The sequence below is a fragment of the Enhydra lutris genome, unplaced genomic scaffold (assembly GCF_002288905.1).
Source record: "Enhydra lutris kenyoni isolate GAN:26980312 unplaced genomic scaffold, ASM228890v2 scaffoldscaffold15, whole genome shotgun sequence".
Lineage (NCBI taxonomy): Eukaryota > Metazoa > Chordata > Mammalia > Carnivora > Mustelidae > Enhydra > Enhydra lutris.
Window position 1 is genome coordinate 32,970,557 of NW_019154099.1, and position 144,179 is coordinate 33,114,735.

A 144,179-nucleotide genomic window follows, 5' to 3' on the forward strand; every position below is an offset into this window, starting at 1 on the left:
CAGCTGCTTAACCAACTGAGCCACCCAGGCGTCCCAAAAGTTTACTAAAATTCTTATGTGTTATATCCGTTATATACCTCCCAATTTACTATATTTATTCCTATTACTAAAAAAAGAAATTAGATTAGGATTTACTCCTTTAAAGTCCACATTATTTTCCACATTTTCCTATTGTGTATATGTATTCCCATATTTCTTCTAGAAATATAGATGATTGGTCTCCAATTCTAGACTTATTCCCTTCAAAATCTGATTTTCTATTTCACTTTAAGGTTTTTCCGTAAACACTTTACCTTACATTTTCTGCAGAGATATATTTTGCCACGTGCTTCTGCAAAGTGTGGGTTTCCAAGACCATTCTCATTTCTGGCTTCTACCACAAGTTCAAGTGTTCTTCTAGACCACTGTTCATTTCCATAATTCACAAGAAAGACTCCTAGAACTCAGAACAACTATTATAGTTATAGTTTATTATGGTGAAAACGTACAGGTTAATATCAGCCAGGGCAAGAGGCACGTAGCGCAATGTCCAGGAAACAGCAAACACGGATCTTCAGGTGTCCTCCCCAGGGGATTAGTGGGGACTGCTCTTGTTTCTACCAGTAATGATAGGTGATGATAGGCAATGAGTTGTGACAGCCAGGGAACCCCATCCTGGCTTAGTGTCCAGAGTTTTTAATGGGGTTCAGTCATGTAGACTTGGTTGACTGCTTGTGTCGTTGACCTTAATCTCCAGCCCCACTAGAGGTGGAGCTGATACCATGAGACCCAAAGCCCCACCATTGTTAGCTGAGAGTATCTGGAGTGGCCCAAGACCTCCAAGTAAACAAAGATACACATAGCAGGCAGAACATTCTAAAGACACTCCCCCCCCACCCCCCCCGCCAAGAAACAGGGGCAAAGGCTTATTCTCCTTAGGCAAGGTCAATCTTTTACTGTATATAAGTTTCAAGTAAATAATAATATAAGCTTGTAAATTCAGAGACACTTGGGATTCATTCCCATAACAATGCTACACTTAAGAAATATAGTTCAATTCTTAAAATGTAATTAAAAAGAATTCTCTCTTTAACTAGTGACTCTCAAAGAACATTCTAGAGGATCCAAATACATACTCCACATCCACTTTTATTAAAATCTGCTTCCCTCATTCCCAACCTTTCCTGCCCCCCAAAGCCCTCTTATACTCCCAGAGTATCTTAATGTTGCCCTCCTCCTTTTCTCTCTCCTCTTTCTCCTAACATTATTTAGTAGAGTTTAGTCTTAAATTCAGCACAAAAGTATCCATCCCTTTAGGAACTTGGAAGAGGTGGAAAATTGGGTTCCCTGATGCAAATTTTCTTTGACAGTCAGGAAAATGGGTGAAAATCAAAGCGTATGCCAATACTATTTTTTTTTTCTGATACGATAATAGTAACTTCCATTCACTGAATACCAACTGTTTATTTTCCATGCGTATGTTTCTGGGTCTAATATCTCACTATTTCAGACATGTCGCAGCTTGGAGAAAGTGAAGGCAAAACCATTTAAGGAATGCTACAGGTGTATACAGCAAAGGGCTTGATTCCATGATACTTTGATATGGAAAAGGAAATATGTATCATGGGAAGACGAAATATATAAGTATCAAAATATTCAGCCTCAAAGATTCCTTTTTCTTTATTATTTCATACTCTTAAATGGTTGTCTTCTACTCTGTATTGGATGGTTAATTTAGGGAGAACAGGGGGGAAAGTCTTAGGATTCTACCAGCCTCTAACAAACACAAAATTCTAAAATGCAGGCGTATGTCTGTATATTTAACTCTCTCATGAAGTGTTGACTTCTATTCTCTAGTATAGGTGGAGATGTTTGAATCTGTGACAAAGTTTCAATACGTTTTCTTTACTAGAGAAAAATGAGCCAGAGAGAAAACTTCTTCCACCATCTATGTGTTTTAACAGCATCATGGGTTTATTTGTTAAACGACTCATGCGCATGCTTCAGGGTGAACTAAAACCAAGCTTGGAATATATTTTATAGTTTATTCTTCTGGAAAAAGGAGGCAGCAAACCTTCCTTTCTACCTCCGTGACCCGCCTCCCCCTTACTTCAGGCCTCAGGAGACTGATTCAATGGTGGTTAAAATAGCATGCTTTCTGTATGACATTTACTATCCTTATACTTTTAAAACATGACACCATATCACCAATATATTTCCCAAATCAGCTACAATTCCTTAATTCCCTCAAATATCCAATCAGTGCTGCCATTTCCCAAATTGTGCTATAAATGTTCTCTATTTGAGTTTTTTTTGAATCATGGTTCAGAAAACTCTGTACACAGCATTTGGTTAACATGCTCTTATCTCCTTTAATCTATACATGTTGTCTCCATCTCTCTCTCTTTTTTTTCCCCTTTGGAATTTTGTACGTTTTATAGAAGAAGTAGAAGGGGAAGAAGGGGGAGAAAAAAAAGAAGCTGGGTCACTTGTCTTACAGTTTCCTGCAGTTTATATTTTTGTTGTATTTTATAAGTGTTTCCTGGCCTTATTCCCATGTCTTGAGATACCAGGTTTGGTGGTGGTGTGGCGCGAGTATGAAGACTGCCTAGGAAGTGGTATTGGGTCCTTTCACGAGAGGTGCAAAATATTTCTCATTTTGTGATATTAGCAATTTGCCTGAGATTATAAAAAGCGATATTCTCCTTCTATTGTTCCTTGTTCATTTGTTAGCCAGAACACAGCCACTGAAAGATACCTTCTCTCATCACTAATTTGGTTACCCATAATTTGTATAAAAAAGAGAGAATAAAGTCTTTCTCCTTTATTTACTAGTTTTCAAAATGATAACACAAAGCCCTTCATATGCTCCAAAGATGATCTGTGTGTGTAAGTGTCAGTAAGTATATTTGATGTGCTTTAATTATGGCAGTCACTGTCCTTATTGTCACTTGAGTGTATAATCTTCAGACAGTGGGAACTTATTGAAGTTGGTTCCTGGGTCTTTTTGACACAATCCTACTAGCTCTTGATAAAAAGTTTCAGGATCATCTACCACATTTCGTACCTCAGACTTCCAACCAGGTTTCAAGAACCCTGATCTCTTTTTGTGAAAAAAATGGTATTTTAAGACCAAAACCTAGGCACTAGGGTAACTCAGTGCTATTGTGTTGGTCAGTATCTCTAAGTAATTTCAGTGACTAGTGCTAAAAATAAATATTTTGTACGGCAAATGAGTTTGAACTGATATTCTAATTCAATTTAGGATAAGAAGTTAAACTCATGATCTTAGTGGAGATCTCTTTTCTCCCATGCTATTAACACCAGTACTCAGGGACACAAATGTAACACTCATTTGCTTTATGCCAGAGTGCACACATCATAGTCTCTAAAGAACCATATTGACACCACAATCAACAATATATTTCTCGCAATTTCTTCAATTCAAATGAAAGTATCTGTAGGAAAAGGAGGGACTCTGAAAACTGACACTATGGATGACTCTTTTTTTAAAAAATTTTTATTTATTATTTTTTCTTATAAACATATAATGTATTTTTATCCCCAGGGGTACAGGTCTGTGAATCGCCAGGTTTACACACTTCACAGCACTCACCATAGCACATACCCTCCCCAATGTCCATAACCCCATGCCCCTCTCCCGACCCCCCTCCCCCCAGCAACCCTCAGTTTGTTTTGTGATATTAAGAGTCACTTATGGTTTGTCTCCCTCCCGATCCCATCTTGTTTCATTTATTCTTCTCCTACCCCCCAAACCCCCCCTGTTGCATCTCCACTTCCTCATATCAGGGAGATCATGTGATAGTTGTCTTTCTCCAATTGACTTATTTCACTAAGCATGATACCCTGTAGTTCCATCCACGCCATCACGAATGGCAAGATTTCATTTCTTTTGATGGCTGCATAGTATTCCATTGTGTATATATACCACATCTTCTTTATCAATTTGGACGGCTCTTTCTTAAGCAAAGACAAATCGCATGGGTTAAGCGTAGTTACTTGGTATTATGTAAGATCAGTTGAGGTTCTGTGTATGTGTGAAGTCCGGCTCGGAGGATGGTAGAATCTTCTTCTCAGGATTAGCACCTCAGGGGTTCCTGGGTGGCTCAGTGGATTAAGGCCTCTGCCTTCAGCTCAGGTCATGATCCCAGGGTCCTGGGATCGAGCCCCGCATTGGGCTCTCTGCTCAGCGGGGAACCTGCTTCCCCCCTCTCTCTCTGCCGGCCTCGCTGACTACTTGTGATCTGTCAAATAAATAAATAAAATCTTAAAAAAAAAAAAGAATTAGCACCTCATATTCAGATGATTCACAAGCATGTCTATAACTAATTCTTATCTCCGCTGTGTGTGACACCAGTGCTAACATATTTGCAGAGAAACTCTCTTGTAATGTGACAGGACTCACAATGAGTTGGTCTCCCTCCATTAGAAAGGCACAGTAGGGGTCAAGCCATACCCGATTACACCACGCTTCTGTCTGGTCTCCCCGAACAGTTACCTTCACTGTAGCCACTTTGAAGCACTGAAGGAACAGATGGTAAATTTAAAAGAACAGCTTTTGAAATTTTAAAACAAATCCAAATGTAAACCTCCCTCCTCTTCTCCATCCCACTCTTTGCCAAGAAAGGGGAGAAAAACATCACAAGTATGATTCTGAGATGTTTATTTTAAACGTATCATTTATCGTAGCTTTCAAAATCCATTACAACTCATCTTAAACAGTGGGCTGTTTGTGGTTTCTTTGGCCAGCCAGTGCTTGATTTTTATTGGCTTTCCCTCACTCGTGACCAAGAGGTAGGAGCACAAGAGTTATGAGACTACAGTTTCTAGGAGGCACCAGCAGAGAGAAAGCTGCTGCCACAGCCCAGTTGACTCTTCTAGACTGACACAAGAGAGCATATCATTATACCTAAATGCATGTGATTTTTTTTTTTTTTTTTTTTTTTTTTTGTGAGAAGATGCTTTATGCAATTTACCTCCCGGTTTTTACATCAGAGAGAGAAGTTTAAAGTCACCGTAGCTTCCTCTCATTCTGTGATAGGGACAACATACCCATGAAATGGCGTACCATCCATGGCACACTAGAGGCCAAGTGGGGTTGTAACCTGCAGAGAGAGCTAGCGTACAGTCAGACATCTGCTGTGGAGTGGGGCTAGGATGAATGCACTAGGGTTGTTTTTTTTTTTTTTTTTAAATCAGATAATGAAAGAGTGTAGACCTCTTATCAAAGTGGCAAAGTTCATATTTTGAACCACCCACAGATTCCACATCCCAGGGAATAAAACTGGGAGAAAAAAGTTCTCTGTATGGACTAGGAACGGAAGAGAAATGTGGGACAGAAGCCACAGGACTGCCATTCTCAGCACCACGTGTGGCTGAGACAGTTCAGATTCAAGTGCCTAGGATTGTGGAGAAGTAGGGTGGAGTGGCAAGTCATTCTCCTTCCTCCATCCTTGGTCTCCATCCTGGGAAGAGAGGCTGCAAAAAGGTGTTGCCATTTGCTTCCCAGAGCAACAGCTGATAAAAGTCTGAGTGCCAAGACAGACACCAGGATGGACTCAACTTTCACGGCCAAACGTAGCCAAAATATCTGACTTTATACTATTCCCACTGTCATGGTGGAATAGGAACCCTGGACATCAAGAGGAGATCTGGTGTTGGACTCTGGGTTGTAGGGCTGAAGTGAGGCAACCACAAAACCTTTTAAATAGGGAAAAGAAAGAGAAAGAAAAAGAAAAGTAGCACCAAATCCAGGTGGATCAAAAAACCAAAATTTCGGGGCACCTGGGTGGCTCAGTGGGTTAAGCCTCCGCCTTCGGCTCAGGTCATGATCTCAGGGTCCTGGGATCGAGCCCCATGTTGGGCTCTCTGCTCAGCAGGGAGCCTGCTTCCTCCCTCTCTCTGTCAGCCTCTCTGTCTGCTTCTGATCTTTGTCTGTCGAAATAATAAATAAAATCTTTAAAAAAAAAACAAACCAAAATTTCAAAACATACAAAGAATATTAAAACCAAGAATGAAGCCAAGTAAAACCAAATATTGGGAAATAAAATCATTCTGTGCAAAATAAAAATAAACATGCCATCTTAAGTAGACTTCAAGATATCTAGAGTTATCAAAGAGATATAAAAAACACTAGCATAATTCCAAAAAGAAGTGAGAAATGATGCAAAAAAAAAAAGATGGTCTTTAAAACTTAGTTGAGTGGATAAACACTAAACTGGGATAATCAAAATAATACAAATGAATTGGGAAGCAATTCACAGGACTTCACCAAGAATATAGCAGAGAAGCGAAGAGAAAAAAAGCGTATGAAAGATCAGTTAAGAGATATGAGATAGAGTGATATGGAGATAGTTATGAATGAATGAATGAGTGAATACATGCACAGGAGCATGCAAACACACATACACACATGTGCACTCACAGTCACACACCCTCTCTCCCCGCCATGGAATCCCAGAAGAGAATGGTTGCAGAAGTAACAAGAGGAGGGATAAAAACTGAGAATTTTCAAAGCTTATGTAAAATATGGGCTGTCAGATGGAAAGAATACTCCAGAAGACTAAAAGTAAATGCACCTTTAGACACATTAACATAAGACAACAAAATGCAAATATATTCTTAAAATGTACCAGGAAGAAAAGACAGGGTAGCTACACCTGGACTTCACATTAGCAGGAGATGACAGAAGAGATAAAATTGTATCTTTGAAGTTCATAGGAAAATATCTATCTACTCAGAATTTTCATTCCAGTAGTTAACATACAGCGTTATATTACTTTCAGGTGTACAATTTAGTGACTCAGCAGTTCTGTACATTGCTCAGTGCTCATCGTGATTGGTGTATGCTTACTCCCCATCACCTGTTTCACCCATCCCCCCCCCCACCTTCCCTCTGGTAACCATCAGTTTGTTCTCTATAGTTAAGACACTGTTTCTTGGGGCACCTGGATGGCTCAGTTGGTTAAGCATCTGACTTGATGTCAGCTCAGGTTAAGATCTCAGAGTTGTGGGATCAAGCCCCATGTCAGGCTCTGTGCTCATCAGGGAGTCTGCTTCTCTCCCTCTCTCCCTCTGTCCCTACCGCTGTTCCAGCTCTGTCTCTAAAATAAAGAAATAAGTCTTTTTAAAAAAAGAGTTTGTTTCTTGGTTTGTCTCTCTCTCTTTTCCTTTGTTCATTTGTTTTGTTTCTTACATTCCACATATGAATGAGATCATATGGTATTTGTCTTTCTCTGACTGACTTAGTTTGCTTAGTGTTATACTCTGTAGTTCCATCTCTCTTATTGCAAAAGGCGAGTTTCATTCTTTTTTATGGCTGAGAAATATTCCATTTATATATACACGCACACATATATATATATACATATATATATATAATATCTCTTTTTTATCCATTCATCTCTTTTAAAAAATATTTTATTTATTTATTTATTTATTTGACACAGAGAGGGAGAGTACAAGCAGGGAGAGTGGCAAGAAGAAGGAGAGGGAGAAACAGGCTTTCGCTGAGCAAGGAGCCCAATGTGATGTTCGATTCCAGGACCCTGGGATCATGACCTGAGCAGAAGGCAGATACTTAACTGAGCCACCCAGGCTATCCCTATCCATTCATCTGTTGATGGACACAAGGGTTACTTCCATAATTTGGCAAATGTAAATGATGCTGCAATAAACATAGGGGTACATATATCCTTTTGAAATAGTGTTTTTATATTTTTGGGTAAATACCCAGTAGTGTCATTACTGGATCACAGGGTAGTTCTATTTTTAATTTTTTGAGGAAACTCCATAGTGTTTTCCACAGTGGTCGCACCAGTTTGCATTCCAACCACAGTGCATGAGGGTTGCTTTCTCTTCACATCCTCACCAACACTTGTTGTTTCTTGTGTTTTTTATTTTAGCCATTCTGACAGGTATGAGGAGATTATCTCACTGTGGTTTTGATTTGCATTTCCCTGATGGTAAGTAATGTTAACCACCTTTTCCTGTGTCTTATGGTCATCTAGATGTCTTCTTTGGAGACATGTCTGTTCATGTCTTTTGCCCATTTTTTTTTTTTTAAGAAGTCTCCACACCCAGCTTGGAGCCCAGCATGGGGCTTGAACTCACAACCCTGACATTAATACCTGAACTGAGATCAAGAAACAACACAATTAAGCCACTGAGGCACCTTCCTGCCAATTTTTTAATTGGTAAAATGCATAATTTCTAAATCAACAGAATGGAAAAAGTGAACTACAAAAAATGTATAAATCTAAGAAAAAGCAGAAAAGGAAAAAATATGGTAGACAAAACCCACAAAATATTATGATAGAAATAAGTCCAGAAATGCCAATAATCACAATAAATGAATTCACTTAATAAATAACAGACCAACAGACTGGATGATAAAACAGAATTTAACTATATGTACCTTATGCAAATCTCTTCTGAAACAAAGCAACATAGTAGGATGAGAAGATTAAAAGTACTAACTGAAAGAAAGCTGGTATAGCAATATTAATATTATCAATGTTAAGCAAATTATATTTTAGGGCAAAAAACATTGAAAAGGATGAAGGAGACATCACATAATAATAAATGGAATTATCCACAAATATATAAATGATGACCATGGATACATAAAATACATAATACAATAAATATATATGTATTTATATATACATTATTACAATAGGACATCTAAACACTTTTCTGTCAGTAATTGATAGATGACTTAGACCGGTAGAAGATCTGAATAATATAAACAACATTATTTCAAAGAAATACACACAAATTATATATTTTTATAAATATAAGTTTAAATAAATATAATATTTATATGTATATGAATTATATATGTGGATATGTATCCAACAAATTAAACGTATACATACTATTCAAATACTCATAGAATATTTCCAAATATTGACAGTGTACAGGGTGCAAAGGAAGTCTCATCAAATTTCAATGAACCAGAGTGAAATACATCAGACAGAGAAAAACAAATACCATAGGATCTCCTTGATACTGGGAATCTAAAAACAAAATAAAATTAAAAAATAAACCCATAGATAGAACAGATTGGTGGTTGCCAGAGGGGACATGGGAGAAGGCAAAATGGATAAAGGAGGTCAAAATGATTGAAGGTGGTACAAATTTCTAGTTATAAAACCAATAAGTCATGGGGGTATAACAGGCCCAACAAGTCATGGGGGTATAACAGGCAGCAGGAGGTACATGATCGATAATACTGTATCATATATTTGAAAACTTCTAAGAAAGTAGCACTTCAAAGTCCTCATCACAAGAAAAAAATGTTTGTAACTGTGTGTGGTGATGGGTGTCAACCTGACTTATTTTTCAATATATACAAACCATTTTGCAATATACACAAATATCAAATCATTATGTTTTATACCTGAAACTAATATAATGCTGTATGTCAATTATACCTCAAGAATTTTTTTCAGAGAATCAGATTAATATAGATCATAACCTCTAGTCACCATGCCATTAAATTAGGACTCGATATTGTAAAAGGTGATTTAAAAATCATAGATATATACAAACAAAAATTTTCTTTAAAATTACAAACAAACCTAAGACACGATTGCAAAAACCACGAAAACAGGAGATTGCAAGATTTATGGGACTCTGCCAAAATATTTGAGGTAAATCTTAACTTTAAGATTTTTAGTAGCAGGAAACATTTACATAAGAGTGAATTATAATTCGGTGTGGTACACTAAATATTTCCAGTTCTTTTAGTCATGTGGTATGATTGCATCCCCGTGGTGCTGTGAAGTTATGTGCAGTCATATGACTAGTTTAGGTCAATGAAACGTAATTAGAAGGCGTTTTCGCCACATTTTTGAATTAGGGTACAGTTGGCCAGACCCTTTGTTCTTGCGCTGGCTGTTAGAAAGCCTGGAGATGGAGCCTCCCTGAGCCCAGGTACCTGAGTGAGGTTGACACTCTTCTGAGGCCTCCTCTGACTCTCTTCCGGTCTGTCCACATGTGTAAGGCATCAAAGGGACAGATTGCCACCATCTGATATCCAAGTTAGGGTTCCAGTTACTCTCTGGGTTTCTGTCTTCTACAAGCTGAATTATTTTCAATTTTCTTCTTTGGCGCTGCATTTGCAATCTGTTGGCCTAATCACCTCATCAGCCTGTTTTATTATTTCTTGTTTGCTCTGTCTCCAATTTTTTAGTAGCATCTGGGAACTTTCAAATACTGTATTCCACAGACTAAGAAAAAGTGCTGGGGCACCTGGGTGGCTCAGTCCACTAAGCTTCGGACTCCCGATTTTGGCTCAGGTCATGATTTCAGGGTCATGAGATCTGTGATCAGCCTGTACTGGGCTCCGTGCTGGAAGCCCAGTGTGGAGCCTGCCTAAGATTCTCCCACTCTCTCAGCCCTCCCCAAACTCCAACCCCCTTAAAAAAAAGTACTTAAAATATCGCCGAATAAAGCCCAGAGTCTGAAAACAGAGGCTTTAAGCTGGTTATAGATTTTGCGAAACTGCTTGATGGCTAATTCGTCCCTGTCCCAACCATTTGGCTCTTCTTCAGTTGCCAAGAATGCATTCATCTTTGAGCTTTTTTGCATTCTGTTTTGGTGAAGGCAATCATACCTTTAACAAAGTATTTTCTGCTAATTGACGTATCTTCCTTTCTGAAAACAAACAAATCATATTTCTAGAGATCAGAAATAAGAACATATCTATAATCATAATGGCACAATCCTCTGGGGCACGATTAGAACCACTGTCACTGGGAAACATTTAAGATGAGATTTTAGAGCTGAAACACAGACCAGCCCTTTCTGGTATAATTACTATTCTTTTCTGAAAATTAATTGTCAGACCATCGTTAGACACTCGCTGATTATTTATTTTGGATACACTTGTAACTACTTTTTTTCAGACTGGTTTCCAATCTCTAGAATGTGAACAGATATCTGCTGGAGGGAATGTTGAGGTATTTTCTGTATGCTGCATTTCACTGCCATTTACTTAGATTTGGATGGTCATGTCCTTGAAACCAGGCTAGTCCCTTGAAGGAGGACGGAAGAATCCACTATCGTAGGAGGGCTTGTTGCCCTGACTGTCGCACAGTCTTTTAAATAATTTCTGACTTTGGTTTGCAACACTCTGGTATGATTGTGACTTTTTTGCAAGGGAGTTTTACAAACACCCTGGAAATTATCAAAGAAGAATAACTCTTTTGAATTAAAAAAAAGAACACTCTCTACCACGTTGACTTTTATGATGGCAGGAACATTTGAGGAAAACAAGAAAATAGATTGTTCTATATCAAAATACTTTCAAAACCTGTAGGGCAGATACCAGTGTGACGGTGGGGAGCGTACAAACCGATTTTTGCCAGTGAGACTCAAGCCCTATAGATTCGTTTTTCTCTTAGGAAGTTAACACATTTTGAAAAAAATTCAAGATGCTTTTCAGCCTTGATGTTATCCTTCAGGGTTGAAGTTATCTCACACACTCATTTTCAAGAAATGCAAACCATCTTGTGGTTAAAAAAAAAGTTTCTAAATTTGAAAAAAGTTTCTGAATTTTTGTTTTTGTTTTTCAATAATCATGACGGGATCTGTTCAGGGGGACATAGTCCGACATTGTTCATTTTGAGTATTCTTCAGAGTGGAATTGACATAAGAAGAAGCTAAATGGCTAGAAACGCAGGACAAAGCAGTGACAATGAATGCTGTTATGCCATTTGTGCAGAAAGAAAAAATGAGTGCCCATGTACTGTTGGAAAGGTTGTACCAGCACTGGCAACTTTGTTGCTCTTGGAAACCTACTGTTTTCTAATCTGTGCTGGGTAACTTTGTAAGTTCCAGTAATATTTGCTGATTAATGTGTCAGACTTTGTTCAAGATGTTCCTTGCTATTGATTTTGCATTAGTCAATAGTTTTTATTGATAAGCCACTGTGACCCGAGCAGGGTATTCTGGTCGGTGCTGCCTAAGACTGAAAGGGAAATACTCCATTTTACAAGCCTGGACCTTGCAGCCAGACCGCCTCTCTTCAAATCCTGGTTCTCCTGCTTACCGGCTAGGTAAGAGTGTTGGACCTCTCTGGGCCTCAGTTTCCTCATTTATAAAACAGGGATAATAACAGAAACTACCTCAAAGGGCTATTGGGTGATTAAATGCGTTAATGCCAGTAAAGGGTTTGGAACAGGTACTAGCAGTTAGTAAACACCAATTGCTACTATTAAGGTAAATTGTAAAAAGTTTCATTTTAAAGGGAGTGGTAGATATGTGAGCTATTTACAAAAACAAAACAAAGTGACCACAAAGGAAATAATACTGATCAGAAATTAGAGATGGGCGCCCTAACCCTAGTTCTATTATTGCTTTGATATCCTGTCTGATAAATGAATGTCACAATATTTGTCCCAATGCCCCATAGCTTCTTCCTAAATTTTTTAGCCAAAATTAATTGCCCCTTCTTGGACACTGCCTATGCTGTTGACTTGTATTTTTGCCATGACACTCAACACACTAAGTCTTGTACTACAGTTAATTATGGATGTGCTTCTTTCTCCAACCAGATAAAGGTCTTGGTGGTGGAGACACTGTCTTACTCACATCTAAAAATCATTTAACACTGTGACTTGAACATAATAGACGTGTAATAAGTGTTTATTAAAGAGGTCTCTGACAAATATAGCTTGCCATCTAAACAGAATTACTATCATTATTACTATTATAACTACTACTAAATGTAACTTTACAGGGTATAATTAAATGGGTTATTGGCCCGAATTCGAGAGGTAGAGTTGGGTGGGGTTTGAAGGCAGCAACCCACACAGGGATTATTTATATAATATGTGGTTTGCGTATTTTTGTTTTCTCTCTGCATTATCCCTGCATGTTAAAATGAACACATTAGATACAGCAAGTATGATTCAAGCTTTTAATTGGGCCAGATGTGAAATAATCAATTATGGGGTTGCAAAAAGACTTCTAATCCTTCCATGTTGTTACCACATGATAAATGAGGCTTATGGAAATATCTACTTACGTTTTTGTCTAAATTCCAGCTAAAACTTGGGGATTTATTTATTTATTCATTTATTCTTTAAAAAATTCAATGTGTCTTTGCTACGTGCTAGACACTGTGTGGGGAACTGTATCAGGGCAGTGGGGACCCACAGTATTTGAGTCTATTCTGTATGGACAAACAGGAATCTTCATTAAGACGCAAACAAAATCAAACACCATAGTCTGATTGAACTTGAAAACACAGCTGGGGATCTTTGATCTTAGTTTAAACACTTAAAGTGATTTCCTCTTCTTAGAGTAATTGGATCTATGAGCATGATAAATGTGGTGCCCATCTTGGGGTATGTCCATTGCACTGATGGAAAATCTATATTTAAAATGCATGGGGCTCCCTCTTAGAGGACTTTTACCCTAAGACAAGGATATAAGGAAAAGAGTGGTTGCACCACTAAAAACTATGCTGAGAGCCGTCATTGTTTTCATGCCTGAATTTGGGCGAGTTGCCTAACCTTGTTAGGTCCCATCTGTAAAACTAGGATAATAACAAGCTGTTCCTAGATTCCCTCAGAGAATTAGATTTACAAACTCAAGAAGAAACTGCTGCCTTTTCAGTTCTGTGGCGAGGTCAATTTGATGTTCATAGACACTGTTAAAGATATATGCAAACATACAAATCAAAAAAAGTTATTTTTTTCTCTTAAAGTTCAGTAAAATGACTTAGTGACCATAGTTCTGAAGCGTAAGCAATGGGAAGCAATAGAGAAATATGCATTTATTTATCTGGTTTGATTGTGTGATATATGGATGTTTCTCATCACTTTATGGTATTTCAAATGCATTGTTAAAGCAAAGTTCTTAGTGAGATGTGCACTTTCATATTTCATAAGCCTCTGAAATCATATATTTTATTTAAAATAAAAATAATTTAAAGTGGAGCAATTTCTTTCAAGGCATAAAGCTTTGCAAATTTGCATCAAAATAAAAAATCAAGACTGCTTAATTAAAACCTTGACACCATCAACCTCTTTAATTATGTGTTAAAGAGACAGGCATCCTGGGGATACCAAGTTAAAATCTGTGTACATTCTGGTCCTCTCTGGTGTGTGTACATGAGTAGCTCACAGAAGGGGAGAAAAAAAGAGATGCTTTAATAGAAAGGAAAAGAAATTGTTTAAAATTTCTCTGGACATGAGTCATTTCATACTTTTTAAAACAGTTGTGAAGAGGGCAAATTTGTCTTTGCAGAAGAAGAATGAAGAAAAGAAATTTAGGGCAGAATGTGTCATCTTTATTCTATGTCTAAATTTCAATGAACACTTACTTTTTAAACACTTTTGTTTTATTTAATAATTGTGACTTAGAAGACACAGTCCTAAGACTTGACTACTGGTTGCTTGGCTGTATTCGGTAGACCGTAGTGAGTAAATGGGGGAGGAGCGGGCTGTTTATTTCACTGCTTCTCTAGAGTATATAAATGTTGTAGTGAAATGACTGCTTTTCTTTACATCTGAATTCTTGCGGTCTTCACTATTCTGTGTCTCTTCCCAATTTCTTTTGCTAATGGGGAAGCCAGCAGCTCTTTGTTCTCATTGTGTCTGTTGTCTCCCTTTCTTTGTGTTGCAGGGTTCCTGCTACCGCATCTGCCACTGAGCATGCGGAAAAATCCTTCAATAGATTCTTTACTTAGGACTTTCAGGAGTATTATTCCACTTCTCCAGGTTTTAGTAGTCACCAGGATATCCAGAAGATAGACCGAAACTTGGAAAGGTGATACAGGTGGTTCAGTGGTGGTCTAGCAAGCGGAACTCCAGATAGGAAGGGTCTGAGTAGTTATCACACATATTTCTCCAATTTATGGAAGCCCTCACCACGCAAGTTAAATGCAGATCACCCACCCTACAGGCAGAAGCCACAGATATTGATTGATAACTGAGAAGACACAAGTGTTTCAGAGCAGGAGGGCACAGAGCCAAATCTAAAACCAATGATACAATGTGCATGCAGTTACAGAGGGATGTGGAACATTGTCACAACGATCAGTATGCAAAGTCCTGGAGCAGGAACTCTCACCAGATAGCCTATCATCTGAGGATGAGAACCAGTTGTGTGGACCTTTCTCATAATAAAATCTCAGACTTTTTCCCGATTGTGTTAAATACTTGGAATGCTAGGTCAATACTGATTGATGGAAACTGAATCCCATTCTTCTGCCTAAAAGCTTCCCCGCTCCCCTCTCCCCGGCAGATTTGCCAGTGGTTTCCAAAAGATATAAAAAGAGCAGCCTTGCAGGTGAGTTTAGGGATATTGGGATAGAGTTCGAAGGTTTTCTTTTTCTCATTTCTTTTTTTCTCTGTCCCCTTCCACCCTGTAAGTGTGACCTAACAGCTTGTCAATTATTAAAGAGATGGAGCGCTATACAATTTTACTCAGGTTTCGCCTATAATGATTTTTGCTTGTTTTGTTCAATGCTCGATGGCCAGCTCTTAGAATCGTGTCCGAAAGTTAGGTGCTCAAGTATCTTTTGTCTTGATAAACGTAAGAATATACGTAGTATGGAAAATGCTCTTGCATTATTATGACAAACACTGGTGGTAACAGAATAATTTGAATTCGACTCTTTTAGAATAAACACTTGGCTCTTCAGCAGCGGGCCACTCTCAGGATTTCTTCTTTCTCCTTGCCCTCCTCTCCCACCATTTTGTCTCTGTGTTACCAATTAGTGGATTAATAGCATGGTCTCCAAGTCTTTCTGTTCCACTTTCTCATTTTCCAGCCCTTAGGATAACGTTTCCTGGCCCTCTGGTTCCTCAGCCAGTGGCTAGTGGCTAAGGTCATTGAGCACAAGCTCCTGGACCGTAGCAAACGAGAGGGCGCGGTGTGCACTCCTCCAGGGCAGACACCTGCAGCGGCTTTTTTGGAACAGGCTCTGAGATCCGCACAGTTTGCTCTCCCCACAGCTGCGGAAGCGCCTGTGGCGGGAAAGTTCAGGCCAGGTCCAATCAGGCACCTAGGGCTAGGTAGCGCGGGCGGCGGCCCCAGGACCCCAGCCTCTGCTGCCTGCCTCGCCCTCTCGAGTTCCTCTTTCCCCGCGGCAGGTCTTCCACCGGCCCCGCCCACCCGGCATCGCCCCGCCCCGCCCCGGGGCCGCGGCTAAAACCCGGAGCCGCCGCGGCGCCCAGGGGACTGGAGGGACGCTCTGAGCATGTGCAGAGCTGTTTGGCGGCGGCTGCCTGGGCCAGAGGCTGGGGCCCGGTGCTGATGCGAACAGCCGGCTCGGCCTCTGTCCCAGCGTGGTCGGCGCTCCCCGGGTGGCAGGGAAGGAGCCATAGTCTCTCCGCGGCTGGAGGAGCGGGCGCGGCGGCGCGCACCACCCCGGCGGCCGCGGCGCCTTCGGGGCCCACGATGATGGCGGAGCAGGTGAAATGCGCCTCGGCAGGGGGCGGCTCCGGAGCGGGCTCCGGGCCGGTGGTGAACGCTGAGCTGGAGGTGAAGAAGCTGCAGGAGCTAGTGCGCAAGCTGGAGAAGCAGAACGAGCAGCTGCGGAGCCGGGCGGCCAGCGCGGCCGCCGCCCCGCACCTGCTGCTGCTGCCGCCGCCGCCGCCCGCCGCGCCGCCCCCCGCCGGGGCCTGCAGCCCGTTGGGTCCGCGGAGCCCCCCGGCCGCAGCCGCCGCCGCCTCGGGGGGTCTGGGGCTCGGGCTGGCGTTGGGCGGCGGCGGCAGCGGCAGCGGCAGCTCCAGCCCCGCGTTCTCGGGGACGTACTGCCTGCCCAGCCCGGCGCCCTCCCTGCTCTGCAGCCTGGCGCAGCCCCCCGAGGCGCCCTTCGTCTACTTCAAGCCGGCGGCGGGCTTCTTCGGCGCAGGCGGCGGCGGGCCGGAGCCGGGGGGCGCGGGGACGCCGCCGGGGGGAGCCGCCGCGCCGCCCTCGCCGCCCCCCACGCTGCTGGACGAGGTGGAGCCGCTGGACCTGGAGAGCGTAGCCGCCTGGCGGGACGAGGACAACTACACCTGGTATTGCCGGGCTCCGCTCCTTCCCCCGGAACCCCGGCCTCGGAGGCCCCGGGACGGCGGGGAGGGCGTGGGCCGGGGAGGAGAGGGGGACCTCGTCCTTGCCCCCGGACGTGGTGGCCTGGCAGGTGCCCAACTGGGCGAGGAGCGGAGGCTTTTCACGGGGGCGGAAACCTATTTCTCATAGCTCAGGCTGAGCCAGCTGGGGATGAATGGGTCCCCTCCATCTCCCTGTCTTCTGCTCTGCGCGGATGACTCGGTCCCCAGCTGCCTGTTAGCATTAACTGAAAAATCCGTGCCATCTTTTTGTTACTCAGTCCTGCCTTCCCCCCGTCGTTTTTGGGAGTAGCGGGGGATGGGTAGGGTTGGCCTCAGTCTGCGACTGTTCCTGGTCTTTCCTCCCAAACGAACGCTGGGCAGGATTTGCGTGCTCTGCGGTCTCGTCCCGTGGCGTCCCAAGCCGCCCAGTGATGGGTCTCTCCTTAGAGACTCGTGCTTGCAGTTGGACTTGTGCAGTCGCGTGTCCTCATGCGCTGCATTTTCGCTGATAGCGTCTCATTTCAAAGACTGACTTGCTTTTTGAAATGCTGCCCTCACGGGCTTTCCTGTCATTAATGGTGTCAAAAACGAGGGCTTTTTCAGGGAATGGAGTGGGCAGCATGAAAGTACTGTTACTTAGAAATCAAGGATCTTTAATTTTTAAAAATGAACCGTTGATTGAAGAAAAGTGAGAAGCAACTTTTTATTTTATTTTTTTTAGAAACCGTGAGTTGGTTATCAGAAGACTTTGGTTGGCAGCATCTTTTCGCTTGAAATCTGGCTAGCTCTGTTTTCCATCAATGAGTAACTTTGGGGGGGGGTGGTCTGAGTCCCTTATTTTTCATGCTGCTTTCTCATGGAGTAAGTCCTTTCATGACTGACTTCTGGTTGTGGTTCGTTTGCTTTCCTCCATCAGCAGAGGTAGTGGGACATGGTAAGATGAGTTGAAGCCTCAGAGGAGGTCAGACTTAAGTTCCTGCAGGGAAAATGAACAGCCTTCACCTTTCCGTAGCTGCTGCATGAAGGACAGTTGTCCTTTTACCTTGGGTCCTTCTACTTCTGACCCTTCCTGTTTTTTGCAAGCTGGGTTTTCCTTACTTTCTTTGTGGTCCTGTTGCATGATCCCACAGAGGGAATGAGAATGGAGAACCCTACCGGTTTTCCCGTTGAGACCTGCGGTGTTCCCTTATACTCTCAGAACTCTCCTTGGTAACGTGCATTAACTAGTTGGCCTGATTCGGAGAATCAAAATGGATGGAGCTACAATAAAGCATCCTTCTCTTCCTCCTCCTTAGTGCTCCACCTGTGGGCAACTGTGCTGGTTGCTCAAGTTGTAAAGATCAGAACAACTCACCACTCTGCGTAGCTTTGAGCCATTCTTTAGAAATGACATCTTGGTGTTTGTGGAGCCCAAGCTGTATTGTAAACTGAGTTTCAACCTGAGCATGGTACTAGAAAGTGCTCTCATGGCGGTTTTTAGGTTATAATCACTATAAGCCCTTATGCTACTTTCAAATTATGTTACCTTGATTTAAGGCCCACTTGACCTTTTCTGGAGATACATGGATGGTAGAAGGCAACTTATTTGTATTTTTGATGGGCATCAATCCTATCCATTAAAAATGTTAGCATTTTTAAACCTGTGATATACTTATGATTTTATAAGTGTATTCAATTGGGGTGGTATATACATAGCTAATAGGATTGTAATTTTTTTCCATTGAATGGACTTCTACCTATTTAGTTATCATCCAGCTACTGCTAGGATTTTGATATGCAGGCTTTTCATAGTTTAATTTTTGTCAAAATAGTATTGGAATAACTTTGGGGGAAAAATGACCTGCTTAATGGAATTACTCTATTAGCACTTGAGATGGTTTGAAGTGGATGTAAAGGATAGCAGGTTCTACTAATTTCACTCATCAAATATTCAGGGGAGTACATAAATCAATGCTCCGACACTTTATGGATGTTTCCACAGACAAGCGGCACACTGTTTTATAGCATGTCTTTCTCAGAAGAAATTTAGGACTAGAATCCCATGTGGAAAAATGGAGGGATAATTACTCTTTGGTGGAATGTAATTAAAACATTTTTAAGGTCACCTGATTTACAGAAAACTTTCTGTCCTGACACCTTATACATTAAAATATTTTTGTATTACATTATCTTGGCCTGTTGATGAACAAATAGCAGGCCTGATTCTCCAAGTTGAACCTACTTGTTAATGCTGATGATGTTCCTTCATCGCTGTAAACTGTGTACGTCCCTGTCCTGTCGTCTCACAAACAGGGTGTTTTTCATTTGGATTGCCTCATATGTTTGCAGGGAGACAACTTACCTTTATTTCCCCTGTTAGGAAACAACTGTAGTGGATAATAAGTACCTGATTATTCTAAAAATACTTAAAAATAGTTTTACATTTTCACCGTGGAAGAAAAAAGCCCTCACAGATGTGAGTATGAAGTCACAGGAGTCTTTCCTCTTGTCCTGAATTCATTACCATGATTCAGAGTTTAACTGTTAACATTCTACAGATCCTTCAAGATACAAACATAATTATCCAAATCCTTAAATGCACATCAGTTTTTTTAAAACTGCCTTTCATTGAACCTATCTTGGACACGTTTGTTTCCCTATAACAGTTGCATCATTGTAAAAGTAACCATATTTATTAAGGACCAATGTACTGTTGAGTGTCTCCCCTATAATTTTTCATGCATTTTTATCATGATTTCATCCTAATAACTTAAAGTTGATATTTGATTATTTAGAACAGTATTTCCCGCAGGATGTCTTGTCTTCAGGAAAGAAAGTTCACAGATATAGATGAATCTTTGAATGTTTTAGAAGTTCTTTCATGTAAGTCCCATTTTTTTCTAATAAAACCTTATACTGTAACTCTTCACCTTTTATTAACAACCCCGACAATGCTTGGCTCAAGAATTATGTGTAGAAGGAAAACCGTTAATTGTAGAATCAGTATTTGCTTGATGATAGTTCATTAGTTAATGGTCAATCAGGTCTCTTAGGTCATTTTTCCAATTATTTAACCTACAAGTATCTTCTGTTTATAAAAAACCAAAACTTTGTGAGAAGGATAGTGTGTTTTCCTTTTCATTTTGATGAAAATCTTTGAAATAAAACAGTTGTCTCATTTCTTCAAATATTTATCTCAGTTGAATTTAAATTATTTTTTCTTTAATCTTAGGGCTGCTAGAAGTAAATGTCTCAGGAAATTAAATTGTGGTTCCAGGACCTTAATTTTTTTTTTTTTTTTTAAAGACTTATTTATTTTAGAGAGAGTGAAAGCACATGAGCAGGGAGAAGGGCAGAGGCAGAATTTCAAGCAGACCCCCTGCTGAGCACAGAGCCCCACTCTGGGCTTGATCCCACAACCCTGAGGTCATGACCTGAGCCAAAATCAGGAGTCAGACGCTTGACTGACTGAGCCACCCAGGTGCCCCCTAGAACCTTAATTCTTAAATCCAATTGTTATAATCCCATAGTAAACTTCACGTCCTGCTACATGGGTTCTTCAGGGATCGCTACTAATTTGACAGCCTTAGCTCTCCAGAAAACCATAGGCTAGAAGTGGGGTGGGGCTCTGAATTTCAGGAGCAAATTAAGCTCCAAGGATGGTGACTTTGATGCATACTTGGAACATGTGCCTGGATGATTTGCCAGTGTGTATGGAATGACGTTTTCAAAATCACTGTCCCATGTCACCAAGCTGAGAAGCAGCAGGGTATCAGGAAAAGAGAGCAGATTGGTGTGAAGTGGCCAGAGGAGCAGTAAGTTGTTAACTTCACTCTAGACCTTTCCATGACCTATTTGAGCTCCCCTATTTCCTGACTGAGGGACTGAAGTGTGTGGTGAAATGACTTAAAAAGCTCCTCCAGTTATTTACTGAAAGGTTAAAACCACAGTTCAGGTGGTTGAGACCGATTCTGAAGTGTGTACAGCATGGCTGTTCTTCCCGAGCTTGGTTATGACCATCAGTGTGTCATAAGGTCAGCTTAGTGGCTTGACCGGCATTTCTTCTTTAGAAAATGAAGAGCAGTAGAATATAAAATCAGAAGGCAGCCTATCTTGTGATACAAATTTGTATCGATTGAACTTGTTTCAGTTTTACATGTGTGTGCCCTGGGCCGAAATAGTAAATATATTTGTGCGTTAAGGTCACAGTTAGAAAAACTCCATTTTACACCATTTGAAAGCAAAATGGTGTTGAAGAAAGCAGGTAGAAAAGCCCAGCTCTCTGAAGAGAGGGTAGCGCCGGGGAAAGTCAGGTCTTGCGCACCTCAGTCAGGGAGAGAAGTCTATATTCAGAAAATGTCAAGATAATATGCCAGCTAACAGAAAATACAGTCCTGTAGGGCCTTTATTTTAGTGGAGTGGCAATTAGAAGAATATTGAAACTTATGTAAAAGGGACGTGGCAGAGATTTTAAACTTACCCAATGGAAAGGACAGGAGAAAAGTCATAATTATAAAAGGGGGAAAGAGGGCTATGTACAAATCATGGAAAATTTAATGAATGAGCTATTCATCTTTCGCGTGTAACACCACGACCCTAGACAGCTGGCTAAAATCCTTGCCAATTCTCCATCAAAGCTGCTGAACACCTTGTACTGTCCATATGGCACAGCTAAATTAGACCACCTGAACTGGTCTTTTTTTTTTCCCCCCATAATTGATTTTCAGTGAAAAGACCAGAGGGTGCTTCACTTTCTGACAATGCTAATTGAAAACCGCAGTGTTTTCTAGAGGCAAACGGAGTCGAGTGAAGTATGTGCTGAGGTCTTTGAAACCCTGCAGTGAGACACCAAAATAGAATCCAGCTCTAACTGTGGAGGGACAGGGGTAGAGTCTGCTGTAGGACAATTCCGTAACTCACACTGGGCTTCTTGTGTCCTTTTAATAGCTTTGTGGTGGTGAATTTGCTTTGCGGTGGCTGCTGAGTGTGGCTCTAGTGGGCGCTGGTGAATCAGATGCTTCAGTTCCCCTGAAGATTGATTGATTGCCTATCAGTGCTGATGCTTCAGATTTCCTTAAAATGGAACTTGTGATGCTTGAAAGCTTTAAATTACACGTCTGAAAATTGCCACATATTCCTTCTCAGTGACAGGCACGTAGAACATATGCATATGTTTTGCCGTATCATTTGTTTTTGTGTTATCAGAAGGATGACTTTAGAATCAAACATTTACTTGAGAATAACTGATTTTTTTTCCCCTAGATAGTTGTAATAGTCCTTTGAAGCACTCAAGTGATTATTCTGATGGCAGGTTTGATGTTGTTCCTGTCCTCCCAGTGTTAGCATGGGAGGTAAGTTAAGTGAGGACATCCAGAATGTGAAATGTATGGAGAAGAGATGCTATGAGAAAGCTAATTGTTTCTAGTCACGTGCCTTTGGAAGGTCTTGATGCAAAGTTAAAGAAAATTAGAGTGTGACTTTTCAAAGATAGCTTTCCTAATATTTGAAGAATTCTCAAGTTTTAGGTGAGGTTTTTTTCTTGTATCTTGCTAGATTCTAATATAGTTTCATCAGTGGAACTAGAGAAATTGAAAGAGCAGTTTGTAAGTCACGAGGAGGTATGTGGCATTAATGATGGTAAAATGGAATATTGTAATGACAACAAATAAGGTGATTTTTATGACTTTTTGGAAGATTGGAGCCCTTTGGGGCGAATACAGGTTTTACCCTGCTTATCTAATTTTGGTGTTATGTCACACTCAAGGAGTTTGTAGCTCTGTGATCTCCATCTTCCTGTTGCTTTCTTTAGGTCCAGCTCTAGGCCTCCCCATAGAAACAGTAGGCTCAGAGCTATCCTGGGTACATTGTTTGGAGACTGACTCTGAAAATGATCAGTTGTCTTCACACTTTGCACAGTGCTTCTAAAGTTTATCAAAGTAATGCAATAAACAGGATGTAAACAGCGAGGCTTTTTACAGAAAGCAGGAGCCCTCTATCTCTTGGACCTCTGAGTCCTCTGCACAGGCTTCACTTGATTCTCATGTGGTTGTTGCTTTTGCTCTTTATTTCTGAGCAGTCATTTGTACTATATGATCTTAGACGTCTGTGGACCTGTTTTGGAAGATGAAGACTAAGCTCTCTTCTCGTCACCCCCACACCACCATGTCATCTTTCCCTTCTCATAATGGTTTTCATTATTTTTGTGTTAAATGCTATGTAACACTTGTATTATGACCATAGTGGTTATTAACTGAGCCCTGTTAATTGTATGTTATTTTCCTCTCATCCTTTTTTTCCTCCAAGAGTTACTAATGACCTCTCTTTTCCCCCTTCAATTTCTGTAATCCCTATTATTAATTACTTTTTCAAATACTCTCCTGGAGCCATAAATTCCTTGATAAGGTCATACATACTTGACAGTCTTTTAAATCTGTTTTTAACAATTTGCTTTGTAATGCCATCCCTTCTGGAACTTTTAAGCCCATTGCTCCAGTCTTTACTGTTTGCTTCTTAGGCTGCACGCACAGTGCTGTGTTAATGGGAATTTCTTAGGTTTCTTGCTTATGCAGGACCTCCCATTTTTAAAATTCTTTGTCTTCATATATTTTGTTTAATCTACTGGGGAGGGCACAGCCTCCAGTAGTTTTCTGAGAAAGGGCATTATTATGAGAAGTACACTGTGAAATTCTGCTTATTTAAAAATGTCTTTATTCTAGCCTCATGAAAGATTCATAGTTGGGCTGGGTATAAAAAGCCTAAGTCACTTTCTCTTATGCTTGAAGGCATTGTTTCATTTTGTTCTAATTTTTATTAGGTTTTAGATATTGAAGTGCACTGTGGTTTGGATATTTAATCCTTGACTTCTTTTTTAGTGTTTTTTATCCCTAGTTTTCTAAAATGCCATGTTGTATCTTGGTATGGGCCTATCTTATTTGTGGTACTGGACATTTATGGGTGTTCTCACTTTAGAATTCAATGGCCTGCCTTCAATTCTCAAAATTTTCTGCCCCCCCCCCTTAAAATAATCTTCTCTCCATGTGTGTGGGCATATATATATATATGTTTGTGTTTTAGAACTTGTAATAATCAGATGTAGGCCCACCTGATGCAGTCATTTAATTTTTTTTGTTTGTCTTTCATTGTAAATCTGTCTTTGTTTTGCATCTGAGAGACTGCTTCAACTTGATCTTTCAAACTCACTTACTGAATTTTTTGTATATGCTAAAAGTTTCATTTTCCAAGAATGAAGAATCTTTCTTTTTTAATATCTTATTATTATTATTTTGTGAATGTAACTTTTTCTCTCAGATGATACCAGTTATGGTTATCTTAGATTTTTTATCAGTTCTCTCTGTTGTTTTCTCAGTTCTCCTTTCCCTCTACTTTTGGTCTCAGCTTTCAATTTAAAAGGAATATTCTAAGTTTCTGGTGTCACTGATTTCTCTTTGCACCAAAGAGGGGGACATTGAAGTTGATCTAAAGCTCTGAGTGGGTAGAGTTCTTTACCAAGTGATTGGGTGGGTAGCCAGTTCAGCTTTCAGGATATCTCAGTCTTCTCTTGGGTTCATCTGTCTCTGTACACAAGTTTCTGTACTCCTGGGAAATAAGAGTAACACAGTCAGTTCTAGGAATAGTAAAGGGAAAATGGGACCAAAGTTTGAGCCAGTCAACACGGAGGCGTTCATTTCACCTCTCTGGTTCAGTAAAGTACTTCATCCCTCCTTCAGCTGAGTTTGTGCCTGAAGTCAGAGCTTCTGGGCCATCCTCTGGTCTTGGGTCGTGGTGGGGAAGAGGTGGTGGGGGCGAGTGCTGCTTTTGAATATGCTATGAGTCTGTGTGGTCCAATGAAGGAACTATAGTACATAGACCCTAATGGATAAAGGAAATCTTCAGAGTTCCCCTATAAGCAAAAACAATGAAACAAAACCCCACAAAAAACTACCAGAAAAAAATCCAACTCATGGGAGCACCTAAAATCCTGAGGCAGCCTGGTTGGTGGAAACTTTGTAATAGAAGATAAGAGCAGTTCTTATGATGCTAGAGGTAATGAGGAGAACAGTGCTTCACGCAGTGGCTTCTTGGGGCAGTGAGAGGGGTTTGAGAACAAGCAGAGACTCCGGCAGTGGCATGAATTTGTGTGTGTATAAAACAGTAGGGATAACTTATTAAAGAAGTCTAAAGATAAGTTCCATTCTCTCTCTCTTAAAAAAAAAAAAAAAGCTAAATAAGAAAAAAGGGGCACCTGAGGGCTCAGTCAGTTAAGCATCCAACTCTTGATTATGGCTCAGGTCGTGATCTCAGGATTTGAGATCGAGCCCTGTGTTGGGCTCCTCACTGGGCATGGAGCCTGCTTAAGATTCTCTCTCTCCCTGCAATCTCTCTCTCCCCCACCTCTAAAAAAAAAAAAAAAAAAAAAAAAAATTAAAGAACCATAGTTGACTAGTTTAGTGACCCGTTTATGTCGGGGCTGTGGCACCTGCTTCTTGTTTCACCTGAATTCATTCACCTGGAAAGGCTACTCAGGTCTTGAGGACACTGAAGGACAGAAAATAATTGCTTTCGTGAAATCTTTTTTTTTAAAGCTTTATTGAGGTATAAGTGAAGTATAAGCTGCATATATTAAAATGTACTATTTGATAGGTTTTGACATATATATATATATATATATATATATACACACACACACACACACACCTATAAAACCATCACTAGAGTCAAGAGAATGAACCATATCTTAATGCCCCAGGTTTTCTTGTGGCCCTTTGCATTTCCTCTCTCCTGCTCCCACTTACTTCCCATCAAGGCACCCAACCACTGGTCTGCTCTCCCCGCCAGTCTAGATTAGTTTGCGCTTTCTATACTGTCATATGTATGAAATCATACAGTATGTGCCGTTTCTTCATTTGTTTTTTGGGCTGGCTGCTTAGGATCAAGAGTTATTTTAAAATTCTTCCGTGTTCCATGAAACAATAGTTCATTCCTTTTTATTGGGAGAACTATTAGATTGTATGCATGTAACAATGTTTTTTTTTAATCCATTCATCTCTTAACGAACGTTTGGGCCGTTTTCAAGTTTTGGCTATTACAAATAAGTCTTTGTGTGGACACGTGCATTCATATCTTTTGGATAAATACTCAATGGCTCTTGAGAGGCTGGAACAGGAATAGGTGTATGTTAACTCTTTAGGAAGCTGCCAGAATCTTTCCCAAAGTGCTTAGGCTGTTTCCTATTTGTGCCAGCACCGAATGGGAATTTCAATTGTGCTCGTTGTGCTTGCCGTGGTCAGGCTTTTTAATTTTAGCCATTCTAATAGGTGCATAGTAGTACTTCAGAGTGGTTCTACTTTGCATTTACCTCATGACAAATGATGAGCATATTTTCTATATGCTGTTCATTCATAGATTTTCTTTGTTGAAATGTCTTTTAATCTTTTGTCCATTTTTAAAAATTGGGTTATTATTGAGTATACAGAGTTTTTACATCTGTCTACATACAAGTTTTTTTTTTATCATATGTGATTTGCAAATATTTTTACCCACTCTGTGGTTTATCATTTAGTCTTCTATTAGTGTCTTTCAACGAGTAAAGTTGTAATTTTAGTGAAGTCGAATTGATAAAAAATTTTTTTCTTTTATGGATCATATTTTTCCATATAAGAAATTCTATGTAAGAAATATTTGCCAACCCAAGGACACAAAGACTTTTCTTATGGTTTCTTTTAAAAATTTTATAGCTCCAGGTTTGACGTTTTTATATCTCCGTTTTGAGTTAATTTTGGGTATTGTGTAATGTATGGCTCAAAATTTATTTTTTGTATATAGAATTAAATGCAGTCATTTAATTCTGTATATTAATTCCTGTCCTCCCAGTGTTAGCATGGGAGGTCAAGTCATTGAGCACTCCCATGGGGTGCTTTGGGGGTGCCATAGTGGAATTGAGTGGTTGTGACATTTGTTTCAGCATGATTTGCTCAAAAGGCTATCTTTTCTTCATTGAATTGTCTTTATACTTCGTCAAGAATCAGTTTTCCATACGTGTGCAGTTCTGGACCATCTTGTTTCCCCATTGATCTGTTTGTCTTCATGTCCTCCTCAACTGTCTTCGCTGCTGTAGGTTTGTCATGTGTCCCACTCACCGGTAGCTCTCCCACTTCATTGTTTTTTTCAAGGTTGTTTTGACTGTTCTAGGATCTTTGCATTTCCATATGAATCTCAGAATCAGCTTTCAAATTTCTTCAAGAAGCTTACTGAACTTTTGGGATTTTATTAAATGGATACATTTAAGGATAATTGACATCTTAATATTGAGTCTTCTGATCTGTGAACATGGTCTGTCTTCCCATTTATATCTTTAATTTCTCTCAGAGTGTTTTGTAGTTTTTAGCATATGGGGCTTGACATCCTTTATCAGATTTATCCTTAGGCATCTTATGGTCTTGGTGTAAATGGGAAGTGAAATTTCAACAATACTGATTGTCCCTGGCATAGACATGCAGTTAACTGTAGTGTGTTCATCTGGTATGCTAGAGTCTTTTTTCCTAAACTCCATCGTTAGTTCAAGTATCTTTTTTGTAGGTTCCTCAGATTTTTTACAGAGATGATCATGTCATCTCTGAATAAAGATAGATTGACTACTTATTTCCAGTCTAAATGTTTTAATTTATTGTGTGATTGCACTAGCTAGAACCTCTAGTCCTTGTTTTGTTCCTGATGTTAGGGGAAGAGCATTCAGCCTTTCACTGTTGAGAATGCTGCTTTTGTACATACCTTTAATCAGAAAGTGTTTCCTTCTTAATTTGCTGAGAGTTTTTTTGTTTTGTTTTGTTTTGTTTGTTTGAGTCAGGGATGGATGTCAGATGCTTTTTTGTTTTTGAGATTATTGTGCCTTTTCTATGGTAAGCTACACTGACTGAATGTTAAACCAACCTTTCATTCCTGGGATAAACCCCACTTTGTAACAATGAAGTATCCCTTTTATATGTGGTTGGACTCAATTTGCTAAAATACCCAGATTTTTGCTTCTGTGCTCATGAGGGATATTGGTCTTCAATTTCTTTTCTCTGTGGTATTTGGTAGAATTCAGCAGTGAAACCTTCTGGGCCTAGGCTTTTCATTGTGGGTATTACAACACACGTGCATGTGTTGTAGGCAAGCATATAAATGGGTCTTTTTTGACAACTTTAAACATGAGAAACTTGCCAATGTGCCCATCAGAATATTTCCCATTAGTTTTTAGTGGCTAGAATTGTATCCAGAGCTTGTGCCTAAGCCAGTGATGGGGCAAACAGGAATGCCGCAATGCCTCAGATTGGCTTAGCCCGGTGCGTCCATCTCCAGGTGAGGTCTCCAGACAGCAGTACGAGCATCACCTGGAAACTTTTCAGACAGTCGCGTTCTTTGACCACAGTCCAAACCTTCTGAATCAGGTAGATTAGACCTGCCTGCAGTCGAGTGTTAGCAATTTGTGTTTTAACAGCCCAGTAAGACATTTCGATGCACCAGAGGTTGAGAACAGCTGACTAGGCTAGCCTGAACTTGGGGAATTAGAGTGAGCTACGTGTCACTGGACTCTTTAGGGGTCTTTTAGCAAGGGGGGGTGGTGGTGGAAAGGATGGATTTACATAGGTGGGTGTTAATCTTGTCATAGTAGACTGAGGCGTGCCCAGGAATAAGAATTTTCAGCTAATCCATATACTCCTGATGAAAGGAGGACCACCGTGGTCCACCGAGGAACTCCTGAATGGATGAAACGGTGTTTTAGAATCTGCACCTGTAACAGGAGTTAGCAGACGGTGTCTTGGGGCAAGTTGGCCCTGCTGCATGGTTTGTAGACATTTTTAAATGACTGGAAAAAAAAGGCGAAAGACTACTATTTTATGATATTGAAAATTATGGGAAGTTCAAGTTTCAGTGTCTATAAATGGTTTATAGGAACACAGCCTACTATTCACCTTGCGTACCCTCTGTGGTGCTTTGGGGCTACCGTAGTGGAATTGAGTGGTTGTGACAGAGACTGTGTCCTATGAAGCCCAAGTACATACTAGCTGCCCCTTTACAGAAAAAGTTTGCCAACCTCTGATCTGTAAGGATAATTTACTGAATAGTACCATTCCCCAACCGTCTTGGGTAACTGAGAAATTATTTTGACAGGTGGGGGTCCTGACTACGATGGCATGAGCGTGAATAGTGAAGTATGGTATTTCAAGAACATGTACTCATTAGAATTATGGTAACTTTGTTTAAAGGAGTGTTACTTTAGTATGATTTATAATTACAATCCAGATTCGTAAATAAGTTAATTACTAGAAGCAGTAATTATAATTCTTTCTCTTCCTTTTTTAAGTCAGCTAAAAAGATGAACTTTTTTTGTATAACCCTGTGACTGAAAATATGCTATAATTTACCTCAGCACCATATGTCAGAGAGAAAATCTTTAACTTAAAGTGCCTCATGGTGGTTATTTTGAATTCTGTGTAATGTTCTAGATGATGAAAGCAAATTTTTCCAAAAACATATCTTTGAAAGCTGTTTGGCTTTTGTGAGAAAGAAGCATATACCACGTTTAGTACAGATTTGAGACAGGGTGGGGGCAGATACCTGATTATTTAAGGGTTGAGAGAATCAATGGACTTTCACTAATTTTTAGACTTTTTTTTTTAAAGTACATAAAATTTGTCTAGCTTGTCATGTCATGTTTACATATATTAATTAGCCCAGTTCACGTAACATTCTGCTACCAGAGAAAGGGATGAAAGTGTTCATTTCTACAAACACAAGTGAGGTAGTCAGGTCATCATGGTGTCCGTTCAGGACATCATGGTGTCCGTTCCAGGCTAGTTCAGTAGCAAAAGCCTCTGATCTCCGACTCTGAGACATAGTTTCTCATAGTGTTTTGAAGTCCTCCTTCCCACCAAGCTACAGAAAGCATTATATTTTATTTGGGGGTATTTGCCTGTTAAAAAGTGATTTTTGTATTTGAAGTAATCCAATGTGAGTTTTGTGTTAGTAGAAACTGTGAAATACATGTTGTTTTCCCTAGAAGGGAGGTCATGTCCATATACCTATATAATACCTATAATGTAGATTTCTTTTTTTAAGGTTATACGTTGGCTCTTCAAAGACATTCACATCATCAGAGAAATCCCTGAGCCCTTTGCAGTGGTGTAGACACGTCCTAGATAACCCGACTCCGGAGATGGAAGCAGCAAGGCGTTCCCTGTGCTTTAGACTGGAGCAAGGTAATTTCGAACCTGTACATCTACGTTCTCAGACTCTTGCCACTGTCAGCTCTGTTAGTTGCTGGTTTTGGAATTGACACTTCAAAGGAAAAGCCTTACCCAGAGGAGCAGCTGTTGCATGCGATTTGCTCCACACTCATCCCACATCAGACTTTCTCAAGGTAGAATATAGTTTCATGCTTGTTTTTAGCCACATTCTTAGCTTGTTTCAGTTTGTAGTGAAAGGTAGGAATGCATATTATTTTTCTGTGTTTTTTTTTTCTTTCTGTATGCAAATATACCAATAAGTAAAATGGGTTAGCCTTAAATTTTCTGGGGACAGCAACAGTTGGTGTGGCTGAAATCCAAGATAGAAAATGGGAAGTTTCACTGGGACCTGAGTACTGACCTTTTTGAGTTCCATACATATTTAACTGGTTGTATAACTGGAAGTCCTAACCTTTATAAACTGGGAAATAATCTTCGTATTGTATATAACATTAGTTAACTTATAGGGCTGAACATAAGTTTAAGGCCAAAAAAAAAAAAAAAAAAGAGAGTACTGTCGTGGAAGGAAAAATAACAAAGGAATTATAGTCCTTAGCTTTTTGTCATTTTGTATTTAATTAAGACTATGATCACTGAGGCTTTTGCTCATCTCTTAACCTCTTGGTATCTTTTTCATTACCTAGGGGCACTCTTTCCATTCCATGGACTCCCTGTATCCAAATCACAATTGAGCTTGGAAATGCAGATTCCTGCCTTTTCCAGATTAAATAATCAGAGTCCCTGGGGGTAGGGCTGAGTGAACCTGCACTGACAAGATCACCACTGTGATTGTGGCCCACAGTGAATTTTGTGAACACTACCTGTGAAGCCCTTCAGGGATAATGATGGGTATCAAAATCTGGACGTGAGACAGAGTATAATAGGTAACACTTCTTGAACTCAATTCTGTGACCGTCAGTACATTCAGTTCTTGCCATCCTCCTTTTATTCAGTCTAATAACCACACGCCTGTGAGCTAGGGACACACTCACTTTTAGGGAAGGGACAGGTGAAGCTGAGAGAAGGTCAGAAGATTATTGGGACCAGAGTGATACCCCAGGGACAGAACTGGAAGCTGGGTTTCCCCGACCCTAAAGACTGTCCTTCGTCAGTGGTCTCTGCTGCTTTTTTGGCACAGTCATAAGTAAATATCAGCAGAAATTTGTTTTACATATTTGGGAAGAGTCAAATTAAAAGGCACATTTTATTAACATTTTAACTAAAGCAAAGTGAGGGATTTAGTAAGAAGTTGAAGGGTGGGGTAGGAACAAAGGAGTAGCATTAGTGCAAAAATGTTGGAGACACACGCTTATCTAAGAGAGCAGCCCTGTGAGGCAGCAAACTCCAACCTTCACTCTGTTCCCGTTTTACCCGGCTGACCCTGAGCGAACCATTAAATCCCTCTGGACTTTAAGGGCTGTGTAGACTGTCTCTAACATCTCTTGATTCAAGGACTGTTTATATGGACTTTTTTTTTTTTAAAGATTTTATTTATTTATTTGACAGAGAGAGATCACAAGTAGATGGAGAGGCAGGCAGAGAGAGAGAGAGAAGCAGGCTCCCTGCTGAGCAGAGAGCCCGATGCGGGACTCGATCCCAGGACCCTGAGATCACGACCTGAGCCAAAGGCAGCGGCTTAACCCACTGAGCCACCCAGGCGCCCTATATGGACATTTTTATATATGAATTTGCTCAATTTTATTTGAATATATAAAATTCAAATGAAATTCAGAACTAGAATCCTTTAGTTCAGGGGTCAACAAATTTTTTCTGAAAGGGACCTGATAGCAAGTATTTTAGGCTTTTCAGGCCACACTTTCTCTACCATCAGTAAAAAGCAGCCATAGAGGCAAACATTAGTAAATACGGCTGTGTTCCAATAAACCTTTATCTGTGGATACTGAGATTTGAGTTCTCATGTTTTTTTTTCCATGTGTCACAAACTATTTTTAACCATTAAAAAAAGAACAAACCCATAAAAACCATTTTTAGCTGGTAGGTATTACAGAGCTGGGGGGAGGTTGGGTTGGGGCCTCCCAGGCCACAGTTTGTGACCTCTGCTTCATTTGCACACAAGGAAGAGTTATATACAAAGTTGATTTAAAAAATAGAGGCTTTGTTCAATTTAATGTAATTAATTCTTATTGGAGGCTGCTTTTTGAGATTTGAGACTAAGTGCCTGATTAGTTAATTTTCCCTTCATTGATGAGGGGCTGAAGCAGAATGGTGAGGTCATGAGGACGTGCATTAATGTGCTGTAGTTTTATTCATAATGTAATGTATTTCAATTTCATGTAAGAGTTTAAGCAGAGAACTAGCTTTTCAAAACCTACCTTAGTGTTTTCCAAAATTTGTATCTACATCTAAATCCTCTCTTGCTGTGAGACTAAATGCTTTTGTTCTGAAAATCAGTAATCCATTCATGAGATAAGAAGTCACTGTCTACAATAGGTTGTTCTTTGGATGAAATTTTTTTTTTTGAAATTTAACTTCTATTTTATAGGGCAATTTGTCTATAGTTTAGAAAGTATTAATCTTACGGATATTGTAACGAAAATAGCAGATTCCTACCCCGGCTCTCATGCCCGTGTAATTACCCAGATGTGCTTACTTAACGAGCGATTTGCTGTGGTTTTGCTATCTATCTCTCATGATTCCCATGCCCATGTGGCTGTGGCTTGAGTTGTCAGTTCATTACTTTGGATGTTGAAGGTTTAATTCTTCAAACACTCTTTTCCCCTTATACTTTCTCTCTGCCCATCTTCCTTCCCATGTAGCTTTCTACCAATTTGGGGATACATTAATATTGATCACAATACAAATAATCATATCTCAGCCATGCCGTATTTTTATTGTTATATTTCTCTTTTTTGGTCTAACCTTTTATTTTTCCTAGAGTTAATTGTTAATTAAAAGTTAATTACTTACTGTGTTTGGTTTTTGTCATTAATTTACCCCCAGACTCTCCAAATGAACTGACCACTGGTACAGTGAGGCATACAAATCCACCAAGGGTGTTAATTGTTTTATTTCCCTTTTTTTTTTTTTTTTTTTAAACTGTTCCTGCTGGTGTCTCCCTCTGATCCCCTGCGGAGCTCTGAACTGCTTCTCTACAGGATCCCCCAACCCCACCCCCGAGCTGTCCTGGGAGGACTTCCCCCTGCCCTCATCCTGGGAATTCTGTCCACTCCTTAGTGTAGCCCTGCCATGTCCCAGATGCCAGGTCTCCCTTTTCCTTATGTTTTCTCTCTGTGTAGAATTCATAATCCTGTTGCCTTTTCAGGGGAGCAGGAGAGGAAAGAGGAAATGGGGAGGGAAAATTTGAGAACCTCCTGTGTCTGAAAATGTCTTCATTATATCTTCAGTCTTGATTGTTCTTTGACCTGGGTGTAGAATTCTAGGTTGGAAACCATGTCCAACAGAGTGTAGAAGATGTTATTTCATTATATTTCAGCTTTGGGATTGCTGTGGAAGGTCCTGTACCATTCTCATTTTTGATTCCTGTGAGCTTTCTTTAAAATAACTTTTAGGAGCTCCTGGGTGGCTCATTTGGTTAAGGATCTGCTTTCAGGTTAGGTCATGATCCTGGGGTTCTGGGATTGAGCCCTGCATCAGGCTCCCTGTTCGTGTAGAGCCTGCCTCTCTCTCTTCTCTTGTGCTCTCTTGCTCTCTCTTTCTCTCTCAAAATAAATCAATAAATTGATTAATAGATTTTTTTAAAGGGATTTATTCAAGAATAAAATGCCTTTTAGATAGAATCTCAGAATCTTTTAATTTCTAGTACATGACTTTTTCATTTTTTTTGTGCTGGTGGGCATTTTAAGCAGAAAGCTTGAGTTCTGTAAAATGTCCTGATTTCCTTCTCTGTAAATCCCTCCTGTCCTCCAGTTTTCTCCTTTTTTTCATTCTAGATACTCCTTTTAGTCAGATATTGAATCTCCTGGATTGATGTTCAGATTTTTATATTCTGTCCTGAGAATATATCTGTCCTGAGAACTGATGTTCTCTTTTCTTGGAGGTTTTAAAAACTCCTCTTTGAGGGACACCAGGGTGGCTCAATTGGTTAAGCAACTGCCTCCAGCTCAGGTCATGATCCCGGAGTCCTGGGACTGAGTCGCGCATCGGGCTCCCTACCCAGCAGGGAGTCTGCTTCTTCCTCTGACCCTCTCCCCTCTACTGCTCTTTCTCTCTCTCATTCTTTCTCAAATAAATAAATAAAACCTTTTAAAAAAACAACAACTCCTCTTTGAACTCCTCTGCTGCATGTCTATTAAGTACATGCTGTGTGCTAGACACTTTGTAGGGAATGGGGACGCAGCAGTGGCCAAACAGATGACAAGTCCATGCCCTCATTGAGTCTGTCTTCTTGTACCCAGACCTTCACTTAATCCTCCCGTGATTGTAAGGGACCCTCATCTGTGTAAGGTATTTTAAATGTAGTAGCTTTACATTTTGGCTTATTTAAGCAATAAAAGCGAGAGAGGAGCAGCTGCTTGGGGAGGGGAGGGAGCTGAGGGTCCCAGTATTTTCCTAAACAGTCATCTTGTTTTTGCCTTACTATAAAGCTCTCTGCCCTCCGTGGTAGGCTGTACATCCAATTCCAGAACATTCCAGGCTCTTGTTGGCTTGTCCCCACTGTGGGCCCCTAGAGCAGTGAATGTCAGAACCCAAGTCTGTTACCTAATGTTTATCCATTTTCCATTTCGAAATGAAGTGACCTTCTCAGACTGATAGTGACTCCTCTCCTGTTCCGTCTCATTTGCAGGTTTAGAAGACTTGGAGTTTAGCTGTCATTCTAGTGTGTTTTTACGTTTAATTTACTGTTTAAGTATAACTGACAGTTTCAGGTATACAATATAGTGATTCAGCAATTCTGTACATTTCTCAGGATTCATCAAGATATGTGTATTCGTAATTCCCTTTTTCTGCTTCGCACATCCCCCCACCCTTCTGATCATCACCAGTTCTCTGTATTTAAGAGCCTGTTTCGTGGTCTCTTTTTTCTGTATTCATTTGTTTTGTTTCTTAAATTCTATGTGAGTGAAAACATTTGGTATGTGTCTTTCTCTGAGTTTCTTCACTTAGCATAATACTCTCTAGCTCTATCCATGTTGTTGCAAATGGTAAGATTTCATTCTTTTTATGATTGATTAATATTACATTGTATATATACCATATCTTCTTTATCCCTTCATGTATCAGTGGACACTTGGGTTGCTTTCATATGTTGACTTTAGTATATAATGCTGCATTAAACATAGGAGTGTGTATATGTTTTCAAATTAGTGGTTTCATATTCTTTGGGTAAATACCCAATATTTACTAGAATTATTGGATCATCGGGTAATTCTATTTTTATTAAAGTCCTAGCTACAGCAGTCAGATAAGAAAAAGAAATAAAAGGCATCCAAATTTGTAAGGAAGAAGCAAAACTTTCACTATTTCCAGATGACATGATAGTATATATAGAAAACCCTGAAGACTCTACCAAAAACTACTAGAACTGATAAATTAATTCAGTAAAGTCAGAGGACACAAAATTAATATGCAGAAATCTGTTGCATTTCTACACACTAATAATGAAGTAGCAGAAAGAGAAGAAAACAATCCCAGTTTTAATTGGCACCAAAAATAATAAAATACCTGGGACTACACTTAACCAAGGAAGTGAAAGATCTGTATACTCTGAAAACTATAGAACATTGATGAAAGAAACTGAGGATGAGACAAAGAAGTGGAAAGATAGTCCATGCTCATGGATACAGAACCAATGTTTTTAAGCTATCCATATCACCCAAAGCAATCTGCAGATGTACTGCAGTCTCCATCAAAATACTAATAGTATTTTTCACAGAACTAGAACAAATAATTCTGAAATTTGTGTGGAACCGCAGAGGGCCCTGAATAGCCAAAGCAATCTTGAAAAAGAGGAACAAAGCTTGTGGTATCACAATACTAGATTCAAGATATACTACAAAACTGTATGAATTGAAACAGTATGGTACTGGCATAAAAATGGGTGGGTAGATCAATGGAACAGAAGAGAGAACCAAGAAATAAAGCCATGCTTTATGGTCAATTAATCTACGACAAAGAGGCAAAAATATACAATGGGGGAAAGACAGTCTCCAACAAATGGTGCAGGGAAAACTGGACAGCTACATGCAAAAGAACGAAACTGGGCCACTTCCTTAAACCAACATGGACATAAACTCAAAATGATTAAAGACCTAACTGTGAGACCTGAAGCCATAAAATTCCTAGAAGAAAACATAGGCAGTAATCTCTTTGACATCAGCTATAGAAACATCTTTCTAGATATATCTCCTCAGGCAAGAGAAACAAAAACCAAAGTGGACTACACTGAAATGAAAAGCTTTCTCACAGTGAAGGAAACTATCAACCAAACAGAAAGGCAGCCTACTGAATGAGAGCAGATACTTGCAAATGATCTATCCAGTAAGGGGTGAATATCCAAAATATAAAGAACTTTTGCAACTGAACACCAAGGAAACGAAATAATGCAATTAAAATGGGCAGAGGACTGACCCCAATAAACGTTTTGCCGAAGATGGACAGATGGCTGGCCTGCAGACACATGGAAAGGTGCTCAGCATCCTTCAACATCAGGGAAATGCAAACTAAACCTAAAACTCCTCATACCCATCAGAATAGCTAAAATCAAAAACACAAAAAACAAGTGTTGGCAAGGAAATGGAGAAAAAGGAACCCTTGTGTGCTGTTAGTGGGAATGCAAACTGGTACAGCCACTGGGGGAAAGCGTATAGAGTCCTCAAAAAAGTCTTGTGTGGTTTTCTAAGAGAATAGGGAGGAATTAATATTTAGTTTTCAATACCAATTCTTACTGGCTTCCAATTAAGGGAGTCCTTTGTCCCTGACAGCTAATTAACTGATACCAGAAATTGTGGTTTTAACTTTATTCCTATTATAGCATAAATATTTAATTGGGATAATGTGAGCATTCCATATTTGAGAACTTTCAAATAATTCTAATAAAACACTTATTTGGATCTCATGTCTCTCTTAATCAGCATTTCCAAGTAACAAATATTGAGCATTTTCTTTGAGATCAAGTTTGTTGCCCTTCATTTGAATATAAATTGCCCCAGGACAGTGACTTTGTTTTGTCACACTGGCTAGAAGGGAACCAGACACCTCAACGGTTGCTGTTGCTAAAATAAATAAATTTTTGTTTAATTCTTTTTGAATTAAACGTCACAGTTACTGCTGTTACATTTTTAGTTTTGGTTTCCAACATTTTAAGGTGAGGTGGAGTCTTTGCACTCTTTCCTCACCGTCCATCTCTCGCTTATCAGTGTCCTGTGAAGCATTAGTTTGCAGTGTGTTTTACCCTTCACAGGCTTGTTTACCTTAAAATAGTTTTTGCTTATCTTACTATATTTTGTTGCAAAATGATAAGTGCCTATATGCTCCCCACCCCCTTCCTCCTCCTGGAATTTAAAGACCTTAGGTAAGACCTTCCACCACTGTGACCAGGACAGATGAGAGATTAGATTTTTTTGAAAGGATAGTTTTCTCCCCTTTGTCTTTCTTTTCCTGTCTCTCACACTTCGTAACCAAGGGGTAGGGAGAGTTTCTCCACTGGGCGTTCAAAATAGATGGTGCCTTAATTAGAGAGCAAGTTAGTGGTCTCCCTGCTTAAGAAGTAAATTTCCCTGGGAACGCATATGAGGTCGGGCTTGTCAGCCTCAGTTTCTGTGGGTACGTTGGATAGCGTTTCTTCCAAGGTTGTCCCTAATTGTGCAGCTGCTAATGAGTTCATGTGGATTGTGACTTTGGGAAGGGCCCCTGTCTCTCTTCTTGCTGTCAGCCTTCTCGGGGAGGGTGTTCACATAGCCTCTACGCTCTGATAGCCTCGTGACCCTGGATCTAGGTAAGGTAACAAAACTTGGCAAATTATGGGAGTATGTATGGGAAGTGTTCATGTTTTGTTGAGGTTGTGAGAACAGGCTTATTAAAATCCTACCCTTCTGAAGAAAGTTTGTTTTTCTGGAGAAAACGAGGCACAGAAAGGAATGTTTCATTATTTAATTTTATTGGAAGACAGCACCTGCATTTAAGAGCTTTTTAAAGATATTGCTGAAAGATTACCTTTCGTATAAGGTGTACACACACGCACACACACACACACACGACTAATGTATCTGATGCCCCCAAATTCTCAATTAACTAGGTCAATTAATATTTTAATTGAAAATTAATTAAACTGGAAGTTTATTGGAAGAATGACATCCCAAAACTTATTTTCTGCTGTTCCAGACTGGTCTTTTCATACCAAATTTCATACTTTATAAGGTCTTCTATATCAAGTGGTCAACACTGTCCAGTTACTTAAGCTTTCTCACCCTCTTCTACTTTTATGTTTGTTTTCTATGGTTGTTGTCAGGCAATAAATAAGGATGTTTATAAAGCAGACATAATAAAGGCTTAAATATCAGATCTGTTTCCCAATACGTTTGAAAATGGAAATGGCTTTTTTGGATAATGTACAGAAAGTGATGTTAAAATAATTCATCATTGAAAGTTAAATATTTCAGTACTTTTTTTTTTTTTTCCAAGATTTTATTTACTTGAGAGAGTGAGAGAGAGAAAGCATGAGAAAGGGGAGGGTCAGAGGAAGAAGCCGGTTGCGAGAAGCAATGCCCGGACCCTGGGATCATGACCTGAGCTGAACGCAGATGCTTAACCCACTGAGCCACCCAGGCACCACCTTTCAGTACTTTTTAATCTGCATTGGACCCTGATTAGAATATACAGTCTTAGACATATTCAGTATCTTGGTTGGTTTTTCTCTTTGAAAATGGTCCTAACAATGTTACTTTCCATTTGGAAGTGTCTTGTTTTGTGAGCATCTTTTTACTTAATTTTTAATGTATCTATGCCTTCTTTCCAACTTGATGAAGAAGCATCTGATGATAGGGGCCTGCCCTTGTTTCCTTTTGGATTACCAATGCTTAATAAATTCTCAAACATGATTTAAGTTCTGAATGTTTGTTTTTTTATGATTTATTAATTTGAGTACATTTAAATTTCTTACATGAGCAAAGAAACTAATTGAACATTGATGTTGTAAATGACATCCAACTAGCCAAGCTAGAAAGAATTACCTGATGGTGCTCATTAAAATGTTAGTGTTGGCACCTGGGTGGCTCAGTGGGTTAAAGCCTCTGCCTTCAGCTCAGGTCATGATCCCAGGGTCCTGGGATCATGCCCCGCATCGGGCTCTCTGCTCAGCAGGGAGCCTGCTTCCTCCTCTCTCTCCCTGCCTCTCTGCCTTCTTGTGATCTCTGTCAAATAAATAAACAGAATCTTAAAAAAAAAATTAGTGTTGGGGGTGGATATTTGAGTCTTTTTTTTTTTGAGTTTTGTTCGCTGCTGTTGACCCACCCAGTGCCTAGAACGGTTTCTGCCCTGTGGTCCGTATAGAGTGATAATTGTTGAATGAATGACTATGGTGGGAGGCATTTTGATTTAGTAGTTAGACATCAGGCTCACTAGGCCTCCGTGTTCCTTAACTCTGATTAAGAGCAGGTCACGGTCCCACGACTTATTTTATAACTGAACGTTTGTGCCTCTTTAATCCCCTTACCTGTTTCACCCGCCACCCCCCTTTTCCTCCTGGCAACCAGCAGCCTGTTCTATTTGAGTCTGTTTCTTTGTTCATTTGTTTGCTTTCTAGATTCCACATAATAAGTGAAATCATGCAGTATTTGTCTTTCTTTGTCTTCTTTCACTTAACGTAATACCCTCCAGGTCCCCCCATGTTGTTTCAGATGACAAGATTTAATTCTTTTTTATTGCTGAGTAGTATCTGTGTGTGTGTGTGTGTGTGTACACACCACGTCTCCTGTATCCATTCATCTGTCCGTGGACGCTTAGATCGCTTCCATGTCCCGCCGATTGCAGATCGTGCTGCAGGGAACATAGGGGTACATGTATCTTGTTGAATTAGTGTTTTTTTCTTTGGGTAACGTGGAAGTGGAATTGCTGGATTGTATGGTGCTTCTATTTTTAATTTTTTGAGGAATCTCTGTGATATTTTCCACAGTGGCTACACCAATTTCATTTCCACCAATAGTGCACAAGAGTTCCTTTTCTCCACATCCTCGCCAACACTTGTTGTTTCTTGTTTTTTCGATGTCAGCCAATCTGACAGGTGTGAAGTATTAGCTTGTTGTTACATTTTAGTTAAGGAAAGAAAGAAAGCAGGCCACTTGTTTCTAGCCTGTTGCCTAGTTAGTGGGGACATTTAACAGATTTCACAGGGCTATTAGAAAGATTTCAGGCAGTGTTGAATGTAACATTACTTCGATAAATGTGAAATGCTATGTGATTATGTGGACACAATGCTACTGTGCTGTTCTTTATTCAGAATGTGAACCAGAACATAAAGGGAATCCTCTTAGTTTGGCTGTTTATACTTTATAGGAAACTAATAGCATTTTTTTCTTTGGGAGGGTGGGGGGGGGTTTGTTTTCTCTACCTGTAAATCAACATGTCTGTTAGAGTTGGGATCCCAGATTGGAAAGTTTTGAGTATCATTTAAGAACAGTAGAAAGTTTAAAGCAACTTCATTAACTATTCCTTTTTCTTCTGCTGCTTCTTAGACGATATGTATTCCATCTCTGACATGCTTTTCTCTGGTCTTCATCACTTCCCCCACTTTTTTATTTTTTAAAGATTTATTAGAGAGCGAGAGAGAACATGGCATGGATGTGGGGGGGGATTGGACAGCAGAGAGAGCAGCAGACTCCAGACTCTTCACTGAGCCAGGGGGCCTGTCTGGCGGCTCTATCCCAGGACCTCAGGATCACAGCCTGAGCCGGAAGCAGATGCTTAACTGACTGAGCCACCCAGGCGCCCTTTCCCCCCCACCCTGTAGACTAAATAACAAACACCCATAGAAATTTCATGAGCCTTAACTCATGCGACACCCTAAATTGAAGTAAGGCTAATTGAGAGCCTTTGGTGAGTCCATGTCATGATGCTGGGATGTTAAATAGCCAAATGATGATTAAAAAAAAAAAAAAAGCTTATCTGAGTAATTTGAAGCACCCAGTATGTGGCTTAGTTAATTTGGGGCCAGTTAATAAAAGCTTATCTTGCCTGAAGATCCTTGAATATCCAAAACTATTGAATCAGGACAGGTCACATTTGAGGAGTGTGGGTGTAGTTTTCACAAAGAGCGTAGCCCTACACAATCACTGCCTTGGGTCATGTTTCCTTATGAGCATCTTTCATTTCCTCCGGGATTATATGCTAAGCACATGGAAATAGATACTGCTTCTTAACTGAGTTTTTCTTGTATCTTCCTATGATACCGGTTCCTGTGCTTGCCTTGGTTGTTATGATGGAGCATTCCTCTCTAAACTTAGCCAATGGAAGAGAAAGTTGCCAACTAATCCAGTGCTCTCAAGGTGGTCTTTTCATTTGTTAAAAGCCACACAGATTGAACTGAAACATTAGGAAGTTATTGAGTGTCTGTCTCCTGGACCCCATCCAGCCTCTCCTTGCCTGGCCCGAGATGCTATCTTCATCAGCTCATGTTTCCAATCTCGAGGTGCTCTGTCAAATTGGGAACACAAAATTAAAACTTACTCTGTGCAGTTCATATTAGGTAAACTTTGTAAGGGAGTGCCTTCTTAATCGGAAGAATAATCTGGAATCATACCAACATCTGCAGAGATGGGGTCTCTTGACATTTGCTATTTTTTATTATTTTTTTTTAAGATTTTATTTATTTGACAGAGAGGAGCACAAGTAGGCAAAGCAGCAGGCAGAGAGGGAAAGGGAGAAGCAGACTCTCCACTGAGCAGGGAGCCCGATGCGTGGCTCGATTCCAGGACCCTGGGATCATGACCTGAGCTGAAGGCAGATGCTTACCACATGAGCCACCCAGGTGCCCCACTATTTATTATTCTTGTGTGCTAGAAATGGAAGACACATTGTCATGGCTGTGGCCTTTGATGGCATCTTTGCTTTCTCATATGTTCAGAATAATCCCAAAGCGTGTGCTTCAGTATTGGGAATGATGCTTGGTACAATAAATAGCAAATCAATAAGGATTGTGGTCCTATGAAATCTGCAGTTTCTATCCCATTATATCCAGCAACATGGGCATGTGTTTGCCAGACACTCCTGAACAGCCCTCTTCCTTTCCTTTCTTTTGCCGATTACATGTATTTCTTTGTGTTTTTTTGTTGTTCTGTTTTTATTTTGCATTTCTAGCACACGGAAGTTATTAAAATAAGCAGTAGCTTATGACCGTGCATATAATGTTTGTTACAGTGACTCTCTGTCATTGACCCGCTGTTTTCTTACCCTAGTGAGGAACAGATAAAGCAATAGACACTCTTCCACGGTAGTCGATTGCTGCTTTCACAGTGCTCTAGCGATTGATTGAATTTGCTTCCAGGGCAGTGAAATTTTATTCTGGTAGATGTTCATGCCTGTGTCTTGGGACCTTTACATAAATTATCCATTTAGGCAGGAATTCGTAGCCTCTTCTTTTCTGCAACACTGGGCCTCGATCAGAGAGATGATTCCAGTGCTTCGTCGTGAAGTAAAGGCGCGGGGCCCTTGCTGCACGCAGGAGCAGTGCTAGGGACGAGGGGCTCCGCGGCGAGGCGAGCTCAGGATCTTTACTTCGGAACCAGCAGTCTGGTATCACTGACTGCGCAGGTAGCCGCTCTTGTTCTTTTTTTCTTCCTTTCCTTTCAAACAGGCATGATGGTGCTGGCAGACCTGAGTCTGAGGGGTATGATGGCCGGGAGATGCGTTCTCAGGGATGTGTGCGACGTCAGCAGGGGTTAGGCTGTACGGAGAGTTAATGCGGGTGGCGGGGGTGCGGGAGGGCGACCCAGACCGCAGGCTGGCAGCGTAAAGGTCTGGCGCAGGGGTGAGACTCCTGATCCGGGAGGAGATGGTAGGCCATTGTGGGAGTGTAGTAGAGAGAAGAAGGGAGCCCAGGGATTCTGCATGTAACGGGGTAGGTATGCGGCATGTGCAGGGCGCTTAAGGGTTTCGGGCTTTAAGATGGCTCAGAAGCTTTTGCGTAGTTTTCAGCAGAGTGACATGACCCTGAACGGAAAGTGTCAGAGTGTTAAGTGAACTGTTGATTTTACTAGCCTTTCTTAAGTCTGGCAAGATGTGGAGAATGAAATGGTGATTTTAGAAATTCTTAGCCAAGTGAATGAAGTTGGGCTTTTGAGCATGGTTGGGTTTTTTTTTTTTTTTTTTGTATTTTGTTTGTTTTTTTTTGTTTTGAGGGAATTCTTTAACTTAGATACACTTGGAAATGTTTTCTTCCATTAATACGCTGTATTTCTTGTGTGACTTCTTGTGAGCAATGGTCATTTAAAATATGGCCACGCTCTTCATGATACTTAATTGACTTTGAAAATACAAAGCTTTGAGGGTGCCTGGGTGGCTCAGCGGTTAAGCCTGTGCCTTTGGATCAGGTCATGATCCCAGGTTCCTGGGATCAAACTCAATCCTGGGTTGGGCTCCCTGCACAGTGGGGAACTTGCTTGCCCCTTTCCCACTCCCCTTGCTTGTGTTCCTTTCTTGCTGTGTTTCTCTCTGTCAAATAAATACATAAAATCTCTTAAAAAAAAAAAAATATATATATATATATATATATAAAACTTTGATCTTCTTGATTACTTAAAATACATGGAGCTTTAAACTTTTATATAGTAACAGGTTTCATACATTTGAGTTTTGGAGCTCTTGTCAGCTTTTATTTGTGAATTTAATTTTTTTTTATATTGTAGCTGTAAAATTTTATTTCGAGGAACAGAGTATGTGTGGGTGTGTGTGTGTGAGTGAAATTCAGATACGTCCTCAACATACACGTGTCCGTATTCATATTACACACGTGCGTTTTTGTGCACGTGCTCGCGCATGCTCAGTCTGAGTGTCCCATTTTTATGGCAGTTTTAGATAAGCTAAGTTAGATCAGTAAGAGGATACTCAGCTCTAGGAGTTGCTGGCGTGTGCTAAAAGTGGTGACTGCAAGTAGTTGGATGTTTAGTCTTCCGGAGAAACCAGATAGATACCTATTCTTCAAGAAGACTGAGAGATCTAAGCGTGAGATCCCTACCCCTGACTGAGAAGCAGAGCTTGAGGGAACTTAAATTTTGATGTCCAACGGTAGACTGAGCTGGGGGGACTAGTAGATGAACTCATAAAGCATTCCACTCCTGCATAAAGACCGCCCTCCTTTGCACTGTTGGGACCCTCAGCCACTCTGCTGCTGCATGTCGAGGCATCTCGTGGGAAGTTTGTTTACGGAATAATCCAGGCATTTATGTAGTGTCTGTTGTCCTTCTTTTTTTTTTTTTTTTAAAGATTTTATTTATTTATTTGACAGAGAGAAATCACAAGTAGGCAGAGAGGCAGGCAGAGAGAGAGGAGGAAGCGGGCTCCCTGCTGAGCAGAAAGCCCGATGTGGGGCTTGAACCCAGGACCTGGGATCATGACCTGAGCCGGAGGCAGCAGCTTAACCCACTGAGCCACCCAGGCGCCCCTGTTGTCCATCTTTTAAGCTGGAGGCCTATCAGGGTAATACCTATACTGGTGCAGAAGTTGTTCGTGCCAGTTACTTATATATACAGATAAGCATGGTCTGTATTCAAAAATAGAGACCAGTGGACCAAGTCTCATTTGTTTTTTGGGGAAGTTAGTAGCATGAACAAAATAAACAGATCAGCTGACTTCGTAGGAAACAAGAAGCTAAGGGAATAGAGAGCTCCGTGTGCTTAGATTTAAGTGAATACTACACCTTTAAATAAGAATAGATTACTGGAAAAAAGCAGCAAATCATTATTTGTAGTCATTTTTAACTTCTTGGCAGTATGGAATTGGAATGGACAGGGCTAAGAACCAAGCTGCTTATCCATATTTGTCAAAAGAGATCCCCCTCAAAAAGAGAAAATATGAGAGAAATTAGGGGACATGGAGGGCAGATTCCAAACCTTTAATCTTCCTGTAAGCAGGAACAGCAGACAGTGAAGAGGAAGGAAGAATAAATAATAGAAGAAAATTTCTTTGAGCTCAAAGACAGCTCCCTGGTATGAACTAAGGCAGATGAGAAAAGACCTAAACCCAGACATCCTGGTAGAATTTCCAGGGTTACAACCCTACAGATATTCAAAAAGAAGAGACATTATCTGCAATGTAACAGACCTTGGGCATTTCATGAGGAATTCTCACTGCTTAGCTGGGAAATGAATGCAGTCTCTATAGTTTTGAGGAAAGGTATTTTTAAACTATGATGTTGTGCCCAGATATATCATAGATTGTGGAGACAAATGGAAGGGGATTTGGGTTTGCAAAGATTTAGAAAATGTACCATATGTACCCTGTTTCAGTGGCGGAGGAAGTACAAGGACATGAGATCCATGAGTCTGGAACAGAGTGGCTCTGGAGGTGCCCCAGGAGAGGCCAGGAGCAAGGAGATGAGGAAATGGGTAGGCTTTCAAGGCTTGTGACGTTCTTCGCTCAGTGGTTGGGGTCTGGTGCCAGAAAAGTCCTTTCCTTTCCCTGGCCCCTCTGACCATACTCAGCTCCCTAGTGAGCGAAGCTTCCGTCAGAACACTGAAATGCCACCTCTGTGTTGCTTAATGATCACCTTAAAGTTGTCCTGTTCACAGTTGTCCAACAGAATGGGCAACTAGTAGTCCTTGACAGTGTAACAACAGAACCGTGAGATCTGGAGTTGGGAGTGAAAGAGAAGAGGGATTTAGCATGGGCTCAATATCTGACTTTCTCGCTGTCACGAATCAGGGGGCAACAAAGTGATATTGGTTTATCTGCTGAGAGTCACATAGTAGTTACAGAATTGTCCCCAAGTTCCCAAACAAAACTCCGGGAAAGTGGATCTGGGTGGGAAAGGGAAAGAGATTCCCGTTTTAGACCTTCGTATATATTTTAATATTCTTCCATGTGCAGGCATTAAATTAATTAATTTTGGGGGGTTGGTGGTGAGGGAGAGGGAGAGAATCTTAGGCAGGCTCCATGTAGAGCCTGACACAGGGCTCGATCTCATGAACCTGGGATCATGACCTGAGCTGAAATTAAGAGTTGGGTGTTTAACTGAGCCATCCAGGCACCCCGCTATGCAGGCATTTTAATAAAATCATGCAGCCATTACTTTTAGGGCCAATAAAATAGTTTTTTCCTTATCTAAGTTCTTAATTACATATGCTTACTTTCTACTGCTTCTCAAGACTAATGGGTCAGAGGCCTTTTCTCCCATGGGACTATAAGCGCATGTGTTGTGTCCCTTATTGAAAGAAGAGTATTTTAGCCCAGGAGATACCGAAGAGGAAGGAATATCCAAATTCTGTTTCCATTACTCTTCGTATTCAGGAGTGTACAGGGCTTTCTAGTAGCTTGTGGGGCTCGCATTTCCTAACACACTGGACATGGTCAAGGGCAGGGAGGTTCTAACCGGTGATCTAGTCTATCCTTTCAGAAGAGGAAACACACTGTTTTCAGACATGAGATAATCAAGCCTGTTTCTTGTAGAAACTGGACTGTAGCGTCTTCCTCGACTTGCCTTGTTACAGCCATGTGGAGCTTGGAAGTCACTCTGGCTGGCAGTCATGGCTTGACGGTGGCTGTCGTCCAAATTAGGAGCAGCTGTCTAGAATCTGCATGACAACATCGAGTCATTGGCAGATGATTAGGTCACTCTTTTCCCTTGTTCTTTTCAGGTTGAATTAGGACTTTCACAAAGGCTGACTTCTCACATTTTGTGACTATTTTCACTGTCTTTATGTTAGATTAAAGCCATAGTCATCCAGTCTAAGGAAAAATGGGGTCTATAAAAGAACATGCCTTTGAAGAGTAATTACTGCTGAAGTCAGATGTGTTTTTTAATCTCCCCCGTTAATTGGAGATGGGAAGTGTGATCATTTGTGCAGTTGCCAACAGAGCTCGCCCCGGGGATGGGCAACACTGAATTTGGTCCGTGTGTGCTTGGAGCTGGCAGCTTTTCTTTCATTTTGACCAGTGATGAAGTAAAAACATGTTAGCTGACAGTTCAGAGAATATCCCCTTTCCAACCCTCATTTTTCAGTTCTTAGACCATTGTCCTGGTTAGAAAAGACCCACAGAGCAGAGCAGTGGGAAGAGCGTTTGGCAGTCCCAAGACTGGTTAAGGTCTGAGAAGTAGAAAAAGTCCAATGGTTACATGGTGACGACTGGACACTTGAACCAGCATGTCTTACTTTACTACTAAAACCTAGAAAACGTTTGACCCATTAAATTCAAGATCAAGAATAATTGTAGAAGTCAAATCCCTATGGAATAAATGCGGTTAAATAATACTCCTTCATGGTGAAATTTTATAACTCATTCAAGTAGTAAACATTTATAAATGTTTATCTGCTAGTCATTGCACGTATACAATCCCTTAGTTTCTTTTAAAACTTAATCCTAATTAATTAACTCTAGGTATTATTTGTAGGGGTAAATGACCTCTTTTATTGATGTTTCTTAAAGATGGTGTGTAAGTCATGTTTTTGTAACTTGTTACATTTTGAATACAACTGCAAGTTTGAATATTGAGTATTACAGTGTTCTGGGGCTATGTGTTTATATAAATATATATTTAAACACATAAAATGTATATTAGCATGTAGCACACATTTATGAACATAAGTATGTGTTAACATGTAACAAACACAGGTACATATATGGACATGTAACAAGTATACTCATGGGTACAACTAACTTATCCTGAATAAATGTTCACTAAGGATAGCAATTAGGGAGGGAGGTTTACTAGTTGCGTAGCCTTTCTCCTTGTGTGAATATACTGGCAAATGCATAACAGTTGAATCTCCTTTACTTTGTGACTGTCTGGGAGAGAGTGCTGAGAACACCTGGTCTGGAGAAGTAGTAGGCCTTCCCAGTCCCCGTGTGCATATTCATTAGGTCATGGAGGGTGGTGGAGAGATTAATGCTGCTCAAGTTTACCCAATAAAAGTAAGGGATCAGATAAGCTGCAAGCCATATGTTCCTGCCCCAGGGGGTTTGCTCAAGCTGGGGCCAAGTCCTCGATATTTGCTTAATGGGAATGTAGAGCCCCTTAAGAAGACTTGTATTTCAGTCTGGGCAGTCAGTTTATAAGAGTGAGCCAGTAAAATGCTATCTTTACCTACGTTCCCTAATTCCTTTAAGTTTAGCACAAATTTTCGAGCACATCAATATGCAAGCATTTCTGTAGGCTCTGGCCTCTAGGTATGGACAAACATAATGTGATCACCTGGGAAGTTTATAACCGAGAGGCTGGTTCGTGAAAGTACAGTCTTCTTGCCCTGGTGTTATGTGGATTTAGGTCAAAATGCTGTGGTCTAGATAAAACTTACTGCCAACCTAAGAGAATAACAGGTACTAAAAGATGTGGTATCCCCCATCCCTTGCCTGATCTGAGACCACTTTGTTGCTAGTGTGAGTGGAAGACCATGTATGGAATCCCTCCAGTTGTTTGGCTTAGTACTGAGGCCTGCCCACCTGTTGTGTGAAGAAGGAATACAAGCCGAGGATTGAACATTTATCTCCCCTTTCTTCCTTGGGCCTTATTTTCCAGGACTCGGTGGTAAAGAACACCATTATTTAAGTGTCAGAGACATGACTTTAGGAGCCTATGGTTTTGAAGAAACCATATTTCTTAAAATGTGGCATTTGGGATATATGTTTCCTCTGAGATGAGACTTTGGATACCATAAGCGAGCACTGTTGACCTACCCTGATCAAACTGTGGAATGTTCAAGGTTTAGTACTTTGCCTCTGACTGAACTGGGGAAAGACTGGGTCTGTGAAATTGTCTAGATAAGAAGTTATGATGTAGAAAGTATGCCCTTCGTTTTGAGAAGACAGGTTAAAATGCCTGAGAATTCGGAGTTAAGGAGCAGAATATTTTTAAACTCTCCTTTCTCCTAGTTAGCTTCTAGAACATTCCCCCTCTGGATTTAGAGTATGGTTTTCCTCCAGCTAGCTGTAACTTTTCCGTAGGCTTCTTTAAAAAATGCATTATAGTTTGTGAATGCATGCCACAAACTGCAAACTTTTTTCCTGTGCTTGCCACAGCCCAACTTACTATTAAATGTCCCACAAACATGCCTTGTCACATGGGAATTCTGCAAACACCAAGATATTACATGACTTGCTCCATAGGAGAGCCAGTGTGTGGCAGGGTGAGACTGGAATTCTGGTATCTGGATTCTTGGGCCAATCTCCTTATAATCTTTTGTTGGTCTTTAACAAGTTATGAAAAATTGCAGTAAAGAAGTACACCGTTGGCTGTCATTGCAATATCCCAACACACCTGAAATACCCTTATAATGCAGTTCTAATCCTGTGTGTTCTCCAGAGTGAGTATTATAGAACTGATATGTGTGTTAGCCCAGGGGTTGGCCAGCTGTGGCCATATCTGGCCTTCAGCCTGTTCTCGTATGGCCTGTGAGATAGGAATGCTGCTCATGTTTTCAAGTACTTGGAAAAAATAAAAATTGATGACCCATAATTTTTATGAAATTCAACTCTCAGTGTATACAAATAAAGTTATATTGGAGCATGGTCACATTCCTTTATGTGTAGCCACTGGCTGCCATATCGCCATGCTGCAGAATGAAGTAGTTGCAAGGGAGACTGAATGGCTAGCAGAGCCTAAAATGATGACTAGCTGGCCCTTTACAGGAAGCGTCGGCCCACCCTTGTGTTAGCCTGTTGCTGTGATCTCTGATTTTCACCGGCATTGAATACAGCCGTCTAGCCCTTCATTTAACTCCTTTTACCAAGATCTTACCAAAGACCTAAAATTTCCCAGTGGCAGATGACCTTGCAGTCAGTAGGGTACAGTACTCAACCATCTAAACAGAAACACCTTTAAGTGACGTTTTAGACTCACCCCTTGTTACAGACCCCCCTGGGCCATCTCTTGGACTTCTCCAGTGGGGGCCAGGCCATTTCTACTATGCTGCTTCTGTATTCCAGCCTCTGCCTGTGAGCATGTTTATTGCCTTCTAATTTACAGATCAAGGAGGCCGTTATTGCGTTCTCTGTGTTCTCACTAGCTCTGCCTCCCAGTTGCGGGGGAGGAAATATCCCTCCTTTTTCCCCTGAGGCTGTTCACTCCACCTTTGCTCTCTGTCCCATTCCTCCTGATGTCCAGGACCTCAGTCAGTGCATCCCCTTTTCTGTAGACTCTTGTTTTCTCCACTGTTTCTGTTCTGTTCTCATTCTATTAATATGCTGGTCTTTTTCCTTATCCTAAAACTCTCCTCCCTTGAATTTCATGCTCTGCAAACTACAACCCTGTTACTTCCTATTTTTATGGCCAGATCTCTCTAGAAAGAGTTATTTTTTTCTTCCTCATCTTATATCTGCTTGACCTTGTAACACAGATTTCGGCTTTAGCTCCTCTGTTGAATCTGCTCCCCTCAGTGGCCCAGTTGTCTAGCGAGTTGCTGTTTCTTAATCTTTATCCTGTGGGACCTCTCTGCAGTAATTCCCATATTAACTGCTCTTTCCAGGTTGCAGTCCCTCATTACCTTTAGTGTTTTGGGGCTCTACCTATCCTTGAACTCCTGAATTCTCTCAGTGACCTTTCTTGGTCTCTGTTACTGAGTCTCCCTTTATCCACTCGTAAATGTTCCTAAGTCCTTTCCTTATGTACGTTCCCCATGGGTGATTTCGTCTCTGCCTGTGGCTTCATCTAACACCTGCTTGTTCATGTGCTGCAAATCTTCCTTTCTAGCTTCTTTCCCGAACTCTCAACTCCTACATCACTGGCACGTAGGCACGTCCTGTAACTGTCTCAGACAGCTCATCTCTCCTCTCATGAAGCGTGCGTATCTCACATTGCCTGTCTTAGCGGATGGCTTCAGTGTCTTCGAAACCGTGGCGTTAGCTGTGGCTGCTTCCTTTCCTCCACTCCCTGTGTTCGTTAGGGTACCAGTGACTTCTCTTCAGCTCAGCTGTGGCTTAGTTAACATGGTTCTCATCGAACGTTCTGCTGATCCGTCCTGCTACCTTGTGACGTCCCACCAGCTCTGCTGTGAAGCCTCCTAACTGGTCTTCCCGTCATCACTCTCTGCCCGTATCGCCCATCTTCTAAGTGACGATTTACGTCCTCTTCACAAAGCGCGTATCTGACCATGCCTCTCTGCTTCTCAGTCAGAACATGAATTGAATATTAAAGCGCATCCTCCTGAGGGCAGTAAGAAGCTGCTGGCCCCAGCTCTCCTCCCTCGAGCCCGTGCCTCAGTCCGAACCACATTCGCCGTTGCTTGGCTGTGCTTTTTGTCTTGTCTTTTGTCTTGCTTCCCTGGCTTCACATGAGTTATTTCTGCCTGGAATGGCATTGTACCCTGCGGGATAGACCCCTCAATCTTCAAGAGCCACGTTGAACATAATGTCTTCTGGTGAAGTCCTTGGACTCCCTCAGAAAGTGAGTCACCATCTTTGCTGTGTGAGCGTACCTCACGGTGCCTTTGTTCCACTTACTCTGTCACGTCACGTGCATATCTGACTGGCCTGCCTTCCACTAGCTGGTCTTCAGAAATTGGAGTTGGGGGGAGGTGAGCAATCATCATATTTTATCCATCTCCGTATCGGCAGCATCTGGTACGTTAGAGCCCCATGGTGCGGGCCTGCTCAAATGAATAGAGAAATTAATTTTATTTTATTATTTTTTAAAGATTTTATTTATCTATTTGACAGACAGAGATCACAAGTAGGCAGAGAGGCAGGCAGAGAGAGAGGAGGAAGCAGGCTCCCTGCTGAGCAGAGAGCCCGATGCGGGGCTCGATCCGAGCTGAAGGCAGAGGCTTTAACTCACTGAGCCACCCAGGCACCCCGAGAAATGAATTTTAAAAAGCCGGTGGTAGCATTGGGGCCAGATTTCTCAGAACAACTGTGGAGCAGGGAGATAACCATGTGCTGTGTGTGTCTTTGAAAGATATTTGCATCATTGCTGGAGACTGACCTTTCATGTTTTTGGGTTTTGGTTCTTTTAATATTTGTGGATAAATTTGAATGAAGGAATGACTCTGGAGGTGCTCTGTAAATATCGGGTGTCTGCGGCATTCTGGAGAACTTCATGTTTTTTGTTTTTTTAAATTTTTGGCTCAGGGGTAAATACCCAGGGTCTTGCCTGTGAAGATTCCAGTAAGAGTTGGCCAGTCTCTCAAGGAAGATCGTGGGTTAGGCAATGAGAGAGGAGAATACAAATTGGGGTAGCTGAGAGGAGCCATGAGCAAGGAGATACAAACTTATGACTTACCTAGACAGCAGTTCTGTGAATTTTAATACAACAGATCTGAAATGTGTTTTTAATGAGTTTTCATCAGACTTACTAAGAACTGAAGAAGTAAAACATGTCATATAGGGCTGCTCTAGACTGATTTCTTCACTCTTTCTGGGATCATTCTGGCCTTCTAGGCGATGACCCTGGATCTCCTGCTTCGCATGAGAGAGAAGAGGATGTGGCGGGTTAGACTGAGCCACCGTCCTACAAGCTGCGATTCTGCCTTTACCTTCTTCCTCTGAGGGGTGAAAGGGTAGAATAGGAAAGATGAGGGCTTGTTTCCTAGAAAAACCTCCTCCCATATCCTAGTGTGTTCCCGCTGCTGTAACAAAATACCACAGAGGAGGCGGCTTATAAATGGCAGTGGTTTAATGGCTCGCAGTTCTGGGAGCTGGCGGGGTCCGGGCTCGGGCTTGGAGGGCCGTCTGCCGGGCTGCGCACTTCTCCTTGTGCCCTCTCGTGTGGAGAGGGCTTGGGAGCTCCGTGGGACGCCTTCTGTAAGGCACTCGTCCAGTTCACCAGGGTTCAATCCTCCGGACGTAAGCTTCTTCCAGAGGCCCCACCTGTAATACCTTCCTCTTTGGGGGTTAGCACATCACCACACATTTTGGGGGACACAGACGTTCAGACCACAGGCCCTGATTAGAAATGCTGCTACACCGTTAGAAGCCAGCAGAAGAAGTAAGAGCGCTGCCCTCCAGGACTGACTGCTTCATCTAACTCAGAGGCTACACCTTTGGAAGCAGGATTGGTAGAAATTCCACGAAACGCTCTCTTAGCTGTTGGTGAACAGTTTCTTTGACTGTAGGAAGTGGTAGCATTTCAAGAATTTGAGGAAGCTGCGTTGCCTTCTTGCATGGTTTCCTGCCAACTCGTGCTCTCGGCACAACCCTTCACCTTAACTGTGCCACGCAGCGTTGCAGGAATGAGCTCATCGTGAGACCGCGACCCCTGTTTGATCTTGATGTGTCAGTGACCCAGTCATAGCGCCTAGCCATCAGTGATATAAAATCACTTAGCTGGACACCAGAAGTTCACACGAACGTGAACACAAAGTTCAACAACTTAGTACTTATTAGGAAGTATTAAAAAATTGTGCTCCCTATAGGTGTATTTCTTCATGGAGTCTCTATCTAGCTGGGCTGAAAGGTCGAAACTAACTTTTATCTTCAAAGATACTGTGTATATTGAATTATAGTTAACAAGTTTAAAAAGTTGAGCAGAATCATTAGAGGTTAAGGTAGGAATGGTAGAATGGTTTGAAATAAGGAAATCTTAGGAAAGTCGGCTTCGACTGTTTACTCTCTGCCAGATGGTGTGTTAGGTACCGAACGGCTCTCTCTGTAGGGAGAAGAAAGTGTGAGAAGGATTGTTCCTGGAAAGTATTCTAGCCCTGCCTTACTGTTGAGCTCGTAGCTTCATGGAGCACCAGTCTTTTGAGGGTTGTCACTGAGCTCATTAGATCAGTTACACCTTTTCCTTTTATATAAATGAAGTCCTATTCTTTCTTAAATTTGATTTTGATTCTATGCAGAGACCTTTATATTCAACAAAAATTTGAATATTTACTGTGTTTGCTATGAATCTAGGTAAGATATGGAAGGAATGTCATTGTTGCTGGGTACTTTTTTATTAATAGTTTTCAGTGTAGAGACTTAAATTTAGATTCTTTTTTAAACCTATCCTGTCCTTTGTGAATTTGCTCTCTATCATCACTGGACCATTTATCAAATTAAACTTTCTCTTGGGGGGTGTATTATACTGAATGATGTATAAAAGTAGCTTCACAGATTCGTAATTTATTTTTTAAGTCTGGCAACTTTAGAGATGTACAAAAATAATTGACCGTTAGACACTATTTTGGCAGAAAGATGAGGGACCAGTCTGTACATTAGTACTTTATCAGATTTATTTCAGTAGAAGATGCTTTTTAGAGGAGGGAGGCACCGTAGAAGGTTTTGCTGTCCGAGGGTGTTAGCAAGGAAGCCGGAAACGCTAGAGGTGGGCAGCAGGGCCCAGTGGCGGGGAAGGGTCCTGGCGAGATGAACCCATATGCCTTCCAGGTCCTGTGTGCTGTGAAGAGCCACCGCGGTACTTTAATGGAGGAAAGAAATACAGTTTCAGTAGTATCTGACAGACGCAGTTGTGATTGTGAGTTCAGAGCATGCTGGCAGGGGGGCAGGCTGGTGGAGGCAGTGGTGGTGGGGGCGGCAGTGGTGGCAGGGGGATGGGGTGGTGAGGGGCAGGCTGGCGCGGGCAGTGGTGGTGAGGGGTAGGCTGGTGGGGGCAGTGGTGGTAGGGGGCAGGCTGGCGGGGGGGCAGCGGTGGCAGCCACAGGCTGGCTGAGAAGTAGATGGGCGTGCATCTGGTGCAGGGTGGCGAGCGTCTCGATCCAGAAGTTGCAGTAGGATGGGAGAGCATGCGGAAAAGAGCGTCCCAGGAGGCAGTCCAACTTAAGGTGTTTGGGAATGAAAACCTTCAGTGCGTCCTGGTGTTTGGGCCCAGCTCTGCTCTTCGAGAGTTGGAGTAGAACCAAAATTAGGAGTCCATGCCACCTTCAAGTTTGAAAAGCATTTGATTTACAGGTAGCACTTTGTAGTTGGAGCATAAGGAAACGTAACTGCTGTTCAGAACGTTATTAGCGATTGTCTCCTATAATAGCATTGTCTTACTCCATTTTTAGGGTCATTGCAACCATCACTGAGCCTCTCAAATAACTTACCATCCTCCTATGAAAAGTCCATTAAATTGATTGAAAAAGATAAAATGGCCCTGTAGAAGGTTCTTTTGTTTTATGCTCTAATGTTTCCTGGGGGCACCTCACTGGCTCCCTCAGTAGAGCATGTGACTCTATGAGTTCAAGTGCCACATTGGGGTGTAGAGTTTTTCTCAAAAAACAAAAAGCAAACATAAAAATGCGTTCTGTTATAATTCATGTAATCCTTCGGCTGCATAGTGAAGAATAACTAGGATGTAATGGCTTCCGCTCCTTTCCCCCCTCTCCAACTCCGCCACAGCCTCGGGCACTGTTCTAACGTTGTTGTTTTGTTAGCTTGCCCCCATGGTAATTCTCCTCCCTCTTCTTAAAACCCTCCCTGTCAAGGACAATGTAGAGCATTCTTTCTTGCAATAGATGCTAATTGTGTTCTTAGTGGGGATCTTGCTGTCAGAGCCACAATCACTGTGCCATTGTGCCAGGAGGCTGGGGCACAGTAGTTACTGTGCCGAGCCGTGAATGCTGTTTACTTGGGATGCGTTGTCGCCTGCATCTGTGGGTGAGAACACGCAGTTACTGTAATTTGCCTGGCAAGTGATCAAACATCATCTGTTAAGCAAGTTAGCCGTCACAAAGAGCTATTGATTTTCTTTTTAAATACAGAATTTTAATGAGAAACTTGGAGTCCTAGAGATTGAAGGTGTGAGAGCGGCTACCTCTCGTATTAACCCTTCTTTCAGGGTATTTGGGGATGAGGTTCACGTATCTCGAAGTTAAGCGACTGGGAATGCTGGCTCCGTGGGTCTCCGCTCTGGCGTAGTGACATATCGGGGAAGTGAGGTGACTGGTGTGAGTTAGGGATGAGTCTTCTCCGCAGTGGCCCCTTCCAGACACTCGCGAGTTCCAAAAGTGGGGTCACTGTGGATGCAGTTTCTTCGCTTAGCTCGTTCACCTGCAGAAGGAAATGATTTTGTTTTACATAGTTGTTGGAATAGGATGGTACTTAAATCAAGAACTCTTGCTGAAATAAGAGGAAACGTTTTGCTCTTTTAAATCACCTTGGTGATTGTTTGCAAGGATGTTAAGAATCCCAGTTTGGGAGCCAATTATTTTCTCCATCCCCACATCCCACAGTTTCTCTCTCTTCACCCCACTGCCCATCTGTGAACACTTTTCAGCTGTCTGTGCATTAGCAGTGCTGCTAAAAGTGGTCTGGGGCATGCCTGTCACAGCAGTCACACCTGCTTCTCCAGGTTTTGTCCCATTTCCAGCAAATACAAACCCAGTTATTGCTTTAAGTGAAGTTTAACCTCATCTGTATTTCTTAGGTGTTCCCTCCTGTCCTGCTTATTAGTACATGTTGAAATGATTGCTTTTCAGAAAACAGATGTTCCTAGCACAGTAATTTGCATCCCTTGAAGGGAGAGTATGTGACGTTTGTTGCTACTTGGGTTTTTACAATTTGAGGTCTTTTTCATGATCACTAGGACTTAGGAATAGCAGGGGCTGGCAATCTGGGAGAAGGGAAGTAAATTAAATAGGCCAGGTGAAATAATGTAGGAATTAAATCATTTGCCCACTATAGGTAATATTCCTTTTTGTTCCTTATTTTAAAGTATTGATGTAATAGTATGTACCATCCTATCTTTAATGTTACATAAGTAACATGTGTTCCAGATAACTGGGAAAATATTTTTTATAAAAAAATAAACAGCAAATCACCAGCTGATCTCTTCACCTGCCATCAGAAATAGCTGTCATTAAATTTTGTATCCTTCTGTGATTTTTGTATTGTTTTTCCCTAAGTCTTGTTTTGGACTCATGGCAGCCATTCAGAAAGGCAGTCGTCCTGTTAGGTTTGTCCTGTAAGCCAAGAGCAGGTTTCTATAAAAATTTTTTGACCAACATTTTCTGATACTAAATGGGTTGGGAATTAATCTTAGGAACAAAAAAATATAGGACATATATAGTTAATATTAACATTCCCCACAATTTCTAATTTTGACCTTTTTAGGACACTGACCTTTTATATATACTACAAAACACTTAAATCCTTGTGCAGAAATACAGAGTAGAAAAAAACATTTCTAATGTAGAAATTCAAAACAAGTTTTCATTATTACACAGGTATATTGGCTTTAATCATTACTAATTCTTAAATGAAGGTATCCATAGGAATTCATAAATGGCCTATGCTTACATATTTCTGCCTTAATAAATGGAAGTCATTTAAGATATCTTTATGAAAAGTTGCTTTGTCTTTTAATTTTTTTTTTTTTTTAACCTCTTCCCTTTCTCCCTCTGACAAATCAACATCTGCTTCCGGATAGCTAACTGCTGCTGTTTATTTTCTGCTTCTGTGACAGCGAGCCGATGGCGGAATCCCTTCTCTTCAAAGGTCTCACTGGCTTTTCCTTACAGTCCTGTTGCAAGACTCAGCCCTTATAGCAATGGCATTAATACTCCCAGCTTCTCTAAAACCTCAAATAAAGCAGTACTAACACCTGAAAGAACAGGTAATCTTTCAACTTCTTGACTAGCTGCTTGCCTTGTCAGTCCGTAAGAACAGCATAAATATCCTCTTCCCTGGACAGTGGCGGGCGATCTTGTGCTGGACGGTGTGTGCTGCACACTTTGGGTACAGAGAGGAGCCCAGCAATCCGTGTTTTAGCACCAGTAACATGCTCTCCGATGTGTGCCGTAGGCAGTTTTCCCTCGTTAGCAAAGATACATGTCTGGTGACGTTTCTGAATGCCTAACGTGCTTTTAACATTCAGTGTTGAACACAAGTCAGGTATTTTGTTAGGATTCAGGAAGATAAGGCTTTTGTGTCTTTGGTTTTTTTAATTTTATTTTTCTGATAACTTTTTTTTTTTTTTTTAATGAAGCCAGGGCTACACAGAAAAAATAGCCACAGTACTTTTTTGTGAGATGACGTTCTCTTCCTTTCCTTATTTGTGTCTGCACTGGTGTGATTCCATTCCTACAGCTTTTCTCCCTTTGGGTCCTTTCTTCCTTTGTTCTCTTACCCAAGTTGTTGCTTTTTTTACTTTTGTGGGTGACTACAAGTCTCCTGTGACTGCTGTGCTCCCTCCTTTATTAAGGTTTTGTGTATGCTTTTGTGTATATATGCGGGTCTTTTCTGTGTGATATTTGTATTCAGAGCATGGCTTGTACCTGTTTGAGAAAAATTTATTTGATTATAATTTAAAAATCAGTTACTACTAGAGATAAGCATATCTGATTATTAATTGAAAGCGAACATGGATATGTATTATATAATGCCTTTAGATCTATACTAATCTAATAGGATGCGGATTTCAGCATTGGTGATAGATGTTTATTTTCTAATTTTAACTCAGTCTACCCTCTTAACAGTTTTTTCTTGGTGTATAGTACAGAGTGATTTTTCTTTTAACTGTGAAAATTGAATTTGTAAAAACAAATTGTTTTGTTTATGTGAATTATGGACATGTGAAAGGTATGCATATTGTCTCCCTGTTAAATAGTGATAGGTTGGTCATTTTTGGGTGAGACGAAACTAGAGAAAAAGTTGCTGACTTGATACAGGAATTGTCAAGCATGATGTAGACACCCATTCTCCAGGCTAAATAATAAACCTGTTTGCTTTGGGTTTTAGGTCACAGCTCCAGGGGCTCCCCTCTCAGCCCCCAGTCCTCTATAGACAGTGAGCTGAGTACTTCGGAATTGGAAGATGATTCTATCTCCATGGGATATAAGTTACAGGATCTCACGGACGTTCAGATCATGGCTCGTCTCCAAGAAGAAAGTACGTTCTTTTTAAATTAGAAAACTTTTTGAACTAGAGGCTTCTGCTTGGAATGTGAGGAGGGAGGGAGGCTCAGGCATTTCTCCCCAGGCAATGGGTAAACATTAGATGCTTTTTCTCATACCACCCCACCTTGGACGTGGGCCAGTTAGTGCTTCTCAGGCTCTCATGGGCATTGGAAGGTGTTAGGATGTACAAATGTATTATATATAAAGACATTAATCAGAACGCATTAATATAAAGATCTTGTGGTGTAGCTGCTATGGAAACTGTCTGTTTCTTAAAAAACCGAACACGCAATTTCTGTAGGCCCCAGCAAATTGTAGTCTTGGGCACGTATCCCAGAACAGCAGAAATTTGTGTTCACACAAATAGCTGTCCATGTTTGTGGTGCTTCATTTGTCATAGCCCCAAACTGGTGTGACCCCAGATGCCCTCCGGGCGGTACATGATTCATGAAGCTGCGGCGCCCCGTACCCTGGAGTGGCACCATGCACTCCGCAGCAGGAAGGGGCAGGCTGCTGGTGCCAGCGGCATCTTGGATGATGCTCTGAGGAATGGTGCTGAGCGAAAAAGGATGATTTCAGACTGCATAATTCCATTTCTATAACATTTTAGAATGAGAAAATTTTAAAAATGGAGGACAGATTAGTGGTTGATGGCATTTACAGACGGGATGTGGCATCTTGGGGGAGGTGGATGTGATGAAAGGGCAGCACGAGGGATATTTGTGTTTTGTGAGTTTTTGGAGCTGTTTGATATTTTGACCCTGGTGGTAGATATTTGATCCTACAGATGATAAAATATAGAGGACTTAATACTTCCATGTACTGAGTAAAACTGGGAATATCTAAAAAAAAGTTGGGTTTATATCACAATATCCCAAGTGTCGTATTATTCTGTAATTTTGCAGAATGCGACTATTGGGGGAAGCTGGGCAGACTGCACAAGCAGTCTCTGTGTTAGTTCTTTGAATTGCATGTAAGGGTATCGTTATCTTAATATAAGCTCAATTAAAATGCATTAATAAACTTCTCGGGATAAATAATGATCAAAGAGAAGATAATTAGAAATGGGACAGTTTATCACTGGTTCTGTAGTAAAGTTAACCTGTCATCTAGGAGTGAATTACGGCAAGGGTATTTGTTATTAAAGGCATCAAGAGGCAGTGAGCTGTCGAGCACTGGATGGGGCTAGGAGTGTTCTGGAGTTATCTTTTCATGTCAGCATAAAGTAGAAACAGCCAACTATCCTTTCATTGAAGCATGACCATTTCCTGCTTTCAGAATTAGTCAAGGCTATTATGAGATACAGTGTAATGATTATGGAGAGTTTCAGAAGATACATTTTGAGGGGCAAAGAGATGGTTTTATGTTACCATTCAGTGGTAGTAAGATAACAGCGACTTATTCTGAAAATATATGGCTAAATGATTAACGTCACTTCCTGCTTTTAAGAAATTGTTGTATTGGTAATAAGGTGAATAACTAGAAACTTCCAGTTTGACTATTTTTAGATGGTTGTCATTTCGGATGACCCAAAACTATTGAAGTGTCAGTATGCTTTGAAAAAGATAGTATTAGTAATAAGTAGGACAGAGAAGCGACCTTGTAAGAAAATATTTTGTAGCCTGGGTTTTGAACTTTGCTTTGACTTTGGAAAGCTGGGGCTAGGGACAGGAGGAGTTCCTCCCTGGTAGGAGATGTGATTATTTTTATTGTCTAACCCATAACATACTATTCACAATGATGATGCGTGGCTTTTCCTAAGTATCTCTCCAGATTTCAGAAGGGATCATTCGGGGAAATTGACAGACACTGACTGATGAACTGTGGCAGTTTATCTAGTCTTCTCTGGAATTGGGGCGGTCTTTTTGCAGAACAGAACAGTATAATGTTGGACAACTGTTTGGTGGGTAAATGTGTCTGTTTCTTGGGATTTAATAAACCATGAGCAGGATAATGGCTCTTAATTTGAGTTGTTTACCTGGCACACGTTTTCTTCAGATACTTCATTGTCACTTAATTTTTGCTAGGTTGAATTGTCTCCATAGGTAATACTGTTTCTTGTTGTCCCAGGTCTCAGGCAAGATTACGCTTCCACGTCAGCATCTGTGTCCAGACATAGCTCCAGTGTGTCACTGAGTTCAGGAAAAAAAGGGACGTGTAGCGATCAAGAGTATGACCGCTTCAGTCTGGAGGACGAGGAAGAATTTGATCATTTGCCACCACCGCAGCCTCGTCTTCCAAGATGTTCACCTTTCCAAAGAGGCATTCCCCACTCACAGACTTTCTCCAGCATTCGGGAGTGTAGGAGGAGCCCCAGTTCCCAGTATTTTCCTTCAAATAATTACCAGCAGCAACAGTATTACTCACCTCAAGCCCAAACTCCAGATCAGCAACCAAATCGGACCAGTGGAGGTAGGTTATATGTGCCCTTTGGACTCTAATGTGCTTTGAGCTTTATGTGTAGTAGGAAATGGCTTTTAGGTCAATGTAAATAATTAGTAAATGTTTCCCAAACTTACGAAGTAAGTCTTTAGGACCTTATCAGTTTGGTCTAAGTTAAAATCTAAAACTGACCAGTGTCTGAAGACGTGTCCAGATTTACAGACTTAGGGCTTCAAAAAACACCGTGATGTGGTCACCACAGAATGGGTCATGCGTGGGGGGCATCTTTGTGTGGTGGCTCTTTCAGGGCAAGATGGGCAGGGGCTGCTGGTGGAGTTCACAGGGGAGTCCCTTGGAGGCCCCCCACGCCAAGCCGTGGCTCCTTATCTGTCCCGCCAGCTGAGTCTCTGGCGTGTTCCCAGCACGGAGTGAGGAATGGGAACTGTACACGGTGATGCTCATGTGCATCCAGATCAAGGACGAGTCTGGGTGTGTCTCTCCCTCGGACGTCTAGAAGTGGGGTCTGTACAGCAGGAGGGGTAAGGAGGCTGATACTTGGCTTGCTCACCGGAAGTTGGTCTGCCCCAGTGTCAACATGGCGGGCAGAGCACATGTCCTCTCCTGTACTTTTTCCTTTCTCCCACTTCGCCATTTGTCTTCCAGGACTTACAGTCCTTGACCTTCAACAAATTGTAGGGAGAACAGTCATGTCCTCTTCTAAGCCTGGTATGCTTTTCCAGTAATGACCAGCCAGACTTCATCCCCGGGTCCCATGCAACATGGAGAAATAAACCAGATAGAGAATTATAATTATAGCTTCTAATTATTATATAGCACCATTTCTGGGCCCAGGAGTGATTAAACAGCTTACTTCAAAGTACTGCAAGACCAAATACAGATCGTATTTGTGATTACCCGTTACCATTTTTTTTTTAGTTTTCACCTTTTCTTCTTCTGTACTTATACCTTTCATGCTAACTGAAAGATCATTTGAAAATATTGAACATTTAGTCATAATTTCCCTTTGAGAACCTTTAGATTCCAGATTTAAAAGAAAAATTGGCAGCCATGTCACGTCATAGTAACTCAACTTACTCAAGCTCATAATATCAGAAAAAGCAATGTGTTTCATGTGCTTAATGAAAGTCAGCCTCATTTTAAAATTGACGAAAAGCTCCCTAAGAATTGTTGCTCTAAAGGTTGTCAGGTACCCTTGAACAGCCCAGCCGTCCCGCAGATGCTGGCTCCGCATCTTGATGAGTGTTGCCAGTGGATTGTTGTCTTACCTTAGAAAAGTGGCTTTACCTTACACCAAACACCACAGTGAAAAGGATTAGGTTTCCTTGGAACTGTGCTATGATGGTTCCTGTTAGGAAAGCAGAGACCTGTCACCACTTAGTGTCCTGACTGTGGTAGTTTTATTTTTCCTTAAAGCTCTGGTCTCCACATACAAAGGAAAATGAACTACAGTGGGAGTCGTCTGGACTGGACTTGTGCCACCTAGCAGTGAGAACACAGGCTCAGGAGTCCAGTCCCATCCTACCACTGACACCTTTTAAAGGTTTCTCAGGTCTTTGAACTTTGATTTCTTTGGCTATAAATGTGGCCAAATAATACCTCTTCTTAGAAAACTTAGGTATAATTTCGCATCAAACCACCTGGTGCGTATTCTCCCAGTCTAAGGAAGAAACAAAATAATTACTCTTCTTTTGGAGTGTAAGTACTGAAGAAAGGGAGAAAGGTTGCCTCCCACCCACTTTTCAAAGAAAATAGGACTCACTGGGGTGCCTGGGTGGCTCAGTCAGTTAAGGGTCCAACTTTTGATTTCAGCTCAGGTCGTTATCTCAGGTCATGAGACTGAGCCCCGCATTGTGCCCTGTGCTGGGTGTGGAGCCAGCTTGGAATTCTCTACCTCTCCCTCTGTCCTTCCTCCCTGCACGTGTGTGTGTGTGTGTGTGTGTGTGTGTGTGTGAGAGAGAGAGAGAGAGAGAGAGAGAGAGAGAGACTCAACTGAGCCTTCATCTGTTATCACAGAATATCATTTGAGCAAAATTGTGAAATAAGAATGATAACTTGGAAATTATCAAATATTTTTCTAAATCACCAAAATAGTATGGATAGCAGAGAATGATTGTTCAATCATTGATTCATTTAAAAATAATTAAAAAGAAACCAGAAATGCATGTTTATATTTATTGCTTCCATAGCTCCTACACTACCTAGATTCAGAAGGGAGGGCTCTTAAAAAGTTACTGGAGTATTTATAGGGGTAAGGAATTAAAAGGAGCATATTTGGAATCATTTGCCAGATGTGAAAAATGACTAAATCTTGTAGGATCTTTACTCAATGTAAAGGGAGTTGATTGGGCAGGGATTGTCGGTGGCGTGATGTAAGTACCGTTGGCTCGAGTCCCTCCCTTGCACCCTTGTATTGATTGGGAGGCCAGATCGGATTGGTGGGTAACTGAGTACCTCTCTTCCCAAAGATTCTTTAGTCTCTGTTTTCCTAGAGCATTTAAGTCCTGGTGCCACTTCAATATGAGAAAACTCATTCAGATTCTTGCCTTGGTCTATTCCTCCAGCTTCCTGCTGCACCTCAGTACTTGAGGGTAAATTGCGGATTTCTTGTGAAGATAGAAATAGAGTGTTATTTTTGATTCCTTGACTATTAAAGTATATATGATCATTAACATGTTCCAAATTGCTTGACAGGAAAGGGTACTTCATTTCCAGATGGTCCCTGACACAGCTTGGAGGTCACAGCTAAACTCCCCGAGGAGTCATGTTCTAAATATTTACACTTGGAAGCCTTTGTTTTTTTTTTTTTTTAAAGTTTTATTTATTTATTTATTTGAGAGAGAGAGAGAGAGAGAGAGAGAGAGCATGAGCGAGGAGAAGGTCAGAGGGAGAAGCAGACTCCCCGTGGAGCTGGGAGCCTGATGCGGGACTCGATCCTATGACTCCAGGATCATGACCTGAGCTGAAGGCAGTCGCTTAACCAACTGAGCCACCCAGGAACCCGAAGCCTTTGTTTTTAAGAGCGTATTTCACGTTTAAAGCTTTGTGAAACTGACTTGATGCTCACATGAATAAAGATTGGTTTTGAAAGCCAGATGCATCTGGATGAACAGATTAGAAACCTAACCACCACATCTAATGCGTGAACCTTGATTGATCATGGTTTAGGGGGAGAAGCTTAAGAAAGACTTTCTTGATGTTTGGAAAATTTTGTGTATGGATTATTAAAAACTGTTGTTAATTTGTTTATATTCATGACAGTATTGTGATTCTACAGAATTTTCTTGGGCGCTTCCTAAGGTTTCAAAGTACCTGAGTACTTTCAGATTTAAAACTTCAAAGAAAAGATTTGCAGTTAAGGAATGTCATAGTTAGGGACTAATTTATTAAAGTTCAGAATATCAGGAAGAAAATGTATCCCGTGTGCTTCATGGAAGTCATGGCATCATATTAAAATTGAGGGAGGGGGGTCACATGTCAAGATGTCTGCAGCTCTTGTGTGGTTTAACAACCACAAACAAGTGTGTGTTTATATATGGAGATGAATTAATTATGGCAGAATGAAAACAACTAGTATATCTAGGTGGAAAACTGACAGATGTTTATGATACTACCTTTCAGCTAGATATATGGAAACTTTTATGGTAAATAGTTTGGAAACTTAGAATTACAGAAACACAATTCATATTCTAAAAATGGCATATAATTCTTTGCCGGTGCCTTCCTTCAGCTTAAATATATATAGTCAAAGTAATTTAGTCCTGCACTGAGAGAGGCCCACCTTTCATGCCAGTTATCGTGACATTCAGAACATCTACGCGTTGACTCTAAGATTTATCCATTCTCTCTCCTTTCTCCAGCATACACACAAATAACATTTGCAGAATGTATTAAATGCCTCCTGCCCGGGGTTAGCAACTTTAGCAAGAATTTGGGAATACGAGGCCTGTGGTTGTTAAAAGCAGGCCTCAAGGAGATGATGAGGAAAATGGTGGAGAAATCTAACAGTCAGTGGCAGTGTCTGAGCATAAGTACTCTAGAAGTATGCACAGGGAGTAAGGACATGGTGTGGGGGTGGTAGATCCCTCAGCTCGGGGCTGTATAGAAGTTAGTGAGGTCGATATAATTCCTTCTGGTCTCCTATCTTAGTCTTCTCTACAGTTTATTATACTTTTTCATGTTTATGATGTAAGTATCCTTACTGTATTTGCTTAATTTTCTGTCTTTTCCCTAGACTGTCCCAAGGAGGCAAAAGTTGCTGGATAGGGCTACAGAGGATGGGTATAAGTGATGTAGAATGAGTAGTGCAAATGGGTTTGGTTTTGTCCTCGGACGCGCTTTGGATGAATGTTCAAGTACATCATTCGTTTTCTGATTTAGCTTGAAAGAAAGTGACCACAAACCTGAATGTCCTGACGAGTGTCTCTTTGTGCTTCAGGGCCTATACCAATAAAAATGAAACTATCGAGGCGAGTGGGGCATGTGTGAAAAGCACGAGATATTACAGTGGTTGGTGGTCCTCCAAAGTTCAAAATGTTTGAGTTTCAGAATATTATTTTCAATATTTGTTCCATTCGGGAGAAAAGGGAGTTAACGTTAAATTTATTTTAGGTTTTCTTCTTGGGATTGATAATGGAAAAAAAGATTATGAAACCCTGGTGTAGATTATAAAACTCAGAGTCCGGGACTGTACGTGTCGTACCCTGCCCATACCCCCAACAGCTACCATGCCTGGCACAGAGTATGTACACAGTGAATTCTGGTGCCCATATTCATTCACTCCCTCCACAAAGTGGGAAGCGTGGCCAAGTGGAGGGACCAGCACGTCACAGGTGCTGGAGAGTATGGAACATTTGGGAACTTGGCTCATCCACTGGGAGGCAAGTAGGCTGAGGGATGGGAGTAGCAGGAGATAAGGCTGGGGAAGGAGGAAAGGAGCCCATACCTTGAAGGGTCTCACGTTGGCCATGCTTAGGGGCTTTCAGATGAAGGTGGGAGAGTAATCGGAAGGTTTTAAGTGGGTGCCTGGGTGTGTGCTTATGCTCTAGGAAGAGAGCAGGCTGTGTGGAAGATGGGTAGGAGGTATAGGACAGGGTGCTTGGAGACCAAGCAAGAGGGTTTCGTGACCATGTGGCAGGTAAATAGTGAGGCCCGAACCAGATGTAGTGGAACATTCATTAACTGTTGTGCAGAACTGACAGGACTTGGGGGTGAGGGTATAGAAGGGGGGCGGTTTGGAAGAGACGGCCCTCGTTTCTGGATTAGAGGACTTGCTTGCTTGCTGGTCAGGGCAGCCCCAGGTCCGAGTACTTGTGGAAGGAGCTGCGTGTGAAGGGGAGGAAGGAATGAATCCAGTTTCATACTTGAACGGGAAGGAGGGGGGCTTGGCTTGGCGTTCAAATAGACGCTTTGTTTTCTGAGCTTGGGTGAGTGACCTGGTACCTGTACTTTAGTTTGGGGTCCCTGTGTCTTTCCAGGTTGCAGTCCTGCATTGAATTCCCAGCTCAGCAGCCCTGACGTCTGTAGGTGGCTCTCTGCTGCCCCTTTGTGGCAGAACGTGTACTCAGCAAGGAGAATGACTGGAAGCGGTCTCTGATTCAGGTCTCAGGAGGTTTAGAGGCAGACTCCTAGTTAAAACTTTACAGAACTTAATGGGGTCATAGTGATGTGATGAGTGGGTATCTCAAACACATCAGGGTAGAATTTTAATCATTCTTCCCATTTTGATATGCTAGCAAAAGATAAAGTGCTGGTTTTGACTCTTCCAGGTTTTTTTTTTTTGTTGTTAATTAATATGTAACAATTTCTAACTAAGTGGCTGTAAGAGGATTCTCTAACCTCCCTTTGATACTATTTTATCCACTTACTGTATAGAAACAAATAGCTAATTGATTAGCTAATCCCTACTTCTTTTTATGGAACACTTTTTTTTTTTTTTTTTTTAAAACAGTATATTTGGTAGAACCTTCCTGGAGTTACTGAGTGTGTTCGTACAGAAGGTTAATTCCATGGTAGCTTGTTACAGTTCATAACACACGTGACAATTTTTATCTGTTAAATATGAGCATATATCATTTATGTTTACTTTTGAAAGCTACTATTTTAATTGGCATAAGCTTTATGATTTTTAACTAAAATTCTTTTCTAGACAAGCTCCGGAGAAGTATGCCTAATCTAGCTCGGATGCCAAGTACAACCGCTGTCACCAGCAATGCCATCTCTCCAGTCACCGTGAGAAATAGTCAGAGTTTTGACTCGAGCTTGCATGGAGCTGGGAACGGGATTTCGAGAATACAGTCTTGCAGTAAGTATGACGATTTGTAATTTTTTTGTAAGTTTCATTTGTAACACAATTAGAAAAATATCTTACTATTCCATTTTTTTCTTTTGAGGACATAGCAGGAAATTTTTCTCCTTTTATTTTTTAACTTCATACAATTTAGTATTTTCATTAGTGCATATGTTAATAAATTAATAATTAGTAAATTATATTTAATCTTCACTATACAAGGATAGCAGTAGAAGTACTACAGGATGATTCATTTGTTCACTCATTGTCTAAACAAAGATAACCTCTGTTTTCCTCACAGGTCTGCCTCTTTCTAGCTCTGTCTGCTCGATGCCTTTCCTCTGAAGAAAGCACACTTGTTCAGTCTCGCTGTTACTTTGGTCTTGTTGTTCACCAGTCCAGAGCTTTGTTCCACCCAAAATGAAGCTCTGTTTTAGCGTGTAGAGTAGTATTTATCTGCTCCCCTTCAGCTCACTACAGTCTGTCATTCATTCTCTGTATGCTATACCCAGCAGTGAGCAGTGCAGTGAGCGTGAAATCTCAGATGCACGTGTTTTTATTTTCTGTGGGCATGTGGTGGTTCAGGTGTCCCCCTCCCTTTCCGACTCATGCTGTTTATGTGGGTAGTTGGGATTAAGTCTGAGAATGACCCCTGGCAGACAGACTGAGGGTCACAGTCCCAATAATGATGTGGCCCAAACACAGGAGGCATGAAGTGTGTTCAGATTGGCTGACCAAGAGTCATCAGCCAGATGTCTAAATCTGCACCCAGAGTGACTTGAAGCCCTCCTCCCTGAGTCCAGTTTTGGGGCTCAAGTGGTATTTTGCCCCATGGGACCGTTTTTCATTTCAAAATGGGAACATTTACTGAGCGGGAGGAACGGTGCTAACCGGTTTTTATCTGTTGTCTTACTTAGTTCTGCCAGTAACCCTATGAGGTGGTTTCTGTCCTAGCTCCCATTTTGCAAATGAAGAGAAAGCAACAGTAAAAGCTGTGCAGGTGAAGGAATAGAGCTAGAAACTGTTCTGATTACCCCGGAGTTTATGCCTTAAACTGCAAACATATTCTGACTCCCGTGTGCTGTTCTTTCCCTTTCTTTATGCAATCTTTGCTGTTTACTTTTATCCTGCAGCACAAACACCACACACCCTTTGAAAAGCCTCCATTGATGACCTCAATAGATTTCCCCATAAAGTTCCAAAACAGATCTAGGATGGATTCGATTTTTGGTGCTCCCCTTTTTCGGTGTGTCATATTTCACGGTCTTTGTATTTATCGTCCACACTAGCTCATTGGCTCCTTCTGGGCTTGGGCCCTAGCTTAGCTGATTTTCTGTGCTCTGTACCTGGCACCCTGCCTGGTATTTGACGAGTTTGCTGGGAGGGTTTGAATGCATGAGTAAGTGAATGCCCTACGGCTGTTTTAGGCCTTGATCTGTTAATACTGGAATTAATGACTTGTGTCAAGACACAGAAGACAACTTACAGAATTTGCTAAGGGTGGCGGGGTGAAGGGAGAGCTGCGACTTTACTGTGAGGCAGCTGGGGAAGCCGGCCAGACAGAGCTTGATGAAATTTAACTGAGGTGAGCACACAGCTCTCTAGTTGAGTGCAGGAGTCGATAGGATTAGCGTAGAATGGGAAAACAGTCGTGACAGTAGCAAATGTGGTAATGATTAGGAATTTTTGTTAACTCCGACTCCGTGTGGGTTAATAGCATGATTTGAGTGCCAGAACAATGTATATGGATGTCCACAACAGAAAGTGGCCACTTTTGACTGACGTGCTCAGAAACTAATGGGGATCTGTCAGAAGGACATAGAAAATGCCTTAAAGTGCCCAGGGACCAAATCTGTGACAGTCGAGGCCACAGAAAAAAATAATTCAAAAAGATTCTAACCAGTAGAGTAAGTAATTACAGGTCCATATTTAATGGACAAAATATATAAATGGAGAAGGGGAAATTTTTCTTTACAGAATTCCAATTCATCAATGTAAAAAAAAAAAAAAAGAAAAACCAATGTTTGAAAATCAAGCAGTATAACGAGAGAAGAAAAACCCTTCAGAGCACTGCTGTGTAAGAGAAGGTCAGTCATACACTTCTGTCAAATCTCAGGATTCTCTTCTCATTTACTTTTATTCGTAAGTGTTCCAAGTGATTATTATGTATACATTCTGGGTTTATATCTGACGATCCCTAGTTCTGGGCCATTTTACTTTCTGGGAGACACAAAGGTAAGATAATGTTGAAAAGGCAACGTGATACAGAAGGAAGGCCACTGGATTTGCAGTAAAAAAAAAAAAAATCTGAGTTTGGGTCTTAATTATAAGTTCTTGAATAAGTTATATGTTCTTATTCTTGTTTTCTTATTTGTACAATTGGGATTTTGTCTTAACTCACATTGTTTTTTCCACTTAAAATACTCGATTAGTTATCTTGAATAGTTATTGGTTTTGTATATAGGAGTATTTATAGGATGCTTTTCCTGAGTAACTTGTGTAATTTCATTTCAAATGATATGGATTGGGGTCACTGAAACCATAGATAAATTTTAGAATTGGAATCTTCATAATATTCTTCTAACTCACTACCCTGGAACCCCTTTTCATTTTGATCTTCTTCCGTGTCTCCCACCAAAGTGTTTGTAGCTTCTTGGTGGAAGTTTTCTGCCTCATAGTTAAATTTATTCGTAGGTATCTGATTTTTTAAGTATTTTTATAGGCAGTGTTATTTTAAGGTTTAGTTTCTGCTTTGCTGGTATTTAGAAATAGTTTTTTTTTTCTTTTTGTATTTTGAAACTGTATTTAGAGACTTTGCTAATAACTTCCTTTATCCTGATGGTTATAGAATTTGGAATATACCTTACCTAATGAGTGGATGTGAACACTGAAACCTATTCAAGAATGTTGCCCAGACCCCACACTGAAATAACCCAGCCTTTCGTCATCAGCCGAGCAAACTGTGACATTCGATATAATGTCATATAATGGGGGCGCCTGGGTGGCTCAGTGGGTTGGGCCACTGCCTTCGGCTCAGGTCATGATCTCAGGGTCTTGGGATCGAGTCCCGCATCGGGCTCTCTGCTCAGCAGGAAGCCTGCTTCCCTCTCTCTCTCTCTGCCTGCCTCTCCGTCTACTTGTGATCTCTCTCTGTCAAATAAATAAATAAAATCTTAAAAAAAAAAAAATAATGTCATATAATGCAGAGCAGTGCCGACAACATGGCTAAATCTCAGAAACATGATGCTGAGTGAAAGAAGCCAGAGAACGTACTGTGTAATTCCATTTCTATGAAGTTCAGAGTAGGAGTAACCAATCTGTGGTGACAGAGTGAGAATAACTGTCGCCATTATGGGAACAGTGAGTGGGAGAGGGGTAAGAGCCTCCTGGGCTGCAGGTAAGGCTCTGTCTTTGTGTGACTGGTGGTTCCACAACGTGTTCACTTTGAAAATCGAGTGCTAGACTTAAGATTTATGTACTTTATTAAGTTTTTTAAAAGCGACTAAGCCAAATTCACATTGGTTTTTTAAATCTAGGCTTTTTTTTTCATCCTGAGCAGTTTAGGCTTACTGAGCAATTAAGAAGTATGGAGTGCCCGTATATCCCTATCTGTCCTTTCCTTCCCTGCATTCCCCTGTGAACCTCTCCCGTTAGTTATGTTGCATTAGTTACTTGGTGCATTTGTTACACCTGACTAGCCAATGTATCGAAATATTCATGGTTAAAAGCTACCTAATTAAGGAATTGTAGAATTGGTTGGAAAAGAACTTAGAGATTATCTGTCCACTGACAGAAGTTTTACAGTGTCAAGAAAAATTGCTGGGATCCAAACTACCCCGGAATCTTGTGTGGACCTTAGTCCGCGTTGAGTTTTGATGGCCGTACAGGAGCGTCAGCATTCCTGTGTATGGACTTCACCTGACAGACACTTAAGCAAAACTATTAAGGAAATAATTCAAGAGACATTAAATAAAACAAGGGACATATTTTTTTGTCTTTCTCCCTTCCTATTTTATGGTTAAGTTCAAATTCCGTTAAACTACTTTAGAAAATGTTGGGTGTGTAAGTATATTGATGTAGTTTTTACGCATTCTTACCCAGAGAGCTGTTGTTCTCAAGGTAATAATAGTGCTGGTTGGGTGGTTACTAAGTGACAGGCATCACTCAAAGGCTTCATGTGGATTAACTCATTTACTCTTCCCACCAACCCTAGGACATCAGTCAATGCCATGACGAAAATATTTAACCTGTAATAAGGTGTTCGTAACCTACTGATGTCACCTCTGTCTTCCCGTCGTCACAGTATTAACTATCCCCTCATTTTATTTTCATGAAATCATCCCCAGAGCAACCATCAACATCCTAATGTCTTCCCATCAAGCATGGAAGAAACTGTCCTGTGAGAACTCAGGGCTGCTTCCATTCATTAAAGGGAAGGAAACTGTTGTTAGATGGGGCTTCTAGATAGAGTTAGGTGCTCAGAAATGTTGCTAATGGACAGGACAGGTGACGTGTCCAGAATTAGAATTTTCTAGTACTCACTACTGTCTGGAACCCACATTTCATTTCTGTGTGTTCCCTTTCAGACTCTACTGGCCTTGAATGGGGGGTACATTTCCTGAGTTGGGTAGCCGTATAAGTTTTCTCTCTCGCCCCTGTCCTCTTCCTTTCTAGTTCCCTCCCCAGGACAGCTCCAGCACAGAATCCACAGCGTGGGACATTTCCCAGTGTCTGTGCGGCAGCCGCTGAAAGCCACGGCCTACGTGAGCCCCACTGTGCAGGGCGGCGGCGGCAGCACGCCTCTGTCCAACGGCCTCCAGCTGTACTCCAGCTCCGGCATCCCCACACCAAACAAAGCCGCCCCGGCTGGGAGCGTGGGCCGCAGCGCCCTGCCCAGACCTTCACTGGCAATAAACGGGAGCAACCTGCCTCGAAGCAAAATTGCACAGCCCGTTAGAAGGTACGAACCTTTGTCCGCTCCACAGCCGCTTTTGCATCCTCCCTTTTGGGGTCTCCGGCACGCTGCCCTGCATGACCTGACCTCTGACCCCCCTTCCTCTGGAAAGTGTTGGGGTGGGGGGTGTCCCTTCCTCCCTCCTCACTTCACTCCTGATGCGCCACCTTCGCTTTAATTCTCCAGGTAAGCTCCGTCTCTGGGGCTTCCATGTATTTTCCTTCCCCCCAGTAATTCACAGGGCCTTTCCCCTCCTTCAGGACTTCGCTCAGATGACCCCTCTGTCCACAAGTCCAAGTCCAAGTGTACCCCCTCCTCCTTCCCCTTTTCCCCATAACATTGATCACCGTCTGAGGGACTACAGATTCTCCTGACTTTCTAGTTTACGGTCTGACTGTCCTCTCTAGAAATGTAAGCTTCATGGGGATGGGGGAGGGGGTGGTCATGAATATAAAACCCCAAGGCTAAGGACTGTGCCTAGCACAGGATAGAATTATAAATATTTGTCAAAATAGTAATCTTTCATCAAAATAGGCAAATATGCATTAGGCAGGCGTATGCACACACACCCTGTCCCCAGCCTGGCCGGGGACGGCGCCTTGGTGATCTGGAGCTGGGCCTTTCTTAGCTTATGCTGGTAAGGTGAGTGTGGTCCAGCTGGAACTTTCCTTCTTTAAAATTTTGGATTAGTTGCAAGGCACATATCAGACAAGCTCATGGTCACGATGTGCCCTTCTTGAACTGGAGATCTTGAAGTGTTTTACGTCAATGAGAATGGCACATCAGGGATAGAGCAGACCCTGGAGGCAGTAACTGCAGACCGCTCCCGACCAGGAACAAGGCTGTGGATGCGGGGGGTGGGGGTGGGTGGTGGTGGATGGGTCACAGTGACGGTATGAAAAGGGGTGTTGCACAAGCAACACTTCTTTCTGTGTTAATATGTGTAATTATTTTCCGATTAGAATAGGTGCTCAGATAAAAAACAAATTCAAAAACTATTAAAAGTAAACAAAAGTGAGTGAACGCCTAATCCCGTTACTCACATAGAAAGCATTTTTTTGCATGTTTAGTACATTCTGGCTTATTCTCCCCCTGTAAACGCAGATGGTGTTACATTCATGGCAGACTAGAATCACATTATTTGATGGGTGTAGGTTGCTGTGACCCTCCATTGGTCCTTGAATAGGTCTCCAAGCTAAGCTCGTTTCATGGTGGTCAGTGCCAGGCTGTAGGAGAGGACGTCCTCCCAGATTTAGGCCAACACTGGCTATTATTCTTTGCCAGTATGCTAGGCACATCTTTATTTGTAAGGCTGCAGATTACTTCATGTGAATTTGCTGTTTACATTCAAGGAAGTACCCATTTGTCTTTAGACAGAGTTTATCTTTCTCTTTCTGGTTTGAAAATACCCTTTGTCCACGAAGGATATGTTGCAGTTCACACGTAACAACACCCACAGCAGTGAATGTGCTGAGAATGGTGTTTCCAGCCGCCGAGCATGTGGCGAGGGTCCAGTGCACGGCTCCCGGCACGCTCTGGAACATGCCAGTAGCTGCTGGCCAAGTGCCGGGACTCCTGGGAGTGTATTCACGGGTCCCTTTGCATCCCTGCAGTTTCCTTCAGCCTCCAAAGCCTCTGTCTTCGCTCAGCGCTCTGAGGGACGGGAGCTGGAGAGACGGTTGCTACTGATGCGGTTCGACATGCCCCTGGAGCACGGAAAAGGAGTGGAAATGAGGGTCGAGTTACCTAGCTGGCTAGGTAACCGTGAATGTCGGGATATTCTTTCCCTTCTGCATTTTAACATATTGACTGCATTGTTTTTCAACGGACCAAGCGCCAGAGACTAATGATTGCACTTAAATATTTGCCTGAGAGAATACCGCACCGGTCTGGGAGCCGTGGCCGTGGTATTGTGACACTTAGATCTAGGGGGTTTTTGTAGAACTGCTATGTACCTAAACACTTTTCGAGGGGATTGAGATGTGTCAATAATACTTTCTTTGTCATGAGTTTGTTAAAGTAACTTGTTCAGTTTACTTACGTGTTCTAAACATCTTCCCATTACATGTTCGGTATTTTAATACATTGCATATTTACAACTAGGTTCTATAATTTATGCTTCGAAGTTTACTTTTTTATAGTTTACAGGAATTTTATTTTTTGTGCCTATTTCTTTTTACACCTATGTGAACCACTATGGAACAACTTAAATTTTGTGCCATAAAAATATTTTTGTGGTAAGGTACTATTTTTTTAGCTCTAGGGATAGATCAGCAAAAATCCACCATACAATTTGAAAGACCTAATTTTATGTTGAATGAGCACAACCTGAGCTGAAGCATCGCAAGGAAGTAGCCAGTTAGAGGCTCTTGTCATTTTCTTTGTTAATTTATTGTCATACATGGGTTTCCGATTTATAAAGGCATCACGGGGCTCATTGCACTTAATACCTGCAGTGTTTGCTACCGTGCCACGATTGATTTTCACTACTTTATTACAGAGGATGAGAAACTGTAATGTTTTATTAACAATGCTTCTGGAAATGGATGCATTTTAAAGCAAATAAATCTTTTTGATAGACCTTTTACAAAACCCATTTGCACTAATGAATGCTTTCTTATGGTATATGACTTAATATTTGTTACTGTGTACACTGCTCTTTTGGAATGTTCAGAAATAAAGACTATTTCAGCAATATCAGGTCACGCATGGCTGTGCAGCATGAGCAGTAAAAACACCATCTCTGTGTTTCACTATTGTTGTGAGAGCAGGTATTGCTGCTTTGTTCTTAGGCGAACCATCTATAGCTGACACTCACGTTTGTGAAAACTGTTTCTACAGAATACTCCTGGTAAGAATGGGAGGTTTTTTGTTTTTTTTTTAAAGATTTTATTTATATGACACACAGAGAGAGATCACAAGTAGGCAGAGAGGCAGAGAGAGAGAGGGGAGGAAACAGGCTCTCGGCGGAGCAGAGAGCCTGACGCAGGGCTCGATCCCAGGACCCTGGGATCATGACCTGAGCCAAAGGCAGAGGCTTAACCCACTGAGCCACCCAGGCGCCCCGGGAGGTTTTGGTTTTGCAGTGAGGTGTAGGTCCCTTTTAGAAAGGCCGTCAACTCAGGTAGCCTCTTGCCCAGAAATACTTGCCGATGAACACCGTCCGTGATGAACATTTCGTGGGGGTTCGATTTGAAGTATCGTCCCAGTATCAGCACACTTATTCTCTGTTACGTCTGATGTATGTTACAGGAAAACTTTTCACCTGAAGGTACTATGGAAAGGTTAGGCAAAGGTTTTAATGTTAAATATTAAAATAGAAACTTACATGTAATCCCATCCAGAACGGCTTTAGTTAACTTGCCGAGGAAATGAAATCTGAGCTAGAGGAGGTGTGAGATACTGAAGAGGAAGGAATATTTTTTGAGCACCACTTTAGTGAGAACTGTTCTAGAGATTTCGCATACATTTGTCTATTCCAAACCACCTGCTGCTCTCACCATTTACAAAATAAACACACTGAGTCCAAGGTAGCATGTAAACCTTATACAGACGTTTCACTAGTCGTAAAGCTGACTTAGGAATCCAGGTTTAGCGGATCTCAGAAATCTGTTTTCCCCACTGCTGTGCTCTCCTCCTATGAGCACATGTAGTTAGTACATTTTTTTAAAAAATGGGTTTCTATACTGCTAAGGAAATTAAAAGACTAAATATCATTTTCAATTTAAATCATTTCTATCCAAAAAAGTCTGTTCAGCTCTTGGGATGATAAAGAGCTCCGTGCTTTGGATCTCACATTCTAGTTGGCCGGAGACACAGTAAACGATCAAGTGAGTGAATCTGAGTGTAGATCCCTACTGCTCCGGAAGAGAACAAAAGGTGCTCAAAGTAAGGGGGGGTGGTTGTTAAAGCAAGAGAAAACTCGAGACCCGGAGAGCTCACACTATTAAATGTCACCTGCCTAGATCTCATTAAGGACTTGACCCTTGCAGACTTGGGAGATGGAGAGTTAGTCCTAACGTGACTTCACAGAATCTTCCCCTGGAGTTCTCCAGAACACCAGCAGCCTCTTGTATCAGCATCTCGTGGGAACTTACTAGAAATGGAGATTTCCCACCCCCCCAGGCTTACTGGAACTGCCCTCCTGATCTGAAGAACTTCCTCCAGAACCACCGCTGCAAAGGCTTAGGATGGGGCAGGCCCGGTGAGCTGGCGGAGGAGCAGAAGGGCCGGCGCAGCTGCACGCAGACGGACAGAGGACAGTAGCAGCTAACGGCACTGTGGGCCGCGGTGCGGAGTTTCACGGCCCTCTGCAAGGGGAGCCGCGCCATTCTGAGCATCAGAGCTCATGATTTGACTTAGGTTTAAATAGATCACCCTGGCATTTGGGGGAGAATAGACTAGAAGATGGCAAATGTAGATTAAACTGTTTCAGTAATCCAGGCAAGAGAGGCGGAATTGGACCAGAAGGATCGCAAGGAGGGTAGTTGAAGTGGCCAGCTTTGGGTATATGTGAAAAATGGAGCCGTCAGGACTCCACTTTTGGATGGAGTGGACTGGATCTACTCTGTTCACAAGTGGAAACAAGCCCTTCGGGCTGGCAAGCAGAAGGGTGGAGACAGGGAGGGCTGGGACTGTGGCCGACATCAGCAAAGCAAGTCTAGATGGAGAAGAGGACTAAGGACTGGGAGCTGGGCATGAGGGCACTTCTAGCTTACATGAGTTCCTGGTTCCCGTGGCTTGGCCTCAGGCAGGGAAAGACCTCTGAGAGCTTTGTATATGGAGGGGAATCAGAGATGGTGTTGGGTTAATAGAATTGAGCAGAACTTAATCTGTACTAGTTGTCACCATGTAACCAGTTACCACAAAGCTTGGCAGCCTCACACAAGCTCTCACAGTTGCTGTGGGGCTGGAGTCTGGCCACAGCCCAGGCGAGTCCTCAGGCGTAGGGTCGCGCCCCAGACTGGCCTGGGAAAGAATCCGCTTCCATGCTTACTCACGGGCAGGATTCATCTCCTTGTGTGCGTTGCTGAGCAGAGGCTACCCTCTGTTTCTTCTTCGGGGCCCTGTCCTGGGGCAGCTCCCACACTGTGGCTGGCTTCATCAGAATGCCCAAGTGAGAGGCTGCAGGAGAGTGAACCAGAAATGCGGAAGGTAGTCTCTTCCAGCTTAACCTTGGAAGCAATATCCCATCACTTGGCCATATTCTGTTCGTGGGAAGCAAGTCACTAGGTCCAGTCCTCCTTCAGGGTGAGGGTTTTTTTTTTTTTTTTTTTTCCTTCCACCTGTATTTTTATTATTCATGTGGTGATCTAGTTGTTCTAATAACACTGAAAACTCCATCCTTACCCCAGTTTTTCTGTCATAGAGCAAAGGCCTTTGTGTGTATGTGTCGATTTCAGCTGTCTGTTCTTGCAGAATCCCAGTACCGTACTTTTTTTAAAACACTGTAGCCTTCCAGTAAGTTTTGCCAAACAGCAAAGCTATCTTGCTCTCATGTTTTCCCTTAGGAGTGTCTTGGTTATTCCTGTCCCTTTAGCTTGTTCAAAAATACACATGGACTTGCAGTCAGTGACATTTCAGAAAAACATCCTGTTGGAATTTTCATTGGAATCTCATAGAACTTAATCAGTTTGGGGGAAATGGATTTACAATATTGAGTTATAATCCATGAACTTGCTCTAGGTCTTTTATTGATTGAAGAATTCTTTCATCTCTCAGTTGTGCCAAGTGCTTCATGGAGCACTTTTGTACTCTTTGCCAGATTAATTTCTAGGTATTTGATATTTTTATGCTATTGTGAGGGATATTTTTTAAAATTTCATTTCCAGCATTTTCTTGAATGTTTTATTCAACCTTAAATTTATGTCAGCTATATATAATTATTGTTAGCCTTTACTTACATAGTCAAACATATGAGAGTGAGTTTTATTTCTTCCTTTCCTGTCCTATCTTTGCTTTATCTTGACTGTAGTCGTCAATGTAATATTAAATACAAATGATATTTTTCTTTTTGCTAATTTCAAAAAGAAAGCGCTTTTTTTACCATTAACTTTCAAATTTGTTAAGAGCATTTTTAATTACAAAAGTGAATTTTAGCCATTTTCTGCATCTATTAAAATATCTCTTCTATAATATGCCAACTTGATGATTGATTTTTTTTTTTTTTTAATATTGAATCAACCATGATTTAGATATGAATCCAAATTGGCCTGGACATTTTATTCCCTTTTAAAGATACATGGATTTGATTTATTAATGTTCAGGATTTTTGTCCAATTTTTTGAATAAACTTGATCTATAATTTTTCTTTCTTTTTTTTTTTTTTAAAGATTTTATTTATTTGACAGAGAGCATGAGAGGGGAGAAGTCAGAGGGAGAATCAGAATCTCTGCTGAGCAGGGAGCCCGATGCGGGACTCGATCCTGGGACTCCAGGCTCATGCCCGGAGCCGAAGGGAGTTGCTTAACCAACTGAGCCACCCAGGAGCCCTGATGTAATTTTTCTTAATTCTAAAACCTGATAGAGATAATTTAAGATCACGTTAGACTCATAAGATGACTTGAGAAGTACTTTGTGTTCTATCTGGACAAATTTATATAATATTGGAATTATTTCTCCTTTAAAAACCAGTGATAAATCTCAGTGGTGAAGCCATTGAGGCCTAGAACCCAGGTCATGTTTTAAAAATCTGGTGTTGTGTCTACTTATTGTACTTCCACAAGCATTATAAGAAAACCTACCTCAGTGGTGGACATCTACACCACTGCCAAATTTTGCTTCAGGTCTTTTGAGGATGTAGGATTTGGTGTATTTATGTGGATATGCTTTATCTTCCGCACAGAGTGAACATGTTATTGGAAATACTCTTTTTTTTTAAATGACTAGGAATCTATTTTTCTGATACTAAGTAGCTACAATAGTTTTTTTTTTAATATTTGTAGGATATATATTTTTTAAACCTTTGCTGTCAGACTTTTTTATCATTGTTATATTAAAACAGCATATAGTTCACTTCTGAACCTAGTATGACAATCTTTGTCCCTCTGCTTGAGCATTTAAGCCAATAGTATATAAAATGACTGACATATTTAAAAATAAGTTTATGAGCGTTTGTTACAACATCTGTTAGCTTTCTCTCCTAGTGGTTTGAGAATTATACCCTAATGCTCTTTTGCTGTGTATTAGGAATTAAAATTTTCATCCTTCATCTATCAAAGAATATTAATCTTAACTTTTACCATCCTCATAGGCAACACAACGACATCGTTACATATAATCTGGTATCATCCTACACATTAGCCTCCTGACACCTAATCTCTGTATAGACAATTCAAGTCTCAGCCAGAGACTGGGAAAGAAAGATCATATGTAGATTTGGGGGCTCTCTGAAACTCTGAGAAAACAGAGTTAGCCATGTAAACAATGCAACCAAAATAGGAGATGCTTGTGGAGTGCGTAGTCCTGGTGACTTGGGGAATTTACTACAGGGCACCCCAGGACCTCTTCTACACAAGGCCACTACTGTCAAGACCAGGTGTAGCTGACCACCCTAATACATGGAAACAGAGTCAGATAAAATAAAGAGACAAAGGAAAATGTTCTAAATGAAAGAACAAGACAAAAATCATAGCAGAAGAGCTACCTGAAATACATATAAGCACTGTGTTTGATAAAGGACTTAAAGCAATGGACATAAAGATACTCACTGAACTTGAAGGAAGAGTGCATAACCTCACTGAAAACTTCAGCAAAGAGACAAAAAACATTATAAAAAGTGAAGAATTCAATAACTAAATTAAAATTACATTAGACGGAATCAGCAGTGGGTTAGAAGATGCAGAAGAAAGGATCAGTCATCAGAAAAAGTAATAGCAACCAAGATGAGCAGCTCAATAAATAATATAAAATACGCGAATAGGTTAGGGGGACTCAGTGACCGTCACCAGGTATCACAACATTTGCAATTTAGGGATCTTAGAAGGAGAAGAGGGGGCAGAAAACTTGTTTGGAGGCATAATAACTAAAAAGGTCCCTACTCTAGGGAAGAAAAAAACACATCTAGGCCTCAGAAGCACAGAGAACCTCTAAAACATTAACCCAAGAAGGTCCACACCAAGACACATAATTAAAATGGCAAAAAGGAGTGATGAAGAGAATTTAAAGCAGAAAGAGAAAAGAAAGAGTTTCATACAAGGGAAACCCCATAAGGCTATCACCTGATTTCTCAGGAGAAACTTTGCAGGCCAGAAATCTGTGTCAAGATACATTTGAAGTGCTGAGGAAAAAAACCTGCAGCCACTAGGATGAGTACTCTATCCAGCAAGGCCATCATTAAGAATAAAAGGACAGGGGCACCTGGGTGGCTCAGTGGGTTAAAGCCTCTGCTTTCAGCTCAGGTCATGATTTCAGGGTCCTGGGATCGAGCCCCGCATCGGGGGGGTCTCTGCTCAGCGGGGAGCCTGCTTCCTGCTCTCTCTCTGTCTGCCTCTGCCTACTTGTGATCTCTGTCTTTCAAATAAATAAATCTTAAAAAAAAAAAAAAAAAAGAATAAAAGGACAGGGGCGCCTGGGTGGCTCAGTGGGTTAAGCCTCTGCCTTCGGCTCGGGTCATGATCTTAGGGTCCTGGGCTTGAGCCCTGCACTTGGCTCTCTGCTCAGCAGGGAGTCTGCTTCTCCTCTCTCTGCCTGCCTCTCTGCCTACTTGTGATCTCTCTCTCTGTCAAATAAAATCTTAAAAAAAAAGAAAGAAAGAAAGAAAGCAAAGGAAAGATAGTTTCCCAGACAAAAGTTAAAGGAGTTCATCCCCACAGACTCAGCCTTACATGAAATATTAAAATTCTTTGAGTGGAATGGGAAGAACATAACTAGAGTATGAAAGGAAAAAATTTCACAGGTAAAAGTAGACATTAATAAAAGTAGATTAATCAGTCATAAAGCCAGTATGGAGGTTAAAACACAAATAGTAAAGTCAATTATATCTATAAAATCAGTCAAGGGGTACACAAAAAGATGTAAAATATATACATAAAATATGGAGAAGGGAGCAAAAGTTTAGTGCTGTTAGAATGTGTTCAAACTTTAACCATCAATTTAATAGTTACTGAACTTGAACACAAGCCTGCTATACACATAAGACACTATATATGAACTTAATGGTATCCTTAAATCAAAAAATCTCTAATGGGGGCGCCTGGGTGGCTCAGTGGGTTAAGCCACTGCCTTCGGCTCGGGTCATGATCTCAGGGTCCTGGGATTGAGTCCCGCATCGGGCTCTCTGCTCGGCGGGGAGCCTGCTTCCCCCTCTCTCTCTCTCTTTCTCTCTGCCTGCCTCTGTCTACTTGTGATCTCTCTCTCTCAAATAAATAAATAAAATCTTAAAAAAAAAAAAATCTCTAATGGATCCAAGCATAACACTAAAGAAAACAATCAAACCACAAGAAAAGAAAGGAAAAGAAATGAACTGAGAAGAACTACAAAAATAATCAGAACAATTAACAAAATTGCAACAAATACATACCTATCAATAATTGCTTTAAATGTAAACAGACTACATGCTCTAATCAAAAGACTCAGGGTGACAGAGTGGATAAAAAAAACCACAACCCGTCTATACATTGCCCACAAGAGACTCACAACTTAGATCTAAAGATCCATGTAGACTGAATGTGAGTGGCTGGAAAAACATCTACCATACAAATGAAAGTAATAACAAAAAACAAATTGGGGTAGCAATATTTATGTTGGAAAAAAAATGTACTTTAAAACAAAAGCTACAACAACGGACAAAGTTAAGTGCACTACGCAATGATAAAAGGTAGAACAATTGTAAATATTGCTGCAGTCTCTGCACTGGGCATGGAGTGTGATGCAGGGCTCCATCTCCCGCCCCAGAGATAATGACCTGAGCCAAAAAGCACTGAGCCACCCAGATGCCCAGAGATGCAGAACTTTTTTTTTTTTTTAAAGATTTTATTTATTTATTTATTTGAGAGCGAGACAGTGAGAGAGAGCATGAGGGAGGAGAAGGTCAGAGGGAGAAGCAGACTCCCCATGGAGCTGGGAGCCCGATGTGGGACTCGATCCCGGGACCCCGGGATCATGACCTGAGCCGAAGGCAGTCGTCCAACCAACTGAGCCACCCAGGCGTCCCGAGATGCAGAACTTCTTAACAAAACCTCATCAAACAGAATCCAAAGATATATTTAAAAAGTACCTACCAGAGGCACCTGGGTGGCTCAGTGGATTAAAGCCTCTGCCTTCAGCTCAGGTCATGTTCCCGGGGCCCTGGGATCAAGACCCACAACGGGCTCTCTGCTCAGTGGGGAGCCTTCTTCCCGCCCCCACTTCCTCTCTGCCTGTCTCTCTGTCTACTTGTGATCTCTGTCAAATAAATAAAATATTTTTTAAAAAATATATAAAAATAAAAAACACCACGATCAAGTAAGATCAATTCTAGGAGTGCAAGAATGGTTCAATATTAATAAATCAGAGGAACACAGATGCAAAAATTATCAACAAGTTGTCAAAAACAATTAAAAAATTTAAAAATTCATTTACCACCATCAAGTAGGATTTATTACAGGGATGCAAGTGTGGTTTGCTATTTGTAAGTCAATCAATGTGCTACATACACATCACATTAACAAGACAAAGAGTAAAAACCACCTGAATTGATGCAGAGAAACCACTTAACACAATAATACATGCAGTCATAACAAGAACTTCCATGAAGTAGGTTGAGAGGAGACATACCTCCACATAATAAAGACCATATAGGATGAACACAAAGCTAAATCATATTTAGTGGAGAAAAACAAGCTTTTCCCTCATAGACCAAGAACAAGACAAGAAAATCCATTATCACCAGTTTAATTCAACACAGTACTGAAAGTCCTAAATGTACCAGTCAGATGAAAAAAAAGTCATCAAAATTGGAAAAAAAAAAAAAAAAGGTAAAACTGTCATTAAGCAGATGACATGGTGCATGTTTTATAAACAAAATTCAAACGGCTTCAAAAACTATTAGAACTGCGGCACCTGGCTGGCTCGGTGATTAAGCGGTTGCCTTCGGCTCAGGTCACGATCCCAGGATCCTGGAATCCAGCCCTGCACTGGGCTCCCTGCTCAGAGGGAAGCCTGCTTCTCCCTCTCCCACTCCCCCTGCTTGTGTTCCCTCTCTTGCTGTGTCTCTGTCAAATAAAATCTTAAAAAAACAAACAAACCCAACTATTAGAATGGATAAATAAATTCAGGAAAGCCAGAGGATATAGAATATACAGAAACATGTAATTTTTATACACTAATAACAGAGAAACAGAATTTTTGAAAATATCCCATTATCAATTACACAAACATAATAAAACGCCTGTGATTAAATACTAACCAGCAGGGGAAGACTCATGCTCTGAAAATGAAAAAACATGGAGGAAGGGAATTGAGGACTACACATATTGATGGAATGATATAACATGTTAAAGAATTGCAAGAATGAATACTGTGAAAATGGTCATACTACCCAAAGCAAGCTACACATCTGAAGCAATCCCTATCAAAATATAACATTTTTTCAGAGAACTAAAAAATAATCCTAAATCTGGTACCAAACCACAAAAATCCTCACACAGCCAAAGAAATCTTGAGAATAAAATGTAAAGCTGGAGGTATCATAGTCTCAGATTTCAAGAAATACTCCAAAGCTATAATTTTCCTGTGTGTGTGTACGTGTATGTAATGTTACCGGTGCCAAAAATAAACACAGATCAATGGAGGGAAATAGCCACAGAACAAACTTAAGCTTAAATGGTCAATGAATCTACAACATAGGGGGCAAGGATAGTATGGGGAAAGACGGTCTCTTCAACACTTGGTGTTTGGAAAACTGGACCACTTTCTGACCCTTACACAAAAATAAACTTAAAATGCATTAGAGACCCATATGTGAGACCTGAAACCATAAAACTGCAAGGAGACAGTTGGCAGTAACTACTTGGACGTGGGCCTTTGCAACTCTTTTTCTGGGTAGGTCTCTGTAGGCAAGGGAACCAAGGGCAGAAATCAAATACTGGGACCACACCAAAATGTAATGCTCTCATACAGCAAAGGAGACCCTCAACTGAATGCAGAGACAACTTACTGAATGGGAGAAGACTTTTGTAAATGCTACATTAAATAAGGGTTGAATATCAAAAGTATTGGAAGAACTTTGACAAGTCAACACAGAACACCACCAAATCATTGGATGAAAACCTGGGCAGAGGCCCTAAATAAACATTTTCTGAGAAGACATACAGATGGCCAACAGACACACAGAAAAGTGCTCAACATCACTGGTCATCCAGGAAAGGCACATCAAATCCACAGTGTGGTATCAGCTAACAACTGTCCGAATGGGTAAGACCCAAAGGGTAGAAATATCAAAAATTGCCAAGGGTATAAAGAAAACAGGAACCCTCATACGCTGCTGGGCAGAACATAATATGGGGCACCCTATGGGGAAAAGAGTCTGAATATTCTTTCAAGATTACAGAGAAATAACATGATCCATTATTTCCACGGCCAGATACCATAGGCTTATCCTCGTGTTTGGAACTTCAAAAACAAAACGAATCAACCTGACAAGAAGAATCTTAAGAAGCAAACAAAAGTAGACTACTAAATACAGAGAACAAAGTGGTGGTCGCTAGTGGGATGGTGGGCATGGTTTGGGGTAAAATGCATAAATGGTATCAAGGGTTGCAAGCTTCCAGTGAAGAAACAAACACTAGGTATGTGGAAATTATTGCCTAGGGAAAATAGGCAGTAATCTAGTAAGAACAATGTTTTGTAACAGCTGGTAACTACACTTATGATCAGCGGTTACTAATGTTCACAAGTTTTACATCTTTATGCGTACACTTGACACCAATAGAACATGTCAATAATTCAATTTAAAAAGTCATTTTATATTGGGTTAAAGAGTGCAATATTGGAAGCGAGCACAGGTTCGTATCTTGTAAAAGGAGCTGTATGTACATAGAAACAGTATGTACAAATTATAGAAGTGGCAGTGCTTGGCGAATCCAGGATTGTCTCATTAACTACACTGCAGGGTGCCAGAGAGTGTTAGAAGAAAGAAGCTCAGGAATGGGCAGGATGTAGTTTTGGGATGTCCTTTTATCCTATCCAATGCATAAATGGAGAATATCATCTAATGCTCTGTTAGCCAGGGTTTAATCCAGATTGCACAAACTATTCCAGTTGTTCTGAAGCAAAAAGTCTTTGATAGTAGAAATTAGTACCTACAAAATTATTGGAAGGATGGTTTGGCTTGGCCAGGCTGGGCCTCTCAGAAAGGCTTTCCTAGCACTGCCAACCAGGAGACAGGGAGGTGGTAAGGGACTGGGATATAGGGAACTGGAACCACTGCCTTCACTAACACACTCTTTAGTTTGGTCCATGGATCAGACTGCGTGCAGGATGTCATCACGCCTTCCAGATCTGCACTAACAAAGAAACAGTTTGGCCATGGGTCTCGTGTGTCTCACCTGTGCCAACAGTGACCAGATGGGGGATCTCTGCTCATGCTGCCACAAATAAAGCGAGTGCCTCTCTGGCTGTACTTGTCAACAAAAACACGAGACTTCCCTGAATGCTCACCTTTCACTACAAGTACATCTGATTCATGGACTCTCGGTTGCTTCCAGAATCCACTTAGCAAGGAAGTCTACCCAGAGGAAGCCCCAGGTTCACCATGGAGATGACTGTATTCATCTAGTGGACAGTAGATAGACTGGAAGGAAAAGATTGGAGAGACACAGAGAAAGTAAAATAGACAGGATTTAGTGACTTTTTTTTTTTAGTGACATAGGCTTTGGATTAAGCAGAGCTGAGCCAATTTATCAGGTCGGGCTGGAAAGATTCATTTAGTGAACACCACGTCCACTGACTAACTGGAGGGGAGTGAGGGCTGTGAGGTGCTCTCCTCCAGTCTCCCAGCAAGAAAAATTATTGAAGGCTACAGCTGGACCAAATCTTTTGCCACGGCATAACAGGTGTCTCCATTTTTCTAGCTCAGATGCCATTTTCCTTATCTCACTGCTGACTGCTAAGCCAATGACATACTGAGAGAGAAGACTAAAATCAGATCAACCAGATAGTTGTACACCCAGGTTTGTGGCATCATTAGTCATAGGAGCCAAAAATCGAAGTAACCCAAGTGTTCATCTGCAGGTGAAGGGGTAAATTAAATGTGGTACTACTACTCAGCCTTAGAAAGAACAAAAATTCTGACACATGCCTCAACATGGATACGACTTGAGTACATTATGCTAAGTGAAATAAACCAGTCACGGGAAGACAAATGTATGATTCTACTTAAATGAGGTACCTAGATTAATCAAATATAAAGTGGTTGCCAGTGGCTAGAGAGCTTTTCACTAGAGGGTAAAGGGATTGAGCACCACATTGGGTACCCCAACTTTTAAGACGTGCATCACAGACACAAGCCACCAAAAATCTTGTTTTTGGAAATCAACAGTGTGTATATCCACGGGACTGACTCTGAGAAATGGTTGTTATAGAACTTTCACTCCTTGGCCTCACTTACCCTAGGGATCAGTGCAGAAGCAGCTGACTGAAAGGCACCCAGTCTTATTTTATCTTAAAGCTTTGATCTGAGGACAAGGCATCTAATTTACTGCCCATGTAGGAGTCTGCTGGGGTACCCTCTGGGGAGGGTCATCTTCCCATTCTCTCTCTGCCATGCTCCTGAGTGCCAATTTTTCCCAGGGGGGAGCTTTTACATGCATCCGTGCTCTGATTTTCATGTCTGGAACGACAGATTTTATGGCTGTTGCCCAAGGGAAAACCCTGACTGCCTAGCTCTGCTGGCCAGGGGCCATGGATTCCTGGATCCAATGGGACTGTAACAAGTAGAGAAATAGTCCTTCAGCAGGATACCACACACGGGGCACTGCACACACCTCAGACTGAAGCACCCCAGTCTTTCTAGACAGGGCATGAGGGGCAGATCTGGTTTGGCACACATCTAGGAACATACTGAGGTGTTCCCTGGGGACAAAGGCTGGTGGGTGCCATCTTTGTGCTCTCCCTCTGCCTTAATCCAGGTTACCAGTATCTCCCAGAAAGGAATTTGTATACTTTCTGTCATCCTGATTTGCTGGCTGCCATCTAGGGAAGATCTGTATACCACCTGGTTTTGGTGGCCAGGGAGATTGATGCCTGTGATCCCACAGACTATTTATATGTGCATACTTTAAAAACTGCTTCCTGAGGATCAGGTCTTGGCAAAGCCTCAAACATGGGGAACCACTAAAAACAACACTCTTCTTGGGCACTCACAGAGGTTTGAGAGACAACAAAGAGCTAGGGCAGGGGTATACAGTAAGTTCCATCTCCTGCACTAGGCCACTACTTCAAGACTGGGAGAGGTGGCTATTTTATCTAATGCACACAACCCAACAGAGGCAATCAAGCAAACTAGAGAAACAGTATGTTTTATATCAATGACAAGATAAAACCTCAGAAAAGGTCCTTAGTGAAATGGAGATAAGCCATTTACCTGGTAAAGACTTCAAAGTAATGGTCATAAAGATACTCATCAAACTCAGGAGAATGGATGAACATAGTGAAAACTTCAACAAAGAGATAGAAAATACAAGAAAGTACTTAATAGAGGTTCACAGACTTGAAGAGTGTAAAGCTAATCTGAAAAGCAGATCAAAGTGGTGGGACTTGCACTGTGGCCATGGATATGTGGTCCTCCTCATGCCTCCTCCCTATCCAGGTCATTGCTCATGCTCACTCTCCTCTCCCCATCCCCATGGAGAAGATGGAGCTGGTCCAGAAGGTGAAGCTGGCAGATCAGGACAAGCACTATGAGACATGGCCACCTGCATGAAGGCTATGACTGGGCAGGCATTAAGCTGTCCAATGAGGAGCACAACCTGCTCTCAGTGGCCTACAAGAACATGGTCAGAGGCCACAGTTTAGCCTGGAGGGTCATCTTGAACATGGAACAGAAAACCAACACCTCCAACAAGAAGTTGCAGCTGATTAAGGACTATTGGGAAAAAGTGGGGTCTGAGCTGAGGTCCATTTGTACCATGGTGTTGGAATTGTTGGATAAGTGTTTAAGAGCCAATGCAACTAATCCAGAGAGTAAGGTCTTCTATACAAAATTGAAGGGAAATTACTTCTGCACCTTGCTGTAGGTGCATGTGGTGATGATCGAAAACAAATGATAGACAGTTCCCAGGGAGCTTACCAAGAGGCTTTTGATAAAAGCAAGAAAGAGATGCAACCCACACACCCAACTTGCCTGGGGCTAGCTCTTAACTCTTCTGTATTTAACTATGAGAGCCTTACTAACCCAGAGCTTGCTGCACACCTGATACACTGTAGAACATGATACACTGAATGAAGGCTCCTACAAAGACAGCACCCTCATCATGCACTTGCTTAGAGACAACCTAACTTATGGACCTCAGACAGTGCAGGAGAAGAATGTGATGTGTCAGAAGGGACAGAAAACTAAATGCATACAGGGTGTCATCCTTCTTCCCTTCAAGAAACCTTTTTTTTTTTTTTTTTTTTTTTAAATATTTTGTTTATTTATTTGACAGAGATCTCAAGTAGGCAGAGAGGCAGGCGGAGGGGCGGGGGGCGAGGAGCAGGCTTCCTGCTGAGCAGAGAACCCGATGTGGGGCTCGATCCCAGGACCCTGAAATCATGACCTGAGCTGAAAGCAGAGGCTTAACCCACTGAGCCACCCACTTGCCCCTTCAAGAAACCTTTTTACTCATCTCCATTACTTATTCCATTTGGATTTCCTATAGCAAAGAAACCTATTCATGTGTATGGAATCAACTGTTTATAGTCTTTTCACACTGCAGCTTTGGGAAAACTCCATTCCTTGATTTGTGTTTGTTTTGGCCTTCCGGGTGTGCAGTTACTGCTGTAGAAAAGTATTAATAGCTTCATTTCCTATAAACATAAGTAACTTCCAAACACTTATATAGAGGAGTAAAAATGTATCTTGTATTTAAGTAATTTGAACCAGTTCTGCAAGGGACTGTTTTGTATTACTGTGAAATTATGAAATTTAGTTCATTATAATTTAAAGTGTTCTATGTAACTTTTTAATTTCTAAATTCCCTCACTCTTCTTTGGGAGTTTCCTTTCAATATGCAACTTTTCCAAGCTCTTAATGTATTCCTTTCTGGTAGGAATCCAGATATATTAGATTGAATGGCAAAGCATTTGGCGTTTCTGCACTGGGGCTCCCAAAATGAAATGCCTCCCCATATCATATATGACGGAGGTCTTGTGTATTTGTGACAACAGGAAGTTTCTTTATTCATTCTTTATTTGCTGCTATTTAGGTTGATAATGTCTCTTCCCAATAAAAGTTCACTTATACCTCCTGCCTTTGTAGTTCCAGTATTCACTTTATTATGTAATAGAAGTAGCATGTTGCTGCCAGAATGCAACCATTGTTTTTGGCAAATTAAAGTGCATGTTATTTCTTACTACACTAGAAAGGGGAAATAAAGTACACCACTCCAAGTGTAAAATGTTAGTACTTTTCCATGCATATTTGTGCACATGTGAGAGGGTGTCCAGGGTGTCTACTCCATGTAGAGTTGGAGCACTATTATATGTTGCTGATCACTGACTGTAGTCCCAAAAAGCTGTGTGAAAATGTTATGCCCTATGTGACAGCAGATAGATTTATAATAATATAAGATAAAACTACATTCTATAAATGCACTCCCCACAAAAATCTAATAGCTAATCTGGAAAAAAAAATGCTAGAGTTGTTCAACAGCAGACTAGATGAAGCAGAAGGAAGTATCAGTAAATTTGAAAACAGGGTAATTGAATTCGCCCAATCAGAGCAGCAAAAAGAAAAAAGAAAAAAAAAAAGAGAAGTTGAAGCTAGCTTAAAAGACTTCTAAGACAAACTTAAAACAGAATAACGTTTACATTATGGAGATCTCAAAAGGAGGAGGGAAAAAGAGGCAGAAATCTTATTTGTAGCAGTAATTCCTGAAAAATTCCCTAAACTGGGGAAGGAAATAGATATCCATGTCCAGAAGGCTTAGAGAGTTTCAAATAAGATAAACCCAAAGAGACCCACACCAAGACACATTATAATTAACATGTCTAAAATCAAAGACGAGGAGAGAATCATAAAATAAGCAAGGGAAAAACAACTTACTACATATAAGAGAATCTCCATAAAACCATCAAATTTTTCAGCAGAAAATTTTCAGGTAGGAGAAAGTTGCATGACATATTCAAAGTGCTGAAAGAAAAAAAAAAAAAAGCAACCTTACAACCAAGAATATTCTACCCAGGGGGAGGAGTCAAGATGGTAGAGGAGATCTGAGATGACATCAAGTAGCTGGAGATCAGCTAGATAGTTTATCAAAGCATTTTGAAACACCTACAAATCCAACAGGAGATTGAAGAGAAGAGGAGCAGCAATTCTAGAAACAAAATTGGCCACTTTCTGAAAGGTAGGACCTGCGGAGAAGTGAATCCAAAGTGACGGGAAGATAGACCGCAGGGGGAGGGGCTGGCTCCCAGCAAGCGGCAGAGCAATGGAGCACAAAATCAGAACTTTTAAAAGTCTGCTCCTCTGAGGGACATTGCTAACTGGGTGTGGAGGACTTGCAGGGACAGCGTGGTCTCAGGTCCCGCAGGGTCACAGAGGGATCAGGGGTGTCTGAGTATCACAGAACTCACAGGTATTAGAGCAGGGAAGACGGCTACAGAGATAGAGCTGAGGAGTGAGCTCCCAACTTGGGGTTACCTTAAACTGTGATCCGTGGCAGTCAGACCACTGCTCTTTGAACAGGGACCCCACAAGTGGCAGATCTGGGGAGACCCCCCTGGAAGAGCAGCAGGATCCGCTGGGTTTGGAGACTCCAGATGGGGCTGTGTGCCAGAGACGGAGATGCTTTGTCACAGGCTGGATGAGCTTGGCGCCTGGCCGGATGCCAGGGAGACAGAAGTGATTGAGCGCTTTTCTCCAAGGGCGTACTGAGGAGCGGGACCCTGAGCTCTCAGTTCCTCCAGGATGGAGATTGGGAGGTCGCCATTTTCACTCCCATCAGCTGGAACTCTATGGAAAGCGGTCAGGGAACAAGAGCTCCCGAAAGCAAACCCCAGCGGATTACTTAGCCTGGCCTCTGGCAAGGGCGATGCAATTCCGCCTCAGGCAAAGACACTTGAGAATCACTACAACAGGCCCCTCCCCCAGATCAGCAAGACATCCCACCCAGACCAAGTTCATTTACCAAGGAGAACAGCAGAATTCCAGGAGGAATTCTGGAAAGGAGGGGAAAGCAAAGCATGGAATTCATGGCTTTCTCTCCATTATTTAGTCTTGTAAAGTTAATTAATTAAAAAAAAAATTTCTTATTCTAATTTTTTTAAACCTTTACTCTTTCCTCTTTTAATGTATTTTAACCAGTTTATCTTAACAATACCTTTCATTAAAAAAAATCTTTTTGAATCTTCATTAGAGTCATATTTTATCCTTCAGTGTATCTAACTATATTTATTTATTTATTTATTTATTTATTTATTTTTGTATACACACAGGGTTTTTTCTTCTTAAAATTTTTGGGATACAACTTCTTCTAACAGAACAAAATATACCCTAAAACTAGCACAGGGCTTTGTTCTAGCTTCAGCCTGAGCAAATACTCTCCACTTTCTTTTTCTTTCTTTTCCCAACCAAATTATTTTATCAACTCCTTTTTTAGAATTCTTTTTAAAATTTTTTAAAAATTCTCTTTACAGTCATATGCCATACCTTCATCATGTTTACCCATATATATACATATATATATATATATATATATGTATATATATGTATGTATATGTGTATATATATATGTATGTATATGTATGTTTTTCTTTCTTTAAAATTTTGGGAGGTAGTTTCTTCTAAGAGACCAAATACTCACAAAATTAAGTGAGTGGCTCTGTTCTAGTCACCAATCTAATATATATATTTTCTTTTTAAATTTTTTTGAACTTCTTTTTACCCTCTTTCTTTGCCCCACGATTTGGGGTCTCTTCTGATTTGGTCAATGCACATTTTTCAGGGTCTTCACCATCCTTTTAGTATTTTATTTGCTCCTTCATATATTATCTGGATAAAATGACAAGGCGGAAAAACTCACCACAAAAAAAAAGAAGAAGAGGCAGTACAGAAGGCTAGGGACCTAATCAATATGGACATTAGTAATGTCAGACCTGGAGTTCAAAATGATGATTCTCAAGGTGCTAGCTGGGCTTGAAAAAGGCATGGAAGATATTAGAGAAACCCTGTCTGGATAAATAAAAACCCTTTCTGCAGAAATAGAAGAACAAAAATCTAACCAAGCTGAAATAAAAAAAGCTATTAATTAGGTGCAATAAAAAATGGAGGCTCTTACTGCTAGGATAAATGAGGCAGAAGAGAGAATTAGTGATATAGAAGACCAAATGATGGAGAATAAAGATGCTGAACAAAAGAGAGACAAACAACTATGGGACCATGAGGGGAGAATTCTAGAGATAAATGATACCATGAGATGAAACAACATTAGAATAATTGGGATTCCAGAAGAAGAAGAAAGAGAGAGGGGAACAGAAGGTATATTGGAATTATTGTAGAGAATTTCCCTAATATGGCAAAGGGAACAACCATCAAAATCCCAGAGGCACAGAGAACCCCCCTCGAAATCATTAAGAATAGGTCCACACCCTGTCATCTAATAGTAAAACTTAAAAGTCTTATTGACAAAGAGAAAATCCTGAAAGCAGCCCAGGACAATAAGTCTGTAATATACAATGGTAAAAATATTAGATTGGCAGCAGACTTATCCACAGAGATCTGGATGGCCAGAAAGAACTGGCATACTGGAAATACTGAAAGGAATACTACATGAAATACTGAAAGGGGTCCTCTAAGCAAAGAGAGAGCATAAAAGTAGTAGAGACATTGTACAGTAACAGTCACCTTACAGGCAATACAATGGCACTAAATTCATATCTCTCAATAGTTACCCTGAATGTAAATGGGCTACATGCCCCAATCAAAAGACACAGCGTATCAGAATGGATTAAAAAAACAAGACCCATTGATATGCTATCTACAAAAAACTCATTTTAGACCCAAAGATACTTCCAGATTTAAAGTGAGGGGGTGGAAAACAATTTGCCATGCTAATGGACATCAAAAGAAAGCTGGGGTGGCAATCCTTATATCAGATCAATTAGATTTTAAGCCAAAGACTACAATAAGAGGTGAGGAAGGACACTATATCATGCTTAAAGGGTCGGTCCAACAAGAAGATCTAACAATTTTAAATATCTATGCCCCTAACGTGGGAGCAGCCAACTATATAAACCAATTAATAACAAAATCAAAGAAACACATTGACAGTAATAAAATAGCAGTAGGGAACTTTAATACTCCTCTCACAGAAATGGACAGATCATCCAAGGAACAGATCAACAAAGAAATAAAGGCCTTAAATGACACACTGGACCAGATGGACATCACAAATATATTCAGAACATTCCATCCCTAAGCAGCAGAATACACATTCTTCTTCAGTGCACATGGAACATTCTCCAGAATAGATCACATCCTGGGTCACAAATCAGGTCTCAACTGGTATCAAAAGACTGGGATCATTCCCTGCATATTTTCAGACCATAGTATTCTGAAGCTAGAACTCAATCACAAGAGGAAATTTGGAAGGAACCCAAGTACATGGAGACTAAAGATCATCATTCTAAAGAGTGAATGGGTCAACCAGGAAATTAAAGAAGAAGTGAAAAAAATTCATGGAAGCAAATGATAATGAAAACACAATGGTTCAAAATCTATGGGACACAGCAAAGGCAGTCCTGAGAGGAAAATATATAGCGATACAAGACTTTCTCAAGAAACAAGAAAGGTCTCAAATACACAACCTAACCCTACACCTGAAGGAGCTGGAGAAAGAATAACAAGGAATGCCTAAACCCAACAGGAGAAGAGAAATAATAAAGATTGAGCAGAAACCAATGAAATAGAAGCCAAAAAACAGTAGAACAAATCAACGAAACTAGGAGCTGGTTCTTTGAAAGAATAATATTGATAAACCCCGGGGTGCCTGGGTGGCTCAGGGGGTTAAAGTCTCTGCCTTTGGCTCAGGTCATGATCCCAGGGTCCTGGGATCAAGCCCCGTATCAGACTCTCTGCTCAGCAGGGAGCCTGCTTCCCCTTCTCTCTCTGCCTGCCTCTCTGCCTACTTGTGATTTCTGTCTGTCAAATAAATAAATAAGATCTTTTAAAAAAGAAAAGAAAAAGATTGATAAACCCCTGGCCAGACTTATGAAAAAGAAAAGAGAAATGACCCAAATAAATAAAATCATGAATGAAAGAGGAGAGATCACAACGAACACCAAAGAAATACAAACAATTATAAGGACATATTATGAACAACTATACACCAGCAACTTTGACAATCTCAAAGAAACAGATGCATTCCTAGAGACATATAGACTACCACAACTGAACCAGGAAGAAATAGAAAACCTGAACAGACCCATAACCAATAAGGAGATTGAAGCAGTCGTCCAAAATCTCCCAACAAACAAGATCCCAGGGCCAGACGGCTTCCCAGGGGAATTCTACCAAACAGTTTCTCCTGAAACTGTTTCAAAAAAAAAATAGAAATGGAAGGAAAACTTCCAAACTCATTTTATGAGGCTAGCATTACCTTGATCCCAAAACCAAACAATGATCCCATCAAAAAAGAGAATTACAGACCAATATCCTTATGAATACAGATGCAAAAATTCTCATCAAAATACTAGCCAATAGGATCCGACAGTACATTAAAAGGATTATTCACCACAACCAAGTGGGATTTATTCCAGGGCTGCAAGGTTGGTTCAACATCCACAAATCAACCAATGTGATACAATTCATTAACAAAAGAAAGAACAAGAACCACATAATACTCTCAATAGATGCTGAAAAAGCATTTGACAAAGTACAGCATCCTTTCTGGATCACAACTCTTCAAAGTGTAGGGTGAGAGGGTACATACTTCAATATCATCAAAGCCATCTATGAAAAACCTACCACGAATATCATTCTCAATGAAGAAAAACTGAGAGCTTTTCTGCTAAGGTCAGGAACACGGCAGGGATGTCCATTAACACCACTGTTATTCAACATAATACTAGAAGTCCTAGCCTCAGCAATCAGCCAACAAAAAGAAATTAAAGGCATCCAAATTGGCAAAGAAAAAGTCAAACTATCACTCTTTGCAGATGATATGATACTTTCTGTGAAAACCCAAAAGACTCCACTCCAAATCTGCTAGAACTTGTACAGGAATTCAGTAAAGTGTCAGGACATAAAATCAATGCACAGAAATCAGTTGCATTTTTATACACCAACAACAAGACAGAAGAAAGACAAATTAAGGAGTCGATCCCATTTAAGTTACACCCAAAACCATTAGATACTTAGGAATACACTTAATCAAAGAGGCAAAAAATCTGTACTCAGAAAACTATAAAGTACTCATGAAAGAAACTGGGGAAGACACAAAGAAATGGAAAAATGTTCCATGCTCATGGATTGGAAGAACAAATATTGTGAAAATGTCTACACTACCTATAGCAATCTACATGTTTAATGCAATCCCTATCAAAATCCCATCCATTTTTTTTTTCCCAAAGAAATGGAACAAACAGTCCTAAAATTTACATGGAACCAGTAAAGACCTCAAGTAGCCAGAGGAATGTTGAAAAAGAAAGCCAAAGTTGGTGGCATCACAATTCCAGACTTCAAGTTCTATTACAAAGCTGTCATCATCAAGACAATATGGTATTGGCACAAAAACAGACACATAGATCAATGGAACAGAATAAAGAGCCCAGAAATAGACCCTCAACTCTATGGTCAACTAATCTTCGACAAAGCAGGAAAGAATGTCCAATGGAAGACAGTCTCTTCAACAAATGGTGTTGGGAAAATTGGACAATCACATGCAGAAAAATGAAACTGGAGCATTTCCTTACACCAAACACGAAAATAGACTCTAAATGAATGAAGGACCTCAATGTGAGAAAGGAATCCATCAAAATCCTTGAGGAGAACATAGGCAGCAACCTCTTCTACCTCAGCCTCAGCAACTTCTTTCTAGGAACATTGCCAAAGGCAATGGAAGCAAGGGCAAAAATGAACTATTGGGACTTCATCAAGATCAAAAGCTTTTGCACAACAAAGGAAACAGTCAACGAAACCAAAAGACAACTGACAGAATGGGAGAAGATATTCACAAATGACATATAAGATAAAGGGCTAGTACCCAAAATCTATAAAGAGCTTATTAAATTCAACACCCAAAGAACAAATAATCCAATCAAGAAATGCACAGAGGACATGAACCAACATTTCTGCAAAGAAAACATCCAGATGGCCAAAAGACACATGAAAAAGTGCTCCACATCATTCAGCATCAGGAAATACAAATCAAAACCACAATGAGATACAACAGTACACCAGTCAGAATGGCTAAAATTAACAAGTCAGAAAATTACAGATGCTGGTGAGGATGTGGAGAAAGGGGAACCCTCCTACACTGTTGGTGGGAATGCAAGATGGTGCAGCCACTCTGGAAAACAGCATGGAGGTTCCTCAGAAAGTTGAAAATAACCTACCCTATGACTATGGAAAGAACCTAGATGTCCATCAACAGATGAATGGATAAAGAAGAAGTGGTATATACATACACAATGGAATACTATGTAGCCATCAAAAGAAATGAAATCTTGCCATTTGTGATGACGTGGATGGAACTAGAGGGTATTATGCCTAGCGAAATAAGTCAATCAGAGAGGCAACGTGGGGGGGTTTAGGGAGTAGGAAAGGAAAAAATAAAACAAGATGGGATCAGGAGGGAGACAAACCATAAAAGACTCTTAATCTCACAAAACAAACTGAGGGTTGCTGGGGGGTGGGGAGAGGGAGCAGTTTTGGGTTATGGACTTTGGGGAAGGTATGTGCTATGGTGAGTGCTGTGAAGTATGTAAACCTGGCAATTCAGAGACCTGTACCCCTGGGGCTAATAATATATTATATGTTAATAAAAAATTTAAAAAAAAAAGTAGTCCTTAATCAAAATTCTGCAAAAAAAAAGAATATTCTACCCAGCAAGACTATAATTCAAAATTAAAGGAGAGATCAAAAATGTTTTTGGACAAACAGAAGGTAAAAGAATTCATCAACACTAAATAATCCTTATAAGAATTGTTAAAGAGATTTCTTTAGGTAGAAAATAAAAGAAAGGTGCCAATTAGGAAAATGTATGAAAATATAAATCGCAGTGGTAAAGGCAAATACATAGTAAAATTTAGAATAATCTAATGTTGTAAAGGTGGTAAATTAATCATTACAAAGCTAATATGAAGGTTAAAACACAAAATAATTATTAACAAACTAATTTTTTAAATTTATAACTTTAAAACTTCTAATAATTATAAGATAAACATGAGAGAATAAAAATGTAGAGTTTTAGAATGCATTCAAACCTAAACTGTTATCAATTTAAAAAAGACTGTTTTACGTTTTTACATGTAATCCTCATGGTAGCCACAAAACAAAAACCTATAGTAGATGCACAGAAGATAAAAACATTAGAATCGGGGCACCTGGGTGGCTCAGTGGGTTAAGGCCTCTGCCTTCGGCTCAGGTCATGATCCCAGGGTACTGGGATCGAGTCCCGCATCGGGTTCTCTGCTCGGCAGGGAGCCTGCTTCCTCCTCTCTCTGCCTGCCTCTACCTGCTTGTGATTTATGTCTGTCAAATAAATAAAATCTTTAAAAAAAAAAAAACAACAAAAAAACACATTAGAATCTAAATATGCCACCAGGAAGAATAATTAAATCATGAAATGAGAGGGCAAGAAAAGAGGAACTATAAAATAGCCAGAAAACAATTAACAAAATGACAATAAGCACATACTTTTAAATAATTATTTTAGGAGACAGGATCAAGATGGCAGAGTAGGAAGATCCTGAGCTCCTCTCCTATCATGGACACCATTACACCTACAACAACTATCTCTGATAATGAATCAAAAAAGTATCCTAACAGATCATACACAACTAAGAATATAAAGAAAAATGCACATTGAGGTGGGCATGAGGGACAGAGACATGGGTTATTCAGGACCCATATTCTGGTACAACAAAACACAAGTGGAAGGAGTATCAGTTCCTTCCATGAGTAACAAGGGTCCGAGCCCCACACTGGGCTCCAAGGCTCGGGAGACCTGCACCAGGAAGAGGAGCACTCATAACCTCTGGTTTTGAAAACAAATAGGGCTTATGTTTAGGAGAGCTGGAGGGCCATGGCATACCAAGACTCTGTTCTTACAGAGTACACACACTACCTCACTGGCTGCAAGTCCTAGCAGAGACAACAGTTTGAAAAGACTGTGGGTTACACAAGAAGATCACTGACCAGTTTTTGGGTGTGTGTCTGTGGGGGAGATATCTGTTGGAATGTTCTCTGGGGATGGAAGCATTGGTGAACACCTGTTTTATTTTTTCCCATTTCTACCATTTCTACCTAGCTGCCCTGATATTGGAGGAGGCCATTTCAGACACTCGCCATCTAGTATGCCAGCACCACTCACCCCACTTGGCCTTCTCCTGCAAACTGACCCTGACAAATGGTCCACCCAGCCCAAAGACCATCCCAAGTGGGCCCCTGTCTTGCTGGTGCTGGTGCCCACCCTAACTAGCCCTCCACCCCACCACTCCTGGCAGGCAGCCTCAGTTGGAACTAGAGCTCCTCCCAAGCTCTCCTGTCTTGAGGGACCAGCCACATAACTCTAAAATACCTACAAAAGTACAATGGGATCTTGCAGCAAGCCACACCACAGGTCTGTCCTGCCCACGAGCATAACTGCAGCTATCACAGCTGGGCCTCACAGTCAGCTAAACGGGGAACCAATTTGATATACTAGCATGCCTACAAAGTCATGGCTGGGCCTCTTAGTGAGGCAGGTTGCTCATATGCCTCTTAGCGAGGCAGGGGCCACATATGTTCACCAGAACAGTCATATAAGTCACAGCCAGAACTCAGACAAACCCACACACTAGTTATTCTGCACTAATCGTGAGCCAGCCACAACAGGAGGGTGCACACAGCCAACATAGGAGTCACTGAGCTCAGATGACCAAAGATGTTTGCACTACTGGGCCTCACAAAATATCTTTGGCATAAAGCCACTCTTTGAGACTATGAGATGTAAATGATCTAGGGAAAAAAATGATGTAAATGATCATAGGGAAAAAAAGGCATTAAGGAAAAAGAGAAGACAGAAGAATATGTTCCAAACAGAAGAACAAGACAAAAATCTCAGAAATAAAACTAAATGAGGGGTGCCTGGGTGGCTCAGTGGGTTAAGCCTCTGCCTTTGGCTCAGGTCATGACCTCAGGGTCCTGGGATCAAGCCCTCCATCAGGCTCTCTGCTCAGCAGGGAGCCTGCTTCCCCACCCAACCCCAACCTCTGTCTGCCTCTCTGTCTGCTTGTGATCTCTCTCTCTCTGTGTCAAATAAATAAATAAATAAAATTAAAAAAAAAAAAAAAGAAATAAAACTAAATGAAATGGAGATAAGCAATCTACCTGATAAAGAATTCAAAGTAATAGTCATAATTATGTTTACCAAACTCAGGAGAAGCATGGGTAAACACAGTAAGAACTTCAACAAATAGCTGAAGCATATGATAACTGAAATGAAAAATAGACTAGAAGGGATCAACAGCAGATTAGATGATGCAAAATACTGAATCAGTGATTAGCAAGACAGCATAGTGGAAATCATCCAATCAGAACAGCCAAAAGAAAAAAGAACAAAAAACAAAAAAGAAAATAAGGCACCTATAGGACAATATCAAGTTTACTAACACATTCACATTTTAGGTATCCCAGAAGGAAAAGAGAGAAAGACAGAAAAGCCAATTTTCCTAACCTGGTCAAGAAAACAGACATCTAAGTCCAGAAAATACAGAGAATTCCAAGAAACAGGAATGCAAAGAGATCAAGACACACTATAATCAAAGTGCCAACAGTTAAATAGAGAATCCTAATAGCAGCAGGAGAAAAATAAGACTATGTACAAGGGAACAACCAAAAGATTATCAGCTCATTTTCAACAGAAACGTTATAGGCCAGAAGAAAGTGGCATAATATACTCACTGTGCTGAAAAGAAAAAAAAAAAAAACTTCCAAACAATAATATTCTATCAGCCAAAGTTATCACTCAGAATTGAAGGAGAGATAAGGAGTTTCCTAGACGGCAAAAGCTAAAGGAGTTCATCATACAAAACCAGCATTATGAGAAATGTTCAATGAACTTCTTTATATGGAAAAGAAAAGGCCATTACCAGAAATTGGAAAATTATTTTAAAAAACTACAGTGGCAAAAATAAATGCATGATAAAGGCAGTAGATCAACAACCTACATAGCTAGTAAGAAAGCTAAAAGACAGAACTAGTAAAATCATCTGAACCTATAATAATTAGTCAAGGGATTCATGAAATAATAAGAGATAATATACCAAAACTATAAAACTTGAGGGGGAAGATAAAAATGTAGTGCTTTTAGAACACATGTGAACTTAAGCAATCATCCATTCAAAGTAGACTGCTGTGCACGTGGTATGTATGAATCTCATGGTAACCACAAACCAAATACCTAAAAATAAAGAGAAAGAAATACAAGCATAACATTAAAGAAAGCCATCAAGCCACAAGAGAAGAGAGCAAGAGAGGAAGAAAGGAACAGAGAACTATAAAACAGAAAACAATTCACAAAATGGCAATAAGTACATAGGGAATAATAATTACTTTAAATGTAAATGGACTAACTGCTCCAATCAAAGAAACAGGGCAGCGGAATGCCTGTATGTATGCTGCCTTTAAGACACTCACTTCAGATCTAAATACACACAAACTGAAAGTAAAATGACAGAAAAAGGTGTTCAATGCAAATGGAAAAAAAGGGAAAGCTGGAAAGCAATACTTAATCAGACACATTTTAAAATAAAGACTGAAACGAGACAAAGAATAACATTGCATAACGATAAACAGATCCATCCAACAAGGGGATATAATACTTATAAACATCTATTTACCTATCATAGGGGTAGCTAAATGCATAAAGTAAATATTAACAGACATAAAGGGAAAAATTGACAGTAATACAATAGTAGAAGGTTTTCACACCCCACTGACATCAATGATAGATCATCCTGACAGAAAATCAACAAGAAAATAAAACTTAAATGATACATTAGACCAGATAAACTTAATAGATACATATTCTATCAAAAATGGAATATATTCCATCAAAACAGCAAAATGTACATTCTTTTTCAAGTGCTATGGAACATTCTTCAGGATAGATCACAGGTAAATCACAATAGACTTGGAATTTTGAAATCATACCAGGCATCTTTCCTGATTACAAAGGTATGAAACTAGAAACCAATTAAATTAAAAAGAAACTGGAAAAAACACAAACACATGCAGGCTTAACAACATGCTACTAAACAACATGCGTCAAGAATTTAAAATTAAATTTAAAATGGCATAAAGAAAATACCTGGAGACAAATGAAAATGAAAACACAACTTTAAATTCCAAAATCTAAGGAATGTAGCAAAAACAATTCTAAGAAGCAAGTCTATAGTGACACAGGTCTACCTGAAGAAACCAGGGAAAAAACATCAGGGAGCTAGAAAAAGAAGAACACATACAACCTGAAGTTACTAGAAGGGAAATAATAAAGAGTAGAATGGATAAATAAACACTAAAGACTAAAACACAAAAAGAAAAAAAAACTATGAACTGGTTCTTTGAAAAGACAAAACCGACAACCTTTCATCAGATTCATCGAAAAATGAAACAGGATTCAAATAATAAAATCAGAAATGAAGGAGAAGAAGTAACAACTGATGTTGCAGAAATCAAAGTACATTAAGAGACTAGTATGAATAATTAAATGCCAACAAATGGGAAAACTTAGAAGAAGTGGATAAATTCCTAAAACACAGAATCTCCCAAGACCGAATCAAGAAGAAATAGAAAATCTGAACAGACCAATTACTAGTAATGAAATTGAATCAGTAATCAACCAACTCCCCCCAAAAGTCCAGTGCCAAATAACTTCATAGATGAATTCTATAAAATATTTAAAGAAGAGTTAGCTTATCCTTATCAAACTATTCCATAGAATTGAAGAGGAGGAAAACTTCCAAGTTACATGAGACCAGAAGTACTCTAATTAATAAAAACCAAACCATAACACTACAAAAAGGAGAATTACAGGCCAATATCCCTGTTAAACACTGATGCAAAATTCTCTCTCTGCCTCTGCCTTCCACTCTGCCTGCTTGTGTTCTCTCTCTCTCTCTCTTACAAATATTAAATAAAATCTTTAAAAACAAACAAACAAAGGGGCACCTGGGTGGCTCAGTGGTGTAAGCCTCTACCTTCAGCTCAGGTCATGATCTCGGGGTCCTGGGATTGAGCCCTGCATCGGGCTCTCTGCTCAACAGGGAGCCTGCTTCCCCCCTCTCTCTGCCTGCCTCTCTGCCTACTTTTGATCTCCCTCTCTGTCAAATAAACAAATAAAATCTTAAAAAAAATAAAAACAAACAAACGAAAAGAAAGCTGAAAGTTTTTCCTTTATTATCAGGAACACAACAAGGAGGCCCATTCTCATTACTTTTTTCCAAATATAGTATTGGAAATCCTAACCACGGTAATCAGACAAGAAAAAGAAATAAAGGCATCTAAATTTGAAAAGAATTAGTGTAATATGCTAAGTGAAATAAGTCAGAGAAAGACAAATATAATATGATCTCACTCATATGAGGAATTTAAGAAAGAAAAGAGATAAACATATGGGAAGGGGGGAAAGAAAAATGGAGAGGGGGTAACAAGTCATGAGAGGCTCTTAATAACAGAGAACAAACTGAGGGTTGATGGAGGGAGGAGCATGGGGGATAGGCTAAGTAGGTGATGGGTATTAAAGTGGCCACTTGTGATGAGCCCTGGGTGTTGTATGTAGGTGATGAATCACTGAATTCTACTCCAGAAACAAATATGCTGTATGTTCACTAAGATTTAAATTAAAAATAACAACAACAACAAAAACCAAACCAAACCAAAGAATTAGTAAAACTCTACTTATATATATGATAATGCATTCAGCAAATTTGCAGGATACAAGATCAACATAAATATACCTGTTGCATTGATATACACTAATAATGAAGTATCAGAGAAAGAAATTAAGAAAACCATCACACTTACAGTTGCACCAAAAAGAATAAAATACCTAAGAATACCTAATACATGAAAATACCTGTGCTCTGAAAACTATGACATTGATAAAAGAAATTCAAGACAACACAAATGGAAAGATAATACCATGTTCATGGAGTAAAAGAAAATTATTAAAATAGCCATACTATCCAAAGCAGTCTACAGATTCAGCATAGTCTCTATCAAATTCCAATGGATTTTTTTTTACAGAATTAGTCTAATTCTAAAATGTGTATGGCAACACAAAGCACACCAAATAGCTAAAGCAATCTTGAGAAAGAACAAAATTGGAGGCATTAGTAATCAAAATCATATATTATTGGCATAAAAACAGGCACATGATAATGGAACAGAATATAGTTCAGAAATAAAGCTGCATACATATTCAATTAACTTACAACAATGTAACAAAAAATACACAATGGGGAAAAAGACAGTCTTTTCAACATATGGTGTTGGGAAAACTGGACAGCCGCATGCAAAAGAATGAAAGACCATGTTCTTACATCATACACAAAAATAAGCTCAAAATGGGCTAAAGACTTAAATGTAAGGACAGAAACCATAAAACTCTGAAAAGTAACAGACAGTAAGCTCCCAGACATTGGTCTGAGCAATTTTTTCTTGGATCTGTTTCCTCAGGTAAGGGTAACAAAGGCAAAAATAAATAAATGAGGCTACATCAAACTGAAAACCTTTTGCACAGTGAAGAAAACAGAAGAATTAGCCTACTGAATGGGAGAAAATATTTGCAAATTATATAACCAATAAGGGATTATTATCTAAAATATATCTAGAACTCACACAATTTAATGTCAAAAAACAAACAACTGATTTAAAAAATGAGCAGTGATCCTGAATAGACATTTATCCAAAGAAGACCTATGGATGGCCAACACATTCTGTGAAAAGAGGCTAACATCACTAACCATTAGGGCAATGCAAATGAAAACCAAAATGAGATACCACCTCATATCTATTAGAATTATCAGTTATAAATACAGGAGGTAACAAGTATTGGTGAGGATGGGGAGAAAAGGGAACCTTCATGCACTCCTGGTGAAAATGTAAACCGGTGCAATCACTATGGAAAACAATAGAGAGATTCCTCAAAAAATTAAAAATAGTCAGTTAAACATCCGACAATTGGTCTCAGCTCAGATCTTCATCTCAGGGTCATGAGTTCAAGCTCCACATTGAAAAAAAATTAAAAAACAAAACTATCATACAATCTAGTAAATCCACTTCTTGGTATCTAACCAAAGAAAATAAAAGTATTAGTTCAAAAATACATACGTAAAACAAAAACACAAAAAATATGTATGTACACCTATATTCACTGAAGCATTATTTACAAAGCCAAGATATATAAGCAACCTAGGTGCCCATCAATAGATGAATGGATAAAAAAAGTTAGCATGAGCGCCTGGGTGGCTCAGTGGGTTGGGCCTTGGCTTTCAGCTCAGGTCATGATATCAGGGTCCTGGGATCGAGCCCCTCATCTGGCTCTCTGCTCAGTGGGGAACCTGCTTCCCCCTCTCTCTCTGCCTGCCTCTCTCCCTACTTGTGATCTCTGTCAAATAAATAAATAAAATCTTAAAAAATAAGTAGCAGACATATATACAATGGAATATTACTCAGTCATATAAAAGATGAGATCTTACCATTTGTAACACCATGGATGGAACGAGAGGGTATTATGTTAAGTGAAATAAATCAGAAAAAGACAAATACCACATAATTTCACTCATATGTAGAAATTAAAAAATGAAACACAGCAGAAACAGACTTATAGACACAGAGAATAATCCGGTGGTTACCAGAGGGAAGGTGGAGGGGAAGTGTAAATTAGATTAAAAGGTACAAACTTCCAGCAAGACTCAGGAATATAATGCAGTATAGGGATGACAATGTATAACAACTTTGTATGGTGAGAGATGGTATCTAGATTTGTAACTCTAACATATAAAAATGCTGAAACAGTATGTTATACAACTGAAATATTAGCATGTCCACTATGCTTGAATAGGAAAAAATAAATGGAAAGGACCTACATTCTCCAATCAAAAGACACAGTGTGGCTGAATAAATTTTTAAAACATCTATATGCTGCTTACTAGAGACTCATTTCAGATTTAAGAATGCACACAGAAAGTGAAGAGCTAGAAAAACATATTCCATGTAAATGGAAACTAAGAGAAAGCTAGGGTTGCTAGACTTCGGAAAAATATACTTTAAAACAAAGACTGTTGGTAATGTCCGCCTCATGGTAGCCTGAGAGGTTCCTTATTTCTTTCCTTTTGATCTACAATAAATTGGACCTCCATAATTGAGCAGAAGTGCTTCTGCCTGGCACATCAGGACACCAGACCATCTGTCTGTGTGCAGAAACCACATGGATTGGATGGACCTCAGAAGAGGCTACAGAACCAAAGAAACCAGAGTGGTGGCAACAGCTTTAACAAGGAAGTGGAGAGTGAAAGTGGGGAGTGAAAGTCTACTGGGCCACAGGGGCTGCAATTTTAGGGGAACCACTGCTCTTTCTGAGGAGAAACCTCTAGATTTTGAGGGAGGGGAAGAGAGAGAAAAAGGCAAAAAAGGGAACTGAAGGAATGGGTCTTCTGCCATCTGCCCCAGGATTTCAATAGGAAGTCTGCCAACTAACCTCTGGTGCCAATTCAAAGATCCTCCTACCAGGCCGTGGGCACACTCAAAGCCCCAGGTGCCACGCCCATGCCTCCCTTTCACTGTGTGACAGAATTTTCTCCCTCATGGAAAGTTCTTTTATTTCTCACTTCTGTTTGTAGTTCACATGTTGAAACATTGCTATCTACTGAGAGCTACTGAGCCAGTAGGATTTCTTTTTATCCAGATTTCTTTTAATAGAAGTATAATTGACACACAATACTACATTAGTTTCAACTGTACAACAGAGGAATTTGACAGGTCTATACAGTAGACTACTCTCATCACAGGTGTAGCTACCATCTTCACCATATGCTATTGCAATGCCGTCGACTATATTTTCTTTTCTTTTTTTTTTTTAAAGATTTTATTTATTTTATTTGACAGACAGAGATCACAAGTAGGCAGAGAGGCAGGCAGAGAGAGAGGAGGAAGCAGGCTCCCTGCTGAGCAGAGAGCCCGATGCGGGGCTCGATCCCAGGACCCCAGGACCCCAGGATCACGACCTGAGCCGAAGGCAGAGGCCTCAACCCACTGAGCCACCCAGGTGTCCCGACCGTCGACTATATTTTCTATGCTGTACCCTGTGACATTCATTTCATAGCTGCAAGCTTGTATTTTCCATTCCCCTCTACCCATATTGCCTCATTTCCCATGGCAATCATCAGGTTGTTCTCTGTATTTATGGAACTGTTTTTGCTTTTTGTTTATTCATTTGTTTTTCTAATTTCAAATATAAGTGATATCATATGGTATTAATTTTTCTCTGTCTGATTCATTTCACTTAGCATAATTCCTTCTAGGTCCATCTCATTGTCATAAATGGCAGGAGCTCATTCTTTTCCATGGCCAAGTAATGTTCCTCTGTGTATGATATTAGTACATATTCTACATTATCAGTTCATCAGTTGATGGGCACTTAGTTCACTTCCATATCTCAGTTACTGTCCACAATGCTGCAATAAACATAAGGATGTATTTATATTTTTGGATTAGTGTTTTAATTTCCTTTGGTTAAATACCCAGCAATGGAAGTACTGGATCATATGGCATTCCTATTTTTACTTTTTAAGGAACCTCCATACTGTTTTCCACAGTGGCTGCACCAATTTACCCCCACACAAAAGTGCACAAGGGTTGCTTTCTTCCCACATCCTCACCAACGTTTATTTCTTGTCTTGATTCTAACTATTCTGACAGGTGTACAGTGATATCTCCTTATGGTTTTGATTTGCATTTGCCTCATGATTAGTAATGTTAATCATGTTTTCATGTGTCTTTTGGTCATCTACATGTCTTCTTTGGCAAAATATCTACTTATGTTCTCTGCCAATTTTAAAATCAGATTTTTTTGTGTTTTTTTGGTGTTGAGGTTTACGTTATTTATATATATTTGATATTGACCCCTTATTGGATTTATCATTTGAAAATATCTTCTCTCATTCAGTAGGTTGCCTTCTCATTTGGTTGATGATCTTCGCTGTGCAAAATCTTTTTATTTCGGTGTAGTCCCAACAGTTTATTTTTTCTTTTTTTTCCCCTACATAAGGAGACCTATCTAGCAAAATGTTTTAAGGGCCAAACTTAAAGAGATTTTTTAATTATGTTTTCTTCTAGAAGATTTATGGTTTCAGATCTCACATTTAGGTTTTTAATCCACTTTGAGTTTATTTTTGTGCATGGTATAAGAATGTGGTCTAGTTCCATTCTTTTGCATGTAGATGTCTAGTTTTCCCACCACCATTTATTGAAGAGATGGTCTTTTCCCTACTGTATATTCTTGCTTCCTTTGCAGTAGATTAATGGACCAGATAATTATATAATAAAATAATAATATAATATCATAGTAATAGTAGGGGACTTTAATATTCCATTGACATCATAGACCAGATTATCCAGACAGAAAAAAATCAATAAGGAAACATCCAACCTTAAATGACACATTAGACCAGATGGGTTTAACAGTTACATAGAGACACTCAATCCAAAGGAACAGGATACACATTCTTCAAGTGCATGTGGAACATTTTTCAGTTTAGATCATGTTAGGACACAAGACAAATCTCAATAAATTTAAAAAGAGTAAAATTATATCAACTATATTTCTGAACCTCAATGGGGTAAAAATAGAAATCAGTTACAAGAAGAAACTTGGTAAATTTACAAATATGCGGACATCAAAGAACATGCTACCAACAACCAATAGGTCAGAGAAGAAATAAAAGAGGAAATAAAAAAAAATCTTTGATACAAATGAAAATGGACACCACATACAAAAATTTATGGGATAAAACAAAAGCAAGTTTAAGAGGAAAGTTCATAGCAATAAAAGTCTTTATCAAGATTCAAGAAAATTCTCAAATAGATATGATGGCAGGGTAGGAGGATTTTAAGCGCACCTTGACCCGTGGATACATCAAGGCAACAACTACATCTATGCGAGTAACTCTGAAAATGACCTAAAGACCAACAGTACACATCTTCCACAGCTACCTATAGAAAGAAGGTCACATCTTAAAGGATAAGAGTGGCAGAAATGCAGTTAGGAAACAGGTCCCTGGCATGACTAACCACAGAGAGGAGGACATCATAAGCATGGATGATCAGACCTTACAGCAGGTATCCTTGGCCCTGGGGCTTTAAATAAGTAGGGTTTAACTCTGGGAGAGCTGGAGGGATATAGGAAACTGAGTAACCAGCCTTAAAAAGCCAGCACTCCAAATAATGGCCTGACACAGCCCAGAAGCAGCAGTTTGAAAAATGCCTGGGGTATATGTGAAGGAGATTTATTAACTAATCTTAGAACATGCACTAGAGGGGCGAGGGATCTGCAGATTACTCTAAGCACAAAAGTGCTTGTGGGTGCCCTCCCTTTGCCTAGATAACCAGATGCTTGCAGAGCCATTTCCAACACTCTATATCTACCTTGTTAGTTCTCTCTGCCCTACCCCAGCATTCCCCTGTGGATCTGTCCCAACAAACTTGCCCATTATAGCAGGCATCCTTCCAAAGTGTCTCCTACCCTGCCACACATGTAAAGCAGCACTGGCTGGACCAGTGCCACTCCAAAGTACTCCTACCTTATGGAATGGGGGAGATAACTGACACATGCAGTTCTTGCAACCAGGCCTCTTAGCTATTTGCACAGAGAGCAAGCCCTGTCCTGTGGTGTGTATGCAGTTGTGGCAGAGGCTAATTGCGAAGAGACAGGCTGAATGCCAGCCCCACCCACAAGCAAACCAAAATCCTCTACAGCCAGACCTTTCAACAGCAGAGGGAGAAAACCCTGCCTATTGCCCCAGCATAGGCAAGGCAGGTCATTTCAACCAGCCCAACTCACCGGCATGCCCATAGCAATCATGTCTCAGCTACAATAGGGCACATGCAGGCCCATAAGAGACACCTGTGGAATGCCTGGTTCTGGTGACCAGGGAGGATTGAATTAGAGGGCACCAAGAATGTTTTCTACCCAAGGGCACTATTTTCAAGACCAGGAAAGAGCTGACATCCTTAACACAAAGTTAGACAAAATGAGGAGACAGAGGAATATGTTCCAAATGAAAGAAGAAGATAAAAATCATAGCAGAAGAGTTAAATGAAATGGAGATAAGCAATATTTCTAATAAAGAACTCAAATTAATGGTCATAAATGGTACTGAACTCGAGAAAGGAGTGGATGAACTCAGTGAGAACTTCAATAAAGATAGAAAATATTAAAAAAAATGAGAGATAAAAAAATTCAGTAACTGAAATTTAAAGAAATATATATACTAGAGGGAATCAACAGCAGATTAGAGGATGCAGAAGAACGAACCAGTAATCTGGAAGGCAGTAATAGAAAGCAACTAAACTGAACATCAAAAAGAGAAAAAAGAACACTAAAAAATAAGATATGTTAAGGAAACTGTAACATCAAACATAACATTATGTGTATAATTACATTATGGGGATTGAAGAAGAGAGGGAAGGGGCAGAAAATTTATTTGAAAGAATAACTGAAAATTTACCTAATATGGGTAAGGAAACAAATATCCAGGTCTAAGAAGTACAGAACCCTAAATAGATTAACCCAAGGAGGTCCACACAAAGATATGTAATAATTAAAATGTCAAATGTAATGATAGAGAATTTGAAAAGCAATGAGAGACAACAGTTACATATGAGGAAAATCCCAGCAGAAACTTTGCAGGTCAGAAGAATGTGGCATAATATATTCAAAGGGCTGAAAGGAAAAAAAAAACCTGCAACCAAGAATACTCTATTCAGCAAGTTTATCATTCAGAACAGAAGAAGAGATAAAGAGTGTCCCAGAAAAGATGGAAGTTAAAGGAATTCATGACCACTAAACCAGCCCTACTAGAAAAGTTAAGTGGGGCTCTTTGAGTGGAAAAACCATAATAAGAATAAGAAAAGTAGGAAGCACAAAAGCTGTAAAAATAAGTATATCTGTAAAAATCAGTCAAGGGACTCACAAAATACAAGGATGTAAAGTATGACACGATAGACTTAAAACATAGGTGGGAGAGGAGGAAAGAATGGGTTCAAAATTAAAGTGACCATCAACTTAATATAGATTGCTGTATGCAGAAGATGTTATATACAAACCTAATGATAATCACAGATTAAAAAAAAAAGTAATAGATATTCTAAAAATAAAGAGAAAGGAATCCATGTATATCACTAAAGAAAGCCAACTAATTGAGAGAGAAACAGAAGAAAAAAAAAAAAGAACCGCAAAATAAGTAACAAAATGGCAATAAGTATATATCTATCACAAGCTATTTTGAATGTCAATAGATCAAGTGCTCCAATTAAGAGACAAAGGTTGATGAAATGGATAAAAAAGCAAGACCTATCTAATAATATGATGCCTTCAAGAGACTCATTTCAGACCTAAAGGCACATGCAGATTATAAGTGAAGGGCTGTGAAAGCATTTATCATATAAATGGAAGTGAAAAGAAAGCCAGGATAGCAATACTTGTAAGGGAAAAAACAGACTTTAAGACAAAGACTGTAAGAAGAGACAAAGAAGGATACTATATAACCATAAAGGGAACAATCACCAAGAATATATGACAATTATAAATATATATGCAGCCAATGTGGGAGTGCCCAAATACCCAAGCAACTACTAACAAATATAGAGAAAATAATTAACAGTAATATGATAATAGTAGGGGACTCAATGCCATACTTAAATCAATGGACAGATTATCCAAACAGAAAATAAACAAGGAAATAATGGCTTTGAATGACACAATAGGCCAGATGGATCTAACAGATACATTGAAGACATTCCATCACAAAGCAGAAGATGCACTCTATTCAAGAGCACATGGAACATTCCCCAGAATACATCACATATTAGGCCACAAAACAAGGCTCAGCAAATTCAAAAAGATCAAAGTTATACCATGTATCTTTTCTGACCACAATGCTATGAAATTAGAAATCAACCACAAGAAAAAATTCTGGAAACAGCACAAATACACGGAGGTCAAATACTATGTTACTGAACAATAAACAGGTTAACCAAGAAATCAAAGAGGAAATAAAAAAATACATGGAGACAAATGAAAATGAAAACACAATGGTCCAAAATCTTTAGGATGCAGCAAAAGCTATTCTAAGAGGAAAGTTTATAGTAATATAGGCCCATCACAAGAAGAAAGAAAAATCTCAAATAAACAACCTGACCTTACACTTAAAGGAGCTAGAAGAATAAGCAAAACAAACCCGCAGAAGGAAGGAAATAAAGATTAGAGCAGAAATAAATGAAACAGAAACAAAAACAAAAACAAAAACAAAACAATAGAACAGATCAATGAAACAAGGAGCTGGTTCTCTGAGAAAAATCAATAAAATTCATAAACATTTACCCAGACTCATTAAAACAACAACAACAACTACAACAAAAACAAGAGAGAGGACTCAAACAAAATTAGAAATTAAAGAATTAAAGAGGGGAATTGACACGACAGAAATGCAAAAGATTATGAGAATATTATTAAAAACTATATGACGGGGCGCCTGGGTGGCTCAGGGGGTTAAGCCTCTGCCTTCGGCTCAGGTCATGATCTCAGGGTCCTGGGATCGAGTCCCGCATCGGGCTCTCTGCTCAGCAGGGAGCCTGCTTCCCTCTCTCTTTTTCTCTCTCTCTGCCTGCCTCTCCGTCTACTTGTGATCTCTCTCTGTCAAATAAATAAATAAAATCTTAAAAAAAAAACAAAAAACTATATGCCAACAAATCAGGCAACCTAGGGAAAAATATGGAAAAATTCCTAGAAACATACTATCTTCCAAAACTGAATCAGGAAAAGACAGAAAATTTGAACAGACTGGTTAATAGTAACAAAAATGAAAGAGTAGTAAAAAAATATACAAACAAAATCTAACCCCTGATGGCTTACAAGTGAATTCTACAAAAGATTTAAATAAAAATACCTATCTGTATGAAGCTATTCCAGTAATAGGAGAAGAAGAAAAACTTCCAAATTCATTCTATGAGGCCAACAGTACCTGGATAACAAAAACAAAGACACTACAAAAAAGGGAAAATAAAGGCGAATATTCCTAATGAACATAGATGCAAAAATCCTCAAGAAAATATTAGCAAATCCAATTCAACCATATAGTAAAAGAACTGTTCACCATGATCAAGTGGGATTTATTCCATGGGTGTAAGGATAGCCCAAAATTGCAAATCAAACAACATGATATATCACATTAACAAAATGAAAAATATAAACAATATTATTACCTTAATAGATGCAGAAAAAGCATTTGACAAAATTCAACATCGGTCCATGATTAAAAATAAACCCAAAAAACAAAAAACAACTCTCCGTGAGGTGGGATTACATTATATCTCAACATAAAAAGGCTATATATGATAAATCTATAGTAACATCATACCCACTGGGTTAATCCTGAAAGCTTTTCTGTAAGAGAGGAACAAGGCAAGGATGTCCACTCTTGCCACTTAGTCAACTTAGTACTGAAGTCCCAGCCACAGCCATCAAACAGAAAAAAATAAAAGGCATTCAAATTGATAAGGAAGATGTAGAACAGTTACTATTTGCAGATGAAACAATAGCACATATAGGAAACCCTAAAGATTCCACCCAAAATATATTAGAATAAATAAATTCAGTAAAGTTGCAGGATACAAAATATACGGAGGATAATTGCATTTCTATATAGTAATTCTATATATTAATAATGAAGTAACAGAAAGAGAAATTAAGAACATAATTCCATTTACAATTGTACCAAAAATAATAAAATACCTAGGAATAAAGAGGTGAAATACCTATAACTCTGAAAATTAAAACATCAGTGAAAGAATTTGAAAACAGGAACAAACAGAAAGCTATTCCATGCTGATGGATTGGAAAAATTAATATTGTTAAAATGACCATATAACCCAATGCAATCTATAGCTTTGATGCATCCCTTATCAAAACACCACTAGTAGTTTTCAAAGAATGGGAAAAAACAATCCTAAAATTGTCATGGAACCACAAAAGACCCTGAATAGCCAAAGCAATCTTGAGAGAGAAGAACAAAGCTGGAGGACTCACAGTTCCAGATCTCAAGATATACCACAAAGCTGTAGTAATCAAAACACTAATGTACGGGCACAAAAACAGACATATAATCAATGTGGAACAGAATAAAAATCCCAGAAACAAACCCACACTTACATGGTCAATGAGTCTTCAACAAAGGAGGTAAGAATATACCATGGGGAGAAACCATCTTTTCAATAAATTGTGTTGGGAACCCTGGACTGCTACATGCAAAAGAATGAAACTGGATCACTTTTACACCACACACAAAATTAAACTCAAAATGGATTGAAGACTTAAATGTGGGGCCTGGGACCTGAAACCATAAAACTCCTACAAGAAAACATGGGCAGTAATTATTTGGACATCGATCTTAGCAGCGTATTTTTGGATATGTCTCCTTAGGCAGAGACAACAAACAAAAAATATGGAATTACACACAAACAAAATAAATAAATAAAAACAGTTTTGCATAGCAAAGGAAACCATTGGCAAAATGAAAAGGCAATCTACTGAATGGGGAAAGATATTTGATAACCAGATAAATGATATTTCTGATAAGGGGTTAATATCCAAAATACATAAAGAATGTATACAACTCAACCCACACACATAGAAACCAACAATCTGACTTAAAAACGGGCAGAGAACCTAAATGGACATTTCTCCAAAGAAGACGTACAGATGGCCAATAGCCACATGAGAAGAGTTAACATCACTACTCATCAGGGATTTTCAGATCAAGACTACTTCACACGAGTGAGAATGGCTAGTATTGAAAAGGTAAGAAATAACAAGTGTTGGCAAGGTTTGAGAGAAAAAGGAACCATCATGCAAACTGTTGGTGGTTATATAAATTTCACAACCACTGTGAAAAACAGGTTGGAGTTTCCTCAAAAAATTAAAAATAGAAATATCATATGATTCAGTAATTCTACTATTGGTATTTATGAAAAGAAAACAAGAGCACTATTTCAAAGAGATACATGCACCCTATGTTTATTGAAGCATTGTTTATGCTAACCAAGATATGGAAGCAACCCACATCCATCAATAGATGAATGGATAAGCAAGATGTAGTATAAACATACAATGGAATATTACTCAGCCATGAAAAAGAATGAAATCTTGTGATTTACGACAATATGGATAGACTTAGAAGATATTATGCTTAATGAAATAAATCAGAGAAAAACAAATATGATAGGATTTTGCTTAGATGTAGAATCAAAAAACACAATAAACAGAAAACAAAGTCTTATAAATACAGAGAAAAACTAGTGGTTAACAGAGGGGAGGTGGGTGGGAGAATCAGCAAAAAAGGTGAAGGCATTAAAGGGTACAAATTTCCAGTTCTAAAATAAATCATGCAAATTTTCATATTGGATAGGCAGTATAATCAATAATATAATATTGTGTGGTGACAGATGTTGACTATACTTTCTGTGTGAGCACTGAGTCATGTGGAATTGTTAAATCACTATGTTGTACAACTAAAAGTAATATAACATTGTATTTCACCTATTCTTCAATGATTAAAAAAAAAAAACAACTAAACCAAAGCTTACTAAACTCTTAAAAAAAAAAAAGAAAGAAGAATCTCAATCTAATATTATGTCTCAAGGACTAGAAAAGAAAAAGAACAAATGAATCCCAGTTAGTAAAAGGAAGGAAATAAACATTAAAGCAGAAATAAATTAAATAGAGACTAAAAGACAATGAAACAAATCAGTGCAGCTAAAAGCTGGGTCACTGAAAAAATAAAAAAAATATTGAGAAAGCCTTAGTTATACTCACCAAGAAAAAAGAGAGGATTAAAATAAAATCATTAATAAAAAAGGATGCATTACACTGATACCTCAGAAATGCAAAGAATCATAAGAGACTATTATGAGGGGCACCTGTGTGGCTCAGTGGGTTAAAGCCTCTGCCTTTAGCTCAGGTCATGATCTTAGGGTCCTGGGATCAAGCCCCGCATCGGGTTCTCTGCTCAGCGGGGAGCCTGCTTCCTCTTCTCTCTTTCTCTGCCTGCCTCTCTGCCTACCTGTGATCTCTGTCAAATAAATAAAAAAATAAAATCTTTAAAAAAAGAGAGAGAGAGACTATTATGAATAATTATCACTGCAAACTGGACAACTTGGAAGAAATGGATAAATTCCTAGCTATATAAACCTACCAAGACTAAAACATAAAAGAAACTTTGAATAGATCAAATACTAAAAAGGAGATTGAATCTGCAATTAACCCCCCCCACAAAAGTCCAGAGTTGGCCTCACTGTGAATTCTACCAAAAAATTAAAGAATTAATACCAATCCTTCTCAAATATTCCAAAAAATAGCAGTGGAGGAAAGACTTTTAAATTCATTCTTTTGATATCAGCATTACCTTGGCATCAAAAATAGACAAAAGATACAAGAAAGAATATTATAGGTCAATATCCCTGATGAACAAAGATGCAAAAATTCTCAATAAAATGTTACCAAACTGAATTCAACAATACTTTAAAGGATCATGTTACATTGTCAAGTGGGATTTATTCTGGAGATACAAAAATGTCAACCTTCATAAATCAATGTGATACACCAAATTCATAAAATGATGAAATCCTATGATCATTACAATAGATGCAGAAAAAGTATGCAGTAAAATTCAACATTTGTTAATGATTAAAAACTCTCAAAGTGGGTATAGTGGGAACTTACCTCAAAGTAATAAAGGCCATATATGATAAACCCATAGCCAAGATCTTACTCAGTAGTGAAAAGCTGAATGTGTTTCCTCTAAGATTAGGAACAAGGCAGGATGCCTACTCCCACAACTTTGATTTCAGCGTAATAATGCATATTCTAGCTAGAACAATTAGGCAAGAAAAAGAAATAGAGGCATTCAAATTGGAAAGAAGTGAAACTAATTGCAGATGACATTATATATAGAAAACTCTGAAGACTACCTCAAAAAATGGTCAGAAAAAATAAAGTTGCAGGACACATAATCAATACATAAAAATCTGTTGCATTTTTACACACTAATAACAAACTACCAGAAAGAGAAATTAAGAAAGCAATCTCATTTACAATGGCATAAAAAAAAATATCTAAGAATAAGTTGAACCTAGGAAGTGAAAGGATTGTATGTGAAAAACAACAATAAAGAAAAAGACAAAAATAAATGGAAAGATACTCCATGCTCATGGATTAGAAGAACCAATATTGTTAAAATGGCCATATTACCCAAAGCAATCTACAGATTCAATGCATTCTCCATCAAAATACCAATAGTACTTGTCATGAACCTAGAACAAATAATTCTAAAAGTATATGGAACCACAAAAGACCCCAAATAACCAAAGCAATATTGAGAAAAAAAACAAAGCTAGAGGCATCACGCTCCTTGATTTCAAATTACATTACAAAACTATGGCAATCAAAATTATATGGTATTGGTATAAAAACAGGGATAACAATGTAACAGAATAGAGCCCAGAAATACATGTGACTGAGTGGCCACATGCAAAAGAATGTAACTGGGATCATTATCTTACACTATCCACAAAAATAAAGATTTGAATATAAGACCAGAAACCATAAAACTCCTAGAAGAAAACCTAGGCACTAAACTGACATCATACTTGATTTTTTTGGGGGGGCAGTTAGACACCAAAAACAAAGGTAACAAAAACAAAAATAGAAAAAAAAATTGGAAGTATGGCAAACTTAAAATGTTCTGCACAGCAAAAGAAACCATCAGCAAAATTACAAGCAACATAGAGAATGGGAGAAAATGTTTACAGTCATATATTTGAGAAGGGATTACTATCCAAAATATAGAGAGAAATCATACAACGAATAGCAAAAAACCAATCTGATTAGAAAGTGGCAGAAGCGGGCGCTTGGGTGGCTCAGTGGGTTAAAGCCTCTGCCTTCAGCTCAGGTCATGATCCCAGGGTCCTGGGATCAAGCCCTGCATCTTTTGGGCTCTCTGCTCAGCAAGGAGTCTGCTTCCTCCTCTCTCTCTTTGCCTGCCTTTTTGCCTACTTGTGATCTCTGTCTGTCAAATAAATAAATAAAATCTTAAAAAAAAAAAAAAAAGAAAGTGGCAGAGGATCTGAACAGACTTTTTTCTAAAGAAGATATACAGATGGTCACAGGTACAAGAAAAGATGCTTGCCATTACTAGCCATCAGGGAAATGCAAATAAAAACCAAAATGAGACACCTCATACCTGTTAGAATTGCTGTTCTTAAAAGACAGGAAATGAGTGTTGGTGAGAATGTGGAGAAAAGGGAAGCCTCATGCACTGTTGGTGGGAATGCAAATTAGTACAATCACTATGGAAAGCAGTAAGTAGGTTCCTCAAAAAATTAAAAATAGAACTACTGTATGATTCAGCTCTTCCATTTTGGGTATTTACTCAAAGAAATGAGAACACTAATTTGAAAAGATATATGCATCCCTGTATTTATTGCAGCATTACTTACAATAGCCCAAATATGGAAACAACCTAACTGTCCACTGATGGATGGGTGAAAGGATAAGGAAGATGTGGTATATATACACAATGGAATACTACTTAGCCATAAAAAAGGAAAGCTTGCAGCAAATGGAGGAACCTTGAGGGTATTAAGCTGAGTTAAATAAGTCAACCAGAGAAAGGCACAATCCTACTTATATGTGCAATGTGACAAAACAAATAACAACAATAAAATCAAACCCGTAGATATAGACAACAGACTGGTGTTTATCAGAGGGGAAGGCTGGGTTATGAGAAGAGTGAAAGGGATCAATTGCGTGATGATGGATGGTAACTAGACTTATTGTGGTGATCATTTTGTAGTATAGGTATCAGATTATTATGTGGTATAACTGAAACTAGTATACTGTTCTACAAAAACATGACCTGAATTTAAAAAAAGTTCCTCCCAACTCCAGATTATAAACACAGTTGCTTGCGTTTTCTTCTCAGGGTGGTGGGACTGAATTCTGCCTTGGGCTCCACACTCAGCAGGGGTCTGCTCAAGAGTCTCTCTTCCTCTCTCCCTCCCTGCCTGGTGCTTGCTTACACGCATGCTCTCTCTCTCTCTCTCTCTCTCACAAATAAATAAATCTTTTTTTTTTTTTTTTAAAGGAAAGTTGCTGAGTGACTTTAAAAGTTCTCATCACAACAAAAGAAAATGTGACTGTGTGGTGAGGAATGCTAACTAAACTTCTTGTGGCGATTATTTCACAATATATAAAATATTAAATCATATTGAACACCTGCAGCTAATATGTTTTATGTCAATTATACTTCAAGAATATAAAATATCCAATATAAGAATAAAAATTAGGAGATATTTGATTTAATAGGGAAATAGGACCGTTCAAAACTTTATTCCAATCCATTCATACTGATTTCTTTATTAATAAGGTAACTATAGTCTTTTGAATTTAGCAGAACTTTCCTTACTCTTAACCTAAAATTATGATAAACTTACTGTTATAATAATTATGAGGTACATTTATTCAGTATAAATGAATAACCTAGTGATGCCACGAAAATGAATAAATAAGCTGCCATGGTTTATTTTCTTCCTTGAAAAAACTTAAGTTTAAGTCAATAATTGATTTTAGATTTTGAAAAGGAAAATGGATTTTTAGCTTAGTATTAGATTTCTGTCCTGAAAAGTAAGGATTGAAAGTTTGAGACTGAGAAGTGAGATTGGACACTGTGTCATTTTGCTTAACTTCTCCTCATTCCTAATGTTCTCATGATATGTTGCAATAGTGTTGAGAAATGGGAGTATGTAGGGCAAGGACTTTCTAAGTCTTGGTTGACATAACCATAAACTTTTTTGGAACCACTGAACATGTTAGACGTTTCTCTCTTGCAGTTTCAAATTTTATTCATTAAGAACATCAAATTCATCAAGGACATCATTCCTTATTCATTAAGGATATTATTCCTAAATTCATTAAGGACATCAAATATGTCCATTTTGTCACCCAAATATTTTGTTTTTCCATAAAAAAAAAATGCATCATAAATTGAGATCATATGCTCTACTGTCCCTTGTGATGAGCAAAACCTGGTAGGTCCATAACCAGCAAATGGTTATGGTTAGTGCTAATCTCTGAAGAAAAAGGGAAGGAGAGCTATTCAGTGGCTCTCTTTTAATAAAATCAACAAATTCCGTTGGCTTTCAAAAGACCTTGACAATCAGAATTCCTTTAGATGCTAAAGGAATGGTAACTCTGTATAAGACAGTGATTCCCAATGGCACTCTTATTAGAGCAATTTTACTGAAATCATAAATTAGTACAGAAGTATCTACTACTCTATCAGTTGCAATTCCTTTAAAATTTATTTAAATTGACCAACAATGCTCGCTTCCAACTCTATAAATACATTAAAATTCTGTTAACTGTAAAATTTAAATAACACAACAAATTCTTAACAAAATAATCTTGCCACACTTATCTGACATAAACTCAAAGTTTTGCAGTTTTCAGTGAAAGCGTCAAGTTGAATTCCAAAAATCTAGAGCAGACTGCAACAGCATAATAGGTTTTGATGACTATTACTCAATAGTACAAACCAACTATATTTGTTTACTAATAGGAGGTACAGATTTTCACATATTCGCATGGAAAGTCATAGAAAATACATCCATATGTGTCAAAATAATTTTATTTTGCTAGCTGCTATGTCTTCCTTTGCTACGTGGTAAAACGGAGGCTTTCTGATATCTGTAATTAGGAAATAGTTCCAGGAGCTTAATTATTTTTCTTTTCTTTTTTTTTTTTAATTTATTTTTATTTTTAATTTATTTTTATTTTTATTTTCTTAAGCAACATTTTAGAGACTCAATAAATTCACATTTTGTGTTTCCAGGTGTCTCATTAATTTTGAAGTGGGTAAGCTTTCAGTTTTAAGACTATTTTAAAGCTTACACACCCTGATTTGTTATTTTCATTGCACAATGAAGCAATAGGAGATATGAACAAAGAAAGAAAGAAACAGACTCCTAAAAACGGGGAACAAGCTGGCGGTTGCCAGAGGTGGTAGGAGGATGGGGGACATCAAGGAGATTAAGAGGTAAAACTTCCAGTTATAAAATAAATCACAAAGGTGAAAAGCACAGCACAGGGAATATAGTCAGTAATATTGTAATAACGTTAAATGGTGACAGATGGTGACTGCCCTTGTGTTGAGTGCTGAACAATGTATAGAATTGGTGAATTACTATGTTCTACACCTGAAACTAATATAACGTTGTATGTTAATTATACTTCAGTAAAAAAACAAACAGGATAATGTTATAAAATATTCCACTTTTTATCTTTTTAGGAGACACACATGAAATAATAATTTGCTGATTAGAGTCCACATTTTTCTCATAATACCTTGTTTATACTTTCAGATCCAGCAATGATGTTTGACCTTGATCAGACCTCTGTATATTACACGCCATGTTTCTTTTTACCTTCTAAAAACAAATGATCATCTTAAAGGACAATTAGACTACTTCACGACAAAGATACAACTGTCAAGAACTTAGAACATGGGGTGAGCAGCCCAAAGTAATTCTGAAATAACCCTAACTCAGCGGCAAGTCCAGACATTTTTCAGGCAAGATAAAGTTATGTTGCATTTCCCTTCACAATTAATTATAAAATATATAATTAAGTCGTGGGATATTAACTGCATTAACTGCATTAGTTTTCTACTGCTGCAGGCATGACAAATTGCCATAAACTTAGGACCTTAGAACAACACAAGTTTATTACCTTACCGCTTGTCCGGGGCAGAAGTCCAAGTTGGGAAGAAGTGGGTTTTTCACTCAGAGTTTCTCAAAGCTGAAATCACGGTGTTTGATGGTTTGTTTTTTCCTTTCTGAAGCTCAGGGTGTCTCGCACCTTCATGCACGTTGTTGGCTGAATTCACTTTCTTACACTGATAGGACTGAGGCCCCTGTTCTGCGTGTGGGCTGTCAGCCTAGGGTTAGCTAGAAGGTCCTGCCTGGTCGTGTGGCTCCCTCTTTATGCCTTAGATCTTGCTGGATAGGCTCAGGTTCTTTTAAGGGCTAACTGGATTAGACCTGAGCCACCTGCATAATCTCCCTGTCGATTAGCTCAAAAGTCAAAAGGTTAGCAGTCAAATTACCGGAGCGATTCTCAAGTGTTTGGAACGCAAGTAAGAGGGAATTAGTCCAAGCCTGTACATTAGGGGGCAGCCGAGTTCTGGAGGGCCACCGTGGAATGCTGCTTACCACCTTGGTTTATGTTGACGCTCAAATTAACTATTACATGCCCGGAACATCCAGTGAGAAACTAGTGAAGAAAAGATCAAATGACCTTCCCTGGATAAGACATGGCTTTACCACATTATTCTGTCAGTTGAAACTTACATCACTTGCACCTCACAATTGACCATTTCTTAGTGTGCACGGGTCTTGCTAAGGATCCGTGCAGTCCTCCCTAATATTTTCTTATTCTTTTTGTTCTATTTTATAACTTTTTTAGCAAAAGCTGATCATAACTCAAAAAATGGATTTCACAAAAAGATTTCATGATCCATGATTTGAAAAACATGGTCTTAATCGACATATTTTATTTTAATTAGTAATCTTCAAAGTCTTCTTTGTAGTAAGAAACGCTCAAGTATATTTGTGCAAAAATAATTATTTCTGAATAAATTAATACGTGCGGATGGGTAAGCAAATGTATAATCTTCAAGTTTGCTGATAATCCCGAAACAAATGGCAATACCAGTACCGTCCACAGGAGGGCAGCATGTATTCTAGGTATATTTTAGCCGTGCTGTTCTCTGAGTGTGAATTTTAAGTGAATTATTTACAGTGTGGTGGTATGAGCACTGGAAGAACACACAGGGCTCACACTGCACCAGCGGCGCATGACCTGGACCCTGAGCAGAATCTGGAGGGGGGAGCCTCATATTTTGAAAGAGATGGGGAGTAAAACTCTGCCTGGTGGAAAAAACCCAAAACTACCAGTTATGTTAGAGCTCGGTGTTCTGGTTTCAATTGTACTCCGAAATGCATGCTCCTTTTTCTTTTCTCTTCTTTTAAAAATATCATTATAAAACTCCACATTCTTCAAATAACAAATAAATAATAAAGTTATTGTAACTCTTCAGTCTCACATCCCTCCCTTTACACACACTCTCCCAGGTCCGGGAACCTGAAAAGGCAACCCCAGACTCTCATCCCACCCAGTCACGCAGAGGCTGGTTTCCATGAACAGCCCAGCCAGACCCAGCCCATCCCTCAGTCTTTCTCGGAGGTGACCTGGCGACAAGGGTTGTTGAACCTGAGTGTCTGAGCAACCCGTGTGTCGAGACTGTTACTTGAGTGCTTGAAATGGAAGTAGCTGACGTTTGGAGGAGAGTGGTTCAGGACTGCTACAGGAACAGAAAACAGCATATATTTCTAGAGTTAGAAGCAACCACTGTACTGTTGGAACCGCAGTTCGAATTCCAGAATCAACCATTTTTAAACCGGGCCGTTTAAAGATGGCTTGGAACAAACTCTCTCATTACTAAAACCCAGAAATGAGCCATCTTCTGGAAATTGGATAAAATATCTCAAATACAGATATTCTCTATTCCTTTGGTCATGGGATAGCAGAGCCCTAGAAAGTATCAACCATCCTAAAGTTAATGAATGGACGCTGCTATCACAGCTGGTACTTCAGCTGACATAAACCAACGAAGGTTTTCTTAATTCTGAATAAGTGGGAAAGGACAGATTTTTATGGATGCATATGTGAGCATCAGGATGAAGGATGAGTTGAACATTTCTTCTTGTTTATTTTTTAAAGATTTATTTATTTGAGAGAGAGAGAGAGTCTGAATGCATAGGTGGAGGAGGGAATGGGAGAAGGGGAGGGAGAGGGAGAGAAGCAGGCACCCACTGATGCAGGACTCCACACTAGGACCCTGAGGTCATGACCTGAGGGGAATCAGGAGTGGGCTGCCCAACCCACTGAGCCATCCAGAAGCCCAGAACCTCTCTCCTGTGAGTTTCTTTTATATTTTATTTTCCTATACCTGGAAGGAGGAGAGTGATAAAATAAATACCTAAAAAGCAAGGAATATGTATGATGGGTGAAAAGATCCAAATATAAGAACACTCACTGAAGTATTTTTATAATAGTAAGAAACAGGAAATAACCTAGATGAGCATCATGTGGAATTTGGGTAAAGAAACCATGGGACACGGTGGAAGACTATATGGTGGTTAAACTGAATAAGCTAAATTATATGAGATAACATGGAAAAGTCTGGAAAACATAATATCTTTTCAGGTTTATCGAGAAATAATTAACATAAAGTGGAAATAATATTGAATGAAGAAAGCAAGTGGCAAAGGACATATACAAAATGAGAACATTTATATAAAGGGTAATATTAAAAAATTATAAATTATATATATTTAATCACACAACTTGAAAATACTTACAAGGAAGGATAAATCCCCAAATCAGGATATTAATTTTCTGGGGGGTGGGAGGGGAAGGTAGTGTAGCTGGAACTCTAATGTCATATTTAAAAAAATAGAATTCTGAAGCTAATCCAGCAAAACATTAAAATTCCTTGAAGTTTTATGATAGGCACATAAAGATTTATTGTAGTGTATTTTGTTCTTTCGGGAGGTTTTGAAATATAAAAATAACATTAAGGACACATGCAAAAGTAAAGATCTAAAAACAGTCTCGAATAATAACTGTTGTCCAGATACTCAGTTTGCCAGTTCTTAGCTCTTTCAGGTAGAAATTGTGTTAAATTGTGCCTGACTGAGGCCGCGCCTCCTCTACTGGGGGGAGAATCAGAGCAAAGGAGAGGCTGCAGGACCTAGGCAATGCGAGTCTGGCCACCAGCAGGTGTTCTATTTCCTCCCAGATGGGAACTCTTCCAACGGAAGGACAGCCTTCGATCTTCCTGTACCAATCGGGGCACATCCAGCCGAGCGCCAGGGACAAAAAGGCCAATAAAAAGTCAGTAATATGGTTCCTCCGCGGGGCTCTGAAGCAGGTTCATACCGACTGGATGCACTTCCTCACGTCGCTTCCATGGGGTCCTGGGAGTCGGTTTCCGATCCTAGGACCCGCACCACTCTGTGGAGTCACCGTGGTCTTCTCCTGTTCAGTGTGGATACAGAAGGGTTTTGGACTAAGAAAGATGACCTGGAATGCCCTGCCAAGATCCGTTACTCTGGATTGCATTGGGCTTATCTCCTTACTGGACAGGTGAGCGTCAGGAACAATGACTGGGTGTTTCTCGGTTGAATTTTATTGGAAAAAAACTTGCACTGGCTACTTCTGACTGTGACAGAGCTTAGCACGTTTTCTCTCAGGGCCTGCCATCAGGTTTCTGAGGGTTTTCATCGTTGCTGTCTGTAAGCCGGGGTTTTGAGGGTTCTCTGCGTGAAAGATGCAAGAAGAGTGGCCTCAGGCTGATTCAGGGAAACTAGAAATCTGGGCTCATCAGGCCCATGGTACTCATTCTTTCTGGGCAGGGGAAGCAAGGCTCCATCCAGTTCAGCACTGCCTCCTTAGAGTTAAGTACTTATAGCCCAGATTAGCTATTAAATGAGAGAGCCAGAGAGGATCCGCGTGCTGTCTGTGTACTCTGCAGAGACAGTTCTGTCATTCTCTGCCTCATTTCTGATAACTATCTTTTGATTCATAGTGCATGGCTTGATTTTTTTCCCAAAGGATAAAGAAAAACACCCTGGGTATTATAATGCAAGTTGTCAAGCTTGTTGAGGCTGGTGATGGTGGTCATGCAGATGTGGGTTACACTGTAGGCCCTGCTACCTCATTAAGCAAATAATGATTCTAAAGAATGCAGAGAAATTAAACTCATCCATCTCTTTGTGGGTGGCGGGAAATTATCTCTGTGGGGACAGAGTGGGGGCAAAGGAGGAAGAAATGAAGAGTGGAACCCCAGAGCCCTTGTAGTGGCAGGACCATGTGAGGTTTCTGAGCTAAGGGATGGGGGGGGCCAGGTGGCCTGGTGGGCAGGGACCAGGAGGGAAGAAAATGGGAGATGTCCACTGTCACTCATGCCTCCAGATGTGACATTCGTCAGACTTGACTTCTGATATTCATTGAGAGGAAAGAGAAAGTGACTTCGTTTGTGAGCTCTCATGATCTCTTGGCACTTGACTATTTAAAAATAAGTTTTAGGGCTGGGGTGCCTGGGTGGCTCAGTGGGTTAAGCCTCTGCCTTCGGCTCGGGCCATGATCCCAGGGCCCTGGGATCATGCATCGGGCTCTCTGCTCAGTGGCAGCCTACTTCCTCCTCTCTTTCTGCCTGCCTCTCTGCCTACTTGCGATCTCTGTCAAATAAACAAAATATTAAAAAAAAAAAAGTTTTAGGGGTGCCTGAGCGGCTCAGTCAGCTGAGAATCCTACTTTTTTTTTTTTTTAAGATTTTTATTTATTTGACAGACAGAGATCACAAGTAGACAGAGAGGCAGGCAGAGAGAGAGAGGGAAGCAGGCTTCCTGCTGAGCAGAGAGCCTGACTTGGGGCTTGATCCCAGGAACCTGGGATCATGACCTGAGCTGAAGGCAGAGGCTTAACCCACTGAGCCACCCAGGTGCCCCGAGAATCCTACTCTTGATTTCGTCAGGGGTCCTGACCTCAGGTTGTGGGAATGAATCACATATCAGGCTCTGTGCTCAATGTGGAGTCTGCTTGAGCTTCTTTGACTCCTTCTCCTTCTGCCCCTACCCCACCCCTGGCTCTCTTTCTCTCTCTAAAGTAAACAAATCCTTAAAAAAAAAATTTTTTTTAAATGTACTTGCCAGACATGTGATTGTATATTATTATGGTAATTTTTTTAGAGGAGAAAACCAGACTTGGAGAGATTTCCTTCCCTAAGGTCATATGTTTAGTGAATGGGGGAGGTAGAATTTAAATCTAGGTTTGTACTTGAGTTCCAAGCTATGTTTATTCTACTACAGAACGTTTGGACCATAAAGTGGATTATAACACAGATGAGAGCATCCACGTGCAAAAACAACATTCACTTACGTGTTTTCATTGTGTTTACACAAGAGATTTCCCAAATGGGCTGCATGTTCCCTAAGGGGTACACAGGCTGATCAATTGAGAGTATGGGAAGAAAACATGAGAACCTCCATTTGTACTTTTATCTCAGCTTTTTAAAATTACCACTTTGGATATATATTGTAGTACATTTACTATATTACATACATTATTTATATCATATATAATACATGTATAGATATATGATGTGTGTGCTTGTGTGTTTGTGCATGTATGAGATACATGCTTAAAATGTTTGGAGAGTGCTGATACAAGCCAGAGTTTGGGAATTACAGCCTGTGGATCAAATCTGACCCATCACGTGATTGTGTAAATTTTAATGAAACACAGCCATGCTCATTTGCTTTCACATTGTCTATAGCTGAGCTGAGTAGTTGCATCACAGGCCATATGGCACACAAAACCTAAAATGTTTCCCATGTCATTTGTACAGAAAAAGTTTGCCAACCTCAGATTTACCACGAAGCAGAAGTAGACGATTAAGTTTTGAAACAAAACTTTGACCTTAAATATAAATTGGTATTCGGGGGCGCCTGGGTGGCTCAGTGGGTTAAAGCCTCTGCCTTCATCTCAGGTCATGATCCTAGGGTCCTGGGATTGAGCCCCTCATCAGGTTCTCTGCTCAGCGGGGAGCCTGCTTCCCCCCCCCTCCCTGCTTGTGATCTCTATCTGTCAAATAAATAAATAAAATCTTAAAAAAAAAATTGGTATTCAATCACTGCACTGCCTAGAAGTGGATAGAACCCACTGTCTCATCTCAATGATCATGAATCAACTTTTTAGTTAGTGCTTGATATGCCATTGCCTGAAATCCTGCACCTTAGCAACCTATTTTTGTAAAATAGGTCATGATGAACTGGCTGAAGAATCAGCTCAGAGAAACTAAAGGGAAATGTATAATAATGAACAAAAAAGGATACTTTCTGTAAAAGCCAGCCTGCTTCTACCTGCCTGAGCACGGCTCTCTTGCACATCCCCTCCAATCTACTGAGCCTCAGGACGTTCAGAATTTCAGCTGTGAGCTCAGGCTTGCTAGTTGCCCTTAGTCAGTCCTGACCAATGTGGCCTCAACCCCACCAACAGGAAGTTTCTGGAGTAATTCTAGGATCTGGTCTGCCTGGGGTCCAGATTTATTCTCTGCTACCCCTTTGGGATAAAGCTTCAACCACAATCTACTAAGCTAGGGTTGAGGCTACTTCGTAACTGGGAGGCATGACCTTATACGTGCAAATACCCTGTTCTAATTGTATGGTGTCTCTCCCCCAGCCATTCTGCACACAGAAACATTCCAGCAAGACTTAAACCTCATAGCTAGTTCAGCCTCTAGCACATTCTTTTCAGATCCACGCTCAATTCCGTTCCTCTGACAGTCCATTTTGGGTCCCTAGCTTGCCTTGCAAATAAGAGCAGAAGGGTTTTTTTTTTGGGTTTTTGTTTGTTTGTTTTTGTTTTTTAAATTTATTTAACAGACAGAGACCACAATCGGCAGAGCGGCAGGCGGGGTGGGGGGGGGGGGGGGGAAGCAGGCTCCCCGCTGAGCAGAGAGCCTGATGCGGGGCTCGATCCCGGGACCCTGGGATTATGACCTGAGCCGAAGGCAGAGGCCTTAACCCACTGAGCCACCCAGGCGCCCCCAAAGCAGAAGCGTTTTGCCTGCAGTCTTCCTGAGCAGTAAAATATGAGCTTCAAATATCTGAAATAAGCAGGGTAACAGAACAAACCACTTTATGAGATAAATCAGTCACAGATACAACATTTCTCAAAGAATGAAGCATCTTGCTGCTGTTACCCCAATTCCTCCTGGAGTTCCTCACAGGACAGAGGCGTTGCTAAGAGCTGTGAACGCTCTCAGTGTACAGTGATCAGCGATTAATCATTCCCCACCACAGTGACTCCTCTACTCGGTGGAGACCATGGCTTGCGTCGAAACTCCAGACCGGACCGGCTCTTGTCAAGATCCTCAAATAGGGGAACGCCCGCTTGCACGGTCCAATCAGTTCCGAGAAACACGGCGGTGCTGCCCGATTCTTCTACGGTGTTACATGGAGGTGGGGCTGACCCAGCGGCCGCTCCTAAGACGTTAAGGATGCCCGCAGATTGTTATCATGCTTTTGGTTTGAACAACCTTGAGGAAAAACTACCCTCGTTCCCTATCATTCTTGTAAAGACTCACCACACCATGAAGAATGTCTCCCAGAAGATGCTCCATTTTGTCCTTGGTCTCACTTTTTCCACTCTTGTCGCTCCGGCCAGACAGGTCCCTCAATGCATAAGTCAGATTGTATTTCCTCCCTCATTAAAATCTCTCCTAGTTCCCTATAGCAATAACTAGAGTTCATGAGACCCTGTGAAATCTGACTTCCGCCTGCTTCTCCACACTCTGCGCTCCCCGGGTTTTAGCCCCATTGGACTTCTATGTTCATTTCTACTTCAGGATCTTGGCAGTTGCTCATCTTTGGAAAGCTCTTCCTCAAGATATTTGTGCGGCTGCCTCGATTTCATCAGCCATGTCTTAGCACAAATGAGGCCTCCTCAGAGAAGTCTTCCTTGACCACCCTAGCTGAAATAGATATCCCCAAGGACTGCTCATTCTCTTTCCCCAATTTCCCTATTTTATTGTTTCCATAGCACTTACTACTCTTTGAATATATGTGATTTATACCATTTATGCCATTTTATTTGTTTATTTACTTATAATTTACTCATGTATTTATTCACATCCACTTTCCAATGAGAGGAAGTTCCATGGAAGCGAACTTCATTTGTCTTCACTGCTTCATGTTCAGACAATAGAGATATGTTTTCAATAAATACTTCTGGGTAAAGTATTGATTGAATAATGAGGCAACGGCTAGTTTTCTCCACTACTTCTTCCATCCGTTTTTTATCTCCATGTGCTCCTGCATTCATCTTTGCAGTCCAGCCTCAGATTTCACATTACACGTTCCAGAAAACCCCCTAAATTGACTTTGGCATCAAGATCTACCACATCTCTACAAACAGAAAACTCAACTCAATAGTCCTATTATTCTAAAGTGCTAACAGAAACTTCCATACCATTAAGGTTTCCACAATTACTAATGAGGAGCCTCCAAAATTTTCTTTGCTAAATGCTTGCATATCCTTACAGATGCATCAAATTGAAAAATGGAAGCGAGCAGCCCATGAAAAGTTTAAAGTACTGGGCAAGTTAAGATCACATGTGGGTTTGAGAGACATCTTTTTTTATTGATTTTGAGAATTGTGCTACTTTAAAAGAGGTTAGGAAGATACAAAATGGTAGTCAATAACAATTTTTCAAATGTATGTAAATCATACATTTTTAATTGATTTCAGTGTAATTAGTTGTGCAGGTGTGTCAGGAAGGGTGTGATCAGTGGAGAACCCCACTGAATGATTAAAAAGGATTTCTTGTAGGGATTTAAGGTTGTGCGGCAATGGGAGCTGGGGAAGCTGCTCCGTGAGGATGCTGTCCTTGCAGCTGAGTGCTGGGGCCAAGTTGGCTGGGAAGTCAGAATGGGAAGAAGAGCAAGGGACACGGAAGGCCACAGACAGAGGGAAACCAGGAGGATGAGCTGGAACTTGTGTCATCTCTCACTGGAACTCAGAGTGGTCCCTGACTGCTTCCAAACTTCCGACTTTGATGCTGTAGGTGACTGGAAAAGAGCTGGTGTGCTTGGCCATGGAGAAATCTAGAAGGTGCTGGAAGAATTAAAGCCTAGATATTGCTCCATGCCAAGGAGGTGACCCAGAAGACCCATGACAATGTGTATGACGTGAGCCGAGACAATGCCTTATCCTCAACCAACCCTTCCTGTAAACATGGCTGGTGCCTCTCTTCCACCTCCTAAGTCTTGAGTAAATTTCTTTTGGCCAGTCCTAACTCAAACCGTGCTGGAAAACAGTTCTGGCTTAGCTGATTTTATGCAATACTAAGTCACCACTCTAGGCCGTAGATTTTACTAAGCTCTAGATATAATCCACACAGACAAAAATATGTATTTCTTTGAAGCTCATTGATTCCAGATAAGAGCTGGGTACTATTCAGGGCTTCACCTTTGACCCCACTTTCTCTTTTGGAGGTCACTCAACCACCTCGACCTTAAGATACTACATTGGCTAATTAAGGGCATTGAGCTCGTATCTCTAAGTGGCTTTCCAACACCATGATGTCCCGACTCTAAGATTTACCTTTTTCTTATTTTTTTTTAATTTAAAAGAGGAGAGCATAGAAAATGCAACCAAACACTGTCTTTGATATGTGTGACTATTTATATGCTGGCTCTTAATTTGTGAAGTTTTAAAATACATCTTACTTTTTAGAGACATGCACTGAACTCTTTGAGGATCAAATGCCATGATATGTGGGATTTGCTTCAAAATAATAAGGGAGAGAAGGAAGCTCCAGGAAAAGAAGGGAGAAAACATGAAACAATAGACCATAGTTAATAAAAGATGAAGTTTGTTATTCTTAAATGTGGGTAATGGGTTTATTATATTATTTTCTCTACTTTTCTCCATGTTTGAAATTCTCCATAATAAAATGTTTATTGCAAAATCGCCTGCTAAACAGTTTTGGATGTTACATTTTTGTTTTCCTTATTTTATTTTATAATTGACTATGAAAAATGAGGTATAATTGCTTCATTGTATGATCTCCAGGAGAACAGAGCCCTCTGCCTATATGATAATTTATATCTACTGGTCTCCATAAATTATTCTTCTCCCAGCCCCCAGGTTGCAAGCTCAGGCCTGGGAACTTTTGTTCACTCACAGGGAAAAAGATGAAAACATTCAATATACAAAATTAATACAATCCACTTGTTTTCAGTGAGGTGCTTCACTTTTGCCCCTGGCAGAGCCTTTCTAGTCCAACACTACCAGAGAATAAGCCTGTTTCACATTGTTTTGGAGGGAAACCTCAGCCAGCTGTAAGAGCTGGGAAGTAGATTTGGAAGTCTGACCTTTTCTTACCTGGATTTCAATGGATCCTGTTTGACCAGCCCCCTCCAGTATCCCCACCAGTCTGGTGGGGATTGTTTTCAGTCAGAGAGAAGTGTTATCTGGGCTCTGCCGGGTCCATTGTAATTAGTCCTTGGGATTGCCACCTTCCAAAATGTTATTAACATATGTTGTTTCCTATCATTTCATCTACGATTCTTTTTGTTGTAATTAACTGATAACATTTTTATCCTTCATTCTAAATTTTAGGGCTTAGTGGGTGCTAGAGATAAATGCACCTATTTAACCCTGTCCCTTCAGCTGGAAATCTCTGCTTGAGGATGTTAGCCCAGATCGCCATATTCCTTGTTTTCACAGAACTCATTTCAGCCGTCTTACACGGATCAACCTTCCTCCCTCACATATGAGCTGGCTGCGTATCATGAGCCATGGCGGGCTGGACTTGTGGTATCTGCCAGGCTCACCTGTTGAACTGGATTCCTACTTTCAGAATCTTTTGATCAGTCCTGTCTCTCCTGACACGAGTAATGCTTCATTGGATAGAATTATTATTCCAGCCTAACCAAACCCTCTGAGTGATTATTACCATCAAAGCATCCACATGCACTACAGAAGACTACACTTATCTGTGTTTAAACGCAGAAGCCAGACTAATCGACCTTCTGGAAGGTTACACTGCCAAATCCTGCTTAAACAAAACAGGCAGCTACACTCTTTGCTCTCGTGTATGTTTGCAGTTCGGCGAAAGGGGACCGTCTTTGGCTCACAGGGATCAAAAATTCCTTCTGGTTGTTTTCTTAGGGGTGTGTAAAGCATCTTTGGTGAAGGCGGTGAAGATGTGAAGACGGTCATCAGAGGTGAAGGGGACAGCTCCCCTCTATCACCTTGCAGGGGTTTGGTGGAGAGGGAAGGCCAGGAAAAGATGCATCCAGGGCACCAGTAAGGACCCTGGGAAGTCTTGCAGGGCCTAAGAGAGCAGAGCGAGTCTCCTGTCTCCTACCTTTGCTTAGGTCTGCAAGCTGCAAACCCAATCCCAATTCTGTTGACATCCGAAAGGAATTGTGATCCTGTGCCAATTTGCAGAGCTGCTCTTTGAATATACACTTTAACATCTCTGCTTTGGTTTAGACTGTTGTCTTCACTATAAAGAGAGTGGTTTAGATTGAGCAATTCAGGCAAAATACTTAAATGAAGAAATGCCCCAAATTCTGTGGATTCCTGTCTTTGTGGATTTACTTCTTATTGCAAGATAGGGATAAACTTATGATAATAATACCTCCCTCTCTTCCTTCACTTTTTTTGTTTCGTCCTGCTTCTCCTCTTCAACTATTTTTTTTTTAAAGATTTTATTTATTTATTTGACAGACAGAGATCACAAGTAGGCAGAGAGAGAGGAGGAAGCAGGCTCCCCGATGAACAGGGAGCCTGATGTGGGGGTCGATTCCAGGACCCTGAGATCATGACCCGAGCTGAAGGCAGAGGCTTTAACTCACTGAACCACCCAGGCTCCCCATCCTCTTCAACTATTAATGTTCATACATTTAGTCCTTGATATTTGATATTTTTTAAAAAAGTGATAAGACATAGTTCCTGTCTTCAAGGAGCTTATAGTCAATACAATAACTTTTACTCAGAGGCTGTTATTTAGGTGAGAGGAGAAAATGTTTCAAAAAGGCCCAGATTTTCACTTTTCACCTTCCTCTGCATTTAGAATTGTACCCTCTGTGCTCTTTTCCACTTTATCTCTGCGCAAAAATATTGTCATCGGGGCAGCTGGGTGGCTCAGATGGTTAAGTTTATGTGTCTACCTTTGGCTCAGGTCATGATCCCAGGTTTCTGGGATCAAGCCCCATGTCCAGCTCCCTTGCTCAGTAGGTCCAACTCAGTGGGGAGTTCGCTTCTCCCTCTCTCTCTCCCTCGACCCCTTCCCCTGATGTGCTTTCTCTCTCAAACAAATAAATTTTAAAAATCTTTAAAAAAAACATTGTCGTCATCATACACAAGTCCTCAAAATTTATTTTTTACAATTCACATGCCACCCACATTTGTCCAATCCCCCTTTAATTGTTCACAGAGGGATGTGTCATCCTTGGGTTGAGTTTCTTCGTCCTTAATTTGGAAGTCTGCTTCAAACCCACCCATTTTTTTTTTTGTGGAGAACATTCCTTTTCCTTTCGCCTGGAATACAGCTGACTGCAAGTGAACGTCTCATCTGTTTTATATTTCTGTGTGCACCACTCCAGGGGGTAGAGTTGGTTTCATCCATTACCTTCATTGAATCCATCTTCTGCACGTAAACGTTTTGAAGGAAAATGTGGATTGTGCAAGGGAAGGTAAGGACTTTGAGTGTGAAGACTGTTTATTTTTATTATTTTTAAAAGATATATATATATTATATATATATTATTTTTAAAAGATATATATATATTTTTATTTGAGGGTGGGAGGGGCAGAAGAAAAGGGAGATGGAGAAAGAATCTTAAACAGGCTCCCCACTGGGCATGGATTCCCAAGGGGGAGCTGGATCCCATGACCCCGAGATCACCACCTGAGCCAAAGACCGAGATCTAATGCTTAACTGACTGATCTACTCAGGCACCCCAGGCCTCATTTTACTTTTATTTATTTTTTAAAAAATTTTTATAAAAGATTTTATTTATTTGACAGACAGAGATCTCAAGTAGGCAGAGAGGCAAGCAGAGAGAGGAGGAAGCAGGCTCCCTGCTGAGCAGAGAGCCCGATTTGGGCCTCAATCCCAGGACCCTGAGATCATGACCAGAGCCGAAAGCAGAGGCTTAACCCACTGAGCCATCCAGGTGCCCCTCTCATTTTATTTTTAATTGGCTGGGTATCCCAGGTACTCAGGCATGCTTTTGCCTCAGTTTCCTAAATTGGGTCAAGTAATGGTTCTGTTTATTTCATGGACGTTGGAGAGAAGAAAAGACTACACATCTAGGCATGCAAAGTTGCCATCTAGGTTTCATCTGCTTTTGAGGCTGTGCAATGTCATGAAATATGTTCCCTGCTGCCATGTTACAGAGCAGGAAGATGCAATGTTTCATGCTCGGTGTAGTTCACTGTTTGTTTTGAATTCATTTATCAGCTTTGTGCCTCCATTCTCATTCTGGAGGGAGGTTATATTACTCTGATGAGATAAAATAAACTTAAACAAGTCCAACTTGTGGAGATAACTTCCCATGCCTTATGATTTCTTCTCTTGTTCCTTTTACATCAGGGCTTTGTTTCTGTATCCATATATCTATATATATGGATATATAAATAGTCCTTCTACCTGCTCACAGGGAAAGTAACTTTCCAAAGTTGACAGTGAAGTTTTTCTCCTTGTTCCAACAAATAATAAAAAATACTTAGATCCCTAAATTTCAAGGGATAAAAATGAGGGGTAACTCTTTCTATATTAAGACTTTCTCATTTATTTATTTATTTATTTATTTATTATTTTTAAAGATTTTATTTATTGATTTGAAAGAGAGAGAGAGCACAAGCAGCGTGAAGGGCAGAGGGAGAAGCAGGCTCTTTGCTGAGCAGGGAGCTCGATGCAGGGCTTAATACAGGACTAGATCCTGGGACTCTGGGATCACATCCTGAGCTGAAGGCAGACACTTCACTTACTGAGCCACCCAGGTGCCCAAGAATTTTTTTTTTTTTTTTAAAGCTACTTCGTTCATACCTGGAATTGTTTCTGCTCTTATCCCACCTCAAGGGGAAAATCTATGCCCATAAATCAGGTAGCAGTTCCACTGCCCTCAAGACTTTTTATACAACTGATGATTACTATAATGCCTTAAGAATATTACTTGATTTACCAAAATCTTATTTGTACACAGAGTTTTAAGAAATGGTGTGAAATCATGCATATCATTCTCCACAAAGTGGTCATCTTTTAAAACATTAGATGATTCTTGTCTCCCTTTAAAATCTTATGTATGTTTTCTATTGTATTTAGAAGAGAATCTAAACTGCTCTTTTGGCCTTTAAAACCCAGTATCATCTGACTCTAGATCACATCTGCAATGTTATCTTTCACTGATTTCTCTTTGCTTACTACATTCTTTTACATTGACTCATTGATTTATTTATTCACTTGGGCAATTGTTTTTGGAGGACTTAATCTGTGTTAGGCATTGTTCTATACACTGTAAATACCACTGAGAAAGGGTATTGCCCATATGGGATCAGTACTTCAGTGGAGGAGAGATAATACACAAAATAATATGCAATATATCAGAGATACATCCAGTGAAACCAAATACAATAGGTACTGCAGGGCAAAGATGGAAGAAGATATCTTTGTCTTGCTGGTTAAGGGAGACCTCTTTAAGGAGATAACATCTTGGAAAAACATCAATGAAATGAGAGAATGAGTCATGAGATTTGGTAGAAAAGCATTCTGGGCAGAGGAAATAGCAAATGCAAACGTCCTGAGGTAGAAATTAGTGTGTGAGTTTGATGGACAACAGGAAGAGGAATGCTAGTGGAGAGGAATGAGGGAGGGGATCACAGGGGATGAGATCATAAAGACAGGTAGGGCAAGATCATGTAAGAACTTGTAGTCTTGATTTGGAATAGACTCTAAAATTGTAAGAAAGGAAGCCAATGGGAGGAGATACATGTGGGTATTGTTGCAGTTGTATGGATGAGGGATAACAGGATCTTGGATTAGAAAAAAAAAACTATAGATTCTGGAAAATTATTTGAATTCTGGAAATAAAATTTAAAGGTTGAGTGGAAAGTATTACTATTGGATTTGATAGTGTAAAAGGAACAAGATCTTAAGGATGACTTCTGAATTTTTAGCCAGGCGACTGTGTAAATGAAAGTTCCATTTACTAAAATTGGGAAGACTGAGGGAGGGTCATGATTTGAAGAGATGGCAGAGTTTTGTTTTGGATACGTGGGGTTTGAGCTACCTTTTAGATAAAGATGTCCATTGGAAATGACTTGGCAATTCAAAATGTAAATCTGGAGCTTATGGGAAACTTTTCAAGTGGGGTATCTGGATGGTATTTGAGCTGAGGCAGTGGATAAAATCCACTAGAGAGCTGATGTGGCTAAAGAAGAGGGCAGAAGAAGAGAAACAGTCTGCATGGGAGACTATAGAAGACTATCAGCTGAGGCAGAAGGAAAACCGGACTGTGTAATGCTCTAGAAACCAACTGAATAAAGACTTCCAGAATGGAAGAAATAATCAGTAGTGCCAAATGCTGTGGACCATATCAAGTGAGAAGACTGTCCTGACAACTGGAGTTGGCAAGATGGAACCACTGAGTGTTTACCTTGACAAGAGTAACCTAGGTGTAGTGTTGGGGTTAAACTGAGCCAGTTGATATTATTTAGCAAGTTAGCAGCTGACTAAGAAATACACTGAGTGAAAAAGCCTCCACGAAACCCAATAGTCTTCTTACATTTAGCAATATTCTAATGTAAACACTTGAATAGCCAAGGTTGTCAGAGTTCAAGGTCTTTGTTAGGGTGAGTGAAACTTGAGTTCATAAAGTTAATGAACACAGGAGAAGGGTTCTTGAGATATGGGTGCTCAGGTGCACAGACAGGGTGGGATAAAGAGATTGTACGCAGTTCGCAGAACCTCATGATCTGAATTCAAATCCTAGCTCTTCCAGCTGCACAACCTTCCCTCAATGGACCTCTTGAGTTTGGGTTCTTTATACAAAGTAGGTATAATATTAACTACATCAAGAAATGGCTGCAAGAATTAACTGGAATAACATATGCAATGGGATTAGTAGCACAGTTACTTAGTTTCCTTCTCTAAGGACTTACTGAAAAGTCTCATGAACATTCTATGTCATTGAATGCTGAAGTTCACACCAAAGGGCCTCTATTTCCTTGGATTTCTTTTATCTTAGAGAAATAAAAATAGTTCAATTTAAAAAAAGAGAAATAAAAATAGCTCAATTTAAAAAAAGACAGCTCCAGCTTCATCCAAGTGTGGGTAAAGCTGATCGTTACTGTGCTCAAACTCTTTCCTGGAGGGAGCTATTCTGTTTCCTTTTTGAAGAGAAGCAACCTCTGCCTCTCTCCCTCCCTTCCTCTCTCTTTCTCTCATTCTTCTCTTGGTCCTTCTGTACCTTTCTATTTTCTTCTTCCTGTATTCTATTTTGTTTTATTTTCTGATTTTACAAATAACACTTATTTATTTTGGGGGAAAAGGAGATACTTTTTTAATTCTTAAGGAGATGGTTTTAACTAGTGATGGCAGTGCCAGGTAATCTTTCCCTAGGAATTTCCCAACAGGCGACTTCTTGACTCTCCTTTGGCTGCTCCCGCTTTCATGATGTTGAGGGCAAGGGGAACTCATTCTTGTTCTCATGTGGCAGAGAGTGACTAAGCATGATAAAGGACGCCCATGGAAACGTCTATGGATCTTAACTTCATGATATACTTCAGACACATCCCTTTCCCCCAGCACATTTTTCTTTTTGCATGGTGTCTACGTAATTAGGGAATTGGAGTCATAAACTGCTTATGGAGTCCTACCCTTCTTGCCTGATTGACCAGGGGGTGTCATTCAGCTGTGTTAGTCCTCCATACCCAGCTCCCAGACGCTTCCCAGGAGCCAACCCTTCTGCCCAGTACGGCTCCTTCAGAGTCATTGCCCAGGAGGCAGAAAGAAGACTTCTGTGCCTGGTGGAGAATGATGACAAATGACTCAGCTTTCAGGAAGCTGAGTCCTGGAGCACTTGGGGAAGCAATTCATCTCCTAAGAGAGTTGTGGGTTGGCCTGCCTCTTTTGTTTATTGTTTCATGGAGGTAAATGAATCTGAGAGACAAAATGTGTTACTAGATCTAGATGTCCCTTGAACAAGTTTACAAGCCCCTGTTTTTGCTGAAGTTGTGTTTGTCCCACTCAGCTGCCGCTCTGTAAAGAGGAAGGAGACTGACTTTGCTCAGGACTGATTCAGAGGTACAGGAGGAAAAGGGACCTGCACATTGACTAGAGCTGGACTGCTTTTTGGAGCCAAACAGGTTTTCCGTGCATGTGTTCCCAGGGAGCTTTTCAGTGCTTATATAAACTTGACAGGCACCTGTGATTTGTATTTTGAATCTTGCCCAAGTTTGTGCAGCACACTTTTGGTTTAGTCTATGGGAGAAATTGTGAGTTTACCTATCAGAAGACCGCTTGAAAACCACACGATGTAGGATGATGTGTAATTGCTCTGAGTTGTTTTTAAATGAAGGAAATATGAAGTTCTAGAAACAGATACTCAGTGTTGAAATTCTTGGCTATGGAGCAGATTTGGCTGGGAGAAACTCGTGAACTCTGAAAAATCTTCATGTCATTATTCATTTAAGCTTCAAAATGAAGTATCTGTGGTATCAGCTATGGAAACCCATCCACATTACTAGATCCTGGAGCTCTCATCAGATTGAATGGTGAGGGAAATCCAAGTGGCAAACGCTTGACTTCATGATTTCCACCAAGTTTTATCAGAAAGCCCCGTTTCTGCAAGATGAGTTATATTTTTTGGAGGAAATAACTTTATTTTTTTTAATACCACAACAAATTAGGAAATATTTTGAATTTTTTAAAAAGTTACATCCTTTGACAAACATGACCCTGATGGTATCAGCCTCTTAATATTTTGTAGCAGAGACAAACAAATGTATTTATTTTCCTAGGTGTATCACTGGGTCACATGAAGTACTTGAAAACTAGGTTTGGTGTTTTTAAGGTAATACCAATAGTTTTAAGGATCCAAAGCAAATCTACCCAACTCTTTATGGCATGCTAATCAACAAAGGCTTGCCTGTTTTCAGAACTCCATGATAAATCAACTTCGTGTCCTCCATAACAAAAGTCCTAAAATTTTAAAGGAGAATGTTAAAAGCAAGATTTTAAGGGTCACTTTGGCTGCTAATTTTCTACATAAAATGAACTTCAGTAACAACAACAGAGAAATAAGACCAAAATCTCAAACCCAACTGTCTAACAACTGCCAGATGGTTCTTATCTCATAAAAACTCACAGAGATCTCAAGAAGTCACATCAGTAGACAGGCCTGTTGGTTTTTGTTCTTTGTCCTGTTTCTATCACTTGTTATCTTAACTATAAATTTTCTGTAGAGTGGGAAATAAATAGGATCCTTCCTTCCACATTTGTATCTACTCTAGGAATTGAGAGGAATTCTGCCATTTTTTCCCCCTGCAACTATGAAATGTGAAGGCTGATGAAAACACTCCATTTCAGGGCATCAAATTCTACTAAACACCAGCAGCAAATGCTGATTTTGGCCCCTGAGACACTGTTGAGGAAGCAGTGTTAGGAGTGTTCTCTATGATGAACTTCTCTGGGATCTCAGGGAGATACAAGCTTCTGTAACCTGAAGTAGAACCATATGTGAGGAGCAACATTTTAATTGTTACTTCATTTTTCTGGGTTGAGGTCAGAAATGTTCTGACACAGAGCATATTCATCATTGGGTAAGCTCACCCTGTTGCTGGCAGAAAGAAAGAATCCAACATAATTCTAAATGCCTCTGAAAGTTTAGTCACTGGATGCTGGACTTCTCTCACTTAACAATGAGAAGCCTCTGGAGAATTTGAGGCTATTCAGGATGCTGGCTATAGTTGAAATAGATTAAAATGATCAAAAGGCTTCCTGTTCTCCCAAAGCTCCTTTATAATTGTTAATTGATGGAATAAATAGCTATTGCTATCCTAAAGGATTATTTTACATAGAATTTTCCAGACATTTTCCCTGTATATCCCCCCAAATTAGGGTTTTAGTAAAACATGGCATATGCTGCATATTATTCAGCTTTTGCAGAATAGTAAGCGTGCCTATTGCACTGTAGTAATTTCTCATTTTTTTCTGTGCCTTTATCTTGTCTCAGTAGTTATCAGGAAAAGCAGAAGTTGTATTATGGTTCTTTTTTATTACCTCTTTCAGAAGGGGAAACAGAGCTCTGTTGGCTCCATACTGGGGATTTGGTTACTACTGAGGTTGTGGGGCTGAGGACGAACCCTCCTTAGCTCTCACTCCTGCTTCTGTACCCTTATCAAGATCCAGGACTTTGCGTGGACTCTGGGAGTGTATTGGTGATGCTTTTGGGCCTTTTTAGCACAGCTCCTGTTTTATGTTTGTACTCAGAGACCCAACCCTGGCTGTCTCTTTAGGAAGCTCACATTGCCACACTTTGTCACCTTTCTTCCTTTCTGTTTTATGTCTTGGCTCACAGTGGGAATAAATGGAGGATTTTTTTTTTCTTTCAAGAGTGGCAAAAATAACCTGAAGGAATCACTGTTTTCTAGCATTTGCTTACAAATATTGTAGCATAGTAAGTAAGAGCTGCCTTGGAAGAAAGCTGACTATATACCAAGCACAGAGCAAGTGCCATATGTATCCTCTTTCCTTATTGACCCCTCTGTCCTCATGCTCTGCGCTCAGCCTTGTGACCTTTCTGTTCTTTGATGGCAACAGGTGGGTTTCCATCTCACAGCCTTTGAATTTGTCCATGACTTTGCCTGGACACTTTTGAGATGCTCTTCCCTCTGCTTCATGTACCTGATGCTACCCATCACTCAGGTTTCAGTTCACTGTTACCTTCTCAAGAAGACTTGGATGATGAACTTCTCTGTGACATTTATAGCATGCATCATCATCTGAAATGATCTTTTTTATCGGCTTACATACTGATTTTCTGCTTCCCCTGAAACTATACACTTCCAAAGAGAAGGAAACTTGCCTAACTTGTTTTCTCCTCCATCCTCAACATGCAGAACAGTTTGTAGTCTGTGCGGTACTGTTTCTGTAGACCAAATATGGTATAGCAGCTCCTCTGTTGGTTGAATAAATGAATGATCTCATCAAATATTTATAACAATTATATGAAATATTATCTCATTAAAAAAATAAAGAAACTGGGAATCAGAGAAGTTAAGTAATTTCCTTGATGATGCAGAGCCAACAAATGGAATTTTCTATGTCACTGAATTTTTCAGATTTTCATCAGCATCAATAAAGGTATCCTTCTTCTCATCTTTGCCCTTGTCATAGCATCACAAGAATCACCTTAGAGAGTGAATGACTGATGTGCTTACCCCTAGTATATTTATTCATTTATTCATTTATGCTCTGACATGCTCTAGTAAAATTTCAGGTGGCTCAGAAACACGTGCCCTGAAGCAAGATACTATCCATGGTCAAATAAGTGAAAGAGGAAAAACATCCCTAAAGTAGAGGAGATTAAAAATGTAGGATGAAGCCAGGAACGAGATCAGTACCTAAAATGCTCATCAGAATCGGGTGCATGTTGAAAGGGTCATTCACAACTTTGGCTTTACATTGTCCAGAGGAGAAAGAACAATTACATTCTTCAGTGTTCTTGTAAGCAAAAATTAATGGGTGATTCAAAAGCAGAAGAATTTTGAGACCCCAGAGAAGTGTCCTTGGTTTTTCTCATAATAAGACACTGTGTTATGTAAGGAATGATATTCTTACAGCATCTATATGGTAGATATAACCAAAATTTTCAAAGCCTAACTGAGGAAAGAAAATAATCCTTTCAGGACCCTAAAAGCAATTCTATAGGGACCCCCAAAATAATGTTGTTGGGGTGTCCAGCTCAGTGCTGGATGGCTTAACACAAAGGATATGCTTTGGGCCATGTTGGAAGTATCAGGTTTATGTCGGGTCATTAATACTGTTTTCTAACCAGGCTGATCAGCATTTGATGGAAGGAGGATGGGACACACACACACACACACACACACACACACAACTTCTGGCAACTATCGGGAGTGCAAAGACTCTAACTCTGATACTGGTTATGTGTGTAATCATAAAGTTTGACTGTTTATGAAACTCAGAAAAGGCTAGTAGCCCTGGCATAGATAATTGTATCTGGGGTAGGGAATCTTGGGAATTGTATTTTAATTTGAAGAGTTATTAATGTTAATGCATTATTTGCTTGTGCAATGGAGACTATATTATAACAAATGTCTGTGTTACACTCTTTTTTACCACCTCCTGGCAGATCTGAGCCATTGGGGGCAACCACTTGGTATTCCACTTATGAATGGTTGCTTATTCCTGCCCTAGTTTAGGGAAAGTGGAACCTTTAACCGTGAGCCTGAACTGACACTTCATCTAATCTCATGTAAACAGTGATTTAATTTTGGCGAAGTTGATCGAATCACCTGGATGGCTCAAAATATTAAATAGCTCTAATGAGATTTCCACACCCAAGCAAGTAATTTTCAACAGTGGATTGATTATACAAGAAGGAAAACCTTTGGTGTGTCAAGCATCCATACAGTTGCTGGGAAATAAGTCAAGGAAACACTAATCAGTTCATTTAGGAACTAATAACATCAGCCCCAAGGCTACAAGAACCATCCAGACTGGGCTTCCTCCGTGAGGGGCACATGGTCTCTGAACTGGTGGTAGAGTGGATTTCATCAGATAAGCTGTCAAATGCTTCATAGAACATGCCTTGGAGAATTAAGCTTCCACTGTTCATTCAATTTTATCAGACACTAGCAAAGTAGATTTTCCAGTAAAACAGGAAATTGCCCTAAGGCCATGCTTTTGAACATTTATTCAAGATGTACTTTAAATGCTGTTTCAGCTGTCATTTATTGCTATCGGCAGAAATGT

At 40.2% G+C, this 144,179-nt stretch overlaps 1 protein-coding gene and 1 pseudogene across 3 annotated transcripts; both read left to right on the top strand.

Moving 5' to 3' along the window:
• Positions 1-16,400: 16,400 nt before the first annotated feature.
• On the top strand, positions 16,401-75,521 carry LOC111147144 (SLAIN motif family member 1). Of its 3 annotated transcripts, none has more exons than XM_022503046.1 (8): positions 16,401-16,706; positions 16,755-17,024; positions 30,138-30,277; positions 59,024-59,173; positions 61,252-61,593; positions 67,730-67,885; positions 72,545-72,830; positions 74,438-75,511. In XM_022503046.1, exons 1-8 carry the CDS (start codon positions 16,420-16,422, stop codon positions 74,511-74,513), a joined length of 1,707 nt encoding a protein of 568 aa, XP_022358754.1. In that variant the 5' UTR covers positions 16,401-16,419; the 3' UTR covers positions 74,514-75,511. The 3 variants fall into 3 exon arrangements, with proteins under 3 accessions (XP_022358754.1, XP_022358753.1, XP_022358755.1); XM_022503047.1 differs by lacking the exon at positions 16,401-16,706 and adding an exon at positions 57,750-57,899 and having other exon boundaries at positions 16,962-17,024; positions 74,438-75,521; XM_022503045.1 differs by having other exon boundaries at positions 16,401-17,024.
• A 13,126-nt stretch (positions 75,522-88,647) lies between these two features.
• On the top strand, positions 88,648-89,361 carry LOC111147138 (annotated as a pseudogene).
• Positions 89,362-144,179: the final 54,818 nt, after the last annotated feature.

What these genes read in the sequence shown, in the direction of transcription:
- LOC111147144 (XM_022503045.1), top strand. Translation starts at nt 16,420, where the DNA reads ATGATGGCGGAGCAGGTGAAATGCGCCTCGGCAGGGGGCGGCTCCGGA. An exon ending in ACCAAATCGGACCAGTGGAG is followed by an intron (nt 61,594 to 67,729) that starts GTAGGTTATATG and finishes ATTCTTTTCTAG; the next exon opens with ACAAGCTCCGGAGAAGTATG. An exon ending in ATTGCACAGCCCGTTAGAAG is followed by an intron (nt 72,831 to 74,437) that starts GTACGAACCTTT and finishes GCATCCCTGCAG; the next exon opens with TTTCCTTCAGCCTCCAAAGC.